Raw genomic sequence first — 144,179 nt, 5'->3', positions numbered from 1 at the left:
GCGGAGTTGCCCTACATGAGTGCGCGATACACGCAGGATTGTTGCATGTCTGATGGTATGATTCATGCACTTACATTCATGTGATTGTGCTCATTGTATACCCTAGTGACATCAGGGCCATAGCCTCCACAGACACATCGTGGGTGGCTGGATTGGATACCGAAAATGTTTGGTTCTAGCATACGGGTGTCATAGATGTCCCTGAGTGAAAATTTCTAAACCCAATAGTACCAGAGGATGACTCCAATGTCGAGACCGAGTGGATATATAAGTGCACGAGGGTCGAATACCAGGAGGCCGCGTCTCCCACTGTGTCGTGGTCGGTTGGAAAGGGGTGTGGCCTTACTCGCCCGAGGGTAGGGGGTAACACTAGGCTGAGTTTGACCAGCTCGTGATTGGGTCCGCTATCGTTATGCCGGATAGGTATTGGCAGACTATTGGCCAGGCAGATAGTGAGGTTTCTTACGCTCACTTGGACTGTGCGGCTTGGAGAGCGGCAGTGCCTCTTGGAGTGTACTAAACCCCGGTGATTATCCAGAATGAGAACTGTACTGATATATGATGAAGATTAGCATGCTTGAGTTGCATCTCGCATCGCATGGCTGTTATGGCCGATAGCATTCATATCTTGCACCGCATAGCCTTGGTATAGCTGATTGCATTCATGTACTCATCGCCATGATTTCGCATTATTCTGACCTTGCATTCTGAGCACGCTTATATTGCGCACACACTTATACCACCCTCTAAGCTTTCTATAAGCTTATGCACGATTGATGCGTACAGGTGACGCCAGGACGCAGTCGCAGCCATAGTCTCACCGTAGTTGGAGCGTGCAGCCGAGCTTCTGGAGTTTTGTTACTTTCGTTACATTGATTTTCCTTTCATACATACTGTATTCAAAAGTTTTTGATAATAGTGGATTTTGTGATGGTGTTCTTGTGGTTATTGTTCGTGGGTTATGCTTATGGTTATGCTCATTACAATTAAACTGATGATTTGAAATCCTCCTTGTAGCATTCCAGGATTGAAACCTGGTGTGTGGGTGCCGGGAGCTGAGAATGGGGCACTACGGAGGCTGTCGGCGCCAGATTCGACGACCGGGAATTTTGTGAGCCCGGTTTCCGAGTTTGACACCACATATGGTGGGACCTACTTTGATGTATGCTTGTATCCAAGAGGGGCCCATAGTGGCGGGGCCCCTTCGTTATCTCCGATCTCTCTTCTCTCTTCTCTCTTTCCCTCTTTCTATGATCATGGCCCACCTATGATGTGTGTACCTTACCCATGCCATCCAAAATGGTGTGGCCCACTTTGATCATACCTTGATAACCGACGTCGTCCATCTGTTTTATTCAGGCCATCCAGTGGGCCTGGATGATGAGCAAACGCAAATATTAGGCTGATCCAAGATAGGTGGGCCATGTGGGGCCCACCTTGATGAGGTGTACATCCACACCGTTCGTCCAGGGACGCTGGAAGTATGAACTGACGTTGAAGGTGGCTGGCAGTAAAGTGTTAACTGACAGTGAGGTGTACTCACCTGCTGCATCCAATAGATTATAGATAATAATATATATTACATTATTATAAAAGAGGGTAGCCCATTACATGGGACCCACCTTCTTTTTTTTGTTTAAAGTTGCATCGTGCAGCAGCTAGTCTGGCAACGTCATCAGGGCCCATGGGACCCATCCAAGCCACCCATCCATCCTGACGGTGGGGCTACCTTGAGGATGCGCTGCATCCACCGTCCAGCCCATGGATGGTGGATCCCAGCCATGATGTATGTGTTTTACATATGTCGTCTATCTATTTTAATGATAGGACCCACTGCCATCTGACGTCAGCAGTTCTGTGGGTCCCACGTGAGATCAAGACCGTTTAGATGGTGGGACCCATGTCCATAGCTTAAATGGTAGGCTGAGTGAAAGATACCTCGTTTCAACACTGAGGTCTTGGCACCAATACCCTTGTACAAGTGGCTGCCAATGAAGTGTGGACTGACGTTGTCCATGCATTTAGATGGGCCACACCAAAGTATGTGTTTATCCAAGCCGTCCACCGTCTTTGGACGGTGGGACCCACTCCACGTGTGGGGCCCTCCCTTATGCATGTGACTGTCCAGGCCATCCAAGGGCCTGGACGTTACATTGTTTTATATATATATATATATATATATATATAATATTATATATATATTCATGATGGTGGGCCCTACGTGGGACCCACCTCTATTTTGTTTCAAAAAAAATGTAAAGGAGGCAGCAAAGCTCACGCACAACAGCTATATAACTGCTTGTCAGCAACTTCTGCAGGTCCCACGTGATATATGTGTACATCACAGTTGTTCTGACGGTGGGACCCACTCCAAATGTATGTGTTTCATCCATGTGGTGTGGGCCCCAATGATGTATGTGCTTTATCTACGCCGTCCACTGTTTGGACGATGGGGCCCACCATGATGCATGTGTTGTATCCAAACTGTCCAACCAATTGTGAGATCATTTTATGGCATGGGGTAAAATGAGTAAGATCCAAAGTTCAAGTGGACCCCACCATTTAAATAGTGGACAACGACATCTACCGTTCAACTTCTAAGGGCCACAATAGTTCCTAATTAAGCTGATATTTGTCTTCACTTCATCTACCTCTATGTTAACTTATGAATAGGTCGGATCACAAAATATATAAGGGTGGGCCCGATTGTTATACCTGAGGCCCATTGGTGCGGCCCAATCGATATAAATAAGGCCTATCAGTGCGGCCTATTTGATATACATGAAGCCCATTCGATTCAGCCCATTCGATTCGGCCCATTCGAATCGACCCATTCGAATCGACCCATTTGATTCGGCCTATTCGATCCGGTTATGCCTTGGGAGCAATGATGGTTTGACGTCCACATCGTAGAGCAATGATGGTTAAATGTACGCATTGTAACTCTCCCGAGGGCCCATTTTTAGGCCCATACTTGTAGTGTGTAGGCCATCTAGGCACATCTTCATTACGAACAAGAATCCATCACCATATAACATGTTTAGTATAGTTCCATGATTCATGATCATACGCATCATATGTATGCTTGATATGAGAAGTGACTGATCATAGCATATGTCTTCAGGTATATTGTTTATGGGCTCCTGGATAAGCGGTGTTGCCCTACATGTGCACACGATACGCGCAAAATTGCTACATGAATGAATAGTGCAATTCATGCATTTCGCATTATGTGACATGGTTACTATACGCCCTAGCGACATCAGGGTCGTAGCCGCCACAGGCGTATCGTGGTTGGCAAGATTGGATACCGAAAATCTTATTCTACATGGAGTGCTATAGATATCCTTAGGTAAAAGTCCATAAACCCTTATGGTACCAGGAGGTTGCTCCAACATCTAGACCGAGTGGGTGCATGAGCGTCGAATGCCGATTACCAGAAGGTCGCGCTTTCCATAGTGTTGTGGCTGGTTGGAAGGAGGTGCTGCCTTACCCGCCCGATTGGAGGGGGCAAAGATAGGTTGAGTTTGACCAGCTCGAGGAATGGGTCTGCTATCGACGAGCCGAGTCCGATATTGGCAGGCGGATAGTGAGGTATTTTCCACTCACCTTGTTGCGCACGATGGGGCAGCAATCTGGTTGGAGTGTACTAGACCCCAGTGATATTCCAGAGTTGAGCTATATTGATATGTGGACTTAGATGAGGATTGGTGTGCTTGGTTTGCATCTTTGCATCGCATGGCCTTAATATGGCCTACATCATTCATGCTTTGCATCGCATGGCCTTGATATGGGCGACATCATTCATGCATTGCATCGCATGGCCTTGGTACGGTTAATGGTATTCATGGATTCATCAGCATGTTCCGCATTACTCTGATACTGCATAATGGTATTAATACCTTGCGCACACACTTTCACCACCCTCTAAGCTTTTCCTAAGCTTATGCACGACCGTTGCGTGCAAGTGACGTTGGATCGCAGCAGCGCTGAAGCTAGAGCACGTGGCAGATCATTTTAGAGCTTTTGTCTATCATCATTGTATTTCCCTTTATGCACTTTGTACTTGTAAATTTTGATCATAGTGGAAATGTGATGGAGTTTTTGGTTGTTGTTTGTAGGTTATGCCTTTGGTTATACTTATTACGAATCAAACTGATGTTGAAAATCCTCCTCGTAGCATCCCAAGATCAGAACCTAGCGAATGGGCACCGGGAACCGAGAATGGGGTACTACAGAGGCTGTCGGCGCCGGATTCGGTGATCGGGAATTTTGTGAGCCCGGTCTTTGAGTTTGGGGCGTGACAAAGAAAGATTTAGGGATATATGATTTCTCGAAGAATAAAACCCTAAAAGTTACAGATTCAATTATCTAATCTCAAGTTGAGTATAAAGCACTCTTTAATTGAATTTAAATATACTTGAGAAGAGAATTGAATAAGTTATAAAAGAAATATAAGAATGACTAAGCAAATAGCTTGAAAAAGACTAGAATTTTTCTCTTTTGTTTGTGGATGAATTATCCGTAATATTCGTGTTTTAAACAATGAGAAATAGTCTCTATTTATAGCTAAATTTTTGGATCTTCGATCAACCTAAGAATCCTATCGGCTAGCCAGATTTCCACGATACTATTCCAACGGCTATCAGATTTCGCGAGATTTGATTTTATCAAAATTTAGGCTAACCCGAGAAAATTTTCAGCTGGTCGGAGACAGGGTTCGGATGGCCTAAGCTTCCGAAAATCAATATATCAATATATATATATATATATATATATATATATATATATATATATATATATATATATATATATATATATATATATATATATGCTATAAACTTGACCTGGGTCGACCTCAAGCTTACCCAACCTCAGGCAGGATCGAGCTGGAGGATGATCCTTAAGATATAAAAATTTTAGTTGCTGGAAACTTGACTTAAGTTAATCTTGGGCTGACTGGAGATGGTTCAGCTGGCCGAATGTGTGGTTGGGCTAGCCGAACACCCTCGATTTTTCAAGTAAAATTATACACAATTTAAAGTTTGGAAAACCATAATGTTGCACTTTTATCGTAGGGTCTTTTCTAAGGTCATCTTTACCTGTAAGTTGGTATACAATTTATCATTCTCTTGAAATCGTTCTGAACCTTCCACTCTTGAGATGTTGAGCCGCGCTCTAGTTTTGAAGTATCGAAGAGAGTTGACGTATGTTGAAGTTTCATACTGTATACATTTTGTCTACGAAATTTGACAACTACTTGTGTGCTTAAAACATTAGCACTAATAGAACACAATCCAACATACAATTCAATATCAAACAAATTTATATTTTATCTCAGCTTATCCTTGGAGTAGTGATAATTCAATAGCAATTATTCTTAGCTGTAGTTTTTAATTATAATCCAAATCTACGCTCATACATTGGATTTGTCTTTTATCCAATATCACGCAGTTCTTTCAAAAGACACATTCTTCCTATTGCTTATAAGGATTGACAGTGAGTTTTTCCTTTTGTTTAGTATTTTGAAAAGTCCTTTCTTTTACAAATAATCCACTTTTGGAGGAAAAACTATATCCTCTGATTATCATACGATCATTACAAAATTTTATAAGTGGCTCAATAAGTGACTAATCTTCTCAAAACTTAGAATTTAGGCATACACGTTCGCATCATGTGTATGTGCTTACTTTACTGCTTGGACTTGAAAGTTGATCAATTTGGATGAAGCCACTTTATCAACTCTAGCATGCCCACACATACTACACTCCACGGAAGACAAACTAAAGTGCCAACACCCACCAAAGTGGTACCCGACTAACACCTAATCCACTCCCCGAAATGCCCTAACCATTTTACTCCCACCATCCATGCTGCTCTACTTTCCCATGTGCATTAGACGGGCCGAAGAAATGCTACTACTCAGCACCATTTACCATCTTTGAAGATGGACTTGCTGGATTTGATCGAAGTCGTCCATCAAGTGGGACAAACTAGTAAAATAAAGTTGTTTATACCCTATTGACTGGATCTCATTTCGGTTAGATTCATGTGGGTCACACATATATGAGGTTAACGATTGAAAGATTACAATAAGAATGTGCGACCAAATTTCAGGAGAATGCTATCACATGCCTTGCACATGATAACCAATCACCGAGGTGCAACCGAGTTCAAGTAACCAAATGATTAGTTAGTCAGTGGTTGAGTTATTGCGAATGCTGAACATGGGTTAAAGATTCAGGAAATTCAAGATCGTGGGAAGAATTTGGAAGCAGAATGAGGGCAGAAACGGTTATGGTAACTGTTAGATCGTGAGAAGGATCCAGAATGGTTGGATTATAGCTATATATAGAAGAATATTTCAACAGGAAAAATTGTTTCACACCAACCCAAACAAATCAACAAATCAATTATCTTTCAATTATCCTGTCGAATTTACATTCCACAGTGTAATCGCAGTTTTTATCAAGTAATTCTTTTCCTTTAGAGTAATCATTTACTTATTATATTTACTTACTTTCTTTACAACAATCATTAGCATAAATACAGTAGTCAATAGCTAAAATCTGAGAACTCTTTAGCGATCGATTTTAAATTATCACTTTACGTTTCACTCTTTATGCATTAAGAAAGTCCTTTCATACAGAAGTCAAGGAGAAACCAAAATCAGAGGAAGAACCCCACCCTTTGACTATCACCTGATCCGTTTACACTTTAAGCGAGTAGCTGAATAGGCGATCAATCTCCTTAGACCTCGGTCGTACCTAGTGTCTGTCTACTTTGACGGTATGGGTCATTGTTGTTCGGTTTGAATTGAAACTAGGGGTGTACACGAACCGAGCTAGCTCGGTTAGCTCGCTCGACTCGACTCGAAAAAGCTCGATTCAACTCGATTCGAAGCTGAGTTCGAGCTGATTATTTTAGCTCGAAAATGAGTTCGAGCCGAGTTCAAGCTGGCCCCAGCTCCACTTGACTCGGATCGAACCCAGCTCGAATCGAACTCAGATCGAACCAGTTCGGTGACTCGGTTATTTTGATATTGATCTTGCTCACCAAGTGTTTGATGAAATGACTCAACGAAGTGTGGTTAGTGGCAAGGAAGGTATGTATATGAAACCAATACCCTTTTTTTCTTGATTTTTATGTTGCTTAGAAGGTGTTTGATAAAATACCTGTAAAACTATTGTTGTTATTTTACATACAGTGAGATTTTAAAGGTGCAATCCAGGTGTTTGTGAAAATGCTGCACAGGCGAACTCGGCTCGAACTGGCCCGAGCTGCTTACCGAATCGAGCCGAGCTGGCCAATCAGGCTCGAGGACCGAGCCGAGCCGAGTTCAAACTGAGGTCAGCTAGTGGCCGAGTCAAGGCCAGCTTGACTCTGTTCGACTCGATGTACACTCCTAATTGAAACTGAAATCTCAATTCTTACACGCCCACGCACTTGTCACCCATGCTAGAAAGAGAAACGTCAAAACAACAACGAACAAAAGTAGCCTGAAAAAAAATGGCCATAAAGTCGGGCCAAACTCGTCCACCAATATGAAACATCTCCAAATATGTACTTGTTGAATTTGATCGAGGTTGTTCATCAAGTGCAACAAACTAGTTAAATACAGTGGCCTCGAAAGAAATGGCCATCAAGTGGGCCAAACCCGTCTAGCCAATATGGATTTACCATCTCCCAGTACGTAGTTGCTGGATTTGATCGAGGTTGTTCATCAGGTGCGACAAGCTAGTTAAATAAAGTGGCCTTTAAAGAAATGGCCATCAAGTCGGCCAAACTCGTCCAACCAATATGGATCCTTGTTCAACCTACCCAACAGTTCATTTTATCACACACTTTTGGCCCACGCCAACAAGCGGATGACCTGGTAGATGAGGAGAACTACGGTGCACGTGCGGCACTTGTAGTAACCATAGTCTCCAACGCGGATTGCGTCCTGCCCGGCCTGTCTCCGCCTGGCAGGAGCTTTGACTGGCCACCGTGATATATGTGTCTTATCCCACTGTCCATCCATTTTTTCGCATAACGTTAGGGAATAATTTCAAGACCTGGGAAAATGTAATGCTCAATTGGACCACACCCACGAAGCACCAGTGATAATGATTCTCACATGGAAACTCTTATACGGCCCACAGTGATATTTACTTGCCATCCAACCTATTTATAAAGTTATATAGAGCTGGATAAAGAGAAAACACAAACATAATCTCCATCCAATACCTCCGCGGCCTCTAAAAAGTTTTCAACGGTAAGAGTTTAATCTCTATTGTATAATCCACTTAAGACTTAGATCTGCCTCAAATTTAAGCTTATATCCTTAAATGATAGGAAAAAATGGATGGACGGTTAGGATAAGAATCATACATCACGGCGGCCACTCAAAGCTCCTGCCCGTTCCCAGGTGGAGACGGGCGTGGTAGGACGCAATCCGCGTCTCCCAAGTTCGCATCTCATTTCTCCCAACGTATAAATATAAACACCAGAAAAAAGCAATCCCTCGTCCTCACTTCTAAAACCCCAACCCTAACCCTAACGTCAACCATTTCCCTTCATCCCGATGGCCGCTCCTTCCGTCGCAGCCGTCCGCCCCCTCGTCACCGTCCATCCATTAGAAGCGGACATGTCCACCGACGGGCCCACCTCGATCCCTCTCCCGGATGTGCTGAAATCCACAATCCGACCGGATATTGTCTCCTTCGTCCACTCCAACATCTCAAAGAACCGTCGCCAGCCGTACGCAGTCAGCAAGCGCGCCGGCCACCAGACCTCGGCCGAGTCGTGGGGAACGGGCCGCGCCGTGTCACGTATCCCCCGCGTCCCTGGTGGTGGAACCCACCGAGCGGGCCAGGGCGCCTTCGGCAACATGTGCCGCGGTGGCCGCATGTTCGCCCCCACCAAGACGTGGCGCCGCTGGCATCGTAAGATCAACGTCAATCAGAAGCGCTTCGCCGTCGTGTCGGCACTTGCCGCATCCGCCGTCCCTTCCCTTGTGATGGCTCGTGGCCACCGGATCGAGTCCGTCCCTGAGATCCCACTCGTTATCGGCGACTCCGTGGAATCCATCGAGAAGACTTCCTCCGCCATCAAGGCCCTCAAGCAGATCGGCGCCTTCCCCGACGCCGAGAAGGCCAAGGACAGCCACGCTATCCGCGCCGGGAAGGGGAAGATGCGCAACCGTCGGTATGTCTCCCGCAAGGGTCCGCTCATTGTTTATGGCACTGAGGGATCGAAGCTTGTCAAGGCATTCCGCAACATCCCGGGCGTTGATGTCGCGTCTGTTGACCGCCTCAACCTTCTCAAGCTGGCTCCCGGCGGGCATCTTGGCCGGTTCATCATCTGGACCAAGTCGGCATTTGAGAAGCTTGATTCGGTCTATGGTTCGTTCGAGAAGGCCTCAGAGAAGAAGAAGGGGTACTTGCTTCCACGGTCGAAAATGGTGAATGCTGATCTGTCAAGGATCATCAATTCCGATGAGGTGCAGTCGGTGGTGCGGCCCATTAAGAAGGACATCAAGAGGCCACCACTGAAGAAGAACCCGCTCAAGAATCTGAACGTGCTTTTGAAGCTCAATCCGTATGCGAAAACGGCCCGGAGGATGTCTCTCCTTGCTGAGGCGCAGCGTGTTAAGGCAAAGAAAGAGAAGCTCGATAAGAAGAGGAAGGTGCCGAAGGTATATCTACTCTCTCATCTACCATTCAAATATACTTTCATGTATATACACATACTTCTAGTGTTTGTTTTATTTGAAACATTCATTTGGTAGCCAAGAGTGAGATATGTAGGATTGTCCTAGGGGATTCTTTTACACCATTGAACAGTCATGGTGGCTTACAAGATGAACTGTCTGGCTTACTACAAGATGGCCCACCTTTACTGAATACCCGCCCGAATGAGAATCCAATGAGTTTGTCTGACTTTGCGTATTTCTCCTTGGTGATCTCACACACATATACCTGTTTGTCTACATTCATATCTTGCACATTCTTCTTGTTGCTTTTTGAGTATGCCTCTACGTAGGTTTTCATTCATGTTTGTGTATATTCAACTTTATAACTTGTTATAGAGGTAATTAGATGTTCATTCCATTGTTTTATATATCTGCATATAATTGGAAATATCAAGCTGCTAAGCATGCGTACTGATTCTGTTTCTTGATGGAGAAAGTGCATTTTGCTTTTTGAGTTGGAGCTGTGTGTTTGAATGTTTCTAGAAATTAGAATGAACTGCCACAGATATATGAATGATGGTCTAGGCTTTTATCATTGTTAGTTGCCCATACCACACACAAAAGCAGTCCAAGAAGGCTATGGCCCTAGGTGCCAATGGAGCATGCTGCTGGTATAAGGTATGAAGCAGTGAAGCAAAGGGCTTCACATAAGGAGAAGAGCTAGCATGGCATCTTAGGAAATATTTTCCTCAATGGCTTCCCCAAGGAGAAGTGCGAAGGAAAATGTGCCTGAGTTCAGCAAGGGAAAAGGCTAGCCATCGAGAGAAACCCAGGGGTAGACGCATAGTGACTGGGGGTTGGGGACTTTAGGGGTAGTTGGGGGAGGGGGCTCCCTCCTTTCCCTGTGTTTTTTTTTTGAACAGTTTCCTTTCCTCTCCCCTATGTTTCCCCTCATCACCTGCATAACCTTAAACCAGGCATGCACAACAGGCACACATTAGGTTCCTGTGGAATGCAGAATTGTTCTTGTGGGAGTTGCATTTCCTTGGAATAAACATTTATGCAGCTTGTTTCTGCATATTTTTATGAGAGTGAGGCTTCCATAAGTGCTGTTTTCCACTCATTGGCATCAATTATCCGTAGAAAACTGCACTTTTTCTAAACCCCCTTTCTAAGCTGTATGATTCGTGTAACTTCTAAATCAAAAGTTATCTCCAAAGACTTCATATCCATTCCAAATGCCCCAAAGGCCATCTGTCCAGTTGAGCTTTATATGCAATCATACAGATTAGTATTCTATTGTGTAAAATCTTCAAATCATGTAACCAATACAACTGTAAAGCTGAATTAACCATTACAAAAACTGCATAGGTGATTATTGATGTATGTTTGTGCGCAGCATGAATCCAGCAACTGGTTGATATTTTGGGCTGAGAACACAAATCTGATTAGATTTAGTGGACTCACACAGTAGACGAGTCCTCTCTTGATAAGATCTCACACTTGTGTGCTGCCACACAAGTAGTGTGGCTTGATTTTGTCTTGTTTTCAACAACTTATGGGTGTTTGGGCAAGCAGGGCCTATGGTTATTGCATCCAAACTGTTGGACTTGTAGGTTCCCAATGTGGATGTTGGAACTGGAACCCCTTGAAGTCATTAATTTTAAAGATCCTAGCCTTCCAAGAGAATCATCATTTCTTTCAACCATTGCTCTAGCACCCAATTTTTCCTCTGAAATTCCCTGCCAAACAGAAGGAAAAAAAAAAAAATCAATTTTTTCCAGGTCAATGCAGCTATGAAACCAAAGAGTTAAAAAAGGACATTTTCATTTCTATGCATTTTATGGAAATGTCTTTGCCATGGAAAGACATTCCTTAACCCTAAAAGAGGAAAGTGAAAGCTACATCAAAGGGAACCCTCATGCTCAGCTCCGTCTCGTTGGGAAGCTTTGGTAGTTGCATTAGCATCACTGGATCCATCAGAAAGCAAATGGTTGTCCATTTCTGAGTAACTTTTTGTAATGAATGGTTCTCCACCGAAATTGAGTCAACTTTGTTTCGGTGAGTTTCAAAATCTTCTTTTGGATTCTTTGAACTCTAAAAATAATTGTTTCTCTAAAACCATTATATGGTTTGGATACATGAACCTGCCACATTATAGTCCCCTTTATGGTATCCTGCTAGGGATATCTGAATCCTTAAAAGAATTTTACTCCCTGTGTTTGCTACCTTCATCCTTGGATAAGCTATCCTCCTTTTCAAGACTTGAAATCCATATTTACTGGGATTTTGAAGTCCAGAATTGTCAGTTGTCCAGATTTTGTTGCAAATCAATCCAATTGCGCAACAAATCTAAGTTGTGATGTTCTTAGGGAAGTAGTTCAACATGATTATGCTTATGGGCATTTGACCAATCCTTGATTTGTGCCCATATATTAAGAATTTGGATTTTGAGGATTTGTTAATGCGGTCCTTGTAGTACTCCCATGGTAGGGGTGCAACTAGGGCTGGTTGGATCAGGTTGAGGATTGATACCCAAGCCCAACCCAACCTCAAGAGGACCCAACCCGCAACTGCATGCAATGCGAATTCTGACCTGAGGTATCCAACCGGAACCCAAGCAGAAGTCCTCTATACTTGACCCAACCTTGACCCAAGTACATGTGATTATTCCCAACCCGACCCAACCCGACACATATTTGCTCAATCCGATCACAGCCTGAATTCAAATTGAGTTGGCATTTTCCAATCCGAATGCAACCTGAGAACCTAAACAACCCAGCCAGCCCGAACCAAGTTGCAGCCCTACCCCATGCCCTTCTACTGTGTATCATTTGCTCTTTTAATTTATTTTAGTGTCACTTTATTTTTAAGTTTGTTCTCTCTTTATTTTTATTCTTTGGTATTTTACCTTCTTTTAGGATTGCTATGCGTGTATTGTAAGACAACGTTTCCATGTAGAAATCGCTAACAATTATGAATGTATCTTTTGGAAAGATGTTACAATTATGAACATCATCACTTCATTACTCAAAAAGACTATCAGAGCATATTGGTCATCCTCTCTGCAGGCTTTATATGATTTACAGATCACATTGCCCACAATCTCATATAGGCATATCAATTGGAAAATTCTTTCCTATTCATTTCTTTTTTCAAATGATTGCAGAATTCTCACCTGAGAACTTGTATGAAATTCCCTCTTTTTTTCCTTTTTTTCGGAGGGTGTATGAAAATCTGTTGGTTAGTCTCTTAGTCGTGGAAGGGGGTCCGTTAAAAGCTGGCTCTTTGGTATCAAAGAGAATATGGGTTTTTGTGAGCTGCTTGCATGCTGACAGAATCAGATCTTGCTTCCAACCTTTTGATAGCTTCTACTAGCCTTACTGCTGCTAGAGGCCATAATCTTTACTGTTGATAGCTACTAGCCTTGATGCTGCCAGCGAATATGGACTAGATTTTTACACCTATTCTTCTATCCCTATTGGTTTCTTCACTTGAAAGGGGTCCACAAGCTATTAACCAATGCTTAGGGCAGCGTGTGAATGCGAAGAAATGATACATTTCAGGTGTGGGAGAGAAAATTAAGCATAATGTTTGGGTCTTTAGTTCATTCATCAATGGGTCTGCTAAAGTTGTTATGTCCAGTAGTGGAAAGGTTTGAGCAGATACTTTGCTTCTCGACTGGTCAGGTTCTCCCCTCTGGTGTGCAGAGTATACTTGAATAAACCATTATTGCAATTGTAGTGGTTTACTTCATTGTCTTTTTTCTTGGGTTCAGACTTCAGAGTCTGATGTGGATAAGTTGGAACATCTCCAGAAGTTCATATTGGATGGGGGAATTAGGTGCTGTTAGGGTTGATAATGGATAAGGTTTGGAATGGCTGTGAATGCTTGTGAAGGTAACTAAACTGGTTATAGCCATAAAGGTGTGGGACTTGTTTCGCCTTTGCCAATTTGATTGGATTCAATTGGCAGTGCAGGATTTGACTGATATTGTGGACATGTGGTATGGTAGGAATAGTGACGGACTTGTGATAATGGATAAGAGTGATATTATGGACGTGCAGTATGGTAGGAATAGTGGCGGACTTGTGATAATGGGTAAGAATGATATTGTGGACTTGTGGTATGGTAGGAATGGTGGTGGTGGAGAGCAATCATGGAAGTTTGGGGTGTCCTCCAAAGGGGCAAATGCCCTATTTGCCTTTTGCTTCAGGAGAGTAATGAGGACAGACTAGTCAAGGAAGAGCCAGTCCAAACTAAGATAGCTGATCCAGCAAAAAAGGGGTCTGATCTGATCTCTCGTCCTGATCTCTCGTCTTGTAGTTGGAGACTTTTTGGTTCTCTTATATATGTTTTTTCATCTCTCTCTCTCTCTCTCTCTCTCTCTCTCTCTCTCTCTCTCTCTCTCTCTCTCTCTCTCTCTCTCTCTCTCTCTCTGCTTTTTTAATAAAAGAAACTAATATGTTTTTCATCTCTCTCCCTCTCTTTGCTTTTTTGATAAAAGAAACTAATATAATTGAGGACTTTCCAATCTCATTTGTTCTGGATGGCTGTTTGCACAAAGATGTATTTCTTTTCCCTAGTATACCCTTACCCATAAATGACTGTTACAGAGTTGTTGATGAAAGATCCTGGTCTTTTTTGTTGGCAGGGTGATGCAAATGCAATCAAAGCTGCGGGAAAAGCATGGTATGAGACAATGATATCGGACAGCGACTACACAGAATTTGAGAATTTCTCCAAGTGGCTTGGTGTCACCGAGTGAAACTAAGGTTGTGTTTCGTTTTCTACCATTAAATTCAGTTGAGTTGTTTTGCAGTTAGTATTACAGGAGTAGTATTTTCATTTTAAGACGTTAAAAAATAGGATGAAATGTTGGCACATCATCCTCGTTCCCTTTTTGGCTTGGTGGTAGAGGCTTGTTGGATTGAAATGTTTAGACCAAGTAATCTCAATTATTTTTTTTCTTACCGCATTTATTGGGAACAAGTGAAAATATGTGGGAATGATGACGTTCTATTTTAGATGGTTTACGTTCATAGTACAGTAGGAACATGCGAGAACCATACCTAAAAGTGATTCTCCACCCGGCAGGAAGCTTGTCGCAGATCCTTTGCCAAAATAACTGATAGGAGCCTCTGTTTGGAATGGCGAATCAGAATTTGTAAAATCCTACCCAGATAGCTGGGACAAATGGCCACAATGATGCCGAAGCAATACTAGGTGAGGCTGTGATTAGTTGCACCAAACATCATGAAATTTCATAATTAATCAGTCTAATTTGATGCAGCTAAATGCAGCCTAAATCATAATAGACAATAGGGTATATACCATTTCTCATGGAAATCATCCATAAATGGTTGAATCGGTTCCCCAAAAATCAGGTCATCCTAAAACTAAGATGGGACTCCATTACATGAATGTTGCATAGGTTTCTCGTGCACACAAGTTGTTACCCCCCATTAGCTGGTTGGGTGTGGTGTTTGATGCACATAGTTATAAAATAGTATATGTCATGGTTGTATGACAGTCCAAGATTCCTTCAACTTACGTGAACTTGGTTGTATGACAATCCAAGATTGTATACATGTCATTCTGATGCCTTCAACTTGCGTGAACTTGGTTGTTTGACAATCCAAGATTGCACACGTCATGGTTGTATGACAATCCAAGATGGCCCAACGGCTAGCTCAACCATGGATGAAGCATTTCTGAAAAAATTTCACCCACCTCTTTCAAGATGGGTTGATGTGAGAAAGTATTCGTTAAGTTCCTTGGACTATCCACATAATTACTTGTTCCTTGATTTATGAAAGTAACGTGGGGACCAAGGGTCTGTTCAGACTGTTCATAGTGTTTTTTTTTTCTCCCTTTAAAGGCACGAATCATAGTGACGATCTTGCATTTGGCAACATAAGCATTCTTAGGGTGCGTTTGGTAAACTGAATAAAAAAAATGTCCGAAAATAATTTAAGTGCTGGATCCATTGTGTACTGAATTTTAAGAACTGATATGTTATGTAATATCTGTTTGGTAAACTGTCTGAAAAAAATCGAACTCTGACATTTAGAACTGAATCCAAAAATTTCTGTTTAGAAACAATGTCTGAATTTTGACGATTTTACCTAATGGCCCATGTCATGATCTGGATAAACTGATGGACTGGGTGGATTTCTCACTGGAAATAATTGGAAGTGAATGGCGTCCTTCCCTGCTGAATCAACTTGGTCCATACGGAGTCCGTGGGGTGGTCCACAGTGACATATGAGTTTTATCCACGCCATCTCTCCATTTGTTTTTTTTTCTTATATCATTTCAGGGTATGAGCTAAAAAAAAATATGCATATCCAAGGCTCAAGAGGACCAAACTGCTGTTTCATGCTAATGAGGCCTACCCTTAAACCAACCTAACCTGTTCATAAGGTCACATGGACCTGGATGAAAGGAAAACACAAATATCCGCTTGCAAAACTTCCACAGCTCTCAAGAAGTTTTCAATGGTGAGCATTCAATCCCCACTGTGTGGTCCACTTGAGCCTTGGTTCTGCTTATCTTTTGTGCTCATACCTTAAAATCATCTGGAAAATGGATGGACAGTGTAGATAAGATCCTTATATGATGGTGGGCCTTAAGGAGGTTGACCCAAATCCAACCTGGCCTGAATCCAACCATTTCATAGTACAACGTCAAAGCCGCCTCTAAGGGACTGGTGTTTGCAATTTGTAGTAGAAGTTAGCTCACTGTTTTTTTCTTTTCATTTCAAATCTTATAAGAAATATGGACGCATGGAATTTCACAGCAAAGGGTCATATCCGACAAAAAATTGAGAGAGAGAAACATCCAATGGTTAAGCTCTTCTATTCTTGCTGAATTTATGTGAGCTTCGGATCGCCCACCAGAAGAATGTAGATAGTTCTCGTTGAAGTCACAGGGGATTTCTGTACAATTGCCAACGACAATAACCTGCATGATGGTGCTGTCTACTGGACGGTGCTCTGTGGCCCCTGCCGTTATATATTTCTTTTATCGACGCCATCCGTCCATTTTTCCGGATCATTTTAGGGCATGGGCTAAAAATCATAAAGCTCTAAATCTTGCATGGACCTTACAACAGGAAACAGAGGTGATTGCGTCCTACCCCCGCCCGTCTCCAGCTGGGAACGGGCAGGATTTTTGAGTGGCCACCGTGATGTATGGGTCTTTTACACACCGTCCATTCACTTTTTTAGTATCATTTTAGGGTATAAGCCTAAAAATGAGGTATATCCAAGGCTCAAGTGGACCACACCACAGGAAGCAGTGGTGATAATGATTCTCACAGTTGAAACTTTCCTAGGGCCTACCGTGATGTTTATTTGTCATGCGACACATTCATAAAGTTACATATACCTAGATGAAGAGAAAACACAAATATCAGCTCCATCCAAAACTTCTGTGGCTTCCAATAAGTTTTCAACGGTAACAGTTTAATCCCCATGTGTAGTCCACTTAAGCCTTGGATCTGCCTCATTTTTTTGTATAACGAAACGAATGAATGGACAGTGTGAAGACCAGCTGGAGACCGGCGGGGTAGGACGCAAAACACCTCCCGCTCTACCAAACACGCCCATTTTCTCTCCCAGTAAAGATTGCATAATGCACTATAACTTTTTCCGTGTAGAACTTTTACGGGCCACCATAATTTATGTGTTAGATCCATACCGTCCATCTATTTTTTCCATATCATTGTCAGGCATAATCTAAAAAAATGAGACGGATCAAAATCTCAAGTGGACCACACCACAGAAAACAGTGGGGATTAAACACTATCATTGAAAACTTCTTGGGGGTATAAAAGTTTTCCATCAAACTGACCTTGTGAATAAGTCGGATGGAAATAAACACGGTGGACCCTGGGAAGGTTTCAATGGTGGACCCCATTGTCCTTCCATAAGTACGATGATGTGGAAAATTGGATGGGCGGTGTGGATATTAGAAACGCATCATAATTAGGACCGAAGGACTTTGCCGTCTCAAAATTGAGGCCATTCCAGAATCGGATCCGTACGAAAGAAGCAAAGTCATTATCTTTAGAAAAAAATTTAACCCAAAATCACTGGCCGCATCACTTTAAGGATTTTTTATTTTATTTTTTTAAGTGTGCTAAACAGATACTTAAAATAGCATATTTAGCGGCTGAAATTTGATTTTAAGATCTTAATGACATATTAAATGAGAAAGAAATAACCCCTTATTAAAATATTAGAGTTACATGCCTCTTTTCTAGCATTAATTGACCCATTATGTAATCAATTGCATTCAAAAATATTCAAAATCGACCCATTTTGAGAAGAACCATGTTAGCTCGACTCTTTTATCCACGCCAAGGGAGGAACATGCATGAGATCCACACCGTACAAAAAGCCAAAAACCAGGCCCATACAAAACTCAAGTGGGCCACACCATGATTTGTGTTAGATCTAGAGCTGGGCATGTTGACCCAATCCAGTGGATCCAACCCGATCTGACCCGATTCGAACTGAACCGATGGCATGCATCGGTGTGGATCGAGTAGGGTCATTCAGATCCAACAGTTTTTTAGATCGAGTTTGAATTGTGGTCAATCCGGACCGATCTAAACCGGAATCGAAACTGAATGGATCTGATCCGATCCGGAGTGATTCTTATGAATATTAATCACATGTGTTTATCTTATGAACAGGTTGGATGACAAATAAACATCACTGGGTCCTTATAAATTTTTCGATGGTGGAAATCAATACTTCTACTTTTTCCTATGGTATGGTCCACTTGAGCTTTGGATATGCATCGATTTTAGGTTCAACCACTAAAATGATCTGGAAAAACAAATGGACGGCGTGGATAAACTACATGCATTCACGGTGGGCCCCAACAGAGTTTATTCAGTATGATAAGAGCCTGCTGAGTTACGTGCAGAGCACGTCAACACAGCAGCAACTTACAGCTATCAGCTGGTGTAGATACGTGTCCTGCAAAGACGAGCCCATTGAGTTACGTGCACAGCACGTGAACACGGGCGCGAATTAGCTACTAAGAGGTTGAGTAGCGAGAGTCCCTACTAAAGTGACGTCACCAAGTTCCGTGGGCCCCACCATGATGTATGTTTTGTATCCACACCTTCCATCCATTTGGAGAGATCATTTCAGGGCAATATCCAAAGAATGAATTAAATCCAAAGCTCCAATGGACCCCACCACAGAAAGTAGTGGGGACAATGACGCCCACCATTAAAAACTTCTAAAGGCCACAAAAGTTTTAGATCAACCTAATATTTGTCTTTTCCCTTATTTCGTGTCTTTTTTAACTATTGAACAGGTTGGGCCTTGGGATAGTTTCAACGGTGGGAATCACTCTCCCCACGGTTTTCTATGGTGGGGTCCACTGCAACTCTACATTGTTCTTTGGCTCATGCCCTAAAATGATATCTCAAAATGGATGGATAGTGTGGATACAACACATACATCATAGTGGGGCCCACAGAATTTGGTGAAGTCACTTCAGTAGCCGACTCGCTCAACCTGTCATTATCTAATCCGCGTCCCGTCAACACAGGCAACAACTTACAACTACCAGCTGGTGTAGATACGTGTCGTGTAAAGACGAGCAGAGACGCACCTCGAGCTCCGAGTTGTACGAACGACTCAAATGAGATCAAAATTACATGGGCCCTATAATGATGTATTTATTATATCCATATCGCTTATCCATTTTTTGTGATCATTTTAGAGCATTTGAAAAAAAACATTTGAATCATATCTAAAGCTTAAATGGACCACATCGAAAATAGCAGCGAGGATAATGATTTTCACCGTTAAAAAATTCGATTCGAATCGTACCCAACCCGATCTGACTCGGTTTCCTTGACTAAGTTGGACTCGGTTCGGGTCAGGCCAATCGTGCATTGGATTAGTTCGAGTCAAATGTCCCGAATTCGGTCCCGAATCGGATCGAGTTCGGGTTAGCCCATGTAGATTTCGAACCGAATCGAGTTGGACCCAATTTGATCCGACTCGGTCCGATGCCCAATTCTAATTAGATCCATACCGTCCATCTATTTTATCAGATCATTTTAGGGCACAAGCTCAAAAAATGAGACAAATCCGAAGCTCAAGTGGATCACACCACATAAAACAGTGGGGATTGAACACCACCGTGAAAAACTTCCCAGGGCCCACGAAAGTCTTGGATCGAGCTATATTTGTGTTTTCCCTTTATCCAGGTTCGTGTGACCTTATGAATAGGTCGGATGGAAAAAAAAAAAAAAAAAAGCATCATGATGGACCTTAGGAAGTTTTCAATAGTGGACCTCATTGTCCTCACTCTTTCTGTAGTGTGGTCCACTTGAGTTTGGATCTACTTCATTTTTTAGGTCATGCCCTACAATGATCTAGAATGTTGGATAGATAGTGTGGTTATTATAAATGCATCATAATTAGGACTCACAGGTCTTTGCCATGTCAAAATGGAGTCCTTTTGTTGTCATTTTTTAGAAGAAAAAATTCAACCCAAAGCCAGTTGCCACATCACTTTCTGATTTCGTTGTGTACACCCACCTAGAGGTGGGCATCAAGCCGAGCGGAGTTGAGTCAAGGTGGGCCATGCTTGGCTCGGCTTGTCCATGTTGTACTCAAGTTCGAGCTCGGCCTCGAGCTCAACATTGAAGCTTGGCTTGTTTGCCAAAGCTATCGAGTCGAGTTCAAGGCGAGCTAGTGGTTCGAGTCGAGTCAAGTTTATCTCAAGTTGAGCTCAAGCTTTTTCATAATCAACCATATCTATTGATTAGGAGGACAACGATTAGAACTTTCTTTTTTGTTCTTTCAATGGTTGTACATTTGTTTTCTCCATTGGGGCCATCCTGATATGTGTATGGATTTAATTTTTAAGAAATATTATCTTCATGTTGGGGCCAACCTGTTGGAAGGGTTGGATTTCACACAAAAATGATAGGTTGGAAATTAATACAGGATGGACCGTAAAGAATGGTCCAACCAGGTGCACATGAGGGCGCAGCTTCGGTGGATCCCCGAAGTCCACCAAGGTGGGTGGATCCCTAACTGTAGGGCTAAGATTGATGTACGTTCATTACATCCACGCTGTCCATCCTTTTCAAAAGATCAGTTTTGGTCATTTTCCTAACAATGAAGAAGATCTAGATATTAGGTGGACCACACCACAGTAACTAGTCGTGATTGAATACCCACCATTAAAAACTTCTTCAAGCTTTCTTTATCAATTATCAAATGGCTCTAATCAGTGGGCCATACTTTGAACGAAAATCAATGGATAAAAAAATGAGTGCTAAGTGCTAACCAAGTCGGGATTGGGCGCGCGGCAATGCGGTCTTCTTCGCTCAGCGAGATCGATCGGGCAAGCAGTGTGCTGGTCGTGCGCCGGTGGTGGTGGTCCGGTGGATTGTTGGCCGGGCGCCGTGCAGGCGTGCAGCAGGTAGAGAGAGAAGAAAGGTAAAGGGAGCTAAGGTTGGGTGGGGTCGGGTTGTGTTTAGTTTTTTTCTTTTTTTTTTTTAGTAAAACTTATATATATATATATATATATATATATATATATATATATATATATATATATATATATATATAACAAATTAATATTATTACTAATCGAGCCGAGCCGAGCTCGAGTTCGAGTCGAGTTAAAATGCCCCATGGTCGAACTTGGCTCAAACTCAACTCGAGCTATAAAAAATTAACCTGACTCGGTCCAAGTCGACCATTCAAGCCGGATCAATCCGAGCTGACTCGAGCCGAGTCGAGCGAGTTATTCGAGCTAGCTGAGTCAAGCAAGTTATTTAAGCTAGCTTGACTCGTGAACAGCCCTACACCCACCTGAATTAATTCTGTGACTAACTTTCATCAAAGATTTTTTTTAAGTGTACTAAACAAACACCCAAAATATCATATTTAGTGATTAAAATCTGATTTTAAGATTTGGGTGACACATTAAATTCGAAACAAATAGCCATTTAGCCATTTTGAGAAGAACCAAGTTAGACTCTCTTGTGTCCACGTGGATGAAGGAACATGCATGAGATCTACACTGTACAAACAGCCAAAAACTAGGCCCATACAAAACTCTCAAGTGGAAAACATCATGATTTATGTGTTAGATCCATATTGTACATCCATTTTGTCAATCATTGCAGGGCATGAGCTCAAAAATGAGATAGATCCAAAGCTCAAGTAGTCCACACCAGAAAACACTGGATTGAACACCCCCACTGAAAACTTCTCAAGAGCCACAAAAGTTTTGGATTAAGCTGATACTTGTGTTTTCCCTTCATCCAGGCCTGTGTGACCTACGAGTAGGTCAGATGTAAATTAAACATCATGGTGGACCTCGTTGTCCCCACTGCCTCATTTTTTAGGTCATACCCTACTATGATCTAAAAAATTGGATGGACGGTGTGGATATTAGAAATACATCATAGTTAGAGTCTATAGGACCTTGCAAGTCACTGTTTTCGGCATATACATCACCCCTAAATTAATTCTGCTATTAATTTTCATCAAGATTTTTTTTAAAGCTTACTAAACAAACACCCAAAATAGTAGATTAAGTAGTTGAAATCTGATTTTAAGATTTCCGTGATGTATTAAGTGAGAAACCCCCTTAGCAAAATATTACAGTTACGTTCAGTTTTCCAGTAGTAATTCACTCATTCTGTAATCAATTGCATTGGAGAATATTCAAAATCCAGCCATTTTGAGAAGAACCATGTTAGCCTGACTCTTGTATCAAGCTGGAGGAAGGAATATCCATGAGATCCACACTGTACAAAAAGTCGAAAACCAGGCCCATACAAAACTCAAGTGGGCCACATCATAAGAACACCCACCGTTAGTTTTGTTGGGAGCCCAGTGTGTATTTGTCATCCATTCCATTCATCTGACAAGTTTAGAAGGATGTACGGACTCCCCAAAAATTAGTTCATTTTAGAACTAATGAACTCAAATGTGAATTTGGTTTTAGGGATGGTAGACTCTTGGGAGTTTCAACAGCCGGTCCAGGTTCGAGTATCCGTAGGTGGTGAAATTCCACCAGCGTGAGTGTGTGGGGGTGTGTGCGCTTGTGTAATAAAAAAACAAAAAAAACAAAACAAAAAATTTGGTTTTGGGCATGATTTACACTTGTTCTTTATATGTTTTAGCACACCTTAGTTTTAAATCAGCCTTAGTTCCGGAACGAGTGCTAAATATGGGCTGACAGCCTGGCACGCTTGATGGACATGGTAGATCTCGTGAGGCCGGTGCGGCCCTTATTGTGGGGCTCACTTTAATGTATGTATTCTATATTTTAGTGCATGAGCCTAAAAATGAAGTAAATCCAAACCTCAGGTGGACCATATTATAGGAAACAGTGTTGATTGCACGTCACACCATTAAAAACTTCCTAAGGCTCAGCATAATGTTTCGATGAAACAAAAAACAAATGTCAGCTTGACCTAAAACTTTTGTGGCCCACAACAAGGTTTAAATGGTCAATCACCACTGTTTTCAATGATATTGCAAACCTCATATTTTTTATCCGTTTCATTTTTTGGAACATGCCCTAAAATGATCCTACAAAACCGATAGACAGCATGGATATAGAATACATACATCAAGGTCGGCCCAAGGTCTGGACTGTCTTGTGTGAGGCCTGCTAGCAAGACGACTTTTTTGACGAAGCCTAGGAAAGTGGTTATGTTCATACAATTCAGTCAAACACAAGGCTATATATGTGATCAAGGGCCTACATTCGGCTTATGTGTGCGATTAAGAAGTGTGAGTGTGTCAGAGTTATACTTGATTCAATGTTTGATTGGACGTTAGTCACTTCATGCTAAAACAATTGAGTAAGACCGGATTCAAAAATCCAACTATCGAGCCAGCCACCGATTGTTATCAGTGATTAGGCGATCTCCAAAAGGGTGGGGTGAGTCCTTGATGAATTCTAAGGACTTGCATACAAGGACTTATTCTTTCACCAGTAATTATAGTCTTAAAATAATAAAGATAAATAAATAAATAAATAAAAAGGTTAAAATAATATTGATTTATTAGTATTTGAATGAAACTCATTACAATCGACAGAATATCAAATAAATTAAAGAAATAGACAAAATGAGAGATAAATACATGATCTGTCTATGAGAACAAATGATCGAGACAAATAATCAATAGGATATGACCAGAAATATTATTGCCCAAGTAAGGACTCGAGTGATCGAGATCCTGCAACTTAGGGTTGTGGATGTTTAACATAATCTTATATTACTGTAATAATAGTTTTGGACAATAATGATTTATACTAAGACTATGCTATGTTAAGACAAACGTAAAAAATAAATGTAAAAGATATATTGTTTTTGGCATGGGCCTTGAGCTCTTCATCATGTATTCTTTTTATAGGATGTCAAGGTGGTAAAACCCTCATCAGGTTTTCTTGCTGATTTAGGATCCTTTGCGATTACTGCATGCATTCCGAATAGATTTCGTATCAATCATATCTCCACTTTTACGTAGATGCTCTCATATTGGAGACCTTTAAGACCTTATTGCATCTAGATTTGGGATCGATCATATCCATCTGCACCATTCATTCTGAACCTTAAATCGATTAGGTCATTACTGCATTTGAATGACCCGATCAGCATTGTCCACCTTTCCATGATCTCGCTCCCGACAGATCGTAGAACTAGTGGAACCGGATCCACCAGATCGATCTCTCCCATTCCTTTTATTCCTATTGATATGCAGACATGGACCCGATTTGCTAGCGTCCACCATCTCATGATTTGGGTCCATGATCTGACCAATCTACTTGGTTACTCAACTGATCTTCAGATATTCAGAATCTTCGTGATCACTACAAGGCCTCCGAAAGTCTCTAGGAAGAACTCTCATTTTAGAAGGATTGAAAGAGATGGTCTTACCGAATGTATCATAGCCAAATATATGGTAGGATTCTTTTCCTCAGTAAGTCTTTTATAGATGTGTTGGGTACACTGTCTCATTAAAATGGTGTGCTAATCATGGCCACGTGGCACGTAGCATTTCACTCTCCTAAAGACTTGCGTATGCTTTTGTGCTATCGCATTAATAATGAAATTCGTATTGCCAAAGTAATGTTAACAAAAGATATATTTGGATGCAAGTACGATTCTACCAACACCAAACTTGTAGTGACGACATGTGATGACTTCTCATTGATCCATGTCGATGTGCGGAAAATGGGTGTAAATAGATTCATAGGCATGCACTTAGAAAATTGAATACGTGTTATGGTTGCATGGTAATCGAAGACATCCCAACTGCTAACTCAATCATGAACAGAGTATAACTGAAAAATTGCACCCATCTCCCTCCAATGTGTTGATGTGAGAAAGTATTCGGTATTAAGTTCTCTAGGTAATATCCATAGGTAGTGTTGTTCAAACACCCTAAAATTTCTTATCATCATAACTGTGATCATCATAAAATAATAGAAAATTTACAAATTACTACCTCATTAATTAGGTATTTACTTCCCGTTACCTTTTTCAAAAAGGTTTTCAATAAGCTACCCCATTAATTCAAGTTTTATCATGTGATTATCTTCAGTTAGATTTCTTGAAAGGAAGATGGGTTTTGTTATGTGAGTATGGGGTCTCCAGCTTGGATGGGTGGCATGATGTTTATATGAAATCTACTCTAACCACCACATGTGTCACCCCATGATAGGGCCAGGGCCAAAATTCTTTCCTATCCATCATTCAAGTGGACCGCATTATTGGAAATGGTGTACAAGGCAATGTTCACCCTCCACATTGTTTCCCTTGGTGTGGTCCACCTAAATCACATATAGGTCTGATTGTTGGGACCTGGGCTTAAATTTTGGTTTGAAATCTATTGGTCGGAGTGGATTTCATATAATAATCATGGTGGGCCTACAAAAATCAAGGATGGATGTTGCTCTGCTAACTATTTCCTTCAGTGTGGCCCATCTAATATCAATGGTTGGCCTTTTTTAATATTATCCAGAGCCAAAAGTCTACAATGCCATCTAATGGTCAAAGTGGATTTCACGTATACATTATAGTATTCCCCTTAAAAAATCATTGTCTAGAGACCATTTCTCAACTGTTAGTAAATTTTGGTAGAAAAAGAGAAAGTTGCACGTCCAATTACTTAGGACCACAAATTACAGTTCATCTAAAAGATACCTTCCATTTCATATGCATGCAGCGTCCAACCCATCTGATACATTGGAATCATCATGATGATTTCTTCATGCAAGAATTAGTCTCATTTACTGGATCTCACTTGTATTTTACCATTTATCAATGGTTATAACTATTTTCCACGGTCCGGTTAGGTGATCCTTATTGTGGGGCCAACCTATTGGAATGGAGTGATGTTGATTCGGTCAATAGGTTAGAATTTATCCACTGGGTGGACCATCACTTATATAACCAATTGAATTTGACACATTCTCCTTAAAAATAAAAAATAAAACTTTACCTGGAGGGCCACCGTTAATTTTTGATGGGGCCCACCTAAATGTGTACAGGAGATCCACTTTGACAAGTAGACGTGTAATCCCATGTTAGCTTTTGGGATAAAAAATCAGATTGACGTGTGATTAAGGTGAGCCACACCAAAGAAAACTGTTGAGAGAGACACGTCCATGCTTGATTTTTACACGGCCCATGGTTGCAATTATATGAAATCCACTCCGACCATCAGATTCCATTCTAAACGTCAGGTATAGGGCCCAAAAATCATAACTATCCTTTGGGGTTATACCAAGGGAAATAGTGTGGAGGATGAGTGTTGCCTTGTACACCATTTCCAATCATGTGGTCTGCCTAAATCATGGATGGAGCTGATTTTTAGAACATGTGCCTAACATAGGGTGACATATGTGGTGGTTGGAGTGGAATTCATATAAACATCAGGGTGAGGCCCATCGGAGCTATAACCCCTTCCTCACACAGTGGAGTACAACTCCCATTAAAAAAAAATTAAGGGAGGTAGATGATAATTACTTGGACTAATAAAATACCTTATAGGAAACCTTTTTTAAAAATAGTGGAATATAAATACCTAATTAATGAGGTGGTAACTTATAAATTTCGGTAAAACAATTCTACCCAGGCAACACTATGCACACAACTCTAATAACACCTACGGTGGGCCAAATGTACTCATGGCGTGGTGGTAGACTCACAAGAATTTCAACATAGAGGTCAAGGGTTCGGGTACCCATTGTGGCGTGTGGGTGTGGCTAGGTGTGTGTGTTAAAAAAATCGGAAGGGTATACACACCATACTCAGTTCGTAGACCCTACACTAAGAACTTTTAGGTCGGTACCTCCTTGCAACGGACCGTGGGCTGTTATTAAATTTTGTCCTTTTATTTATTTATTTATTTATTTATTATTATTATTATTATTATTTTACTTTGCTATGTTTACCATAACCCATCTAAGAGATGCAAAAGACCCGATGGTTTGTGTCATCAAACCACCAACCTTGCTTGTAAAAGCATGAATCCTATTTGCCCTGGGATGTATAATTCCCCTATCAGGGGAACTCCAATGTCCTGACTCCCGGACACCTGTGTATAAAGGCGATGAAGATGGGGATATTGTCTTTTAATCATCAAGAATTCAACCGAATGTCATGAATTTCAACTTGGATCTACACACACATTTAAATCTTCAAAATTGAAGAAAAAGACACTCCGCGGTGTCTGATGAGATACATTTACCTCTTCTAAGAGTTCCTTTGGGGCATTGATTGGGTACTACCCTCACCAGGACCTAGCTAGTGACGAAATGTCCTGTCAGGTGATCTGTGGGGCCCACTGTGATGTATGTGTTTTATCCACACCATCCATTCATTTTTGACAATTCATTTTAGGACATGAGCCTAAAAAGGAGGCATATTGAATGCTCAAGTAGACCACACCACAAGAAGCAGTGGGGATTGGACTCTTACTGTTGAAAACTTTATAAGGCCCATCGTGATGTTTATTTGCAATCCAACATGTTCATAAGGTCACATAGACCTGTATGAAGGGAAAACATAAATATTAGCTTGATCCAAAACTTTTGTGACCCCCGCAAAGAAGTTTTCAATTTGAGCCTTCAATCTATCTATTTTTTGGGCTCATATCCTAAATTTATCTGTCAAAATGGATGGACGGTGTGGATAAAACATATACATCAGTGTGAGCCCCACAATTACCCTGACTTGACGTCCCTCTCTAGTTAGCTCCAAGTCGAGATAGTACCCAATCCACGCCCGTTACATTGTTGATTAACCCACCATATGGTCTCACCATATGATCTCAAGTACTCGGCCTTGCATGAAACATTAAAGCTTGAATATGAATGGTCACAATTGGCGGTCCACACATCCTATGGTGTAGATCCTTCTTAGCCCACCTTCTCCATATTTCTCTTTCTTAGTTGTGTTAAGGATGAGTATAATTCCCACGTCTACTTAGAAGCTTTTCGTCTTCATATAAATCAAATCCCATAAATAGTCACTTCCATTTATTTGCATTAGTCAATTATTAGAATGTTTAAACTAATTACTGCCAATTGAGTTTCTTGGAATCCAAATTTTCTGAAAGCACAAAGAAAACGCACATGTACATTCATGTGGGCCATACCTATATGATGGATGGTTCTAACATTCTCTCACTTGGCACACATGCTAACATTGTGTCACCGAAACTCGTTGAGTTAAAAAGCCATTTAAATTTCGAATAACTCATCTCAAGCTTGAATCTCAAAGAATCTGTTTACACCCATTTTTAGTGCCCTGATGTTTGCAAATCAAAGGCTACCATGTGCCAACACCACGTGACTGCATTAGCATGAAACATACTCTCATCTAAAAATATTGTCGTTTGTGTTTCCTTCGGTGATATGCATTCTGTTATAAATGTGAAGGCACAAATCCTCATGCCCACCTTTAAGAGAACGAATCAGCAAATGCCATGTGACCACGTTTATCATGCTCATTAATGATGCAATGTACCTACTACATCTATATGAGACCCACTAAGAGAACAAATCTATCACAAATCTCGTTACAATATCCTTTGTGAGGTCGTCTCTCACAGGTCAGGGGAGACAAACACATCGATTCAGTCATGTTCCCCATTCTGTACATTAATTGGAATTAAGAGAATTGAGATTTAACCCAACCCGATAGCATATTGGTATCAGATGTTGAATCATACCTCACTCCGGACCATGATCTTATGGACAATTAGATATAGGGGGAGGCTTTATTTGGACCATCTAATATCTCAACGTCGACAAGGAGGGCCATCGGCAAAAGTGTTGACATGCCATGATTGGTCCAGGTCTAGCTCTCGGGGTTCCTGAACTCTGATCTGATGGCCTACATCCATATAAACTTTGGTGGCCTCTGGCTTGATCCATGTAACAGACTATTACCAAAGACATTGAGTGGTTGGGATTGATCTGGATCTAGACCTTGACCTAACCGTCTTAATCATAGGAATCTTGACATATTTAAGCCTAGTCTTTGGTAGACCACGGGTTCCCCTTTACAGATTAACTATGAGAAGAAGATCCGAAAAGCTAAAGAGTCCCGATCCAACTAGGGTCCTTTTTCCGAATCCAAGTCGTTAGTTCCAGAGCAATCAAAAGAATTCTCATATCCAAAACAATGACATGAGCATGAAGGATTTAAAAGCAACAAGGAAACCCTAGCAAGGGTTTCACTGCCTCGATAATCTATAAAAGGAGCAATCGAAGAAGAAATCAAGGCCCTACGCTAAATATATCAACCTATCTTTTTATTTATCTTAGCACAGTCTACTGCCTAGCAACTCCCACTACAGTACCTTAGGAGTAGAAGTAATTTTTCTTCAACCTTAAGTTGCAGGACCATGATTATCTGAGTTCTAATTTAACTTATCACACCCGCTTCGATCATTTGTTCCGATAGGTGCATTATGTACAATTTATCATTTTCCTTTTATTTGTTCATTTGGTTGTCTCACAACTTGTCGATTGTAATGAGCATCATTTCCAAATATTAACGAACTCGGCAATGTTTCAACTTCTTTAATTTGTATGTGTATCTTTATTCCTTTAAGAAGTGCTTTGAACTTACAATATTGGTGAAAGAACAAGTCCTTAAGTTTGTAGAATCATGTCTATTGTATTTGCTTTATTTCTATTTGTAAACTATATTGGATTGTTATGATGGATGTGAAATCTTAAAGGTGAGTTTTCACTAAGATGGTCACATACTCTTTTGATGTGTATATACATATAGACCAACAGATGATCATTATCAGTCCAATTGAGCCGTACATCTTAAAATTTGAGACCTAACTCATAAGATCTACCATCTATTGGTTTTCACATCGTATCTACTAGATGACTAGCCTAAAAATCACATAGCGACCCTATATTACGATCCACATGCAATTCCTAACGAATCTACTGGTTTACAATCCATAACAGGACACACATATACCTATTTATGGAGTTCAAAATTTCTCAAGAAGAATCCTACACTTCCTACAGTTACTAAAATTGAAAGAAAATACAATAGTCATCGTACATCATACACCGTACACACTCGTTCAATAAAACCATGAGCTGATCGTTGAAATGAAAGACGGTAGCACATTTACGCATGGGAATTCTAAGGAATCCTATGAGACATTCAATTTATGATTTTAATATGATATAACCGTTGATTTTCAGATAAAAAATATCTTAGTCAATCAAACAAGGAAATTGATTCAAAAAATGATTTTCAACGAATATAAACCACACATCAGCTGGCCATTGAATATAGGAACCCATAACCCACTAATAACACACTTTTGGTTAATTGCGCAAGGGAACTTACCATTAGACCGTGTGCACATGCGCATGCATGCATGATTAAAAAATTGAAAGTTCTTCGTTGCACGTAAACAGCCGTAAAGTGGATGTTGAACAAGACCTTGAACCAGATCTTTTCCTTTTATTGCATTCAAAAACTCAACCCATCTTTTACAAATCTTGGTCTTTAGGATAGCAATCTACACCGTCTATCTACTCCAACGATGAGGATCCAACTCGATGTAACCATCCGATTATGAGAAATACATCAACTAGTGTTGCTGTCAGAGAACAAAGTTTCCCTGATTGTTACCCTTACAAAGAAAGGTTTTCGAAACCTGCAATGCAACAACATAGATCGAGGCTATCCATGCATGTTCATGTGTATAACCGGGAACATATCCTCTTCCAATGACTAAAAATCATGCTCAAAACCTCTCCCTTTTGAATTTTTTTATACTCCTACAATTTTGGGTCTACATAGCCCCACTCTTGTGAATCAAACCGTCTAAGAAAGGAAGACCAAGAGCATCTGTTACATCCCGAGTGCAGTGCAAACCAAGTCTGTGACCGGTTTAAAATTAAAATTACGTCCCAGCACCTTCTAATCGAGTTAAAATCAATCATAATGATCTACATAAGATCCCAACTACTCGTTTCAACTCCTTATTGTACAAGGAAGTGAAAAGAAACAACGCAACTCATGTTTCATGTTGGAATTGTCGCTAGTGTGCGACTATCGGTCAAGATTTCCAAAACACGAACTCATCAGTTTAAAGCCTTTGGACCTTTGATTTCTATGGCCCACGAGCTTCTTGGGTAATATCCAAACCGCCCACAAGAAGTAAACGAAGAAATACCCCATGATCATGATTTTGCCATTAAAGGCGGAGTCATCTTCTTCGATAAAACTATGACCATCTAATCTCATTCAAGCACGATTCCATTATCCAAAATGGCAACCAAGTGGGCCATATGAGCTTCGTCCAATCAACAAAATTCAACTAAGATTAGGCTTAACACTTAGGTAGTAACAACAAAATAAAAACAATGCAAAACCTAGTTTCACATGCTATTGTGTACCCGCATCTAACTTGATGTGGCTGCTCAAAATCTCCCATTGTAACTCGGGGTCCCTGAGTCTTCTAGACACCTGAGTAAATCTTATAAAAACCTCTTGCCATCGGGAGGATCAGATCATAACAGTTAGCAAAAGAGAAAGCCAGAGAGAGAGAGAGAGAGAGAGAGAGAATTCTAGCATGTCGAGTCAAATTGAGTCGACTCAGTGAAGATGTTCATTGATCTTTGGATTTAATTGGACTAAGATTAGGCATTGAATGAGGTAAGTTGCCCATATACATTGTACCTAGTTTAAGTTTCTTATTTATATCGCAAAATAATGTAAACCCCATACCTAGATTATATATCCAACCCCAGTTAATCATAATCGTCTAAACTGTGTAATACTATGATCTAACCACACGAATTGTGTTAATCATGTTAAATTTTGGTCCTAAAGTGTATATGTAAAATTCTAACATCATTAAAAGGCAATCTAACTCAATAGATGCGGATTTTCCTTCAAACTTTCCACCTGATTCATGAAATAGTTATAATTTTATCAAATTATTTACTTTAAGTATATCTATTTATTTTATGTTTCTTTCTTATAATTTTTATATTTTTTACATGTACTAACATGAGCAGGAACCATTTAAAGACGCCTTAAATTTATTTATTTACAAGTTATACTTTATTATTAAGACGTGTGGATTGTTAAATGATAGAAATTAATATAAAATTTATGTTAATGAATGATTTGACCATGATTATGGATTGGATTATACACCTTGAGATGTGTGGTATTGTTACCCACGTCAAGCCGTCAAGGACCCAATTTGAGGCATGATCCATGTTGATTATGTGTGTGAGAAACTAATTATGAGAATAATATGTTGATTTGATAAGAACACTTTTCATGGGACTATACCTTAAAATTTCATGGCCTACTTTGTTATGGACCTCATATCATAATGGTTTATGAAATTGAATATCACTTTGTGACTTACGTGGTCCCTTATGTGGTTTGGGTGACGAGCCTTATTTGTGTCCACTTGTGACTTGTTTGATTGATACAAATGATAAGCCCTTTTTTTGTTATCCATGATTGGACTTGTTTTTTTATTGGTTATCTTGACTTCATGGTGTAATGATACAGGATGGTCATTAAGCGTAACAGTTTTCCATAATTGGTTGGTTGTTAACTGGACTAATAATAGATTTAGTTAATCATGCATGTATGACACTTTATGGGACTTATTGAATGACTTCAATATATGTTATTGTGATTTCAGGTCATTGTGCGGATGTTCGTTTTTTAGTTTACCTGATGGCTTTGATGAATGTCATTGTGATTATGGCTCATTGTGCAGACGTTCACTTTTAAAACTTTGCCGGATGACGCCGATGTATGTCACTTAGGATTCCATGTAATGTTGATGATCGTCCCTTGTGATTTTGGGTTATTGTGCAGTCATTCACTTGCATCGAAGGTTTTACGTATACTACCAGCCGGATGTGCATCCTCAGGCTAATGTGTATTCATATATTTATGCATTAATCAAGATTTGTATTTGAAGCGAATATTGCATCTTCCTTGTTTGATATTTGTAAGCTATATTGGACTATGACAATGGATGAGTAAATCTTGGGAGGGGGGTGATGCAGGGATGGACGTGATGAGGTTATGCACCGCCTTCCTCAAGGGTAACTACTCCGAATCCACAGAGTTTCTCTAGACTCCTCGTAGAGATTCCTCGAATCCATGAGGAGAGATAAATATATGTGTGTGTGTGTGTGTGTGAATAAATTCTAATAAAATCTGAAATAAATTGATTGATAATTGTTTGATCCGTATGTGTCCCTATTACACCATTAATAAAGAAAAATAAAATTCGTAATTATCAAAAATAGCAAAATCCTAACTCTAATAAAAATCCTAATTCTAGTAAAACTCTTTTAAATCCTAATTTATAAAAATAAAAATTCCAAATAAACTTTTGCTAGAAGAGTCCTGGCATGATTACAAGTTGTTTTATTATTATTTTTTTTAAATAAGAAAATCTAAAACTCTAAAAATTAGAAAATATTAAAAAAATTGAAATTACTAAAAACAGTAATTTTTCCTTAAAATTTCATTTTTGAGCTGAAAGTGCGCGTTCTCTGGTGAAACTGACATACGTGACATACTATGTGGGTCGGTTCACCTCGGATGGTCCATTTTAGTAAAGAATGATAGGTTGTGCACCTCGTAACAATACCCGGATCAAAAGTTACAACCAATTTACGATTCACCTTCTTTTGGTCCAACCATGCTAGGAATGTCTCTGTGCCACGTCCTATACCTGGGGGGGGGGGGGGGGGAGTTTTCACTGACTTGGCCACTCACCCTTTCAGCGTTCTAAAACACTCACTAGATGATGCATGACTTGAAGTTATAAACACGCCTAAGAAGCGGTTTGAGGACCCTGTAGATAAGATGCCTTACTTGAATAAGACGAAACTCTTTGAGCTTAACCAATAAATAAATATTATGTCTTAGTTGAACATTTGATATTTAATGCATTATTTCATTTGTAACAAGTCCCCAGATGAGTCGATAAGTAGTTAATGTATGTAATGTTTAAAAGTCTAATTATAAAGTTCAGTTAATTTTACCCTTGTGTAATACATACAATGCTGAGGTGAAAAGTGAATTGAATGGAAAAAAAAAAAGGTGTGATTGTGAAGCATTCATTAAGTACGTAGCTAACACCATCGAATTCGAAATCTGAATCTTTATACTTGGGTGTCGGGTTTTAGGGTGTTACAAAAGTACACACTAGGGCAGTCTAGATCTGTATATGAGCATCAAGTGAAGAAAAACGAAAGATGATCAGAGAAAGAAAAGATGTGAGAACCTAGGGGAGAGAGAGAGAGAGAGAGAGAGAGAGAGAGAGAGAACAGTGCATTAGGGTTTTCACCCTCTCCTCCTATTTTATATAATAAAGAATTAGATCGGGCTCGATCGGGTCCACATTGACAACCCATTACACTAACAAAGTGGGACTCCAACCCTTTTATTCTTTAACAAATTACAAAAATAATAAATAATTACAGAGTAGAGTTAACGATGAGGAATCAGGCAAATAATCATCAAACCACCATTTCACAATAAATGAATAATAATAACAAATCCATAAAATAGGTCTAATAAACCAAATTAGATCTAGTAAGGTCAAAGACCCAAAAAAGGCTATACCATCCTTAAGCTATATAATAATATCAAGCTAGACTTACGATACTCTTCAACTACTAGCTAATTCACACTCATCCTCTACTTTACTTCTTATCATATCCTTTTAGACCTTATATATGAGTATAATATAATAACCTGTCAAATGATATATTAAGTATTGCCTCTCGAAATTCAAAGAAGGTAAAAGGAGTGAGTCATACTTACACTAGCATCTCAAGTCTCATGTAAGTTGCTTCTAGTAGGCACAACACTTGGCCTTAAAGTGGCTCAATTTGTTATAGTGCCAACATTCCTTCTTCCCCTTACATTTTCCTTTCCCCTTGGCTTGCTTGCCAATAAGATTTTTTGTCCCTTAGGGGTTGTGGTTCTTACCCCCCTAGTCATCATCCCTCTTATATTTATGAGAATTAGACTTGCCACTAGAAGTGCCTCTGCTAGTTATACCACACGCAACTTTGATGTTTTAAATTATTTGCCTTGTAGAGGACCAATTGCTTGTGCAATTTCTCCTCCTTGTACTTGAAGTCTATTATATTATAGTTGTTAATGAACCTATAACATATATGTTTCAGTAACATAAGGATGGCATTAATGATTATCTCATCTTTCTTGACATGTTTAATTAATGCTAATTCATTAACAATCTCAAGCATCTTTTGATTTTTATAACATTCTCACTAATAGAGGTGCCTTCCTTAAGTCTCATAGTGTATGGTTATCTTCCAAGGGCTTAGACTTAAGTACTTATCTGGGCACCAAACATACCCTTTAGGTGTAGGAAAATATCCATCGCCTTCAGTATGTTTCGCATCTATTTGTGAAGCACGTCAACTACAGAGCCAGTATGGACACTTTGGCTACCTTGTTATCTCTTTCCCATTCGGTATATTTGGTAGAGACAGGCAAGGCTCATCATCAGTTTTAGGGTTAGGTTCAAGTAGAGCAAGCTCATAAATGACGTACAATGCTCACCCAAATGTTAGTTCTAGTTCAAGCTTATAGGACCAATTGATGAAGTTTTTCCCAAGCAACTTATAAGCAATAATTATTTTACAGATCGCATCAAGCTTTAATATAACTGTATAACCATTAGACTTTATATTAAAATTTGAGTGTTTTTTCATCTTGTGCTAGGGAATGTGAATTTTTAGGTATCAAATGAGGGGTTCATCTTGTCATGTCCCCAACACAACCAACAACTCTTGCTGCATGAAGCAACTAAGCAAAGCATAACCAAGCATTATAATATCCATCCACAAGCTGACATTCCATGTAGAGTATGCACCAATGCCGTGTTTTCCAACACAACATCCTTCATAAAATTCAGCTCAATCATATCTCATAACACAAACCAATACATAGCATAATCATATGAACGATTTGCAAGATATTTATTCGGACTATCTTACTCTCCCTCATACATTACATTGTACATCCAAATATACTTCTAGGATAACTTTAGACATTTGTGAGGCCTCGCAATACAACTTACATCCACATAAATGGGATTATCATGCTTAAGTATCACGACTCATGAACCATCTAACGTGCACAATAAAGGGCTAACATAAGAAAAGTACACGATCAGGCCTCCCACTACTTAATTAGGACCAGCAGATCTGATAAATACATCGACATTAGGGTACCTATACAATTTCAACTCAATATGATATCAAATGAATTTGATCCATCCAAAATAGATCAATGATCCATAACTAGTCTTGGACATATTTGATTACCAAAGGTCAAATCCACGCCTTCAAGCGACTTCCTTTTGTAAAATAATAAAAAAAATTTATAAAATTTTAGGTCAATCGGACCTTCAATAGATGAGATATGTTCCAATCAAGTTTAGTGGGTGGTCTTTATGAGGCCTCCATTAGCTGTCTTGCAATAAGGACATCATTGTAAGACCCGTATCCTAGCCTGTACTGTTCCGTAGGCTTCCGCAGTCATCTCGGTCAAATTCCGGTGACCCGCGAGCAGTTATCGATTTTTACGCGCGACCCTGACATGTGTCCTGTATATCTGAGTCTGCTCGACCCGAGACTTATACCAATGCAACTGCACCGTCGTCGCGGTTCCGATGCTGTGTCTTGCACGCCGATGCGGTACCCTAACCAAGAGATGTGGGCCCGCGTTCAATTCGAGGATGAACGCCACGCGTTGCAATCCCTAGAAAATATCACATCAATCAAGTATACATCACTCCCATCACTCTCACCCATCCCCAAGTACAACCACCCCCCTTAAAGTCATCCATCTCCCTTACACAAGTACACCCACCACCTCACTTACCCATCCCATCCTCTCTCTCTCTCTCATTTTCTTCATTTTTTTTCCAAGCAACTATGAGACTCCCACGTCCATGACTCCCATGAGAGAGCTAGTATGGCCCACCTTCCTATCTCCCATCTCCACCATCTAAGGATCATCTCCACTGTTGAAATTGTCTCTTTGGGGCTCTATCATGCATTGGTGGAAGAAGGAAGAAGAGACTCCAGGTGGGTGATCTTTATTTATTTTTTTTTGTGATTTAAGGGCCCACATATGGTGGGACCCTTCTTGATGTATATCTTGTACCAAAGAGGGATCCATCTTGATGTGATTTAAGGACCCAGCGTTTGGACCTGTCTGTTTGGAGGAAGACACAAATATCAGCTCCATTCTAGCAGTGGGTGGCCCACCTACGTGGACTCACCTTGATGCAACTGTCCATATATTTGGACGTACCCATCTGCTGTGTTGACAGCAGCAAGTTTTGTGGGTCTATATCATGAGGTATGTGTAGGACCCACCCCAAGCTACACCATGATGTATGAGTTTTGTACCCATGCCGTTTATCAGGAGCGGGACCCACACGAGGCACGTGTGGTGTCCACACCGTCCATCTGGGACGGTGGGACCACCGTGAGAGATGGGTATTTTCACCCATACCGCCAGCCTCCCTGGACGTAGGCTGGGAAGAATAATAATAATAATAATAATAATAAAATAACGTGTCAGTTTGATTCAAGAATTCTTGGTGGGCTACTCGTGCAAGCCCCATGTTGATGTATAGCTTTAATCCACACCGTCCACTCTATTTTCCAGTTCATTTTAGGCGTTGAGCCGAAAATTGAACCCAACCCGACTATCTGGCGGGCCATACCATAAGAAATAGTGTTTCCTACCGTTAAAACTTACCTGATGATTGTACACACTGAAACATGCCCAATATTGGGCTTGTTTTCGTCAGTCTGGAGCCATGGAATGCAATGGCTGGGTTAGATCCTTCAGATGTGGGGCCCCACCTAGTAAAATCCATAGAAAAATAAAAAAATTTTAAAAAAATAAATGAGGCATGCAGCACATGCTGCTGGCGCTGACCTGACACGCAGCAGCGTCTGCGTGGACGCTGGGCGGGCAGAGACCCACGGCCATAATTGTGGGCCCCACCGTGATGCATATGGAGCATCCACACCGTGCCTTTGAAGGACCCCCTTTAATCAGTGGGTCATCCCAAAAATCAACCGTTCACGGCACTTAGGTGGCCCACACCATCTTAAATTATGTGAAGATGTGCTTAACCTATAAAAGCACTTTGCTGTGAGGGCCAGTGTGATGTATGGGTCTTGTCCACACCGTCCAGATGGCTGGATGGTGGGACCCACCATTGATGTATTTTATATCCACGCTATCTATCAGGTGGACCACTGCAGAAACCAGTGGAGATTGAACGCCCACCATTGAAATCCTTTTTGGGCAATAGAAGTTTTGAAGCTATATAAAATTTGTTTTTCCTCGTAGTCTAGGTCCACGTGACCTTATGTACGGATGAAATGAAAATAACGTTATGGTGGGCCCCACGTGGGACTCACTTGCATGGAAACGGATTGGGTACTGTACCACACACAGCTATATATATAGCTGATGTATTGACGTCGGCGCCCATGTGGGACTACATGATGTATGTATCTTATGTCCACGCCGTCCATCCGTGGATCAGACCGTTCATCTGGTGGGACCCACTAATGTTTGTCTTATCCACACCGTCCGTCCAAACATGGGTTTGGGCGGTGAACCACCTCATTCAAATAGTCGTAATAATAATAATAATAATAATAATAATAAAATAAATATAAATATATTATATATATATATACACATAGACAAATATCTGATGGGCCCCCCACGTGGGACCCACCTGTTGAATGAAGGCAGACTCACACCAACAGGCAGCTGGTGTGATTGACCAGAGTAAGTTCTAGTGGGTCACACTTTGATATACGTGATGCAATTGCATCGTCCAGCAGGTCTGGATGGTGGGACCACTTCGATATATGTTTTGATCCACACCGTCAGTACATGGAACACGTGGACCCACCTTGATTGGATGTATTTTATCTTCGCACCGTCGAGCACAGCAGATGGACGCACCTTGATGTATGAGGTCTGCCTTGACGAATATGTTGTATTTACATTGTCTGTCCATTTTGATGGACGTATGGCCCACCTTGATGCATGTATTCTATATTCACACCGTCCAGTAGCTACTGGATGGCGGGGCCCTCCCTATTATACGTTTATTATATGTGTTGTGCAAGCATACCGTCCATATGCAGTATGAGCCGGCATGATGTATTTATTTATCCACACCGCCTAATCTTTGGACGTGGGATGGGGAACCCATGTGACATATGTATTTCATTCCATGCAATCCATCTGTATAAGGCCCACCTTGATGTATCTGTTGTACATATGGATCCCTCATGATACATAAGTTTTATATCCATATTATTCAACTATTTGGATGGGATGCGCCAAGATATATATACATATATATATATATATATATATTTATCCACGTCGTCCAGGGCAGGCAGCCCATTATGATATATATCAGGGCCCATGGGTTGAGGCCCATTAAGATGTATTCAAGGCCTATGGGTTAAGGCCCATCGAAATGTATTTGGATCCCTTGAGCAGAGCCCACCTCATATGTTCCATCCTAACCGTCCAGATCATAGAGGGCCACCATCGATGTATGTTTTATCCACACCGTCCGTGGGACGTGTGACCCACTAGAAGTATGCATGTTATATCCACACTAACCATCTAGTGGGGCCCATCTCTGCATGTATAGGGCCTGCCTATTTGTGCGGCCAATTGGTACAACCCACTTGATGTGTACAAGGCCCATTAGTGCAACCCATTGATGCAACCCACTTGATGTGTATAAGGCCCATTAGTGCGGCTCATTGATGCGGCCCACTTATTGGATTGACGCCCATTGATGCGGCCCAATGATGCGACCCACCGTGATGTACATATTAGGCTAATGGTGCGGCCCAGTGTATCGACCCACCGTGATGTATAGGCCCATGTGCTGCATGTGTAAGGCCCACCTGTGATGACTATTTGAGGCCACCTGTTGGATACTTGGGCCCACCTTATGTTTGACTCTATGTGGACCACGACTAGGAAAGCATGAAAACAACAACATCTAACACGTCAAACAACCACAACAACTACAACCACTAACAGCTACCACACTACAACAACTCCAACTACAAGCCAACAACGGCTACACACAGAAAGAAAAACACAAACAAAGCAAAGACGGCCACGACGATGCTACTCGTCGGAATCAGGAGATGGAGGCGGAGCACCCTTATCCTGCAAGCAACACAGGATAGATTTCAAAGTCCGAGACATCTTCTTAAACCTATGCTTAACAAAGCCTCGAAGATCCACCATCTCCTGGCGTAAAGCAGCTTGCCCTTATTCAAGCCGTGTAAGACGGGCATCTCTGGCAATCTGCTCTGCACCCTGCTCAGGCACCACAGGAGGAGAGCTATCACTCGAATCCTGTGCCTCAATCTCTTCCTCGTCTTGCTCTGCTCCTTCCCCAGACTCCGCACCGCCTTCAGCATAACTCTCATCATCACCACTCTCAGACCCGGCCTCACCCTCTGAGGCAAGCCGACCAGAACCAACCTCCATCAGCTTAAGGGTCCTCAAGTTGATATGGCGAACAGGGACCGGCTTCTCAGCTCCAAGCCTATAGCCGAACTCATGTGCGATCTTGCAAATAAGGCGGCCAAAGGGAAGAGACTCGGTCCTTCTACTCGAACGAGCGATGAGAATAATCTGACGCAGGACGTACGTCGGCACACACAACTTCGCATCCTGCCCCACCTGATATAGGAAATCTACCATCAGGCGCGTACACTCGCTGCGGTTGCTCCACCTTGGATATACATTGAACGTAAAGATGTGGTGAAGCAAACGGAAGTCGTCCGTCATGAAAGAAGCCAGAAGACTCCTATTCGGCTGCCATTCAACCAGACGACCACACAAGGATCGGGTGCGACGATCCCTCTCGCGCACACTGTCCACATTCTTCTCGCTGGCATGCACTTCCCCAAGTGGCACCTTCAAGAGTCGGGATATCAAGGCAACATTGACAATTCCAACTTGACCGCTACCACAGGGAATCTTGAACTGCAGATGATCCAGCGAAGGCTCCAGAATGTTGGCATAGAAAGCCCGAACAGTGCTAGCATTCGCGCGATACTCGCCTTCGAACAAGGGACCCAAACCAGCCCCTTCTAGGCGCTCCAACAAGAAGAACTCACCAAAGAGCCGCGGGTTAACATGAGCCTCAAAAAGGACTCTACGCCCCTCATAGACTCCATGCGACAATTCCGCCAACAAGGTGCTACTGACAGGAGCTCGAGGATCGAGGTCCCGCTTCGTCTGGAACTCGCGCGTGGCGGACGTGCTAGCGGCGGCACCTCTCGGCCTGCGTGCACGGGTTGGGCGGCTCGGCCCGGCTTCATCCACGGGCGCTCTCTTCTTCCCCATCAAAGAAAGAAGGGAAGAAATGGAAAAGATGGCCGTCACGATCTCAAAGAGGGCCATGAGAAATGAGAGAAAGGGAGAAATAGGAAGATGGTGAAGCTTCCTCACAACTATTAGCCAAATAGGGAATGAAAGGGCTCAAATGAGAAGGGAAAAAGAAGAAATCAGCAATGGAATGGAAGATTTGAGAATGGGGTGATGGGTTTGCACGAAAATGGAAGGAAGATGAAGATTTGGGAGAGATTTGAGAGAGTTTGGAGAGGTTTTGGAAGAAAAGGAAAGCTTGGGGGTAGGTTTTGTGAAGGAAATAGGTAAAAGGAGAGGTTTTAAAATGAAAACCGTGGAGGGGTGGGCCACACAAGACCTAGGGACGATCGGCCCGCGTCGGCCCGGCCCGCCAAGCCCGCTGACCGGCGATCCCTCGCCGAACCGGCGATGGCATCGCCGGTCTCTGGACATATCGGCGATGCCTCGCCGATTTGGCGAGGCCCTCCTGGTCCCCCTTGGTCCAAAACATGTGGTTCCCCCCCTGGGCCCCACTGGAAATGCCCCAAATGGCCCCTTGCGTAGTTTGAGGCCTATCGGGTCATTCTGACAGAAATCTGATTCAAACAGCGATTTCTGGAAGGTTTAAGATGGAAAAAAGGGAAGATTGACCGTCTACACTCATTAATAGAGGGTCTAGGAAAGGTTTCGGGTCGCTGTGTGTGATCAGGTAAGAGTACAGACTCAATCTCGGCAAAGGTTTTCAAGAAACTTTCGCCGATAGAAACTACGGAGCACAAACACAAAGCGATGATAGACCCGCACCCAAATACACTATAGTGGCGACAACGTGCGGTGTGTGACCATAACCCAGGTCCGGTTTAATCCAGATCATGATGATTACCTTTTGTAACGCCCTGAAATTCGGGGGTCGAGCATAACTCAACTCCCGAGTTCCAAAACATCACTTATGCAACATATTTAATGATGAATGTATGTTGACTGTATTAGTGCATAAAACATGGAATAGATTAAGCCAAAACACAGATATGCTTCAGGGACAAGTGAATAAAGCAAGCGGAAGACTTATAGTAAAATGTGTACAAGTGTAAATCCCTGAATTACATATACAACCAGATCGTGTAAAAGTGTTATTTAACAAAATTATAAGTATCAAATTACATCAGTTCAGTCCCCAGAAATATCCCAGAAATCCCACGCATCAGACCGAGGCTCGCTAGAACCCGTCTGAAAACTGCATATAGGAGAAGGCAGCCTCGTCGTCATCCAGCTCCCGCTCTGCCTCAGACGTCGCATCCACATCTGCAACATCAGGGCCTCAGGAGTCTGGTGGGTGTGTAACACCACCCCAGAAACGTGGGAGTGAGTGATCAACTCAGTGGAACAATAAGGCACTGGTTAACATGTTATCAGTTCAATCAAACAGTAATGATAAAGCAGGACAATTAAATAAATCCTAAGTACTCTTGTTAATGCAAGTATGAATGCGGTATGATGCGTGCCCTCACGCGTACACCCTCAGCGTCTTCATCTTACGTTACGCATGACATCGCCTCAAAGTGCGCCACATCTACAAAGCACATGCAAATGTGGTGCATGGATATGATTACCAAGTTGTTATTAGTCCATTTCACACAACAGGATTGGGAAGCTAAGATACCTTCCTCATGTCACCATCCAAACAGTGATCCATACTAGGGTCGTCAATCCTAGACATCTCATACGATTTTATATTTAAGGTCGTAGCAAAGGGCTCGTCACCAATCAATGCACGCCTTTCATGCCCTTACTACCACAGATCGGCTCGTCACCTCCTTGCGGTATCCAGGTATGCTCGAGGTCACTACAAAGGGCTCGTCACCAATCAATGTAGGCCGACAGCACGAATATAGTGTCCCATACCACCATAATCGGCTCACGAGTTAAGTTGGTCTGTGGTCACTTCGGGGAGGCTCTTCACCCCAGCGTATGCCGACAGCTCGACCACGGTGTCCCATACCACCATGTCCGGCTCATGAGTCTTAGCGGATCAAGGTACCATGGTTATTAGGATTTCACTGGTAAGTTCGGTACCCTAGATTCAAGCAGTAGCGTCCATACATGGTTAACATACATCGGACAATCGGGTTACTTGACGAACTCGACTAGCACGAGCGCACGTTGAATTGAACGACATAGAGTGCGCAAACACTCCGCGTGGCCAAACCACTGCCGCCAACTCTAATACGGCTCGGGTTCGTCTAATACGTCCTACGTGGCGAAAGCAATCTCAACCACGAATATAGGGTCAATTACCGATCTCCTGGACTAAGGCATAGTCCCAAATATCCTACACTACTACAGATATTCATATGGAATGTAAAACAGTAATGGAACAATAACTCAAATCATGTTACATACACATCTGAAGAATATCAACTTAACATAAATGTAAGCATAGGAGATGCTTGAATTTAAATAACTTGAAAGGTAACTGCATAAAGGAAAACATGCGCATCAATAGGAGTATTGAGAATCACTTCTCAACGCCCACAATTAGTGTAATCAGTTACACTTAGATCATTCATGCATTTCTACAAACACTTAGCATACAAGGAACAACATACATGACGTATGTTGGAATACATGCACTTAGACAATTCCTTTTACCAAGGAGTTGTCATACATGCATCTAGCATACATACATGACAAATAATCATGGCAAACACAAGTGCGTATTTTATACGTATACGGTACTTTATAAATACACTTAGAATACACAAATCTCAATATAGCACATGCATATCAGGAAAGCGATGTAAACATAACATTTGACATGTGAAATCTCATCCATAACAAGAATAAATCACTAACTCGGGATTGAAAGCCTTGAAAACCATAACCTATACACTTAAAGTCCGCACCTTAAGCGAAGAAAGAACCGCCGATGATTTAGACGAGTTGTCTTCGTCAACGGCGCTAGAATACCCTAAAATAAGGATAAAAATGAGATACAACAACACCAAGTCTAATCTAAGCTCTAACACAGGTTAGGGTTAGGTTAACTTACTCCAAAAGAACTCAGAATCGTCAGAGGAACGATTCAAAGTAAAGGTTCAAAGGTGAAGAAGAACAAGGAAGAATCAAGATGAATCACCAACCAATCTCTCTCACTAACTCTCTCTTTTCCACTCTCTTTCCAAGCTAGGGTTAGAGAAAATTCGTATGGAAATGAGAGCTAGGGTTTAAGGACTATATATAGGCCTTAAAATGATGGAAATAACCCTAGGGTCAAGGTATACTTAGGTTATAACCAAAGCACACCTTTCTCGATCCAACGAAGCACTTCTGGTGGGCCTATAACCACGAAAGGTCGGACTTAAGCTCCTTGACCATGGATCTAGGTCAAGCAGAGTTTTCATACCGACCGGCTCTTCAGATCAGCCGTGGCGGACCACACTCAATTCAACGGTCACGGAAACTCGATCAGGTCCACAAGCACTAGGATATGCCTGGGCCAACCATCCTGATCAGAGGGTGAAATTGGGTCAGAATCCAACGGTCAGAATGCTTAAAATCGTCACGCAAGCGACACGACTCAGATTTCAATAAAAGCTTATTAAATTCCAACCGTTCTCACACTCTTCACTCCGAGCTCAATCAAATCGACCCAGAACATCAGATCGACTTGATTTTCGAGGTGAAGATCAAGCCCAACTCGGTGACCGCAACAGCCTAAGATCATCGCTATCGGACTTTCGACGCGCGGTCCAGGTCCGATCCAGATCTTCCAAAAATTCCCCAGAACAACTGGATTTAGCGATGGATCCCAGATTTCAGAATAACGTAGCGCTCACTAATCTACACATTTAGAGCCATGCAGATTCAATTTAAAGTGATTGATGCGGATTTCACAAGCAATCGAGTAAAGCGCTAATTACCCCAAAACAACTACTTAAGGAAAGATTAGCACAAAAATTCCAAGGTCGTTACAAATATCGAGGTCGATTGTTGAGGCCCAATGCGATGTATATGCGACCCGTATTTGAGGACCGTTGTGATGTGCATTCAGGCCATGTTTAAGGCCTAGTATGATGTATATGAGGCCTATGCGATGAGGCCCATTGGGATGCATTTGAGGACCAAGCTATGGAGCCCATTATGATGTATGTTAGGCCCATGAGAAAGGCCCATTGTGATGTATTCATGGTCCATAACGCATGGCCCATTCGATGTATTCGAGACCCATGTATATGGCCCACATGTCATGTATTTGAGGCCCATGAGCAAGGCCCGCCCGTTGTGTATATGTGTCCCTGGAGTAAGGCTCACTGTGTTGTATATCAGGCCTTTGTGTGAGGCCGTGGGCCCATTATATGTTTGGCTCTATGTAGGCCATTCCTTGGGGCAATGTTGGTTAAATATCCACATTGTCGAGGTCGATTGTCGATGTCGGTTGTTGATACCGATTATGAGTATGTGACAGCATATGTCACGCCCCAAACTCGGAAACCGGCTCACAAAATTTTCGATTGTCGAATCCGGCGCCGACAGCTTCCGTAGAACCCCATTCTCGGCTCCCAACGCCCATTCGCCAGGTTCCGATCTTGGGATGCTATAAGGAGGATTTTCAACATCAGTTTGATTCGTAATAAGCATAACTAAAGGCATAACCCACAAACAACAACCAAAAACTCCATCACATTTCCACTATGATTAAAAACTTTACAAGTACAATAAGCATAAAGGGAAATACAATGGTGATGAACAAAAACTCCAAAATGATCTGCCACGCACCCAAGCCTCAGCGCTGCTGTGATCCAACGTCACCTACACGCAACGGTCGTGCATAAGCTTATAGAAAGCTTAGAGGGTGGTGAAAGTGTATGCTCAAGGTGGTAATGCAGTTATGCAGTATCAGAGTAATGCGAAACATGCTGATGAATGCCAAGAATACCATTAGCCGTATCAAGGCCATGCGGTGCAAAGAATGATGTCGGCCATACCAAGGCCATGCAATGCGAAATGCAACTCAAGCATACAAATCCTCATCTAAGTCTACATATCGATACAGCTCAAAATCTGGAATATCACCAGGGTCTAGTACACTCCAAGCCAGATTGCCGCCCCATCGCGTGCAATAAGGTAAGTGGAAAAGACCTCACTATTCGCCTGCCAATATCGGGCTCGGCTCGTCAATAGCGGACCCATTCCTCGAGCTGGTCAAACTCAGCCTAGCATTGCCCCCTACTCTTGGGTGAGTAAGGCCGCACCCCCTTCCAACCGACCACGACACAGTGGAAAGCGCAACCGTCTGGTAATCGGCACTCAGCACTCATGCACCCACTCGGTCTAGACATTGGAGCAACCTCTTGGTACCATAAGGGTTTAAGGACTTTCACCCAGGGATATCTATAGCACCCCATATAGAACAGTATTTTCGGTATCCAATCCTGTCAACCACGATACGTCTGTGGAGGCTACGGCCCTGATGTCGCTAGGGCGTACAGTAACCATATCACACAATGCGAATGCATGAGTCACACTATCCAGTCATGCAGCAATCCTTCGCGTATCGTGCGCTCATGTAGGGCAACACCCCCTGTACGGGAGTCCCTAAACAATCTGCCCGAAGGCATATGCTATGATCAGTCATTTCTCATATCAAGCATACGTATGATGCATATGATCATGAATCATGGAACTGAACATGTTATATAGGATGGATGATGTTCATAACGAAGATGGGCCTAGACGGCCTACTCATTACACGCATGGGCCCTAGGGGAAGTCATAATGCGAACATTTAACCAGCACTATACTTGCAATGGGGACGTCAAACCACCATTGCTCCCAAGGTATAGCCCGTCGTAAACATCATTACATAAATCATGATGGGATTGCACATTGCAATGGAGCTTAGGTATATCCCATTGGGCCTTCAATACATCAAATGGGCCGTATCATATGGGCCTCATATTCATCAAATGGGCCACATCAATGGGCCTTATGTGCATTGCAATGGGCCATAACCCGTGGGCCTTAGAATGGATCAAATGGGCCTAATCTTATGGGCCTTATGTGTATCAAATGGGCCTCAACCTATAGCCCCAATACATCTTAATGGGCCTTAAACCATGGGCCCCTAATACATCAAATGGGCCATAACCCATGGGCCCCTAATACATCAAATGGGCCTTGACCCATGGGCCTTACATATATATCAAGTGGGCCTCAACCATGGGCCATAAGTAAACTGAGATGGGCCTTACATATATGTCAAAGTGGGCTTCAACCATGGGCCACAAGTAAGCTGAGATGGGCCTCCCACCAGCAGTAAATTATATATAATATAATATATAATCTATATATATAGTACATACAATATTATATATAATATAATATATAATCTATATATATAGTACATACAATATTATATATAATATAATATTATATATATATACACACACGTACACACCCACACACGCATGCACAGATCACACCCACCCACCGTCCAGGACGGTGGGGTTAATACAAACATCACAGTGGGCTCCACCGTCCAGGCGAACGGTGGAAATAAAACACATAGATCACTGTGGGCTCCGCGTGGGGCCCACCATAACATTTATTTTCCATCCAGGCCGTTGATAAAGTCGCATAGACCTAGGTGAAGGCTAAAAATAAATTTCATGTTGATCCTAAACTTCTGTGGGCCCAAAAGGGGTTTCAATGGTAGAGGTTCAATCCCACTGTTTCATACGGTGTGGGCCACCTAAGCCTTGGATCAGGATGATTTTTGGAGTGGGCCCATGTTAGGGGGTGGCCCACCCTATGAATGGCTTAGATGACAGATAAACATCAAGGTGGGGCCCACGGCTATAGCCGTGGGTGGCTGTACGTCCGCCGTCCACCCGAACGCTGTGCGCAGGCAGCGCCTGCTGCCGTCTGACACAGCAGCAGCAGCTGCTGTGTTGAGTTTTTATTTATTTTTTTGATTTTCTGTTTTCTTGCAGTTTTTACAGGTGGGGTCCACATCTAGGCAATCCACTCCGTCCAATGGCCCTCCATGGCTCCAGACAAGCAAAACAAGCCCAATATTGGGCGTATTTCGTCGTATAAACAATCAAGGAAGATTTCAATGGTGACAACCACCATTTGGTATGGTGTGGCTCACCAAGACCTCGGGTTGACACCATTTTTAGGTTCAACGCCTAAAATGAAGTTGAGAGGGGAATGGACGACGTAGATTGAATATATGCATCAAGGTGGAGCCTACATGAGTGGGCCTCCTCCATTGGCTTGGAACCAAGCTGACATTTGTATTTTCCAACAAAACGTCCAGTGTCCCTGGACGCTGGACTGTTTGGCCGTGCAAGGTGGGCCTGCTCATGTGGGCCACCACTTATGGATGGTGTGGGTACGATACACACAAAGTGGGCCTCACTTGTAGATGGTTTGGATGGACTACATACCTTGTGGTGGGGTCCATTCAAGTGGGCCACACGACTTCATTATCATCACACATTAAAAAAGAAAAAGAGAGGGAGAGAGAGGGATAGAGAGTGGGACCCGCGTGATGGAGGGACCCCGGCACTATGGGCCCTCCCTTGCACTAAATCATACATCAAGTAGGTCCCATTACATGTGGGTCCATGAAATCGAAATCCAACGGTGGAGATCCCTTCTCCACTAAACTAGACGGTCTAAATGACCTTAAGTATGCAAGAAAAATAAACATCATGATGGGTCCATGGAGAATGGCCCTATCATGGAATGATCATGATGATCTAAGTGGGTCATCGGCCACATCTTAGGGTCCAAAGTGATATCCAAACCATTGATCGGTTGGCCTCACTTGGCCCATCTTAAAAAACATCAAAAACTACCCTATCAAAGCACCCACCGCTTGATCTTCTTGCTCCCTTGGCTTCCTTAGCTCCTTGTGCTTCTCTTTGATGGAGGAAGATGAGAAATGGATGGCTAGGATGGGAGATATAGGGATGGAAAGGTGGGCCACACTTGATTTTCTCACCATGGGAGGGCTTGGACGTGAGGCTCTCTTGCTTGGATTAGATTTTTTGAAAAAATGAAGGAGAGAGAGAGTTGTAAAGGGAGAGAGAGAGATGGAGTGATGGGTGATGGAGTGATGGATGGGAGAGAGAGGGATGGGTGTAAGAGCTTCTTTTTGACTTTTGTGGCAAAAGTTGTAAGAAAGGTAAGGCTTGTGTAAGAACTTTTTGACTTTGGGGCTTGCTTGGAAAAAGGTGAAAGGTGATGTGTCCTTGACATGATGGGATTGATGGGTTGATTGATTGATGTGACACCTTATAGAGATTCTCTCGGGATTTGCACGCGCGGCATTTTCCTCACACCGAACGCTGGCCCACATCTCCCAACCAAGGTATTGCCTCGACGTACGAGTCGCGGCATCAGAACCACAGCAACGACGCGGTCTCTAAGGTATAAGTCCTGGGTTGAGTTGACTCGAGTTGACGACATAAGAATCAGGGTCGCGCGCAAATACCGGTTAAGGGTCGAAGGTTACCGAACTTTGACCGGAAAGACCGCGAAAGCCTATGGAATGGTACGGTCTAGGATACGGGGCTTACAGTATAGCATCATGATACATGTCCATACGCATCATCTGCATGTTTGTTATGAAATGCGGTTGATCATTGCATATATCATTGAGCGTGTTGTTATGAGACTCTCTGATAGGCGGAGGTTATCTCATATGAGTGCATGGTATGCGCAGGATTGATGCATGACTGGATTGTATGACTTATGCATCTTGCATTATGATTACTGTACGCCCTAGCGACATCAGGGCCGTAGCCTCCACAGGCATATCGTGGATGGCCAAATGAGACACCGAAAATATTTGGTTCTAGCATACGGGCGCCATAGATGTCCCTGGATGAAAATTCATAAACCTCCATGGCCAGAAGACGCCCCAACGTCTAGACCGAGTGGATATATGAGCGCATGAGGGTCGTATACCAGTAGGCCGCGTCTCCCATTGTGTCATGGTAGGTTGGGAAGGGGTGTGACCTTACCCGCCTGAGTGAGGGGGTAATGTCTAGGTTGAGTTTGACCAGCTTGAGGAATGGGTCCGCTATTGACGAGCCGGGCCCGATATTGGCAGGCGGATAGTGAGGTCTCTTCCACTTACCCAGTTGTGCGCTCGGATAGGGGTGGCAAGCTGGCGTAGAGTGTAATAGACCCCGCTGATGATCCCAGAGAGGAATCGTACTGATTTGTGGACTTATTGAGTAAGAATTGCATACTTATATATTCATTTCATTCACTATCCACTTGGGCTGGTGGTGCGCAACTAATTGTTGTGTACCTTCGCATGGCCAGGATTTCGGTTAGGCACGCGACTAACCTGAGATCAGGAGTTTACCACATTGGGTCTGACTATCCAAATTTAAGTATGGGACTGGTTTGGATAGAAGTCCCTTGTGATGGACCCATAACCTGCGATACTATGTACTACTATCCCGACTTCACACTCCAGCATGGTCGTTCCATTTGCACCGTATATTGCATTACATTTATGGCATATGACATTTTGGGTTACTGTGTTTCTACATTATATGGTCTAGATACGACTGATCCTATTCATGGACTCATTAGGAATTGTATATTGTATCGCATCCTCGGCATCTGATACCTGGCTCTTTACGACTCCTTATTTACATAGTTGTTCTATATTGTGTATTCTGATATTGATTGACTCATGGAATTATCCGTATTTTCACTTACTTTGTTATCATATGATTTATGATCTTGTCAGTATTTCTGTTTACCCTGATAATTCATGATCTTGTCAATAATTCTTCTTATTCCGATATGGTACGATTTATGAATTACCAGTATTTTCGGTATTGTATGACTATGGCATTGCGTTGAATACTTGGCACTTACCTTGTGCACACACTTACACCGCCCTCTAAGCTTTCTATAAGCTTATGCATGATAGATGCGTGCAGGTGATGTTAGGTTGCGGCAGTGTTGAGCTTGGAGCGTGCAGCAGTCTTCTGGAGCTTGATTTTCGATTTATGTATTTTTCCTTTCAGCATTGTATTCAAATGTTTATATTAGTGGATATGTGATGATGATATTGCCTTTGTGATTTGGGTATGCTTGTGGTTATGCTTATTACGAGTTAAATGTACAAAAAAAAAATTCTCCTTTTAGCATCATAGGATCGGAATATGGCGTATGAACGCAAGGAGCTGAGAATGGGGTACTGCGGAGGCTGTCAGCACCGAATTCGGTGATCGAAAATTTTGTGAGCCCGGTTTTCAAGTTTGGGGCCTGACAATCATGATTCTTGTTAGACATGTGGTGGCAAAATTTAGATTTTCTCAATTGTACTTAGCTCAAACCCCGAGGTGTCTTCGACGTTCTTGGATCATTAGAGGTTATGTGACAACTTCTGATTGAGAAAATGTTCCGATGGATATCCAATTTTTACTTATGTAAAGAGATTGTTTTAACCATATTTTGGAGTTTGGGAGGTTTGGATAAGGCTTCGAGTAAGTCTGAATTGAACTAGGAGAATATCTTGTGGACCAATAGTGACTTATATAAGCTTATGAAGGATTTTAGAGTTGAAGATTTTAAAGTTTTTGTTTTGACTTTGGGTTTAGGTCGAGGTTTGGATTTTAGGTTTTAGGCTAAGGTTTGGGTTTCGAGTTCAAGCTTAGGTTGAAGTTAATACAAGTTAGGGTTTAGGTTTGGATCTCGCACATGCAACTACCCTGCTCTAGGTGGGTTGTTGTAACGCTCCAAAAATCGACACCCGAGTACATAGACTCCGATCTTGAGTTCTTAGGTGTTAACCAAATGAAAACGCATGTGTGACCTCGTTCGGATTCACATTTATTTCACATACTAGCAATCAAAGTAGCGTAATTCAATTTAACGGATTCAAAGAGAGGTAGAGATAACAAAAATTAGAAATGTAGGGCTAACGGTAAAAATACAATTCCAATAGTGGTGATTGTCCAAAATGAAAATTATACAAGCAACAATGAACATACCCAAGATGATTAAAGTGTAAAGTTTTTAGTTTTTGCCCAATCTTCCAAAACATAATGGAGGTGGCACTAGCTGATATAAGTCTACCCGTCTGAGCTCTCGCAAATACTTGCATCAATAATATGCCTGATTGGTATTTTAAAACACCGTCCTAGGTGAGAGTGAGTAGCTAACTCAGTGGTTCCATTAGTTCTAAGTTACACATGTTATCAACCCAATCAACACAGTTTATGATAAATAAGACATTAAACAATTCCTAAATACTCTTGTTAAATGCACATATGAATATATGACATGATGCATGCTCTTTCCAAACAACACTCCCTCACAAGCGACTTTAACATCTGTTTCACATATGCCAACACTCCCTCATCACGCAACTCAAACGCCAAATCGCCACATCTTATCTAATGCAATACGATTGATGTGTATGTTAGCCGAGTAATTATTAAGTTCCATTCATCCAACATATTGGTGAAGCTAGGATACCGACGTCATATCACTAGTCTTATCCGGATCACGTGGCTCGTTGCGACATGTAACAGCTCCTCACCAATATCCCTTGATCTAAATTTAGGTATCACCTGTTTATATCACAGATCAACAACTCTAAATGTACGGCATGATACCTAAATGTATGAGGATCAACTCGGTATGAGTCGTCACCCAATACCGGGTATGATCACTCAGTTCCGAGGTGTGGGCTTGTCACATAAAACCAAAACACATAAAGGAAATGACTTGTCACCTAATTAAATTCACGCCCAGGTTGTTCAAATGGTACTCTGGCACAGAACCATCGGCCAGGCAATTTGACGGGGGTCGTTTAAACGATGATCTATCACTTCCATTAGTGCTCATTGGTCACTACGGGGAGGCTCGTCACCCCAGCGTAGGCTGACAGCTGGAACATGGTGCCCCATACCACCATGCCTGGCTCATGAGTCTTAGTGGAATCGTATCGCACTAACGGTTATGAATGGACTCATCCATTGGGAACGGGGTATCTTATATTCGATTTGGTCGTGTCATACATTGTGAACATACATGATCAGATGACTAGTGGACTAATTTGATTGACTTGAGAGAACCCCGACACAACCAGCATTGGTTGCAAGCAACCCGTGTAGTCCAGTTACTGTTGGTCGTCTGTGTTTAACCCAGGCCAATCAAACAAGCTTAGGGTGGCCGACCTAACTCGGGTCACCCTTAGTTTGGGCGGTTAGCCGACTTTTCCATTGTTGTAAGTAACCTAAGCATCACTACCACCTAACAATTCATCATGTCGTCATAGGATAGATTTAACAACATAGTCACTTAGATACTTCATCGAATATGCGAGTATCATTAGCACAAAACACAACCACTTAGGCAATTTATCAAATATGTGAGTATCGATAGAACCACACATGTACTTAGGCATTTTTATTAAACATTTAAGCATCAATAAAATCACACATCTACGTATTCCATCAAGCATGTGAGCATCAATAGATCAACACTTTCAATCACTTAGACATTTTATCAAACATGTGAACAACAATAAAGGACTAACTACACATGTTGCAATTAAACTTGATATTTGGACATGCTAACAATCAATAAAATATTTACCACAAAAGATCATTCACTGATACCCTAAAGGGTCGATAAAAAGTAACCTAGGGATAATGGTCCGCACCTTGTGACGATCCGCTCGACTCACAACGCTCTCAGGGTTAGGGATTTGGGAAAAATCATAAATTCCTATATAAACACCAAGAAATACGTGACATCCATGCAATTCATCCTAGAAAAACCTAAGTTGGGAAGTAGGTTTGTTTCTTACCTCCTAATTTCAAATGGGGTAGATTCGGCGGAGGAAAATGATCGAGGTTAGGGCTTTGATTGGAGGAAAATGATGAAGGGAAGCACTAAAGCCTCCCCACTCTTACTCTCACTCTTCTTCTCTTATTCTTTCTCTTTCTCTTTCTCTCTCCTTTGGCAAATACAAATTCTTATGGGGAGAGGGGGTGCCCAAATGATGGCTTTATATAGTGCCAGATATTGTACAAATGGCCCCAATGACCCTTTATTCATTATACTAACCCTGGTGGGATTTATTTCCAACTAATGGGACCCGTTCGGAGGTGTAAGAGTCAATCTAAGACATGGGATAAGTGTCCCAATATGCGATCTATATTTGGACACAACCATTTGATGATTGGACTTGTCGATTAAGGCCCTAGCTTAGATCAACAGTCACTGATGATCAATCGAGGACGTAGCTAAACGGATTTGTGTGGAAAAATATCTTTAGTTGATACCCCGAATTTGGCCATGAGTCGATGGTCCAAAAGTTACAACTTTACAAAAGAGCAATGAACTTATTTAACTTAAGTTTCAGGTTTTCATATAAGGTATTCGTATAACTCAAGTACTCACCTTGCGAGTCTAAGTTGAATGATTCAAGACGCGATCTCGGTTCGATGTCCTGTGATGAACGTCAAGCCCACTAAGACGGACATATTTATATAGCATCGGGTTTAGTAGCCCACTAATAAGCGGTTTAGAGCTTATTTAGATAATCAGAGCATTTCTGGAATGAATTGAGTATTGAGATTTCTTGTGTGCAATTATTAGGATTTAGATTAACTAAGTTCATAGTGTGACTTATTCGTAATTAGCAGAAATGACGATTTGGTTATACTCACCCTAAGCCGTTGGTTCTTAGGTTAAAAAGATAAGTGGGTCAGTTTGGTTTGTTAATTAAGATCTGACTCCTAATTGTCTCGACTTTTAGTAGGTCTTTATTTAGTTACGATTGTCTCAATTAGTCAGTGATAGACCGGCTAGATTTGGGCCCCATGTGACCAAATTATGTGGCTAAACTCGGTGTTTAAGTGATCAGCCGGATTCATTGGCTTCTTACGGTTGATTAATCAGATTTGTACGGTTCTTTACCGGTACCACCCGCATATAGGCTTACTTAGAATGTCAAAGGCCAATAAGCAGCACGTTAGTCATATCGAAAGTTTTTAAAAGTTTTTGAAAATTCAAAATAGTAAAAATCTAGAACGTTACAGTTGCTTGTAGGGCCATCTCATTATCATGGTGGGTCCTTATTAAAAAGCATTTTAGATGGCTTATTCATAACATGGTGACCTCACATGAGCAATGGTGTATGAGTAAAGAAGAATATAAGTAAATTATATATACAAGTAAATAACTAATTGTACAATAGTAGATAACTCGTAGGATAAGCTTACTCTACAAGTGTTGTGCACAGGTCTACCATGGTAATTTGTTGTTGTTGTTTTTTTTTTTAAAAAATGGTTTGTCTCACTTTGGGGATTGATTGGATGCCTGCAAAATCCTTAAGTTGTAAAGAAATTACAAGTAATCAGATTGCAATGGCATTTGGATACATGCATTTACTTGTAAAGGCTTTATAAGTTGTAAAAATATTATACCTTTTAGTTATAATTTGAAACATAGCAAAAAGCCATATTTTAAATTACAGGTAAAGTCTTTACTACTAAAAAGACATTATATATAATAGAATATAATAGTTGATAAACACTCGTAATGTGTGAGGCTCATCATTACATGTATAATATATCTAATATAACCATCATGCGCTTCTCTTAATGCTCCTCTATAGGCCAAAAAAGACATCGATTAATCATCAAATGGACCATAAGAGAGGAAAAGATGGGACATCCACCATTAAAAACTTTCAATTGCATTTAGGGCCAACTATGATGGGTGGAGGGCATCCAATCCGTCTAATGCATGCATACTTTGATTCTCTAAGGACTCCATCGCATGCATACTTTGATTCTCTAAGGACTTTAAAAAAAATCAAGTCCTTTTTATGTGATTTGCTAATTATGGTGGGATTTACTATCCCAAGCTCCGTGTGGTGTGAATACCACTTTATACATTACAAACACTTTATACACGGGATCTATTTGCTAGTAACCAGATTACCACTTAAAAGCCAAATAGAATAGCATGCAAGCAGTTTACACCTTAAACTCTTTTTAGGTGTAAACTGTTTATGCTTTAAAACTTTAAAGGCATCCAAACAACCCTTAATGATGGCATAGGGTTGATTTTTTAAGGTAAGACTTACTTATATTTGGTAATTGTTTAAACTTATAAGTTCTACATTTTATAATTTCACTTTATGGTGTTAACAATAATGTTAGAAAATATATGTGGCTGGGACTGATCGTGACCCATAGTGCATCCTGCTCCCATCAACACGCTTACTAGAAATTTATTTTTGAGGGGCACAAGTGCCCTTGAGCACAAGAACTTTCTATAGTCAAAAGATGTGTGGGGCCCACAAAGATACCACGACAAATCTACTTTGTCCATCAGTTTGCAAGCCCACAATAAGACAAGGGTTCGAGTACCCATATGTGGTGAAATCCCACTACGGCATGAGTTTATGGGGGTGTATTAAAAAAAGAAAAGAAAAGGCCCACAGTAGGACAATAGTGTAAAAATCAAACAGGTCACTGCAATAGGACATGAGTAGAAAAAACAGGCATATTCAAAACTCATGTGGGAACTAAAACGTCCACCATTGAAACCTCCTTAGAGCTGACCATGACATTTATATGCTATTCAATGGGTTATTTTTGTAAGAACTCTATAAAGTGGGCCTTATTGATCAACGGTCTGGATTGTTCTATCAGTTGGACTGTGATTGGGTAAACCGGTAGGCCCCACTTCAGAGTGATTCACTACATAGTCTATCTGCTCAGGTGTGCGTATTAGGGCTGAAATGCTATAGCTGTTATGCAGACAACTATTTGAGTAGCACTAGGATTGTGAAAGTGTGGAGCCCGGTGAAGAGAGTTGTGATGGGTTTCAAACTCTCTTAACCACAACTACTATATAACAGAGCTGGGTCCCCGATCCTACACCACGACAGAAATACGAGTCCCATCTACTGTTTTGCAGAAATGGTGTGAAGGAGAGGAAGATCCTAACTTTATCTTATCTAGTATTCTATTATTCTCAGGAATCGCGTCTCAGCTAGGTAAGCCATCTGAACCCTTGATCTCTATGTCTTATGCACAGGTAGATCTCTAGGGTTTCTGCATTTAGATAATCTAACAATTTCCACTTAGAAAAACTTTAGGCACAAAATCATCTTGATACAAAACTTCTATGGCTCCCATAAAGTTTCCAATGGTGAATGTTCAATACCTGTTATTTCGTGTGGTGTGGTCCGCATGGGTTTTGGATTTGCTTGATTTTTTGATTCTTGTCATATTATTGTCTTCAAAACTAATGGATGGAGTGAATTTGTGATGGGCATCTCCGTAGGCCCCACACAACTTCTAACTATGGGAACTTCTTGTGCCCAGGGACCTAAATTATCCACGATTTGTGGATATTTTTATAAGAAACTCCAATATAATAGCAATGTGATGTATGACACATAGCACTTAAAAACTGCACACTAGACATACAAGTAATCCAAATAACCATCCAAATTATGGTAACCAATGTAGATCTATCATGGATAAATAATTAAGTTTATTTCATTAATGGCCATTGTTGTAATTTAAAGCAATTTTAAAATTTCCAGTATTTTCAAAATTCTTACAAAATCTTTGCCTAAAAAATTTTCATTTGAAATTTCTTGTCTCCCGTGTATTTCGCATTGGAAATAGTCCCACATCGAAAATGTAAAAAGGTTATATGTGGGATATGGGGTAGAAGGCTTAAGCTTTTGAAGAGACTTGGGCTTTGTGTTGGATCATTTCTTTGTAATGCGAGTTGTGGTACACACCTATGGTGTACTACGAGTGTGTTGGCACTCACATCCTTTTATTTTTTAAATAGAGAGATGTGTTCGTTCTGGTAGTCACATTAGTTGGGTTTAAATCCAATGGACCTAACCTGTTTCAAAATAGTATTTTTAACACTTTTTAAAATTTTATAAATAGACTTCCTTAAAACATATAAAAAAAACTATGCATTTTTTGAAAATTCTCTTTAATTTTTAAGATTTGTTTTATTGAGTTTGTCTCTGAGTTGACTCAATACTTTTGAGTTAGGGTTGCATATGATTTGAGCCTATGTAAAGTGAGTGCACCGTTGAGATCCAGTTATAGCCATTGTATTATGTAGGCTGATTGTCCAAAGAATCCTGTTACTATTGGGACATAGTCTAAGGAGGATAAATTTGATTTTCAAGTTAGTGATTCATATAACACCTCGACATAATTGACTCAATTAATTTTTTTATATAATATTTTTAAAATTTAAATTTATAAATTACATAGTATTAACGGTTTCAATACCCAAATCCATCAACCGTCAGATTGATAGACATTTATTGCCCGGTTAAAGAAATGTAAAACATCAAATGCTTTTATTTTTCATGGACAAGAGTCCACACATTAGATGCTAGATTTATTCAATCAATTTGATCTTCGTACTGTCACTTGGAAATAGCAGGATGTGGTGGTTTTATCTGAGTTAATGCCACACGTGCACGGTAATTCCTCTTCACTTTTAATAGTCTGCCGTGGCCAGACTCTGATAGTGAAATCGAGAATGAAACTGTGGGTAAACTGTGGGCCCATTGTAATGTATGTGTTTTATCCACACCATCCATCCATTTTAGTAGCTTATTTTAGGGTATGAGACTAAAATTGAAGCAATATCCAATGCTTAAGTAGACCACATCATAGGAAACAGTGTGAACACCAACCGTTGAAAACTTCTTTAGGGCACGGAAGTTTTGGATCAAGCTTATATTAGTGTTTTCCTTTCATCAATGTTCATGAGACTTTATGCACATGTTAGTTGATAAATAAACATCACTGTGGGCCCAAAAAATGTTTCAATGGTGAATGTGATTATCCCCATTATTTGGTGTGGTTTGGCTCACTTAAGCTTTGTATATACTTTAATTTTGGGATCATGCACTAAAATGACCTGAAAAAAACGGATACACAGTGCCCATAAGACATGCATTAACGGTAGCATACTAGGTTTTCATCGGCATTCCGCTTGGGTGTGGAACACAGCATGCGCTAGAATGATCCCAGAAAACATTTAGACAGCGCGATAAAACACATGCATCCAGGGTAGCGTAGTACCCAATTCCGCTAGGGTGCAGAACACAGCACACTGGACGCCAAGTAGAGAAAATTATCACCGTAGACACCACCTTTTATTCAGCTTCTTTTGTTAACAGTCCAAAACTTACCTTCCCAACTTAGAGCTTTTTATGTGCGGACCGAGCATTTGACGATGAAAATACTCCTGCTTTTCAGCAAAAAGCTGCTAAAAAGCAAGAGTATTTTCATTCTCAAAGGCCCCCTGGACGTTAAAGGTCTAAGTTGTGAATGTAAGTTTTGGACAGCTCAAAAAGAAGCTGGATAAAAGGTGACGTCTAGAATGATAATTTTCTCCACGGAATAGCTACTGATAGGTTAAGCAGGAATACTAGCCACTGAAGTAACGTTGCCAAATTACATGAATCCCACCGTGATGTAAGTTTTGTATCCACATTGTTTGTACATTTTGTGAGATCATTTTAAGCCACGGGCAAAAGAATGAATTAGATCCAAAGCCTAAGTGAACCCTATCATAGAAAGTAGTGGAGAGAGTGACGCCCATTGTTAAGAACTTCTAACAGCTAGAAATGTTTTTCCATCAAGCTAAAATTTGTATTTTTCCTTCTTTAGTGTCTGGCTTAACTTATAAAGAGGTTGGATCTCAAATAAACATAACGGTCGACCTCAATAAGATTTCATTGGTGGTTGCCACTCTTCCCACTGTTTTATGTGGCAGGGTCTACTCCAGCTTTATATCGAATAGCTCATTACTTAAAATGATTTTCCCAAATGGATGGAGGGTGTGGATAAAACACATGCATAATGGTAGGACCTACAGAACCGTGATGTCACTTCAGTAGCGAGTCTCGCTACACAACCTGTCAGTAGCTAATCCGCTTCCAGCACACTCTCTTGACGTGGCAAAGCTCTATGGCTCACTATCATATATATCCATACCATTCGTACATTTTCCCTCATCATTTCAGGTACAATCCTAAAAAGAGCCCATCCAAAGCTCAACAGGACTGCGTAACAGGAAACAGTTCGCATTGACTGCTTACCATTGAAAACTTATCAGGGCCACACAGAGAGTTTAGGATTAAGATGATATTTGTGTTTTCCCTTCATCAATCGAGGTCTTTGTGACTCTATGATGTGGTACACGTTTGGCCCTAGGAAGGTTTCAACGGTGAACGTCATTGTCCTCCGTTGCTTTCTGTAGTGTGGTTCACTTGAGCTTTGGACATGACTTATTTACGAAATCATCGACTAAAATGATTTAGAAAAATGGATGGACGGTGCGGATATTACACATACATCATGGGGGCCATAGAACTTTGCCACGTCAACACAGTACCGACTTCGGCTATGTTCCCATTTTCTTATTCAGGATTTCGGAGGGTAGAGGCGGGAAAGGGGCTGGTGGAGAGAGGGATGGCGAGCAAGCTTATCAGCCAAATGGGGCTTCCTCAATCCATTGCAAACGTCTTTGCTGCCCGGAATATCCAGACTGCCAAGGTCCCTTTTCTTTATTTCCTTTATTTCCTTTATTTCTCCTCTTCTCTTCCTGTTTATCTTGTAATTTCATTGTTTCTCTTGCCGAATTCCGTCGACCCTATTCAGTCCATGTTTCTTCAATGCCTTTTACTGCGCTAGTCTTCCTATTTCTTCTTTTATCTTTAATTGGGTCTTTTTCAGAGTCAGATTTTTTGAGAAATCAAAGATATTCAATACATAATGCGTGGTACAACATGGCCGTCTTTGCTGGCCGTATATTCAATACACACTGATTCATAGCTCAAGTGGTAAACTGAGTGAAGATAACCTCGTTTCAACACAGAGGTCGTGGTATCGATTCCCAAGTAGGGTGTGGCTAACAGTGGCGTGTGTGTACTAACGTGCTAACCAATAATAATAAAAAACATGCTCTTATTTCCATGCTGATCCATACGCGATGCAAGTGGATTGCTGACCCCATGAGTTGACACTAGTTGATTGTGCATGTGGGCCCCACATGACCACGTGCCTAATCCCACATGGTGTCCACGTGAGAGCTATTGAGTGTCATGCTTTCGGGACTAGTTATTCTATTCCTTGTTTTTATTTATTTATTTTTTTTTAATTTTAATATTTATAGAAGCAACTAGGAAATTCATTGAAAAAGAGAAAAGAGCTGCAAAAGGAAAACAACAAGGCAAAGGGAAAAGGGGACACTGCTGCTGAGGTAGCAGACAGGCCCTAAAAACCTAGAGAACTAAAGTCGAAAGACTTAAGATCGATAACATTAGAAGCTCATTCATGCTCGTATTCTATTCCTTGTTTGTTAAACAGGTTGGAACATGTAATAAGGATGGTCCGTGGCACATGTGGGGAGCTTAATCTAGGATTGATAGTGCATGTGCGCATTGACACGTGTCACATGTTGGTGGGTGCTTGAAGAGGATGCGGGCAATAGCGTGTGGCAGGAACTTCTTGCGACAGGAAGCTAGCTGGTGCTCATTGTGATGTTTATGAGAAATCCATCTTGTCCATCATTTTTGACAAATCATGTTACCACATGGCCCAAAAATGAGGCAAATCCAAAACTTAAGCAGGCTGCACGACAGGAGAAAGTGGGTAGGGAGATGCCTACCATTGAAACCTCCTTGAGGCTTGAGGTCCACCGTGATGTTTATATGCTGTCCATACAGTTCATAAGATCATTCCTACTGAGATTAACTGAAAACACAAAAATATTAACCTAATTCAGAACTTCTATGGCCGCACAAATGTTTCAACGGTGGATGTTCAATCCTCGCCATTTCTTGTTGTAAGGCCCACTTGTGTTTTGGATCTGCCTCATTTTTGGGCCAATTTCGTAACATGATATGACAAAATGGATGGACGGGGTGGATTTCTCACAGATGTCATGGTGGGCCCTAACTAGCTTCCTATTGTAGGTAATTTGCGTATGCTTGAAGATTGATGGTGGGACATGTGCAAATGTGAGGCACTTAAACTAGGTTGATTGCACATTTGGCAGATCTAGCACATGTGATATATTGTTCTTATTTTTGTAGGTTCACGTGCACAAATGGGTTTAACAAACCACGGACAAGCTATTTGTCCCTACGTAGCTTTTCTCGACACAACTTCACTTGAATCTATGAAATAAATGGTTAAGTTAAAAAAGTACAATTATCCATTAATTAACCATGTTTGTTTATGAAATGAGAATTGAGAAAGTTTTTGCCTTGGTTAGTTTTTAATCCCCACATAATCTTTTCTTTAGAGTCATTGTCACTCTCTCCATAGTCCCTCCATCCCTTCCTAAACCTTAACACTGCCACCACCATTCAAACAAAGGGGGATGCATGTTGATGGCCTTCCGGTATCCATCTCTCAATCCACCAACTATAGCCATATGGTGTTTTGTATATTTATTTCAAGTCTAGAGTAGTACATTGTTTTCCAAACAAATTTGAAACTGTCCAGATTAGTAGTCTGCATTTACCAAACTCGGTTTAAAATTTGGACCTAATAAAACTATTATTTCTGTTTTCTTTTATAACCGGTTCCAAAATTGTTTTGCATCCAAATAGCTTGTAGTTTAGTTATTATTTTTAGGATTAAAAATGAAGATGAAAGATCAACCCCAATTGATTGGCATAAGGCATATATGATGATTATGATGAAATATCAAATTACCCCCACTCATGGGCTTTTAGTGAGAGACATCACGAGGGCATTTTTTGTCTTTTTATCCAGCATGACTTATTTATTTATTTAAATCTTTTATTGTTTTGAAAGCCATACAAGTCTCTAATTGGGCATGTTTATCTCTTGGTGCTTGAATATTGATAAACAGTTTGAAAAATTATCTCTCTTTGTATGTGTTGCTTTTTGGTACGAGTAGGCATGTAGCTATCGATCGTAACATGTGTTTCTTGCATTATTTTCTGTCTTGCATTTTCATCTTATTGCATTTCCAGTTATTCCAGCTGTGTCAAGTGGTATTGTAGCAAGTTTCTCTTGGGAATCGAGGGTTTTACCTCTTACATTCACTCATCTTCTTCCCTTGTCTTCTCAATTTTCATTTCTTTTTCTTTTTGGGATTCAAATCAAACCCTAGCTGCCCCTCATTCCCCACCTATAAACCTTAGTCATCCACACTCTTACCCATAAAATGCCAACTGTTCCATCTCTAACCCCCGAACCCTGCATCCCCTATAGGTCTTAGCTACCTACCTTCAACGTCCTAAATCTACTAATTTTTTTGTTTTTTGAAATCCATCTGTGTAGCCTTGCTCAATCTCAATCATACTCCCATATAGCCCTTTCTAATGATTGGATCTGGCCCATTTTTACAGATCAACATTCATCATGATCTAGCCATTTGAATTTGACTAGTGCTATAGTTATGGGCTAGATTTACAGCCAGATCTGACATGTGCTGCGGATTGGAGCTTTTTGCGATTTATGAGTTAGATTTGTCAATCTATCAACAGATCAATGATTGGATTTTCTTAGCTATCATGTTTGTGTGTCATTCGTAATCTAGTTAGTTGGATGGGGTGGTTGAAAGGACACATTAATAAATTAACGGTTGGATTTCTCCATTATCATATCATCATACCAATCATGCTCCAATTAATCAGGTTAGTAAACAATCCAGCGAAAAATCATTGAGTGGATCTCTATTGTTGATTGATCTACGATGTGTGGTCTATCATCTTTGAGCTTGCGTGTGCATGAGAAGTGGAGCCTCTTACATCTTGGAATGGAGAGTGATTATTAGAATGATATAATGAAAATGATGGAAAAGATTATGATTTATAAAAAGTTTGGTGGCTCTATTTGGGGCTGTTTGAATTTTCATTTCCATGGTAAATACCTAGGAAATAGGTCATTATTACTCATCGCACCCATTTGAAAATAGATGAGTATTTCCACCTCAAAAACTAGTATGAAAAGGGCTGACTTAAATTTGTGGGCCCCACCGTGATGTATGTGACATATCCACGCTGTCCATTTGTTTTACCGGAACATTTTAGGGCATGAGCCCAAAAATGAGGCAGATCCAAAGCTCCAGTGGCCCACATCACAAGAAACAATGGCTGTAAAACTTTCACCATTGAAAGTTTTTTCCTTCGGAAGGCTGACATGATTGTTTATTTGTCATCTAACCTGTTCATAAGGTCGCATAGACATGGATAAGGGGAAAACACAAATAACGGCTTGATCCAAAACTTCTAAGGCTCCCAAGAAGTTTTTATCAAAAAGCGTTCAATTCCCATAGTTTCTTGTGGTGTTGCCCACTTGAGCTTTGGATCTGCCTCATTTTTTGGTTCATGCCCTAAAGTCATCTAGGAGAACAAATGGACAACGTGGATAAGCCATATGCATCACAGTGGGCCTCGCATGAAATTCACACCCTCCTCAATTTTAGCATTCAAAAAGCAAACGCATTAACATCTGCATTTGGAGTAGCATTGGAATTACACTAGTAAATAGTTATTACATATTTCCTAGGTATTTACCATGTGAATTAAAAAACAAACATCCCCTTAAAGGGATGAAGGAATGGTATTGAGGAAGTGAACAAAAAAACTTTAATCGGTGTTTTAAATAGCTATGCCATGTAGCGGGTAGCTTAGCCTTAATTCTACGTAGCTCATGAAAATAGCTTAAGTCAGATGTACCTTACGCTAGTATACACTACACGCTTCATAGACTAAGCTACATGCTACGTAGCTCACATTACAAGTTATTTTCACTACAACATTAAAATCAATTAATTTTAATGTTTTCAATGATTATTACATTTTTCTAGTTTCAATCAAAATAAGTTAATCTTTTCAATACTTTTAGTAAAAGTAATGTAAGTAACAGTATGAAATTAGTTCCACTGCTCTTTCTTTACCTTTATACTTAATGATTACTCTTTCCTATTGCTTTAGGCTGCGTTTGGTTGCACCAAATATCATAAGATGTTAAAATTCATTATTAATCATTCTAATTTAATGAGTATTACGAAATTGGTGCAACCAAGCGCAGCCTTGATTACAAATCTAGAAGTTAGCTCATGCCTCATGCTTCAGAGGGGAGAACACTATGCTACATGCCATTTGCTATTTAAAACATTGACAGTAACAAGCTCATAGAATACCTATGATCACAAGGAATTCATGGAGTTGGGAAATTGATCTCCTTGGCAACCTCGACTCAGGTGCTAGGTGGAGAAGATGGAAATCATGGGCATGAGCACAGGCATACCTAGAGACTAGCAGTATTGACATCCTAGACAAGGATCAACGCATCTAATGCCTCTCATCATATTTGCCTGAATATGACTGCCCGAATTATGCTAAAGCAATCCAATCTCCTTGTGCAAAGGATCCAACAAAGCAAGTGCAAATGGAGGTTGAATAATCGAATGGTAGCATTGACCCCAATGTTTTCCAAGATTTGGTAGAGTTATTGGAAATTATTTTGAATGGTTCTAGATGGTGGAGGTAGTCAAGATACATCCTCCTGCTATATTGAATATAAAGGGACAGGCCCTAAAATGGTGGATCTGGATTGTGAGAGATCTGCGGCTTGTAATCTTCCACCTATTTCAAACAGGAGGGACATGAAGGCCAAGATGAAGTGGAGATTCATTTTGCTAGGTTAGGAATGTAGAATATTTGTAGAACTTTTATATCTTCAAGACGATAACCTAATTGTGAACTACACCCACCAACGGTATGATCTAACATTGAGATGTGGTTTAACGGAACCAGGACTGTAGCAGGTAGCTCATTGCAGATGCTCGGGAAGAACATTCAAAATAAGATGGTAGAGATTCAACCAGAGCTGGTGGGTGAAGCATATCAAATTGCATTGTGGGCACATGAGAATGACAAATGGATGACAGATAGGTGCGATAACTATCAATCTGTACGGTCTTCATTGTCTCAAACTACTAGCAATCGTCCATGACCTCCCATGATAATCCATGATATAACCAAAGGATGCCACAAAATAGGAGAGATGTTAATGGGCGATTGTAATAGTGCCACCTTTAAAAGTGTGGTGGCAAGGGTCACCTTTCAGCCATTTGCTTCACAAAGAACATTTATCTCTATGAAGATGTTGTCATTGCCAAAGAGCCTGAAGAAGAACCAACACCAACGACTTAGCGTTACTTAGAGTTATTGCTTAATGTCTACAATAAAATCTTATAGCTTGTTCTGTTTAAGTGCACCCCGACATTGCATAAGGATGAAGACAATGGATATTGGTTATGTACCAAGGTCTTACACACATGCGGTACGTGTGGAAAGGTGATAATTGCAACAACCTGAACATAATTTCATAGAGAACTGTTGATCAATTGCAACTGCGAATCGAAAAGTACCCACAACTCCATCAGGCTACTAAAATAAGCGGTGGGGTAATGCAAGTGCCCATAAGGACAAAAATTACACCGAGTCATTATGGTGTTAAGTTGGCCTATCAAAGCTTCTCACCTCCTACTTGGTCGTCCATGGATGTATGATTGTCGTGTGTGGTATTGTAGGTTCACTAGCACTCACAATCTCATGTGTGACTGGAATGGGATCACTCTCAGTAAAAAGCTGTGCTCAAAATCAACAAAGAACATCTACCTTTGTGAAGAGGTTGTCAATGAGAAAGAGCTTGAAGAAAACCACTCATTGAAAACTTGGATTTATCACTTGGTGGGCTATAGGAATATCATATCTTGTTTCATTAGGTGCATCCCTGTAGTGCATACGGATGAAGAGAATGGAGACCATTTATGAGCAAATGTCTTCATCACATGGGGTACATGTGTGGAAAGGCCCAAGATGGTCATCATCAACAATGCAACAACCTGAACTGAATATCATTTCACAGACAACGGTCAGTCGGTTGTAGCTGTGAACACGAAAGTACCCACAAGCACATCAGGCTGTTGGGACAAGCGGTGAGATTATGCGATTGGCTGAGTGATGCCCAGTGACTTGCCCATTAACATAATGAGTTGGTATGGTGTTACGTTGTCCTATAAGAACTTCTCACATCCTATTAGTCTTCAAAGATGTATGGTCATCACGTGCAGTATTGTTCGTTTGCTTGCACCTATGTTCTTGTGTGTGACAGGAATGACACCACTCTCAGGACAAATAAAAAGTGATGCTCCTCAAAAGGACGAAGAGATGGGGAGTGTTTCTATGATGACCAATGGCACTTCAGGAAATGGTAAGATGACACATGCCAGGTGGACGAAGAAATGACAAGAAAATAACATGCTCTTGCCCCAAGAATGGTTAGTAGAAAGGAAGACACCATTGTCAGTTAAGAAGACAGTAAACTAGTGAGTCCACTTTACATTTAAGGATGTAGGAAGAGGAATCAAAGGCATCCTCTAGATTTAAAAGTACCAAGGTGTCCTGTATTCGTTACGATACGGCCGTATTGACTGGAAAAAAAAAAGAAGAAAAAAAAAACCCTTACCTTTTTTCCTTTCTTTTCTTCTTCTTCTTCTTCTTCTTCTTCTTGGGCAACTGCGGTTGCGGCCTTCTTCCTGTTCTTCTTCTTCTCTCTCTCTCTCTCTTCTTTCCCTCTTTCCCTCTTTTTTCTTCTCTCTTCTTTCCCTCTTTTTTCTTTTCGGTTTCCCTCTCTCCCTTTTTTTTTTTAAAAAAATAAAAATAAAATTTATTTGCAGGTGTACCACGCACCAACTAGCTGCTGTAGGTACGTGTCACGCTAAGTGGAGCGCTGACACTCCTCGAGCTCCGAGTTGTATGAACGGTTCAAAGGAGATCAAAGTTATATGGGCTCCATAGTGATGTATTTATTACATCTACACCGTTCATCTATTTTCAGAGATCATTTTAGAGCACTACCCAAAAAATGAATTATATCCAAAGATCATCTGGATCACACCAAAAATAGCAGCGGAGATAATGATTTTCACTATTAAACAATTTGTAGGCCCACGGTAATGTTGATTTTCCATCCAATCTGATCAGACCCGAGTGGGCCCCACCATGATGTATATATTTTATCCATGTCGTCCATCCATTTTGCCACGTCATTTTAGGTCAGGATCCAAAAAATTAGTAATATCCAAATCTCAGGTGGACCACACCATAGGAAACAGTGGTTATAGAATGCTCACCATTAAAAATTTCTTAAGGTCCATTGTAATGTTTATTTTCAATCTAACCCATTAATTGGGTCACACTGACGTGGATGAAGGGAAAACACACATGTCAGCTTGATCTAAAACTTTTGTAGCCCCCAATAAATTTTTAATGGTGAACGTTTAATTATTGTCGTTTCTTATGGTGCAGCCCACCCGAGCTTTGGATGTGCCTCATTTTTGGGCTCATGCCCTAAAATTATTTGGCAAAATGGATGTACGGTGTGGATATTACACATTCATCACAGGTGTGGCCCAAAAAACTTTGACACGTGTGCTACACTTCACAATCCGAGTCCTGCCTAATTCGAGCCTTAAAAAATTGTACACGAGACATATATTAACTTAAAATTTAGCAATTAAATTATGGACTGCAATTGCTAACTCACAATGCCAAAATCAAATTGTTTGAATAGTTTTAATTGTTAATTTGTGGACTTTATTTTTTAAAATAGGGCCTTTTGATTTTTTTCATGATTCACTATCCAATAAATGTCCACCAATTCATAAGTGGGATAATGACAATAAATTGCATGAATTTGAGGCTGATTTGGAGCATAGATTGGTCCTCCAATTCAACCCCAAATTGGCAACGCCGTTTACCTGAATTTAATTTCATTTTTTTAAAAGAACTATTGGGAGAAATGATATCAAGTTGTTAAGTATATAAATTAGATTTTTAAAAAATTAAATATATGAAATTTGTAGTCAAATTCAAGTTACCTGGTTCAAAAATTAATCAGACAGTCCGATACAACTTCTCACCAAAGAGTGGACCGTTACACCACCATAAACATGTTCCAATTTATAAATGAATGCATATTTGGAATGGTTAGAATATTCCGGATATAATCCATATTTTTTTGGCAAAAAAAATAAAATTGCACTGTTACGGGCCATTACACCTCTGTATCGCTGTTACACCCCCGTATCCGTATCGGTATTGGAGGGCACCGTTACGCCAACCGATACCGATACGGGATACCTTGAAATGTACCCAACCAAACAACAACGACCTATTAATAATGGCTAGAGCCAAGGGAAAAGAATCTCAAGGCCTAATATTGGAAGTTCCCTTCTGTACTTGAGGCCTAGTACTTTTGAGGGGAGGGCGGGGGTGATCGATGCAAGTGGATGGCTGATCCCATGAGTTACACCACTTGATCCGCATTGTCACATGTGTTTAAGCCCACATGGGGCCTATGTTAGAGGAGTTAGCGTAGTCGTTATTTTGAGTTTATTTTTAACAACAAAGATAAAAGACCAAATTACTCCTACTTATGGGCTTCTAGTGAGAGACATCATACGTGAGGCATTCTTGTCTTTTCATCTATCATTACAACTTTTTTATATTAATGTTTTCATTGTTCTGTCAGTCTCTTATGTCACAAGTGACTCTTTTAGAGACTGAATACTAAGAAGAACTTTGAGAAAGTGCTATCTCTTCATATGTGTTTCCATGGATCATAACGTGTGTTGCTAGGTTTCTTTTCCATAGTATCACATTTTTAGTGCTTCTGGTTGCGCAATACCCTTCCAAAGTGTAGGCCTCATTGTGTATGGGCAATAACTAAAAACTTGTAGGGATCAAACTATCCTGACCCTTTGATAGTGGCATTAAATTGGGATGGTTAGAAAAAAAAGGTCAATGGTTCCTATTCAATGAGGAAATGTCTATTGATTGGACACTCTGTTGATTAGACTATCCCCTTGCCCTTCTAGGGCTTTCAACGTGTCCTAACTCACACTCTGTTGCACATGACTGAACCTTCTAAGTCTACTTTCCCTCATCTTATTACCTATTGGTGCTACTCTTATCCCTCGAATCAATTGCATTCATATTTAGTTCTTTCATTCCTCGTCTTGCCACTCATCCAGCTTATATAAACAACTTCTATCCATAAATAATTAAATATTAGTATTTATCATGTAAAATTAAAAAAATTCTACCTGGGATCTCTAGGCGCGCGCTTAGGCATTACAAGGGTTAGGTGCACCTGGGGTGTGTAGTGCTTTTAACTACACTCATTATAACACCAACACTATTCCTTGGATACTTGAGATGCCACTTTTTAGTAGATGCTCATCGTAAGCCCATTCTTCATGGGTTGCCGCCGTACTTATTCAATGGTATCCTATATTTACTATATAGAATGCGAGTAGCCAAGGGGAAAGCAATTAGGGCCTGTTTGGTTATCTGTAAATGTATGTAAATGGTGATAAATAGGTAATGATGACTTACTTTGGTATTTACTGATGTTGACATGTATAGTTTTTGAAAATAGATTTGATTAGAGATTTGATTGCGTCATGTATATTCTGTGGGCCCCACCATGATGTATGTGTTACATCCATGCCGTCTATTCATTTTTTCAGGTCATTTTACGGCATGAGCTCAAAGATGAGGTAGATCTAGAGTTCAAGTGGACCACACCGTAGAAAACAGTGGGGATTGAAGGCCTACCATTGGAAACTTGAACTCCTACCATTGAGAACTTCTTGGGGGCTAAGAAGGTTTGGATCTGCCTCATCTCTGGGCTCTTGCCTTAAAATGACCTGACAAAATGAATGGACGGCATGGATGTAACACATACATCATGGTGGGGCCCACTACAAAGTTGAATTTTTCTTAATTTTTGAGGTGAAATTGCCACTCTAAACCAAACGTAGAGCACTTGTCATAATTACTTGTGTAGCACCCTTTGCATCCATTTACATCCAACCAAACATGCCCTTAATCCTTCAAGAATCGTAAACTTTGAGTGTGAAAGGGATACCGAAAGGGATTTAGAAAGTAGGAAGGGTATTTAGGTAATTTGCATGAACAATGGCTACTTTGTGTGTTTATCAGCTAACGGCTTAGATTTTCCTAACTCCACTTTGTGAGGTTGCCAACTTATCCACTTAGGGCACTTTTGCCTTTTTGATTTTTGGATGTGAGTAGCCCACAACCCTTCCTCTTTCCCCTCCATGAGTAGCCCGCGCCCACCATCACCCCCCCCCCCCCCCCCCCTCTCTCTCTATCCTCTATGTTCATTCCTACATGATCATTTACGCCTCCTAAAAATATCCTCTCTTTGTTTGGAATTTCTTCCATTAGTCCATTTGTATGCTCCTAGAATTGTCTATTAGTTCTATCCTGTAACCTTTTTTGCAGCGCATATGCATTGATAACATTGATTATCTCCTCACAATGTAAGTTTTATTAATAAAATCCTATTACGTAATAGGCTTTTGACCATCCCATTTGTTGACTCTCTGAACTAAAGACAATTGCCTTACCTGCTGTCGCAACATCGAGCTAGCGAAAAGGAATGGCCACATGGAATCCTTACTGGACGTAGCGAGCAAAGGGGCTACCAGAGCTTTTGATGGTTGAAATCCTTATCTACCACTAACCCTACCCTATTTCTATATTGTCCTTTCCTATATAGCAAAGCTTGTATCCATCAATTTCTCTAGTTTGGCCCCATTCCACTTGGTTCTTGAACATAGCTTTGTTAACTCTCATTCGTTTCATCTTATCTACTAACTCCATACTCTTTCATGTCAATGTTCCTATATTCCATATGGCAAGATGAATCCTATCCTCTTGGATTAGCTTCTTTACCTGCACGTGTTTAGAATGGCACATGAACCCTTGCCTACTCATAGCAACTGGGCATCGTTGCAGCGCATTGCTTCTGGAGAATGCCCTAACCAAAACAACCCTTGCCCATTCGCAATGGACCCACATTCCAATGCAGCGTGTCACTTACAGGGAACACCCTAGCATGTGTTTGGAATGTCGTATTGCTCGGATTCATGTTGGATGTTTTGTCATACGTTTGACGCCGGCTGCCAACTTGACACAACCCTCCTTTATCCTGCTACGGACCGCAATTGAGAGCATAAAACTCTGACTGGTGCAATGTAATAGGTTGATTGCAATCAACTGCTACCTAATAGTCATTTACATAGGTTGCTTACAATCAACAATTTTTATTTTTTATTTTTTAATCTCTTATTCTTCTTTTTAATTTCTCGAGTATATGGTTGGACGATGTGTTGGATTTCACCCTATTTCTCTATCTTTATAAATGCTTCAGATGACATTCAATCCTTTTCTCAAAAGAGCATACTTTTAAATGTCTTTGTATTCTTTTATTTGTTATAATGGTGTCTTTGACTTTTGACAATTGACAAAAGGATCAAAATTTGTTGCACATTATTTTCTCAGCTTTTGTGCCAATTCATGCATATGTTTGCCTGTTTCAGTTTTAAGCTGGCAAGCAACTGACGTATCGATTTAAGTCAAGAAGACGAAAAATAATAAAAAAACACCACCTGCCATGCAGCTGAAGTGTTCCCTAAATTCACTGCATGTCAGAAATCTGACTTTGTTCACATGTATTCAGGATGCACTGTCGTATACTGAATTTGAGCTGATGGAGCTGTTAGATGTGGGGTTGGCTGAAGTGACATCAGCAGTAGCACAAATCAGTGAAGTCACATGTCCATCATATCAAACTGTAAGCCATGCATAACCACAAAATGTTCGGTTCTTCTGGGTGTATTCAGCATCCAAGCCAGTATTTTGGTGGAACAGATTATCATCTATTCTGCTATGCATCTGGGGTGGTATAGAAAAAGGAACACAATCATGTATGTTTCTCCCCCTTTTCTGTCACTAATCATCATTCAGAAGGCTCCAGGCTCAATATAGATCTGATCAGGAAAAGAGTCTTATCGCCCAGAAAAAAGTTTAGACTTCTATGTAGCCTTGGACCTTCATATTTTGTTTCAACATAATTCCATTAATGGCTTGGCCGAGCAATTTGGGTTGCTTAAATGAATTTACTTTTTCAAAAAATTAAAAATAAATAATGGTTACATTTTCTTGTAATGCTGCTTTTAGTTGTTTCTAGGCACTCCTGCTCATGGAGGACCGTCTCCATAATGGTTACTTGGTTGGCCATCTTTCTACGCGCTTGAAAGGTGTGGATGATGCCTTATGTGGAGGAATACCATCTGGTGCTTTGACTGAATTGGTTGGCCCAGCAGGAATTGGCAAAACACAGGTAACTGTGATTTTATCTTTCATCATTTATCTTATTCTGTTTTTTGGTTAGACTTTGGAATCTAACATAGGAAGCATGCTTGCAGTAATTATATTCTATGAAATGGTTTCTACATGTTATTTTGGTAATTTCCTATCTCATTCGCTATTATTCACCCTTGAACTGCCACAAATCTTTCAATTGCAACCAGAAAATGGAGACGAATATGGGGGGAATATGGTGAAGTCTCATCACTAAGATGCCCCAGAGGAGTCTCACCCCAAGGTTTCTAAAGTGTCACATGTATAGAGATTTTTTCTAGTCTTAGTTAACGATAAAATGAACTTTATGGAGTCAAAAGTATCAATCACTGTCTATTCCCATACATATCGGCTACATGCACGCATACATACAGCCTTCTACAACTCCTAATTGAACTCAAGAAACCAATATCAAACCGTACTGGCTCCCTACATAAAATCCTCCTAAAATATCTAAAGTTTGCAAAATAGAACTTCTATTTATTTAGACATCCGTGTGGTGTACATGTGCCCTGTAATTGGTATAAACATTCCAAACTTGGCTTTTTCTATATAGAGCCCTTAAAGAAATCCAATTAGTATATGGGCCCATAGGAGTATCTGGTTGGACTTGTGGGGCATGCAGACCAATCATATGGTCTATCTTGTCTCCTAATTGACCTTGTGGGCCCCACAGGACTGTCAGATCATTAGATGGGCCATCCGATTGGATCTGTGGGTCCCACAGGTCTACTGGACCACAAATCATGGCCTGATTCTGTATCTGCCAGTGATGGGGTCCACTATGGACTGAACTGATGGATTGACTAATCCTGCATCAGATATTTAAATGCTTCTAGGGTAAATTTCTGTGGTCTTTTGCAATTGAGGCTTGTGTCATTGTAATTAAGATTTTGTGGTATGGCCTTTTCTGCTTACTTCTTAGGTCTGTTTTGTTAATGGTACTTTTCCTCTTTCTTGTTAAGCTTTTTCCTGTCCTACATAAGTAAATTGGGAAAATCTCCTTTTTTGTTTTTGTTTTGTTGAGCTGCAGTTCTGTCTAAAGCTTGCATTAGCAGCTGCCCTTCCTGTATGTAATGGGGGATTAAATGGCCGTGTGATATATATTGATACAGAATCTAAATTTAGTTCAACAAGGTATTGGATAGACTGTGTGTTGGCAATTTTTCAGGCATGTGATTGTGTTATTATTTTCATTATAGTTTCATGGTAAGACATTCTCCAGGATCCAATATCTAATTGATGTTCACAGGATGATAGAGATTGGGAAGAACAGTTATCCCGAGCTATTTCGCATGGAAGGAAAGGCCCAGGAGGTCTGACAATGAGTATTTCAAATTGCTTTTCTCTTTTTCTGTGTATTAGTAGAAATGTTTGAGGGATTTTTGTTTCCACCCATTATTTTCTTTATTTTGCAGATGGCGGGCAGAATTGTAGTTTTGCGACCAGCATCTCTGTCTGAATTCACTGAAAGGTGTTAATTTACTCCCATAGTATGTCTATAATGTCCATGAATAGAAGACCTGATATTTCATATTCTTTTCTTATTTCTTTTTTGTCCTTTTCCTTTCTTATGGCAAAGCGAGTTGATCTATGTTTGAATTATCTCCGATATTATCGAAATATCTCCGATATTATCTTCATCTCCAGCTCAGTGATACTGATAACACTGGTAGCGATACCGATAACTCTGGTAGTATAAAAATTTCCAGGTATTAGCAATTTATCACTAAGTATCGCCGATGTATTAATATTGCTAATGTAATCGCCAATATTTTCAACTATGTAAATTCTAGGTGTCGCTTGTATTGCCAATGCATTAATATCGCCAATGTATCACCAATATTTTTGACTATGTAAATTCTAGGTAATGTTTGTATCATAAGTGTATTGACGATATTTCAATAATATCGCCAACGTATTGATATCATCAAAATTTTGTTTATTAGAAAAAAATTATTTCAATTTTTTTTTCATGGGCACATGGTTGTATGTAGTGTTCAATTTGTCATTGATAATATTGATAATATCTCGATATTATCAATATCGCAACATGCATGATATTGAGACCACAATCTTTCGTTTCCTTTCCAATTGTTGATGATTTCTTGGTGAAATAATGTGTTGTTGATATTTTGCAATATCGATGGATGTTTGGATGATTAAATAGGCCGGATGGGATGGTTGGACTGATTTCTTACAAAAACACATGCTTTTAAGGCCCCATTAAATGGAAACTTGTTATGTATGCATTCTTCTTGCAATTTTTATTTGTAAATATGCAAATATATACATTTTAACATCTCCTGAAGTTTCGCTGAAAATTCCACCGTTTTTCCCATGATTTTCCACATTTCCAATTATTAGCGATATCGATATTATTTCCATATCCCTGGCCAGCAAAACTTGTAGCGATACCGATACTTCGAACTTGATCATTGCATGAATGAGTAGGTTAGAAATCTTTGGTAGAGATAGGTGCACCACTCAAACTTTTGGTGAAGGTTTTGAGAAACATCTTCATGAATACTTTCTTAGATTACAAATTGTGGAGTAGAAGGTACCTAAACTACTTGTCTATGAACACTTCATGATATTTCTTACAAAGCTTAAAGAAATGGATAAAAATAACCTAAAATGAAGTGGATTTTACAAATGATCTAATGCAGGGGCATTTGAATTGTCCTGCATCATGATCTTCCCATAAAATGTTGGGTGTAGTTTAGAAATTTCCAATGGAGCTGATAAGATTGATTGTTAGATTTCAGAACACCATCTCTTTCATTTCATTAGTCTAATAATGGGGCCTAGAGTTGAAGAATCCATATGGTTACTCAAATGTTTGATTCTCCGTTTTAACTTATTGAGCAATAAAGCCATGGAGATGGAGTCAACAACAAATTGATAAAGTAGGAGTTAGTTTGTATTGAGATTCATCTAGGGATTCTTTAATTGCAAGGTCAAATGATTGTATGTAGGTGTTTGAATTATCGAAACATCTCCGATATTATCTTTATCTCTAGCTCAGCGATATTGATAACACTGGTAGCGATACCTATAATGTTGGTAGTATCAGAAATTCCAGGTATTAGCAGTGTATCGCTAAGTATCGCCAACATATCAATATCGCTAATGTAATTTTCAATATTTTCAACTACATAAATTCTAGGTGTTGCTTATATTGCCAATGCATCAATATCGCCAATATTTTCGACTATGTAAATTCTAGGTAATGCTTGTATCATAAGTGTATCAACGATATTTTAATAATATCGCCAACGTATTGATATCATCAAAATTTTGTTTATTAGGAAAAAAATTATTTCAATTTTTTTTTCATGGGCACATGGTTGTATGTAGTGTTCAATTTGTCATTGATAATATTGATAATATCTCGATATTATCGATATTGCAACATATGAGATATTGAGATCACAATCTTTTATGTCCTTTCCAATTGTTGATGATTTCTTGGTGAAATATTATGTGTTGTTGATATTTTACAATATCGATGGATGTTTGGATGGAGGGTTGGATGGTTAAATAGGCTGGAGGGGATGGTTGGACTGATTTCTTACAACGACACATGCTTTTAAGGCCCCATTAAATGGAAACTTGTTATGAATGCAGTATTTTTGCAATTTTGTTATTATTATTATTATTATTATTATTATTATTTTTTTTTAATTTCTAAATATGTAAATATGTACATTTTAACATCTCTTGAAGTTTCGTTGAAAATTCCACCATTCTCCCATGTTTCCCCGCATTTCTGGTTATCAGTGATATTATCGGCGATATCGATATTATTTCCTTATCCCTTGCCTGCAAAACTTGTAGCGATACCAATACTTTGAGCAGCTCTATAGAGGAGTGTTGTCACACACATTGGCACCTAAAGTTAGATGTTGGCACATGCGCACATTGGCATAGTGGAGTGTTGTCACACACATTGGCACATGTTGAACATGTGGGGCGATTGAAGATGGATGATAGGATGTGGTAGATTGGCACTTGATGAACAACATGGATAACATACACAACCAATGTAGTTGAAGGGGCTAGGTGCACCCTAGATGCACCTACACCTGTAATGCTTGAAACGCCTAGGCCCTCCTACATATGCCTAAAAATTCTAGTAGCGATTGTTTATTTTCTATTAGAAATATTAAATTGATTTATAAATACAAGTTGATTTTTTATATAGATAATTAAACTCAATACCATTCAGTTCCACTTCGCTCAGAATCCCATATTCCCCAAATTTCCCAAATTCCCCAGTTTTAAATCCTAAATTTCAAAATTTTCCAAATCCTAACCCTAATATTTCCCATTTTTCATAAATGCCCCAAATTCACCAATGCAAAGCCACAACTTCTCCAAAATCCCTAAAATTTCCAAACCCTATAATCTAATTTTCAAATTCCCCAAATGCTCTAATCTCAATTTTCCAATTCCCCCAAAATCCCTAAATTTCCCAAACTCTATAATTTAAAATTTTAAAACCCCAAATTCTTAACCTAAAATTTTCAATTCCCATAAAATTCCCAATTCACCTTATATCTCTTGTATGACACCAATGAAAACTTAATTTGTTTTTAAGAAGTCTAATGTGATGACCCTAACACACTATTACAAGAAAAAAAAATCAAGAAGAAAAAGAACTGAGAGAAGTTGTTAGAATTTAAGAATACTTTATTAAAAGAAATGAGAAAAGTTATTGAGATGGGGCTTAAAATCCTTTCTTATTTATTTACACCCATATTTGGTGGTAAAACACCAATAAAACCACACAAATATAAGGGTACCTTACGGAAAAAATGCCACATTTACCATATGCACGCTTAGGCATACCCTAAGGTAAAAGCCTTGCCCAAGTTCTAGGTGAGGCACAATAGGTCCAAAATGCATAGGCGTGTGGCTGGGTCACCTTTGACTACATTTCACACAACAAGTGGGCCTCGAATAGCTTGAATTTATGGTACCATACGCATATATGCGAACAATGAACATTTGTGGGAAGTGCAAAGTATGCCTCAAGCGTCCTGCCCCCAAGCCCTTGCCTGCATGCGTGTGCAGGGTGTAAAGCACCCCTTGTGTGGTATTGATAGATATCATCATTTCACCGCCAATACAAAATCCCAAGGTATTCGTAAAGTAACTATTATCGATAAAAATATCATTGATACTTGCAGACATCACGATATGAAAAACTTGCAATATATTGGTGAGATGAATGATACTTATGATATTTCGTAGATATCATTCAATACACATAGTTGCGAGACCACTACTAGTGAGAAAATTAGAAAAAATCATGTGAATAAAAAAAAACTTGGTGGTCTGAGTACTAGACCAAATTGTTTTGTCATTGCCATGCGAGCAAAATTGGAACATTTTCTTCCTAATCCACCCAAATAAGAGGGACAAATTAGGGTACACAGAGCTTCGAAAGGTCGTGTTCTATGATTACAACATGAAGCTGCTTTGAGGTAGCTATAGGCAAACAATTGAAGAGAACTAGAGCATGACCATTTAGACCTGTTGGTGATCAATAGATATTATAGTTGCCTGAAGCGTGAAGTGAAAGCAATAACACATTTGGGTGTGGGAGCATGGAAGTGTCTATTTCAAAATATAAATAATGCGGGGGCATTTTCACATCAGGCTCAAGTGGGGTGGCTTGTGGGATGTAGGGGCACACTCGTGGTGGGCGGCCTATGTGAGGCGGGTGGCTTGTGTGAGGCGGGCCCCATCTGTGTGAGGTGGAACCTATGTGATGTGGGGTCCGTGAGAGAGAGAGAGAGAGGGGAGGGGGGGTGGTTTGGCCGAGAACCTAACCATGAGATGTGGGGCCTGAGCTATGAGATAAAGGGATTGATTCACCATGCTTTATTAGTTCAAGCTTTTAGAGCAATTGGTTAGTTGTCCTGCATCAAAGTTGTATCAGAATGGGAGATCTTGTGTTCGAGACGTCTCACTAAAGGTGATTAATGCAGGGGCATTTTCACATTGGGCTCGAGTGGGGTGACTTGTGGGATTTAGGGGCACACTCAGGGTGGGCAACCCATGTGGGGCGGGCCCCATCCGTGTGAGCTGGAACCTATGTGATGTGGGGCCCACTAGGGGGGTTCGGCCGAGGACCTAATCCATGAGATGTGGGGCCTGGGCCATGAGATAAAGGATTTGATTCACCTTGCTCTATCAGTTTGAGCTTCTAGAGCAAGTGGTTAGTTGTCTTGCATCAGTAAACAAATATAAATAGGTTGGAAGCGGGATTGGAATGACAATCAGATGCACAATTGGAAGCAGGAACGGCGCAAAGTTCGAAGGATCATTCTACTAAAGTAGATACACTCTTGTTTGAAACATTCCATTGGTAGCTTTGTTTCCTATCAACGTCTGTCACCCTCCTTCAAGTCTTTTACGGCTTCCATATCCTTGTTAGTTGCCCCTCATACCTTGAAGGAAGTCATGAGCAGCCCTGATTGGACTCAGGTTATGATGGATGAAATGCAAGCTCTTAAGAAGAATAATACTTGAGAGCTGGTACCTCCACCCGAGGGTAAGCAGATTGTTGAATCCGGTGGGTTTATACCATCAAGTATCTCCCAGATGGTTCAGTTGACCGTTATAAGGCACGGTTGGTTGCCAAGGGTTATACTCAAGCCTATAGTGTGGATTACTTTGAAAGGTTCTCTCTTGTAGCCAAACTCAACTCTATTTGAGTGGTGATTTCTTTGTCCGTAAATCTGCCTTGGCCTTTATTCCAACTCGATGTGAAGAATGCTTTCTTGCATGGTGACCTCGTCGAGGAAGTTTGTATACATCAGTCCTCGAGTTTTTCCCAATCAAATACTTTGCTCGTGTGTCAATTGAAGAAGTCCATATATGGCCTCAAATAGTCTCCACGAGCTTGGTTTGATAAATTTAGTCATATTCTCCTCAAGTTTAGATTTGTGTGAAGCCATGCAGATCATTCTCTTTTCATTTGTCGGCGGCCCACCTGGATTATGGTCCTCATTTTCTATGTTGATGACATTGTGTTATTAAGTAGTGATATTGAGGGTATGGTGGCTATTAAGTCCTTTCTCAAGACTCAGTTTGAGATCAAAGACCTTGTGACTCTCTGGTATTTCCTAGGAATTGAAGTTGCTAGATCAAAGATCAGAGTTGTGCTCTCTCAAAGGAAATATGCACTTGATCTTCTTTCCAAGACTAGGATGCTTGTATGCTAGCTTGTTGCTACACTAATGGACTCTACTCAGAAAATCACCCCTAATGACGGTGAACTCCTCTCAAATCTTGAGGTGTATCACTGGTTGGTTGGTCGACTTATTTATTTAACTATTACCCGTCTAGATCTATCCTATGTTGTGGGCATCGTCAGTCAATTCATGCATGCTCCTTGTACTACACATTTGATTGTAATGTATCGTATTCTTCGATATCTCAAATCTGCTCTAGGCAAAGGTTTACCGTTTCAACTGCATGGTCATTTCCATCTTTCCGGTTACTCCGATGCTGATTGTGTTGGTAATTTACATGATAGGCGGTCTACATTAGGGTATTGTACATTTCTTGGAGGAAATCTTGTCACCTGAAAGCGCAAGAAGTAGTCTGTTGTAGCTTGATCTTTTATTGAAGTTGAGTGTAGGGCAATGACTCATGCAACATGTGAACTAGTTTGGCTTCGCACCCTTCTTTAGGAACTTGGCTATTCTCGTTTAGGTCCCATTCCATTGCATTGTGACAATTAAGCAACCATTCATATTACTAGCAATCTGGTGTTTCGTAAGCACACGAAGCACAATGAGGTTGATTGTCATTTTATTCGGGAGAAGGTCGCTATCAAGGAAATTGTCACTCCCTTTGTTCGCTTTATTGAGCAATTAGTTGATGTTCTCACTAAATCTCTTTGTCATGACGCTCTTCATTTTATCATTGGCAAGTTGGCATGGTCAACATCTATGCTCCAACATGAGGGGGAGTATAGAGAGTTAGTAGGGTGTATGTGTCTATTTTTATTTTGTATGTATGGGTTTTTGGGTGTGTTCATGTGCACAATGCTCAATTATCCTAAGGAGTATGTAGTTGTGCTATAGCATTATAATAAAAGAGCATGTTAGGGCTTTTGAGACCCAACACACACAAAACACATTTCCTCAAAACTCTTTCTTCTTCTCTTATCTCTCTTTCCCTATTCTCTCCTAAGATTATCCAACCTCAACTCTTTGCACCATGATGATACTAGTGTCTCTATGCATGACCAATGTTTTGTATAATATGCAAGTCTTTCCATTTTTTCCTGTAGAGTTATATGATCGTCAAGCCAAGGACATGCACATTATTCTTGGTTTTTAGTTTCAATTAGTGGCACCCATGCTTTAGTGATCTGGACCATTGGTTTGTTGGCTTCCACCGTAGAATGGAGCACACCCCAACAATCTCCCAAATTAGAAGTTCCTAATCACCATTTTTTGGTCCTTTTGGTTGGTTGCATGTAGCACACTGCTCATTTCTCTTCTAAATTGTCTATTCGCAGGTCAGAAATCAAAGCTTAGGATTACTATCATGGGGATTTTTGGGATATGATCCATGCATGGTGGGTCCAAACAGTCCAATGTCTGGACCACTGACCTAGGGTCCACTTGTACAATTGGAAAACCCAAGTATGTTGTGCATATCCTCAGCCCAAGGATCATATGATCCTTTTTCCTTGATGACTCAGGACTTAGATACCAATGATTTTAATGATTTAAAAAATGCATTATGTAGGTTCTAAAATAATTTTTTCTTCTTTAGCTAGATTGATGCCGGAGAATTGAATGTCTATGTGGATACCCCCGATAATTGCTTTTACTAATTCTGGCAAAATTCATACTTTTACCTTCTGTTTGGTTTTGTATATTAAATAATGTGGAAAAGGAAATGATTAATGAATTTTCTATCTTGTAATTTGATGATAGCTTGCAAGAAATCAAGGTGTCTGTCTTACAACATCAGGTGAAGTTGCTAATTATTGATAGTATGGCTGCTCTTGTTTCTGGGTAAGGACACTTTCATTGTTTCATTTCATCATGTGTGTAACTACATGCATTTAAGCTGTTATATATTAATAATTGTTAGTTGTGAAAAAAAATTATTGGTGAAAAGCACATATTGTGTCCATGATCATATAATCTAGTCACTGACATATAAAAAGATATGATTCTTGTAAAATAATGAATTTTGTCTCCATATTGTGCTGAGGAAATTTAGGGGCCATTTGGTTTTGGGGCATTTTTATGATCCATATACTTCAATTACAAAGTATTGCAATACCTTAGTATTGCAATTGTTGGGAAGTGTCTTCCTGTGTTTGGATAACATTTTCGAGTAGGTATTTGTGGTTCCTGGAGCTTGAATACCTGTGTTTGGTTCAATATACATTGGAAATCACAGATTGTATTGATCATTCTACAAAATGGTTCAATCATTGCTCTAGACCATCCCTCATGTGGGTTCCAAGCCTGATTGCTTTCCCTCTTACAAAATCACATATTTTGGATGCTCCTCAATGGCTACGGAAATCGATGGTCAATATCGATCATGCTACTAATGGTCTGTAATTGATCTAATCCATCCATCACGTGGGTCCCACTCTTGATTTCCAATCACTATAAAATCACTTTTGTTGGATGATTTTAATCACCTGTCAAATGGTTAGGGAAATGAACTCATATTGATCATACTACAAATGGTTAAATCAGTGATCTTAGACCATCCATCATATGGGTCTCATCTTTGATTGCTCATCCCTCCTAAAAAATCAATTTTGCTGGATGTTGCTAATTGTCCGTTCAACACCTAGGGAAATAGATGGTCCATATTGATCAACTACAAAGGTCCGATCATTGATATGGCAGTTCATCATGTGGTTCCTATCCTTGACTCTTCAGCCACCACAGAAACTCGCTTGGGTTTGATGATCGTAATCTTCCAATCAATGCCTAGGAAACGGATGGTCCATATTGATCAGACTACATATGGTCCGATCATGAATCTAGATCACTCATCATGTGGGTCCTACTCCCCATCCCTATTAAAAATTCACTTTGGCTAGATGATCTAACCGTCCGATCAATGCCTAGGGAAATTGGTGGTCCATATTGATCATACTAAGATGATCTGATAATTAATCTCAACTATCCATCATATGGGTCCCAACTGTGATTGTCCATCCCTCTCAAAATCACTTTGGCAAGGTGATTCTAGGCACCAATCAACGTCAGGAAATGGACAGTCCCAATTGACCGTATTACAAATGAAGCCATCATTTATGTAGACCCTCCATTATTTGGGTCCCACCTTTGATTGCTCATCCCTATCAGTGAATCAGTTTGCTTAAGTGATTCTAAACATCACATGTTTCTCATCTTTAATTGCCCATCCCTCTTGAGAGAGGGTAATAATTAGTGGAAATTCAGAAGCCTTTTAAAAAAAAAAATAAAAAAATATTGTCATTCCCTATTTTTGGGGAATTGTGATGCTTGTCGGGCATTTGAATATCCAGGTATTCCAATGTCCAACAGCCTCCAAACACAAGAATTACACCTGAAGTGGAGATTGGGAACCCAAAAATCTGAATGTTCCCAATCCAAATTATCCCTTAGTTGTGGTGTCTTGAGAGGAACTTGTCTGCAAATATAAAAACATCTGTTTTATATAACCAAGAAGCTTACTAAACTGTTAATTGGCATTTGGAGACCCCTTCCCTAGAAAGACTACAAGGAACTGTTCCATAAGGTTATAGTGTTAGGACATGGGCATTTGCATCAATAACTACATTCGGTGGTTGACCTTATGATGTCTTAGTTATTGGTCACTTGGAAATTTGAAATCTCATTTACTATTAGTGGTATTTTTCATTTGGATGTAAACACCCCCATCCTAGAAGGACACCCTTGCTCTTATACAAAATAGCTTGGAAGGAGAACCGTCTTGTAAAGGAATGACCCTTCCCCTGAAGATTTATCTTACAATATAAGGGCTTCAAGTTTTAGTTTATAATGGTGCCACCCTTTAGGGCCTGTTTGGTAGAATGCCTAAAATTGAGTTCATCTCATTTTAGGTAATCACAATTATGTATTAAAGATCATGATTGTTGGCCATAAAGATTATTTTAATTCTTACTAAAAAGATATGTGATCTTCTACACATAATTATGATTAACTAAAATGAGATTCATTTTTGGGTGTCCACTAAACAAGCCCTTGCTAGTTCTAGTTAACTTGCTTTTATGTTCTTTAGAATATTGACTTTGTTTATTCTTCTTTCTCAATTAGTCAAGATGTAGAATCTAGAAAGACAAGGATCTAACTACATCACTCTAGTTATTTTTATATCAATAATTCAAAGATGCTTCAGTTGGTCAAGATGTAGATTCTAGAAATGCAAGGATCCACTGCGTTTCCACCACTAAATGCTTCAATCCTACAACTTTGGTCTCATCAGTTTAGTATCAGAGCATTTCTTTTTTGTGATGTGTTCCTTTTTGTCCTTTTCACTCTTCTCCTTCCCCAAACCATGCCCAAGCCCTAATCTGACCCTTCCCATTACCAAAATTCTAGATCGGAACCCTAAACTAGTCCTATTCATCACCTGCTGCCCTTCTCCTAAACCCGACACAACCTATAAAGCTATAACCAGTTCTAAAACCATAACCTTAGATCTACCCAGTGTTTGAATTGTCAATATCGCTAGAAGTTTCGCTGGCCGGAGATAAAGATATAATATCGTTATCGCCGATAATATCACCGATAATTGGAAATGCGGGGAAAAGGGGAGAAACATGGAGAAAATGGTGGAATTTTTCAGTGAAACTTCAGGACATGCCTAAATACACATATATACATATTCAGGAATGAAAAAATTGCAAAAGAATGCATTAAATAATAAGTTTCCATTTAATGGGGGCCAAAAGGCATGTGCTGTCGTAAGAAATCACTCAAATAGTAACCAAAATGAGTTTATATATTACAAATGCAAGCTTACAATAATTAAGACATGCAAAAGTAAATAAATTAAAAAAAAACCCATTTTTGGCCATATATCATCCCCGCATAGAATGATGAGGTAGCTCGTAATCATTGTCCGGATCCCGTGGCAATTGAGAGTGGTACTGTTGCCCAACATGTTGGCAGTACTGTTCCCAGGTCATCCTCTGCTCGTACCAATTGAGGAACTCTCTTATGTACCTCTGATAGTGTTCCTCCTCGAACTGTACGAGTACGCCTAGACATGGGTATTGCATGACATACATCGACGACATTTGCTGAGGGAATAGATCAATTTTAACCCCGACTCCTTGATAGTATTGTTGCCAGTCATATGGGTACCCAGAATATCCTCATGTCAAATGGTCATGACTCGAAGAACTATCTTTCGGCTGCCTGTACCAATGGGTAGATGAGTGTGACTGAATGTCAGAGCTATCATGGCCATACTCGTGATATCCCCCATGACCATAAGGTGGGATGGAGGTGGAGCTCCCCCGATTTGAATTTATGTCCATAGATGACAAGTTGCGTGTGAGTGCAGTAGCCACAGCGCGTCTGACTTTCTTCTTCGGACGATGCTCGAACATATATGTGGGCTCTGATGTTCTCACCCTGGATGGTAGACGAGATCCATGGTCCTCGTCCTGAGTGGCATGGTCAAAACTCTGCTCAGTGAACTGGCCAACGGATCGTTGACTCTGACCCGTCGTGTATCCCCCACTACTGCCACCCCCACCCCCACTAGTACCACCTATACTAGTATCGGTGCTTCTGTCCCCTCCATCACCGTCGTCGTCGTCCCCACGACTAGTGTCGAGTGGGGGTCGAGTCTCGTCATCATCACTCACTACAACTTGATGATGGGGAGGGGGCCGTGACAATGCTTCCTCACCCTCATCGGAAAGTGTTGAACTCCTCACCAAAGGATCAAAGGAGTCTGTATCCGCCCTCTGTTGGTTTACTACCTAATCGACATTGATACCAAGAGACGTTGCTCCCTCGGCTACCTGTGGAGCAGGGCCTCCTCCGCATCATCTAAATCAGCTGATTTGACCCACTCATAAAGTGGGTTCTCATCACCGTCATCTATCTATGCCATAGTATCTATAGACAACAGGTCGAGCGAGTCCAGATTTTCCTCCAAGTCTTGGTCTACCCGCAGCTGCCTCTCTCTTAACTTCATATTGTAGTGGCAGTAAATGAGCTTTTGTAACTTCTCATATGCTAACTTATTCCTCTTGCTGGTGTGTATGAGTGACCATGTGCTCCAATTCCTCTCGTACGATGAAGAGGATACAGTCTGTGCGAGAACACGGACTGCCAATAACTGCAGCGCGGGCGTGTTACTTCTTACATCGCCCACCACTCACTTATATATCCATGAGGAGCTTGTTTTAGTTTGAAGTTTAAACAAAAAATGCAATTACCTAATTATGTTACCATACTCACACGATAACAAGGTGAAGAGGATACAGTCTATGCGAGAACACGGACTGCCAATAACTACAGCGCGGGCGTGTCACTTTGTACATCGCCCACCACTCACCTATATATCCATGAGGAGCTTGTTTTAGTTTGAAGTTTAAACGAAAAATGCAATTACCTAATTATGTTACCATATTCACACGACAACATCGTTTCTGTCGATGCTTTTGCTAGTGCGGATGAGAATGTACCCCTAGCATCCCTAAACTGCAACAACTGTAAACACGGATTCACAGGTTATTATTTTTAATCACCTATATTTCTAGAGGCTTTAAGGAAGAAAATTTATTATATCAATTACCATTGGCGAAATCTGCTTAAATTGCATTACTTGGTTACCGAATTTTGCTTGTGCTGTCGATTCTGGGAACATTCGTTTGAACACCTCGTGGAAGAGTAGAGAATGATTTGATGATGATAATGCGAAGAAGAGAGGAAAATATTGAGAGAGAAGAAGGAGAGTTTGGGAGAGATGTTGTGTTAGGCTTACTTGCCCTAACACATAATATTTTATTATAATAAAGCATATAGTACACCATAGGAGAAGAGGGAAGTGTGCACATGCACTTACACTTAAAGGGGCCACTAACCACCACTAACCACTACTAACCACATACACAATACACCTATACTCCCCCTCAAGTTGGAGCATAGATGTTGATCATGCCCAACTTGTTACGAACACGATGAAGAGCATCTCGACTCAAGGACTTTGTAAGAACATCGGCAAGTTGATCCCCAGATCAAACAAAAGGAGTGACGATTTCCTTAGAAGCGACTTTCTCCCGAATAAAGTGACAGTCGACCTTAATATGCTTGGTTCGCTCGTGGAAAACCGAGTTAAGAGCAATATGGATGGCCGCTTGGTTGTCACAGTGAAGAGAAACAGGATCCGAAGGAGGATAGCCAAGTTCTTCAAGAAGGTTGCGAAGCCACACGAGTTCACACGTCGCATGAACCATAGCACGATATTCTGCTTTAGCCGAGGACCGGGCAACAACTGGCTGCTTTTTGCTCTTCCAGGTTATAAGATTGCCACTTAGGAAGGTACAGAAGCTGGATGTAGAGCAGCGATCAAAAGTACTACCTGCACAATCAACATCGGAATAGCCAGAAAGATGAAGATGACCATGCAACTGAAAGCGGAGGCCAAGACCCGGAGCTGATTTTAAATACCGAAGTATGCGGTAGACAGCCGTGAGATGGGAAATACGGGGAGCTTGCATGAATTGGCTAACAACCCCCACCGCAAATGAGAGATCTGGGCGAGTAATAGTCAGGTAAATAAGCCGGCATACAAGTCATTGATACATCTCGGGATCAGTAAGGAGAGTACCATCATTTGGTCGAAGCTTCCGTGAAGTATCCATGGGAGTGGTAGCAGGCTTGCACCCTAACATGCCTTTCTCCATGAGAAGATCGAGCGCATATTTTCATTGTGACAAGACCAATCTGGATGATGAGCGAGCAACTTCAATTCCGAGGAAGTAGCGAAGAGGACCAAGATCCTTGATCTCAAACTTGGTTTTCAAAAAATCTTTGACCTCCCTTATTTCAGCAGAATCACTAGCGGACAGAACAATATCATCCACATAGACAATGAGAACCATGATGCCCGTCGATCGTCGATATATAAAGAGAAAATGATCGGCATGACTACGAACAAATCCAAACTCCAAGAGAGCCTAACTAAATTTTTTGAACCATGCACATGGGGATTGTTTGAGTCCATAAAGAGCCTTCTTCAACCGACATACAAGTGCAGGGTTGTGAGAAACAATAAAGCCAGGAGGTTGATGCATGTAAACTTCCTCTGCAAGATCCCTATGGAGAAATGCATCCTTAACATCAAGCTGAAACAAGGGCCATGATAAATTAACTGCCAAGGAGAGCACAACGCGAATCGAGTTAAGCTTAGCCATCAGAGAGAATGTCTCGAAGTAATCCACACCATGAGTCTGTGTGTAACCCTTAGCAACAAGACGGGCTTTATAGCGATCAATTGAGCTATCTAGAAGAAACTTGATCGTATAAACCCATCAACAGTCAACAGGTTTATGGACTAAAGGAAGTGGCACAAGGTCCCAAGTATGATTCTTCTCAAGACATTTTTTTGATCATCGCCTTCGTCCAATCAGGACTTTGAAGAGCATGTGAGAGAGATCTAGGAATAATTTGTGATGAAAGGGAAGCTGCAAACGACTGAAAAGACGGTGAAAGATGATCATAAGAAACGAAATTACTAATGGGGTGTTGAGTACAAGATCGTGACCCTTTGCGCAAGGCAATGGGAAGATCTAAACTCGAGGAAGGAGAGTCACTTGAGCCAACATCCAAACTGAGCGGAAGGTTGGATGGCTGAGCGTGTAAAGATTTATCTCGACGATGATACACCTGCAGAGGCTTAGGCTCACCCATATCACCAACAGGATGCTGAATAGAGGGGAGGGGAGTTTTCCCTATGATCACTAGTGGAAAGAAGATTAGAGTCATAACACAAAATGATTTTTCGAATTTTCAACAAAGATACGGAGAGAGAGAGAAAAAAATATAAAAAAATATATCCACTGAGAAAAATGATTAATACATCAAATGGCATGATTAAAACAACAAACAATTTTTCGAATTTTAAAAAAGGGGCCTCATGCGTAAATAGAAAAATATAAAAAATAATTAAATGGAGTCAAATGCACATTATACCTACTATGATTAACGACATCCGAGTAATACCCTGAAAGTATAAATACCTATTTTTGATAATTTACGAAAAATGGCCCACCTGGGGCTAAGCTTTATCATTACTCCCAACCATATAATGTGTTTTTGAATCTCAAAGCATGTACAACCAAAAACTTTAGGTGGTAGAGGAAATGGATTATCATGAAGATTTGTAAGACAGGATACGTGAGGGTATACGATTAATAAGAAAAGTAGCAGTTAGGAGAGCATCACCCCAAAAATGTTTAGGTAGATGCATACCAAGCAGAAGGGTGCGAGCAACGTCAAGAAGATGACAATTCTTACGTTCGGCAATACCATTTTGTTGAGGTGTACGAGCACATGACGTCCTAGACAAAATACCACGTTCCTGCAAGAAGGGTAGAAAGGCAGTAGACATGTATTCCTCCCCATTATCAGAATGGAGGGATTTGATGGAACAATGAAATTTTGTGCACACTTCATGATAAAACACTTTAAACGCATCAAATACTTCACTTTTAGATTTCAAAAGATAAATCCAAGTCATGCGTGAATAATATCATCAATAAAGGTAACAAAATATCTAAATTCAAAAGTCAAGGTAATCGGAGCTGGTCCCCAGACATCCGAGTGAACCAGAAGAAAAGGTTGAGATTTCCTCCCAGAAGAGCTAGGAGGAAACATAGCATGATGATGTTTAGACAATTCACAAATATCACAGCATAATGGTTTAGTGACAGATAAGGAGGGAAACAAAAGTCTCAATCTAGTTGTGGATGGGTGGCCTAAGCGGCAATGCCATCGAGTCATGGACTCTTGATCTAAAGAAAGAGTACTAGAAGTGGCAACGGGTGTATCATCGAGAAGATAAACGCCTCCTCGCTCCTGCCCCCACCAAACACTCTCTTCATTTGTAGGTCCTGAAACACACAATAAGAAGGGAAGAAGGTAATGGAACAATTGAATGATTTAGTAAGAGAGCTAACAGATAATAAGTTTAATGGAAAACGAGGCACATGCAAGACTGAGGACAAAGACAAGGAAGAAGAGAGGGATGAAACCAATTCCAGAGATGGGAGATTGGGTTCCATCTGCGACTGTGACATACTGAGTGTAAGGAGAAGGAGAATAAGAAGAAAAGAATTGAAACTTACCAGTCATATGGGAGGATGCTCTAGAGTTTATGACCCAGGAGGTAAGAAAGGATGACGCAAGAAGAGCAGTACCTGACTGGGCCGAAGTTGTGTGAGAAGGCTCAGGAATATCACAAATGTGAAGCCACATAAGGGCATCATATGCAACCCGAGAAATGATAAGAGACTCCCCTGAAGTAGACTGCTCAGCTGTCGGGGTGGAAGACTGTCTCAGAAGCAGCAATGGATGCAACAGAAGCAGCGGCATACGGCGGAGGATGACCATGTATCTGCCAGCAATAATCAACAATGTGATTATTTCCAGCGCAATGTGAACAAATGCAGGAACCATTACGTCCTCGTCCACGTCCACCATGACCACGAAGACTACAGCTGCCACGACTGCGATCTCCCTCGCGGCCTTTACCATGACCATCAAAACCAGAAATGCGCCCTGAACTCAAAGATGGTACCCGAAGACCAAGAGAGGACTGATCGCCAGAAAGATGTGCCGAACGCTCGGGTGGCACAATTGAATGAGAAGGAAGAGTAGAGATAGTAGTACGCTGACACATGGCATATATTGTTGTCAATGGGGGAAGATGATTCTGCATAACCTGATCTCGAACATGAAGATAATCAGAACTCAACCCAGTTAGGAACGACATGATGCGAGTATCATCCCGCTGCTTATGAGCATGTTCATGATCCTCTTTACATTTGGAAGGAAGAGGTTGATACATATCCAACTCATCCCACATACCCCGAAGCGTCGAATAGTAATCTTTTAAGGATCTGGAGTTTTGTTGGAACCGACTAATTTTTTGAATAAGCTGGAATACTCGTAAAAAATTCTGAGATTCCGAGAACATATTATGAAGCGTATCACAAATGCTTTTAGTCGAGGACAAAAACATCACCGAGTGGCTAATCGAGGAATCCATACTATTCAATAACCATGCAATAACTTGATAATTTTCCTTTGTCCAAGACTTGTAAGTAACATCTGTAGAGCTTGGGGGATCATCCAAAATATACAACAACTTGTCACGGGCTCCTAAAAATACTTTTACAGATTGTGCCCATTGAAGATAGTTGTCACCATTCAACTTAGTGGAGGTAATCTACAAGGGGTTGGATTAGAGACCCTATGCCAAGAGATGAGGGCCCTTTGTCAACCATAGGAAAGTCTAAGAGAGATAAATCTATGCCAAGAGAGCCCCTACGCCAAGAAAGATTGATTTAAACAACTCTATCTCACTCAATCCTTCAAGAGAATAAGAGATAAACCTCAAACAAATATCAATCATCCAAAATACCATGAAACGCAGTAAAAAAAAGCCTTAACCGAGTGAAAAATGGCCCAGCCGCACGTCCATATGAGGTTAGAAACCTCTCAAACATTGATCTTAAGCAAAAAAATCCACCATGGGTAGCTTGGGAGGAAGATTTCGGTCCATCTTAAGCAAAGAAACCAAAGAAAAGCTTACCGATTTGAGGTAGATCGAAGAAAAACGAAAGATGGGCCCGATTTTCGAATTTCTCTATTTTGCCCAAAATACCATGAAGGGGGTCCAATAAATTCTGAAAAAATCATGACAAATCTTCTAAAATCAAGATCTATCAAATCCCTAAACTTTTAGCTCAAACGGAGTCCATATGTCCATACAATGCTGACGTCAACCGTACGGCTGCTGATGTCAGCAAGGTGACGTGTCACCTCTCAATCTGTTGGATGCGGAATGCCTGGATCTATGCTCTGATACCAAGTAGAAAATGATTTGATGGTGATGATGTGAAGAAGAGAGGAAAATATTGAGAGAGAAGGAGAGTTTGGGAGAGATGTTGTGTTAGGCTTACTTGCCCTAACACATAATATTTTATTATAATAAAGCATATAGTACACCACAAGAGGAGGGAAGTGTGCACATGCACTTACACTAAAAGGGGCCACTAACCACCACTAACCACATACACAATACGCTAGTATTCTCTATAGGAAGGCCATCGTCAAATCATTATTCTCATGGAACCGGCGTTTATGGTGGAATTTGGGATTCAGGTAGTATGCTGAAACCCAAATATTAGTTACTTAATTGTATTAACATGCAAACGGAAGTGATACTTAAAGTGCAAGTGCAAGCAGTGTTCAAGTTGTCGGTATCGCTACAAGTTTCGCTAGCCGGAGATAAAGATATTATATCGTTATCGCCGATAATATCGCTGATAACCAGAAATGTAGGAAAACATGGGGGAAACAAGGAGAAAATAGTGGAATTTTTCAGTGAAACTCCAGGACATGCCTAAATACACATATTTGCATATTTAGGAATTAAAACATTACAAAATGAATGCATTACATAATAAGTTTTCATTTAATGGAGCCCATTTTAATGTGTTGTATATCCATGTCTGTCGATCCATTTTTCTGGATCATTTTAATGCACAATCCCACAAATGAAGTTGATCCCAATCTTATGTGGACCATACCATAGGAAACAGTGGTGATTGACCATTGAAAACTTATGGTGGGCCACATAACTTTTGGTTCAAACTGAAATTTGTTTTTTTTTTTTTTTTTTTTTGGTTCCTCCGAGTTTATGACACCTTATTGACGGTTCGAAGGGTTAACAAAACAATACAGTGGACCTAGCAAGTTTTCCAAGGATAGGGATGTGGGTGGGACCCTGACCATGGGCCCACCTCAATGTATGCATTGTATATCTACACGGTCCATCCTTTTTGCCAACTCATTTGAGCACATGGTCCAATAATGAAGTAGATCCAAATCTCAGGTGGACCACATCGCGAGAAAAACATACACGTGAGCTTGATCCAAAACTTTTGTGGCCCCCGAGAGGTTTTCAGCACTGGGTAGTCGGTCCCCACTGTTTCCTATGGCAATCTATCCCATTTTTGGGCTCATCACATGAAATGATTTTTCAAAATGGATGGACAACGTGGATAAAAATTATACATCACAGTGGGCCCCACAGCTAGGTGTTGTCAGGGCTGTACCCAATCATCTTCCCTTTGGGGATTCGCGGGGGATGCATATTGCTTATTGATGCTACCAGTAAAGAGGTGCTACTGGTCAATGTTCCTTGGGCCCACCATGATATGTGTTATATCCAAACTGTCCATCCATTTGGCGAGATTGTCTTAAGGCTTGGGACAAAAATAAGACAAATCTAACTATCAAGTGGACCACACAGCAAAAACCAGTGGGGGATTGAACGTCTACCATTGAAACCCTTTTTGGGGTCACAAAAGTTTTGGATCAATATGAAATTTGTTTTTCCTCTTCATTCAGGTATTGTTGACCTTATGAGCAGATTGGATGTAAAATAAACGTTATGGTGGGCCCTAAAAATTGTTTAACGGTGAAAATCATTATCTCCGCTGCTATTTATGGTGTGGTACAGATGATCTTTGGATATGATTCATCTTTTGCATAATGCTCTAAAATGATATCTAAAAATAGATGAACGGTGTAGATATAATAAATACATCACTGTGGGGCCCATGTAACTTTGATCTCTTTGAACCGTTTGTACAACTCGGAGCTCGAGGAGCGTCAGTGCTCATCTTCGCACGACATATACCTACAACAACTATATAGTTGGTGTGAGGTACACCAGCCAATCTGCTTCCTCGGTACGCAACTGCGTCAACTTCCCAGGCTCAAAGTTTTTTTTTTTTTTTTAAAAAAAACACGAAAATATCAGAACGAGAGGATTTCTCGCTGAGGGGTTTTTGACCGAGGGTTTCGAAATAAATCAGACCCAAATCGAGGGGAAATCCGGCAAAATTTCATATTTTTCGCCAAAATTGCGACATCGATATTCCAATCGGAAAAAAGGGAAAAATTTGTAGGTTTTTCGTACCTACCAGGGCTGTCAATCGACGCCAAAGGGATTTTGTTCTTCCGAGTTCTGATCAGGTACGAAAATCGTGAAACTGAAGTTTTTTTTTTTCTTTTTTTCAGCCACACCACGCCGATATTATCGGCGAGAACCCATTTTTATCAATGATATCACCGAAAAATGGGTTCTCGCCAAAAATTTCGCCGATATTCTGTAGAGAAACGAAAACTTGGGGTTTCGGTGTTGCCAGTGCAGCGACACCGATATTATCGGCGATAATATCGACAAATCGTCAACAACACGAATGCTGAGTGCAAGCGATAAAAAATATAGGTAAACGTAACAAACTTACCAGCTTGGTAGAGTGGATGCTTGAGAGTCCTGGTCCATCGTTCATCGATGATATTGATCACCCATTGATACGAACTGGGGATTGTAGTCATTATCCCCTCTCTCATAATTCTCATAAGCTCATACATTGACCCTATCGAAGGCCACATCTCATTATCTACGGCTCGTAGGACCTTATAGATCGGATGCAGGATAGAAACGATGGTGTGAACTCTATCCCAGAAGGAATCGGAAAGCACCATCTTCGAAACGTTCTTTGCACCCTCAGTCTTCCTTTGATTCCACTCCAAGTATCTCTCAAATCTAAATAAATTCCTGAGACCCACGGGGTGCCTATATAAGCTGTTGAGTGCAATTAAGTTCGTGACAAACCATGTCGCGCCTGGTCTAACGATGTCCCCTTCACAACACTCACAAATTGCAGCCAACAACCATGAGTGCTTGTATATAAAGTTTGTCACTCTCCTTGCATCCCGGATGGTCCTCCTGACAGAATTTCTCTGGCCTATCCTCTCGAGCATTAAATCAATGCAGTGTGCCTCACACGGGGTCCAATAGAGATTGTAACTCCTCATCAATTTCTTCCCTGCCTTAATGAACACATTGCCATGGTCCGTCACAACTTGGACAACATTCTAGGACCCAACATCTTTAATTACTCCTTTTAGGAGGTCATATATGTATTTGTGATCTTTTATGTTGGTTGATGCATCAATGGATTTGAGGAAAATGGGCTGCCCTCTACATTACACCATGAAATTGATAATGAACAATTTCGTGGGTCCCGTCCACCCATCACACATGATCGTCACCCCGTACTGCTTCCAATTCGGCTTGAGTCCACGTACCCAAGCCTGCATCTCCTTGTACTCCCTTATTGAGGTAGACGCCAAGAATCTCTTGTGGCGTCAGAGGCTTCACGTTGGGCCCGACACGTTGCACCTCCTCAATCATATTTTTGAAGTGAGGATTGATTGCTGCATTTGCTAGTACATAACTCGAGATGAACCACCTAGATATAACGCCCCCCACTTTCTCCCTGATTCCCTTGTTCTACATATTTTTTAATCTCTTTTGATTAGCACCTACAACGGGTGCATCTGTGACACGAGCGCTTTGCGTGCGTTGTAAGCTATGCCTGCTAGAACCACTACCACCCGTACTGCCTCCCTCAAACCGTCTGCTGCTCCCACCAGCCTCATGTCGGGACATCCCAAATGAGGGTCTACTCTTATCAAACTGTCTTCTTTGCTCCCCCTCCCACTCTGATGCCTGAGACTCACGTATCACATGTCTGAACTCTCTCCTATCTCGAGCAGTAACCCAGTCATCGGGATATGCGATCCCCTCTTCGTCGTCGTCATCTTACTTGTCGATAGCACATAGGCCTCGTCCAGTGCCTCGTAGCTCCTCCTTCAGATCCCTCGCCCAATCTTTCTACTGCAGCTTGTGTGACTTTGCTTCAGTCAACACTCTTCTCATCTCCTCTCTCATTGGCTTTGTTACACTTGGGCAGTCTTTCACATTCTTGTATCCCCCTTCTAAATGTTCCTTCAACCTAGACACTACCCCACTCCATATCACTTGGCCACAGTAGTTGCATATGGCTCCATATTTTTTCCCCTCCACTGGCTGTCCATGTTTCCACCCAATGTCCCTTGCTCCTTTTCCCGATCTAGACGACATTTTGTTGCCTAGTAGCATACGAATTTGCAATAATTGACAAAAAAGAGCATCGACTCGTATTCAGTGTAATAAGCCCAAATCAGTTGAAGGGCTAGGATGTTAAATCAAATCAAAATTTCATGTTACTTACAATTGAGGAAAGAGTCTGCAGATTGCGTATTGAGTAAATTCTGTGGGGCCTAAGCTGATTTATGTACTTTATCTATTGACTACGGATCAAGGTTAGCTTACTGCGGAAACACTGGAACGATCAAAGTTAACTAACTACGGATGTCACCAAGTTATGTGGACCCATCATAATGTGTGTTATATATCTAAATTGTCCATCCATTTGGAGAGATCATTTCATGGCACGAAACAAATAATGAGGCAGATCCAAAGTTCAATGGTGGGCCCTAAGAAGGTTTCAGTGGTGGGCGTCACTATCCCAACTGTTTCCTATGGTGGGGTCCACTTGAGCTTTGGATATGCCTCAATTTTAGGCTCATGGCATAAAATGGTCTCACCAAATGGATGGATGGTACGGATATAACAAACATATCATGGTAGGGTCCATAGAACTTGGTGACTGGCTTCAGCAATGAGATCTGCAGGAAGCGGATTGGCTGTTGTACCACACACCACCAACCTAGTTGGTGTGTTGATGCCACCAAGTTCTGTGGGTCCAATGAGGTATGTGTTATATCCAAATCGTCCGTTCATTTGGCGAGCTCGTAGTAAGTCTTGAGCCGAAAAATAAGACATGTAGAGATCAAGTGGACCACACTGCAAAAAGTAGAACGTCTACCATTGAAACCCTTTTGGGGGTCACAGAAGTTTTGGATCAATATGATATTTGTTTCACCTCTTCATCTAGGTTTGTGTGACCTTATGAACAGATTGGATGGAAAACAAACTTTATGGTGGGCCCTACGAATGTTTTAACATGGGAGTCACTGTCCCACTGCTATTTATGGTGTGGTCCACTTGAGCTTTGGATAAGACTCATTTTTGGACTCGTGCTCTAAATCCTCTCTCCAAATGGATGAACGATATGGATATGATAAACACATCGTTCCATGGGCCCATGTAACTTTGATCTCATTTGAACCCGTCATACAACTCGGAGCTCGAGGAGCGTCAGTGGTCGTCTTCCCACGACACGTACCCGCTTACGTAGGGATGCGGATTAGCTACTGAAGCGAGACTTGCTACTGATGTGACGTCACCGGGCTATGTGGGCCCCACCATGGTGTATGTTTTGTATCCACACCGTCCAACCATTTGGAGATATCATTTTATAGCATATGAGGTAAATAATGAGTCAAATCCAAAGCTCTAGTGGACCCCACCACAGAAAACAGTGGGGAGAGTGACACCCACTGTTAAAAACTTCTGGGGGCCACATAAGTTTTTGATAAAGCTAATGTTTATAATTTCCCTTCTTTCATGTATTTTTTAACTTATAAACAGGTTGGATCTCAAATAAACACCACGGTGGACCTTAGGAAGGTTTCAACGGTGGACATCACTCTCCCCACTGTTTTTTGTGGTGAGTCTACGCCAGCTTTGGATCTTCCTCATTCTTTGTCTAATGCCCTAAAATGATCTCTACAGATAGATGGACCGTGCGGATACAACACATACATCATGGTGGGGCCTACAGAACTTGGTGACGTCGCTTCATTAGCGAGTCTCGCTACTCAACCTCTTCTGTAGCTAATCTGCTTTCGGACGCGGATTTCTTTACTGCATCGGGATGCTACGTGGGGTCCACCATGATGTTTCTAAAAAATCCGCCTCGTCCATCCGTTATTTTAGATCATTTTAGGACATTAGAAAAAAAATCATGTGGATCCAAAACTTAGGGCAGCCGCATGAGAGGAAATAATGGAGATTCAATGACCACCGTTTAAACATTTGTCTAGTCACAAAAGTTTAGCATAAGGCTACTAATTTTGTGTTTTCACTTTATTCCAGTGGAAATGAACTTATAAACAGTTTGGATGGCATATAAACATCAAGATGGTGCCCAGGGAGGTTTCAACGGTGGAAAAATCTTTCTCCAATTTGCATTCTCGTATGGCCACCTTGAGTTTTGGATCCACTTGATTTTTGGTCTCATCCCCTAAAATGATTTGAAAAAATGGATGAACGATGAACGAGGTGGATTTTTCATCAACATCATGGTGGGCCCCACGTAGCATCTCAGTGCAGGAACTTCCTGCGAAAGGCTTACGCAGGAAATCTGCGTCCTCAAACGAAGTGGGTACTCCCCTGACATTATCCACTGATCAAATGTCGGTGCTATGTGGACCCCAACATGATGTATGTGTCTCATCCATGCCGTCTAATCCATTTTTCCAGATAATTTTTGGTATGAACTCAAAACTGAGGTAGATCAAAATCTCAAATGGGCCACACAATGTTGATTGAACTTTCACCGTTAAAAACTTCTTGGGGCTACAAAAGTTTTGGATCAAGCTAGTATTTGTTTTTTGACTTCATCCAGGTCTGTATGACCTAATCTACAGGTTGGATGTCAAATAAATGTTATAGCGGGCCCTAGGAGGTTTTTAATGGTAGACGTTCAATCATTATTGTTTTCCCATGGTGTGGTCCACCTGAGATTTTAATCTGTCTCATTTATGGGGAAAATGATTAAAATGATGTGTAAGCATGAATGGACGGTGTGGATAAAACACATAGATCATGGTGGGGCCCACATAGCACTGACCACTAGCCCCCTAGCTAGTGGCAACGTCATTAGCCAAACCACATCCCTTCTATATCGGAAGTGGATTGTGTAGTGAGTAACTCACTACGGTTAGTGTACTGAGTAAACTCTATGAGGTCCACCATGATTTATGTATTTTATCTGTTGTGTCCATCCATTTTCCCAGATAATTTTATGGCTTAAGCCCAAAAATGAAGCATATGCAATGTTCAAATGGACCAAACCACATGAAACAGTTGAATTGAACTTCTACAGTTGAAAATTTCTTGGGGGCCACATAAGTTTTGGATCAAGCTTATATTTGTGTTTTCTGTTCATCCATATCTTTATGATCAGCTTGGATGACAAATAAACATCACTGTGGGGCCTAGCAAGGTTTCAATGGTGGAAATCATTATCCCCACTGTTTCCTGTGGTATGATCCACCTGATCTTTGGATATGCTTCAATTTTTGGCTCAACCCCTTAAATTAGATGGAAAAAGGGATGGACGGCGTGGATTGACCACATACATTCAAGGTGGGCCCAAATCAGTTTACTTAGTACGATAAAAGCTTATTGAGTAACTCGGTATGCAATCCGATTTCTTCTATATCTTCGAAGTTATAAAAAAAAAAAAAAAAACCCAACCCTGAAATTATGTTGAAGAGACGATTGCCGCCGAAGAAAGGGGGTTTTTGAGGGAGGGTTGTTGCCAAAGAAAGAGGGGTTTTCTTACCTGCAAATTGGAACGAAATCTTCGAAGATTGGTTGCAATGTTTGAAGATCGGCGTTGTTGATCGAGGTGTTCTTCTGAGCTCCGAGTTCCAATCAACCAAGTATGATATCTTCTCAGTTCCGATATTTTTTCCGATTTTTTACCTATTTATTGAAAATATAGGTTGTTGGCTACAATTTTCCTGTGATAGGTAATGTGGTTGGTGGCCACAGTCGATATTGTCGGCGATAATCCAAAATTATCGGCGATATCTCCGATATTTCGCCGATAATCCGAAGAGAAATGAAAAAAATGGGGTTTCGGTGTCGCTAGACTAGCGACACCGATATTATTGGCGATAATATCGACATTTCGTCGACAATGGAAACAGTGGATCTACCCACATCAAAATCTCCAAATTTGCTTGTCTCCTACACCCAACTACCCAACTGCAGCCCTTTTTCTTCTCCAAGACCTGAACTGAAACCTTTATTTGTACCTAATTCCAAAACCCTAAGCCCCTTTCCAGCCTATACCATAACCTACCTTTTCTTTAAAATTTGCATCCATAAATTCGAACCTTAGATTTTCCATTCCAGCCTACATCAATCCTATATACCGTCCCCATTTCACCCTATCAATAATGAGAACTGTTTCAAGTCCTGTGATTAGTGTAAATGCATAATAGGATTCATAAAGCCGACCCCAAATAAGCTGGGAGAAGGCTATGATGATAATCATAGAGGTCATTGACGGCAATGGCACGCTGATGATGGTGGTGGTGGTGATGTCAAAATTCATACATAGATTACTACTAATTCTTCATGCATATTTTCACGCTTGCCTGCTCACTTGAGTTCATGGATAGATATACATTACGGATAAAATGTATTTACCCACTCACAACTTAGCTCTTGGTTCTTTTTTCTTGCAACTCTCCTTGGAAGGTATTGTTCTTGTGATGGGTCTTGTTTGTCAGTCATGCACTAATGCTCTGCCATACTATTTTCAGGGAATATGAAAGGGATACAAGAGCTCCTAGAAAAAATTCGTTAGGTTGGCATATTTCTTTCTTAAAGTAAGAAAACCATTTAAGCAACTCTCTTGTCCTTGGACGTCCCATCTCAACATTTGGTGGTGCTTTCCCCTCCAATGACAGTTTTCTGGAATATCTGTAGATCACTTGCAGAATTTTCACAAATTCCAATTGTGGTGACCAACCAAGTGCGGGCTCAAAGCAGTGATGTGGCCCATTATCCTTTCGAAGGTGTTATTGCATAGTTGGATTTGTGATGCTTTCTATTAGAACTTTTTGTATAACATGGTTTTTTTTTTTTTTTTTTTTCAGTGCATAACATGGATCAGACTGTTAAAAATCATGAGCACCTAGAATCTCATCTAGTTGCTGCTTTAGGGATACATTGGGCTCATGCTGTCAACATTCGTCTTGTGCTTGAAGCTCATTCAGGAAAGTATTTATGTTAGAACTGCATTGAAGTTGAATGATCCAATATTTATTGACAGACTGCATGATATTGTTTACATGTACAACAACTGAAATTACAGCCTTAATAAAATGCAAATGGTCACTACTCTCAGTTAGTATAAATACAACTCTTCCTGTTTACTATCTCAAGAATAACAGAAATTACAATTGATCTCCTTAATTCTTTCCCTTTCAAGCTGACTATAAGGCCATTTTTGCTCTGAAAACTTGTTAGAAGGATACTGATCTTGTCAAAAGATCATGCCAGCAGTCAAATCCTTTGATTGCTTGATTCAATTTGACCAATCCCTTTTATTTGATCAAGAGAGTAAACCCAGACATGCTTCACTCGATCATGGATGAGATCAGAATCTTATTGATACAGATTTGAGGAAGAATTCCTTTGTATTTTCTTGATTCATTCACAGGAAATGTGCATTATTAAATGAAGAGGAACAGCCTTATTTTAGATTAGAAGATAATGATGATTATAATTACATAATATCACAAGATACAGTACATCTAAGGACCATACAATTAAGATACCTCTAATCATAATTCATAATGGTGCACCACAAGAATAGAATGAGTTGAACTCCAACAACACTCCCATCAAGTTGGAGCATACATATTAACCATGCCCAGCTTGCTCATGATAGAGTTGAGTTGAGCCTTGGGGAGACCTTTAGTGAATATATCTGCCAACTGCTCCATTGATGAACAATGGAGTGAATTTGCTTCTATCTTCTCTCGAATGAAGTGGCAATCAACTTTAGCATACTTGGTTCTCTCATGGAAGACAGGATGTAAGGACATGGATGGCTGCTCAATTATCACACCCTATCTCCATGGGTTCTTGAACTGGAAACCCCATTTGTGTCAATAGTGTTCTAACTAGAGCAATTCACAAGTGGTATGACTATTGCCCTATATTCAGCCTCTGCACTGGACCTTGCTGCCATAGTTTGCTTTTTTACTTTTCCAGGTGAAAATATTTCCTCTGAAAAAGGTACAATATTCATAAATGGATCGTGTGTCATCTGGGCTTCCTGCCCAATCGGCATTGGAGAAGGGATCACACGTCCTATGATGACATAGAGAATCCCTCGTCCAGGAGCACTTTCTATGCATCAAAATATTCTTATGGCAGCCTCAAGATGGGTTGTGTGAAGAGCATGCATAAATTGACTAATGACTCCAACAGTGTGCATATGCCTGGATAAGTGATTGTAAGATAGATCAACTTCCCGACCATCCTTTGAAATACCTGAAGGTTTGGAAGAGGATTGGCATCCTCTAATTGTATTTTACAGCTGGAGTCGGGAGAGTTGTTTATAGTTTGCAGCCAAGGTTACCCATATCTTGTAATAAGTCGAGAGCATATACTTCCATTTGGAGAGAATAATTCCTGTCTTCAATAGGCAACTTTTATACCAAAAAATAAAAAACTTCAGTGGGCCAAGGTCTTTGATGTCAAAGCACTGTTGCAAACGGTCTTTAAGAGCTTTGATGGTGATTTCATCACTGCATGAGAGAACAATATCAGCTACGTAGACTATCAGAATGATAGTTTGATCGCCCTGACACTTGATGAACATAGAGTGATCAGCATTGTACTGAGAGAAGCCGAACATGAGAAGAGTAATGCTAAATTTGTCAAACTATGCCCTTGACGATCATTTTCAACACATAGATAGCTTTTCTAAGATGACAAATTAGAGTCTCTCCCTTATGAGTAAAACCCGGAGGAGTCATATAGGCTTCATCAAGATCTCCATGGAGGAAGACGTTTTTTACATCAAGTTATGTTGGCCAGTTGAAATTTGCTGCAACAGAGATAAGAACTCCGATGGAATTTAGCTTGGCTATTCGAGGAAATATCTCCAAATAGTCAACCCTATAAGTGTGAGTATATTCTTCGGCAACCAACCTTGATTGGTAGCAAGCAATGCTTCCATCTGGATGGTATTTGAGAGAAAGCGCCCATTTCCGTAGGACTCGATGCTTTCATTTAGGTAACCTCCCATGTATGATTTTCCAACGCAACCATTTTTTCTTCCATGGCTAGCCTCTATAATGGATGTTGAGAGCAACGTCTACCCTTCTGGGAATAGGAACTGAGGTGAGAGATGCAAGAAAGGACCCCTGAGAGAATGACAAGTTGTGATCGGAGACAAAATGAGCAATAGGGTGAGTTGTGCAACTGTCCACTCCGTTTCTTAATGCAATTGGAAGATCAGAAGACTGAGAGTTTAATTTACCAGTACCTGAGTTTTCAGAAGGTTTGTACTGTGAGCCATGAAGTCAGGAATGTCTGTCTCTTATGCCTCTCGTAGACCAATATCTCTTTACAGCACTCAGTTGGAACAGGGAGATTTCAGGGGCTGATGTACTTATGCTAGGACAATTGAGAGGAATAAGCATGACCAAACTTACCACCTTTTCCTGGTTGATGGTGGAAGAGTTACCATTCTCCAGATAATAGGGAATTTCTTCAAAAAGAAAAAAGAAGAAGGTAATATCCATGTTCATGAACCCTTTATTGGTTAAGGGGTCCACACACATGTACGTATCCTTTCTTAGAATGAGCATGTTTGCATTTTATAGAAGTCAGGGAAAGTTTACTTCCTTTTGGATCAAAGTTGTGGACAAAACAGACACAAGCAAAGACTTTGGAGGGTTGGAGACATGATGTCTAGAATTGAATACATCAAAAGTACTTTTGTCCAAAATCTATGCACGAATCAGTTCATATTCATGTTTTAAGCTGAGTAAAAACCTGGCCACATGGAACTCCTCTCATTATTGACTTTGCTTCTCCAAATCAGTAGTAAGGGGTTGATACACATTCAGCTCCTCCCACGTTCCTTTAAGTTTTGAACAATATTCACCCAATGATTATCAACTGATGAGTTGGTGGCGAGTGAAAGATGTTAACAGGAATAGAGATGAAAAAGCCTCAACGGTATCGAAGGATGGTGGCGTTACGGAATGGGGCATTCGGTTGGTAAAGGTAAGGCTGTAATGGGGACAGATGAAAGCTTCTCTGCAGATTCCAGGGAGGCGGAGGACACCTTGAGGGAACAATGGGAAGAGGTCAGGAGAAAAGGGAAACAAACATAAAATATCAGCAAGAAAACTCTGGCTGAGTATCTGACCTTGTTTGTCTTTGGCTTCCCTGAAGGTTGGATGCCCATTAACTTCTCACGGGTTTTCGGAAACGCAGGTGTAGTCATGGAAGTGATTTTACCTAGGGATAGGCATTGTTTTAAATGTTGATGATATCGGCTGATATATCCCACGATATATCTTTTATCCCGCCTGTGCAATACGAAATGCACCGCTAGTGCTGATATATCCCACGTGTTCAATCCAGTGAGCATTTTCAATTGCCTATACTTTTTAAAAAAAAAATTATTATTGAAATTATGTTAAATCAGTGTTAAATGGTTACAAATCCATTGGTTCCTCATGTTTTGCTGAAAAAAATCATGGAGTTGGAGCTTTGATTTCGACATCCATTGGTTCTTCATGTTCTCCATATATTTTTTTGAAAATTTCCTTCAACTAGCTGTCAATTGAGACTAATTTCGAAGTATTTAGGAGTATTTGATGAAATGGTCGTGATACACTCTAATTTCAAAATTTGAGTGTAGAATTTGAGGAAAATAGGAGAACAATTGAAATTTCCCTAATTTCTCCCAAATTGCTTGTAATGTTGCACTCCAAACATGACATCAAGAATGTATGAGGGCTGATCTACTGATTTGGCAAGTCGTTGTCAATTTTAGAAAAATAAAAATGATTTTTAATTAAAAATTATTAAAAAATTAATTTTTTCTTTCAAAATTTTCCTTCAATCAATTGTCATTTGTGACTAATTTCAAAGTATTTAGGATTGTTTGATGAAATGATAATCAAATACACTCTAAATGTTATGCATTCAATTTGAATTTAGTTACAGTAGTTCAGTTAGACAACGCATAGGTTAAGACCCTATACAAAGGAAACGTATTAAGTGCACTTATTTTTTGAGATGTTATGATTTAAAAGTATGTATGAAGGTCTTTAAAAAAAAATAAAAATAAAAATAATAATCATTGAAGTTTCATTGAAAAATTTAACCATTTCCCCAATGTTTCATCATGTTTCCCAAAAAGTACGATAAATTACATGATACAAACGATATATCCCGTGCAATAACCGATACGTATCTGTATCCCATGAATGTGATACATAACGCGATACCGATATTTCGAACACTGGGGATAGGTCAACAGTGTCCTATCGAGGTTTCTCCTTTGTGCGGATGAGTGAATAGGAGGCTGAGAAAGCAGTCAACATCTTGCATGGAGAAGGTTTCGAGGGCCGGAAGCTAATAATGCAGATAGCACATTTCCGTCCAAAAGTGAAAAACAAGGAAATTGGGAAGAATAGTTTCGCGGCCAAGGACAAACGTTTAGAGGGGAGTGCGACAAAAATTGAAAATCTTTGTAGGGGAGGAAGGGGTCGAGAGAGGTAATGTTCCTCAGACATCCTTTAGAGATGTGGTGTCGGGAATGAAAGCAAAAGAGAGTGAAAAACCTCATATTCGTTTTGGGTCTAACACTAATCCAAACCTCGCTTCATGGTCTCTAATATCGATTACAAAGAAGCAAGCTACGTTAGCGCAAGTAAACTCATGGTTGGTCGACTCTTGCGAAATGAAGGAAAGTGATTTCAAAACAAACCCTATTGATGCTAATGAGGTTTGGATTAGCGTCAGACCCAAAACGAATATGGAGAATCTCTATTTTGCAGGGAACCTCTATAGGGATGGACCTGTGGAGTGTTTGAGGAAATGGATGGAACACTCCATTCGGTGTCGAGGAGGTATGGTTCGTCTTATGGGGGATTCCTTTGGATTTATGGTTTACAAACTTCTTTATGAAGGTTGGAAAAGCTCTGGGGAGGCTATCTCCATCGAAGAGGCCACCGCGAAAGAAGAGGAGATGGGTGGGGCGAGGCTTCTCATCAGAAAGAAAAGGTCGGTGGAAGTTCCTGCTTCAATCAACATTGCGGCGGGGGATGATTGGCTGACTTTAAGAGTGGGAAGGGAGGAGAAAGGGAACCTTATTCCCAGATGGGGTGAAATATGGGGTAAAAGAGGGAAAGTGCTGAGAAAGGTCATTGGATCAGAAGGTGGCCGAGGGAAGATGGAGCACAATTTCCTTCTTCTAATGGAGTACCATTTCAGGAAGAGGCTACATGTCGAGATGACACTTGTAAGGTGAGGGTCGTTGGCTCATTGACGAATGAGGACGACTCTTTGTTAGTTGGGTGCACTGCGGGAACAACCGTCGTTAGCTATGTGGGTCCGAACCTTCTTGCCTCAGGATCAGATTCCAAACCTATTGTAAACAGAGCCAAAGATACAACGCGTGGCTCCGAGGCTTGGGAGTCGACGTGTCCTATGCAGAGTGTTGTTATCTTCCTTAACAACTCGATGGTGGACACGTCACTACTCATATTGTCCCTTTGTTCAACAAATGGCGATTCTGAAGTGGCTACTGTATCATTTATAGACACGTGTTAAGGGGAGAAAGCGATTACCACAGATGAAGGACAAATGGCTGAACCGAACCCGATGCACGAAGACCCAATGTTAAGGGAAGAAAGCGATTACCAAACGGCCGACCCGAACCCAATGCACGAAGACCCAATGTTAAGGGGAGAAGGCAATTACCACAGATGAAGGACAAATGGCCAACCTAAACCCGATGCACGAAGACCCAATGTCTAAGGTGCTTATTCTATCTCCAAAATGTGTTGAAAGTTTCTTATCGCCCACTCGGGTCATTAGTCCTCACAAGTGGGATGTTTTGCCATTTAACTGAGCATTTTCACAACCCATTCATTTGCAAGTAGCTATTCTCCATTTGCCCTCAAAGATTCAGATTGCCTCTGATGAGAAACCTCTTTTGCAGTCAACGGAAGTAGAGAGTTGCGGTTTGGAAGAAAGCACATTTAAGTCGGAACTGGAGGAAAGGTGGACACAAGGATTCAAACGATCCTCTAAACGAACACAGTCAGAGCAACGACTCCTTAGATTGATGGGTAGATGTGGATGATATGGGGGATTAGGACACACAAGATATGCTGGAAAAGGCTGTCATCATCACGCCTCTTCGCATTACAATTCCAGTTAGAAGATCATTTGTTGGATGTGATGGCGAGTGGGAGTTTTGCACAACTCTCAAGCAAAGAAAGCCTCTCTCAAGAACAACTCTAGTGGTCAAAGGATGTACTCGATAGAGTGGGGGGCATGATTGATATGTCCTTTGGGGCAAGCAATGAAGATGTGAAACATTTCCACCAGTTTGTCAAGAAAAAGCGCCTCAGAGACATCTGGAGCTTTAGAGTCTAAAATGCAAAAAGTTGCCTAGGGGATGGAGGGAACTTCTCAGCCTGGAGAGCTCGATTAACTTTGATTCAGTAGGTAGAGTAGGCGCGAATAAAAGGGGAAGATCAACGAAAGTAAGCGATCAATGATTATTTTTTCTTGGAATGTGTGGGGTTTGGGTTTTAAGAACAAAAGAGCTCAAGTTAGGAAGATTTTCTCCAAGGCAAAGGCGGAGATTATGGCGTTGCAAGACATCAAACTTCCAGCTTTTGACAAAGGTATGGTTGATTCTGTTTGGGGTTTAAAAAACAAAGGGTGGGTTTCAGTAGATTCTGAAGTGGCTGTAGGGTTAATTCTGGTGGCACGTAATGTGGATTTGTGGAAATTTGTTGAATCTCTTTTGGGTTCTTTCTTTGTCTATTCTTCTACGCAATATTTCTTTGGGTCAACAGTCGGTATTCACTACGATATATGAGCCCTGTTCTAGTAGCATTCGGCAGCAGCTGTAGGCTGAGTTAGATCTCACTAGACAGAAATGGAACTTCCCCTATTGTGTGTGTGTAGGGGGGAGAGAGAGAGAGAGAGAGAGAGAGAGAGAGAGAGAGAGAGAGAGAGAGAGAGAGAGACTTCAATGTCGTTAGATTTGTGCACGAGAAGTCCAATGGGGGCAAGTTGACCAACAACATGTTGAGTTTTGCAGATTGGGTTGCAAAACATGAGATGGTAGATCTACCTCTTGAAGGTGCCAAATATACTTGGTCTAACTACCAGCAGAGTCCCATTCTTTCGAGGCTAGATAGATTTTTAGTATCAACGTCTTGGTTAGAGAAGTTTCCGTTGGTGTGGCAGAGGGGATTGTCCGGACCTATTTCTAATCGCAAGCCAATAATTCTAGAGTTTCCGAATGAGAACTGAGGGCCCAAACCGTTCAAATTCGAGTTGGCATGGTTGGAAGTTGAAGGCTTCAAGGACATTATTTATGAGTGGTCGATTCGTTGTAGGCTTCAAGGTACACAGGTTACAAACTGACCTCTTAAGTTTAAATTACTTAAAGAGAAGATCAAAGCTTGGAAAAAAGAAGTTCCCGGAGCTCGGGACAGAGAGTTTGATTCTTTGGCTCTAGAGATTCATGACTAGGATCTGCTAGAAGACGAGGGCAACTTGGACCCAGATGATAGTGATAAGAGGGTGGATCTTTATTTAAAATATGCTAATCGTTCGAAGGAAGAGGAAATTAAATGGTGGCAACGATCTAGACAAGTTCGTTTAAAGGAGGGAGACGGTCGATTTTTTCATAGTATGGTTAATGCTCGAGCTAGAAGCAACCGCATTGGAAGTTTGATAGTGGATGGAAAAAGAACTTCGGATAAGTGTAAGATCTGCGAATCGATAGTGTCCTTTTACGAAAATTTTCTCTTCGATACATATTGGAATAGGCAGCGGTTAGATTTTTTGGATTTTGAGAAGCTATCGGAAGAGGACGCCTCGTTCCTTGCGTCTCCTATTGCGGAAGATGAAGTGAAATTTGTTGTTTACTCTTTACAGGGTGACAAATCTCTTAGCCCTGATGGTTTCCCTTTAGCCTTCTATCAAATCTTTTGAAAGACTATAAAAAAGATATTTTGGAGTTTATTTTTGAGTTCTTTGAACAGAGTAGGTTATTGACTAATACAGGGGCCTCCTTTCTAGTTCTCATCCCAAAGTTGGAAGGAAGGCCACGTGTGTAGGCTGAAGAAGTTGCTGTATGGGCTTAGGTAGTCTCCGAGGCAGTGGTACAAGCGGTTCGATTCCTACATGGTGGAGATTGGGCATAACAGGTGCAAGTTTGATTGATGTGTATACTACAGAGTACTTGAGGATGGGTTCTACATTCTATTGATGCTTTACATGGATGATATGCTGATTGCCGCAAAGGACAAGATGGAAATGCACTTGCTCAAGTCTCTGTTAAGGAAGGAGTTTGACATGAAGTATCTGGGCGTTGCGAAGAAGATCATAGGCATGGAGATAAGCAGAGACAGTCTGGAAAACTGTGGCTTTCTCAGAAGGGTTATGTGCAGAAGGTGCTAGAGAGGTTTCATATGGAAAGTGCTAAGCCAATTAACACAGCTCTAGCAGGTCACTTTAAGTTGTCAGCTGGGTCGTGTCTAGGTACAGAGGAAGAAATTTCAGAAATGTCACGGGTGTTGTTCACAAGTGCAGTCGGGAGTCTCATGTATGCAATGGTTTGCACAAGGCCGAATATCTCACAGGCAGTCAGTGTGGTTAGTAGATATATGGCCAATCCAGGGAAGGAGCATTGAAATGCTGTTAAGTGGATTCTCAGGTATCTCAGGGGCATAATCGACTCTGGGATCATGTTCGGTGGACATGGAGCTTCAAGTGGAGTTGTAGGCTACGTGGATTTGGATTATACAGGTGATTCGGATGACAGGAGGTCCACCACGGGATATGTTTTCACATTAGCAGGCGGGCCGGTATGTTGGAGATCTACACTACAGTCTATGATAGCATCATCTACAATCGAAGCAAAATACATGACTGCGACAAATGCGTCAAAGGAGGCATTATAGTTGAAAGGTTTTATAGGAGAACTCGTGTTGAAGTAGGAGGTGCTTCAGTTGCATTGTGATAGTCAAAATGCTATCCATCTGGCGATGAATCAAGTATATCACACGTGAACCAAGCACAATGACACAAGGTTTCACAAGATATAGGAACGCATTTGTTTAGGGGAGATTCATTTTCAGAAGATTCATATCGACGAGAATGCCGCGAACGTGTTGACAAAGCCGGTGACCACAAAGAGGTTCAAGCATTGCTTGGGCTTGATTAATCTCACTAGCCATTGATGAGATTGGGCACCTTTGAACATGATTGTAGATGGAGTTGCGTTCCAGATGGAGAATGTAGGGAGCGGTCTACACTCAAGGTGGAGGTTTCATGGGAGATCTTCAAGCTGACTTGGCAGAATGCAAGTCAAGGTGGAGATTGTTGTGCAGGATGCCTTGGATTCTGCCTTTTAACTTGCTGCAGGTGCAGTTCGGTCGACTGAGTAATCTGTGGGTCGATCGAAGCTCGTTGTGATGTTCCCGGTCGACCGAGGTATGTTTTGGTTGACTGAGAGATTCTGTTGATATCTTGGTCGACCGAAGGTGCAATCGATGATTTATGCGGTTTTACTCAAGTAAAAGGTATTTAAGTTTGATTGCGGTTAGGGCTTAATAACATGAGTGTTTTCTTTGTAAGGGCAAGGGTTTTGCGAGGTGAGAAGGTTTCTACACTTGTAAGGGCTTTGGAAGAGATTTTCTCAAGGGATCTAGGGTTTCCTAGAGGTGTGCATCGCAAGGGGAGATTAGGTTATCCTGTAATCCAAGAAGGTGAGTGGTGTACTCTAAGGTTTTGATTTTACTTGAGATTTTTGTCGCTTTGTGTCGTGGTTTTTTCCCGCAAGGGTTTTCCACTTAAAATATCATTGTGTTCTTTGTGCGATTACTTTATTGGTTATTCTGCTTTATTCTATTGTTCTATCTTTGTTGTATGTGCTTCTGCAAAGCGTGTAGATTGACGGTGGTATTAGATCCAAATTTCTAATATCTGGGGTTGATCTGTGTTCGTTTGGGGGGTCTGAATCCCAACACATATCCATATCCTAATATTTTTTATGAAATGGAGAGTCTTATCTCCATTTTGTTTCAATGTCTATACCAATGCTCGCATATGGGTATCCTAGCTCTCTTAGTTAAGTGTTTCATTAATCATGTGGGTAGGGAACTAAATGATAGCAGATGTGCTTGTGAATGAGGGTGTTTTTAGAGAATCTATATATTGGGGATGCTTGGTCCCTGTTGTATGTCATCTGACCTTAATGAGCTAGTTTGTTGAATCTTTCATACGGTTGACCTAGGCACATCCAAACATGACCTAGCAAACAATTTCTTATTACATGTACCCTTGATGATAGGTGATCCACCATGAGCATGTGTATGTTTCCACATGGCTACTTATTCTCGTGGAAAGAGAACTGGTATAAAAGTTTATGAATCTTGCGTAGAGTGTCAGAGATTGCCATATTGAAGCATGTTGTGAAATTGTTTCGTTACTTTTTTTGGACCTTGGAATTCTATGCCATTAGCAACAACCCTTACGTAGATAGTTCCTGGACTAATACAAATCTATCCATTCAGTATCTCATGAATGGATCTAACTCAAATCAATTGTCATCTCATATTTTGCAAGGTAGAATTATCTCTTCTCTATAGATCCTTTTGATGTGTAGATTTCTATACTTACAAAGTGGCAAAATATTTTAGGTCTTAGGTTTGTGTTTTGAGATCTAAGGGCTTTGAGCATGTGTATGTAATGGAACTTGGAAGTTAATTGTAAGCGGTACAAAAGTTGGTCTTTTGTGCAACTCAGTATTCATTCTTATCTTGGAATGATATGCTCGAATGCTTCTTCACAGAATGGAGCACACCACGTGCTTTGTGAATCTTGAGGCTTAGTAGTTTTGCAAACATGGACAATGTCAGAGGAAAGAACTTAGGAAGAAAAGAAACTCAAATAGAGATTTGGATATCCAACCCTCACTCTTTATATATTAAGTGAATGACAAAATTATGTAAACTACCCTTAGGGAAAAAGGGTAAAAAAGGAACAAAAATAAAAGAGAACTAATAAAAGGGAAATAAGAGACCCACGACCCAATTCAGGCCCAAGTAAAGGGAATGGCCCATGACATAGAGGGATATGGCCCAATTATGTCAACTCCCCCCCTCAAGCTGAGGCATAGATATCAATCATGCCCAACTTGCTTTTAATTCATCATCCCACTTCAATTGAAAGAGCCTTAGTGAAGATATCAACAAGTTATTCAGTAAAAGGGACAAATGCAGAAATTACTCCACCAACAACCTTCTCATGAATAAAATGACAATTGGCTTTAATATGTTTTCTGTATTTATGAAAACAAGATTTGAAGTGTTATGAATGGTAGTCTGATTGTTACAATACGTTGGCATAGGAGTTTTCACTAGAAATCCTAACTCAACAACAAAACTTTTCAGCCACAAGATTTCACATGTAGTTTTTGCCAGTGTAGTGCGTAGCGTTTGCGCTGGATTGTGCAACAACGATTTGCTTCTTGGTCTTCCACGTAACAAGATTTCCTCTGAAAAATGTACAGTGTCCTATTGTAGAACGGTGATCATTAGGAGAACCTACTTATTTTGCATCGAAATAACCTTCAATATTCATATTATTATGAAAACTAAATAGGATGCCACAATCTAGAGAAGACTTGATGTAGCGAAGAATGCAACAAACAACCTCAAGATGGCTGGAGCAAGGAGGACGCATAAATTTACTCACCAGATTGATTGCATGAGAGTAGTTAGGACGAGTAATAGTCAAATATATCAACCGACCAACCATGTGCTAATACATTCGAGTATTATTAAGAAGTTCCCCATTATCATCGCGAAGCTTCTTATTAAGCTCTAAAGGGGAATCAAGAGGTTGGACACCAAGATTACCAGTAGTAGTCAAAAGATCAAGAACATATTTTCACTGAGACAAAACAATACCTTTCTTCGAACGAGAGACTTCAATGCCTAGAAAATATTTTAGTAGACCCAAATCTTTGATGTTAGAAACCTTGCTCAGGTAGATTTTCAATTCAGAGATCCCACAAGCATTATCACTTGTAGCGATAATATCCTTCACGTATACATTGATAATACTTGGACACCGCTTAACAAACACTGATTGGTTTGACTGAGTACGAGTAAATCCAATACCAATCAAGGCCCTACTAAATTTATCAAACCAGGTCTGAGGGGCCTGCTTCGAATTATATATTGCCTTTTTAATACAACAAACCTTCGTTTTCTCCCCCTTTTGAGCAAAACCATGATGATGAAATATAAATTTCCTCATTCAAATCACCATTTAAAAAGGCATTCTTAACGTCAAACAGGTGCAATGGCCAATTTTGATTGGCAACAAGAGACAAAATAACATGAACTGAGTTCATCTTAGCGACAGGAGCAAAGGTCTCAAAGTAATCTTCACCATATGTCTATGTAAAGCCGTTAGCAATCAAGCAAGCTTTATATCTGGATATACTACATTCAGGATGGTATTTAAGGACATACCCAGTGAGAACCTAATGGAGTCTTCCCAACAGGTAAGGTAGTCATCTCTCATGTATGATTCTTCTTAAGTGCAGCCATTTCCTCTTCCATGGCTTGATGCCACAGAGGAGAAGTGCCTCCTTATAATTTTTTGGTATAGTAAGAAGAACACTCCAAGGTAGAAATAAAGGACCTGTGTTCATGAGACAAGGAATGAGTAGAGAAAATTTTGAATAGAATGAGCATACTTTTAGCTTTCCTGATAGCAATAGGCAGATCCAAGGACAAATCTAAAATATGGATTAAAATAAACGGGCAAACAAGTAGGAATATGATCAATACCTAAGTTCGAAGAAGCCTACTCTGTGGACTGTGGGAAGACATGTTCAGACATTCCTTTTTTCATACACCTTCAAATTTGGTTTTGTCAGATATGGTTTAGTTGACCGAGAATTTTAAAAAAACTACATTATCTATACCATTGTTAGCACATGCACCTAGAATATATGAAATAGAAAGAATTTGATTGGGATCAAGAATAGGTACATGAAGAATCATAGACTGTTATTCTACATGATCTTTAGAAAAATATGGAACATTTTCTAGAAACTTGACCTCTATAGAAACATAACGCTTTTTATTGATCGGATCAAAACACTTATACCCTTTTTGAGAAATTGAATATCCTAAGACATTACATTTGACATCTTGGTTTGACAATTTATTTTGATGAGGATCATTATTGTAAACATAACAAACACACCCAAAGACTTGCAATGGAATTTCTAAAATAGGGTAGAATACCGAGAAATATTGAATAGGAGATTGACCTTTAAGAACTGTAGTAAGCATACGATTAACCAAATATCATGGAGTAAGAGTAGCATCCGACAAAGAAAAAAAACTTTGAAACAAGCATACCAATGATAAGAGCACCACTAATTTCAAAGAGAGATCTATTCTTTCTTTCATCAGTGCCATTTTGTTATGGGGTATATATACAAGTGGTTTGAGAGTTTATACCATCCTCCTAAATATAAGATAACATAGAATGAGAAGGATACTCCTTTGCATTGTCGGTACTCAGGGTTTCTATATTTGTATTAAACTAATTTTTAATCCAAGCATGAAACACTTTGAAAATTGAACCAACCTCATCTCTACTTTTTAAGTAAGTCCATGTCATACAAGAAACATCGTCGATAAAGGAGATAAAGTATTTAAATCCATTATAATTAATCAAAATAGGCCCCCATACACCAGAATGAACTAACGAATTTTTTGTCTTTCTTTTTGCAAGAAGAATAAATTTTTTTTTTTTTTTGAAGAGATCATAAGAGAGGAATAAACTGACATATGATGTTTAGCTAAAACACAGGCTGCACATTGAAAATTCTTGATATCCTTAGACTTAACCGATGACGCATCAAAGCCAGTAAAAATGAATTAGACGAATGGCCAAAATGACAAGGCCAAAGATAAAGGTTCATTTTTTTAAATCAAGACATTTACTAAACTGATTTGAAGGATTCATGGATTCAAATGAAGAATGTATAATTCATCTTTCTCTAGTCCATCACCAAGCAACTTCTTCATCTACAGATCCTGAAAGACAATGATCAGGAAAAAATGTCCCACTACAATTTAGATCCTTCATAATTTCACTCCCAAATAATAAATTAGAAGTAATATTGGGAACCAATAAGATAGAGGACAAAGAATGATGGTGAAGCAGAAATAGTTCCCTTTCCCCTAATAGGTGTCAAGGTACCATCTGTTAACCTCACATGGCCTAAATAAGAATTAGGGGTAAATGAAGAAAAAGAGACAGGGGAACCTGTCATATGATCCATAACTCCCGAATCAATTATCCAAGAGTTGGATATAGAAGTAGTGTGAAGGGCAGAGAATGTATTATCTATTTGAGCCCAGGATTGTATGTATGTATGTATGTATGTATGTATGTATGTCTGTGTGTGTGTGTGTGTGTGTGTACACACACACTCACATATAGAGGAATGCTCACCTGCGCACTAGTTCTCACAAGAACTTGTGAGAACTTTTTGAAAACTCATCTCCCGTGATATGAGCCCAAAATCTGAACCATTCATGTGATGCACCACCCCATGAAACCCCTAAGGCCCAACTTTTACCCTGATCCAAAACTTGGTTGGGCCATGGAAAAATGAAATAGTTTCCTCCCTTGATTTGCCTCTGTTTTGCCATGGCCCACCAAAGTTTTGGATCAGGGTAAAAGTTGGGTCCTGGGGGTTTCATGGGGTGCTGCATCACGTGGACGATTCAGATTTTGGGCTCATATCATGGGAGATGAGTTCTCAAAAAGTTCTCATGAGTAACCATGAGAACTGGTGCATAGGTGAGCATTCCTCTCTCTCTCTCTCTCTCTCTCTCTCTCTCTCTATATATATATATATATATATATATATATATATATATATACTCATTCTATATGGTTTCCCTCAATAAAATATCATACTCACTTTTTTAAGAGATGGACTACATCTCCAGCTAGTTGAACTACAGATGACAATGCCAGAGGAGCTACCTCATCAACAATGCATGAAAAGTCTTTATCATCTATAGTGGCTAAATTAGCAGAATAGCCTTGAGGTGGTTTACCATAAGGCACCCGACAATAATCAACTTTATGACCATTTTGACCACAATAAGCACACAAATGGTTTGCACAATGGCAATGGCCACGGTTAGCATCTCATCCTCCTAGTCCAGTAGCTCTACCTCTTCCACTACCAGTATTTCAATTGCTGGACTTACGCTTATGGGTTGTAATCTGCAACCCAAGGTTCTCAAAATGAATAATCGACCGTTCCATCATAGAGTTGATTGTATTTGTTGCCTCAAATGTAGACAAAGAAGCCATATTTAAACCCAACAAGCCTTAAAATATTACCACCTAGAATCCAATGGACGCTATAGGCAAATAAAGCATGCAATAATCCCAAGAGGAATACTCATGAACCAGAAGGAATACTCAAAAGTAAATAATTTCAAATTTTAAATATTCAAATCAACAAATCACCAAGAAACCAAAAAAGGGAGGGGTGTTCTTATGGCTGAATTAATAAAAGAAAACAAATCTAGGAAAATCTAGGTTTGCCATGTGGAGATTCTTATAAATCTGGAAGAAAAATGACAAAAAACAGTCTAAACAATAATGACCAGCAAACCTTTATTGTTGCAATCCATTTTTAGTAAATCTGGAAGAAAGACAATCCAAAAAATCTGAAGAAATATGAAAGTCTAGCAAATCGAAGTCATTTAAACTTCTTTGTTATCCAACCAAATGGAACAAATCTATTTCCAACAAAACTGCAATTTTTTTTTTTGCCAAAAAAATATTAAAAAATATGGATTAAATCCGGAATATTCTAGGCATTCCAAATATGCATTCATTTATAAATTCGAACATGTTTATGGTGGTGTAACGTTCCACTCTTTGGTGAGAAATTGTATCGGATTGTCTGATGAATTTATGAACCAGACAACCTGGATTTGACTGCAAAACTCATATATTTAATTTTCTAACTATCTACTATCAATGATAGATATATTAGAATGAATGTAATATGAAAATATTTTGCATGTGTGATATATTCGAATTAAAAAAAAAAAGGGGGGCCGAAAATAGTGCGTAAATAGAAAAAAATTATAAAAAAAATATAAAATGATAACAACAATCTGTAAAATGGACATTAACATGTTCTACTATGATTAACACATCATATTCTACCATTAAACAGCAAAACATTTAATAAAAAATGATTTTTCGAATTTTAAAAAAAGGGCCGAAAATAGTGCGTACATAGAAAAAAATTAAAAAAAAAATATAACATGACAACAACAATCTGTAAAATGGACATTAATATTTTCTATTATGATTAACACATCATATTCTACCATTCAAATAGCAAAACATTGAATAAAAAATATAAATACCTATGTTTGAGGAATTTTTGGAAAATGGCCCACGGAGCTTCGAATTAAGAAAATCCTTAATATAAGTTGTTTTTATCTATAATATCAAGCTAAGAGTGGTCGAAAATAGCAATAGAATGATTTAGGAAGAGTTTGGAAGAAAGAAGTTTCAAAAAAAGTGAAAAAATAAACCTTAAAAAGCAAAAAAAAAAATGGTTTATTATTATTATTATTATTATTTTTTAACCGTTACGCCTTGACCGTTATGGGGCAGTAACGACCGTTATGCCCCGTAACGGCCATTACGGGGCCGTTACGGCTACATAATCGGGGATACGGCCCCGTATCGCGTAACGGCCACTGTCGTTACCGATACGTATCGGCCAATACGGCTGTATCATAACGGATACAGGACACCCTGATAGGACCATCCCTCACAAATCACATACAATCAATGATCAAAAGGTTAAGACTCTCAAACTAAGAGAGATTGTATGAAAAGAAAAAGAAAAAGAAGAGAAGGGGAAGAGATCATGATGCAGGACATGGAAATTAAATATGATATGCAATATTTCAGACTTTATATCATACTAATTTAGAAACAATCACAAAAATTCCACATCCCACATAAAGTCAAGCATTCAACAGGGGGATCTAAAAGGGTCCAAGCCACACATGCTAGGGTTGGATCAATTAAAATTATAGACCAAATAATGATCAAAGGAGAGTGGATTCATCCACACATGCAAATGATTATTTCCCTAATCCAAGGGATTCACATGTGTCAATTTAGGAAACCCTAGGGTTGTAAAAAGGGAATAGAACTTGGGATTTAGGATAATCTAGGGTTAGGGTTAGGGAAATAGGGTGAGAAAGGAGTGAAATAGAGGAAATAGACGAACCCGAGGTGATCCACACGTGTGGATAGTGGCTGGGCCGAGACGCACGTGCGTGGGATCCTGGATGCACGTGTGTGGGGCCTGCGAATCTGAAATCGGCCAACTTGGGTTTGGTCGGTCAAGGGAGGTCCACCTTCATGCCAAATTTCGGGACGATCGGATGTCCGGTTTGTGCACGGTGCTCTACCGAAGTTTCAGCCCTCCTATAGGGCCTAATTCTGTTAATCTGCTATAGAGGAAGGATTAACTACAAAAATGGATGGATTTGGAGATGGGATGACTGTGGGAGATGATGAATATTGAGGGTAGGAGGTGGGAGCGATTTGACATGCATTTGGCTTTGCACCACAGTAGTTAGCCCTTCGAAGAAGGGAGGGTTTCACACCCAATTGAATTTTCACAACTTAGAGAATTAGGGAAGTAGGAAAATGTAGAATTTTATTCATAATCTTCAATGAGAAAAAACCTACAAGGGGTTGCCTATTTATAAGAAAAACCTATACCCCAAAAGCCGCGCCATGTGCGCACCTTGTTACTTGGAGACGAAGTAACAAAAATAACAATTAATCAAAGCAATCTAAACTGTCCATGATATTCCTAATAACAATAATAAGCAAAACTCAAAGTACTAGATCATCTAGAGTAGTGGGCCACGATCATGAGATCCAATGGTGGGATCCACATAATGATCGGGTCCACTCCAAGGAACCAAAACACAGTCTTCTAACTAGGAGGCCCTCCATGGATGTCGCCATCGATCCAGATCGATGGTGGGGCCCTCCTTGCGTACGTGCGTAGGGGGGGCGTACGTGTGCACGAGATGTCCCCATCAGATCAAGAGATAAGAAACCCTAGAGACCTTATTCTAATACCTTTGTTGGAGGGAAGAAATAACTTGGGTAAGAAAGAAACTAAGAGAGAGACTTGGACGTCCAGCCCTCTCTCTTTATATATTAAGTGAATGGCAAAATTACATAAACTACCCTTAGAGAAAAGGGTAAAAAAGGAAAAAAAAAAAAAGATAAAAGAGAACTAATAAAAGGAAAATAAGAGGCCCACAGCCCAAGTTAGGCCCAAGTAAAGGGAATGGCCCATGGTCAAATTATGTCAACAGACAGGATATTCCAACTTTCGTGCATAAATTGATAATGATGAACAGCTGGATTGGGGCTGCTGCCATCATTTAATGAATTCCATGCAAACTAGTTAACGAGATTCTAATAGAAAGGAAATGCCCTTGGTGATTGGCTGTAACCAATACCAAACTACTATTAAGTAGGGTTATTTAAGTCTTATATTAAGTAGTTATTAATGGGATTATAATTGAAAGGAAATGCCCTTGATGATTGGCTGTGCCCAATACCAAACTAGTATTAAGTAGGGTTATTTAAGTTTTATATGAAGTCGTTGTAACTGTAAGAACCACCGTGGAGTAAGAGGGAAGATATCTAATTTTCACTGTGGAATAAAATCCCCCATCTATTTTGACCAAATAGTTATTCCTTGTCTTGTGCTGTTAACACAAGCCGATTCGCAGATTCTATGAAGAAAGATAGCCTCTAAGAGTCAATGGTGAGAATAGAAGCCCAATCTATCCCCCATTTAACTCACGTTTCTCTTTATTGTTCGTGAGCTATTGTTGATAAGATTGCCTAAAAACCTCACCATGACCTACATCGCACTATTGGATTGCAAGTATTCCTCTGTTATGAAGAGAGTGGAGTAGCACTAGAGATTTATATGTTAGTGGAGGGAATCAAATTCGTGATATCTTTAACTGATTTGTTTATAGTGTATGACCCTCATCACTTAGATATCATAACAAGTGGGACCCCGAGTAGGGCCAGGGCTCATGACTTTTATTTTGTGATTTATGAAAACAATAACTAAGGCAGTTATAATTCCACCTTATTTAGTGAATCAACTAGGCCAAGTTGAGTTGACCTTTTCTAGTTTCAAACAAAGGTGCCACAGTACATGCCCGTCAATAATCAATGTAGGTTTTCTTTGTATGAACAGAGATGCCTAACAAAGCAGACACATGTATGTGGAAAGATTGTATGTAGGCATATATGTTGTGAAAGTGCATATATACACCTTGACTTTTGGACTTGTTGTGAGGCATAAGGACAGACAATTGTTGTTTCAGCTTTCGTACAATAACTAAGGCAGTTATAATTCCACCTTAGTAAATAAGTGACCAATGTGAACGTACTCCCTTTGGCCACAAATTATAACAAACCCCATATTTAGATTCTCTATCGGAGAAGGAAAGAAAATGATATTTCACCAAGAAATCATCTACAATTGGAAAGAAAATGAAAGATTGTGGTCTCAATATCGCGCATGTTGTGACATCGATAAGATCGAGATATTATCAATGACAAGTTGAACAATACATACAACCATGTGCCCATGAAAAAAATTGCAATAAATTTTATATATATATATATATATATATAAACAAAATTTTGATGATATCAATACATTGGCGATATTATTGAAATATCGTTGATACACTTATGATACAAGTATTACCTAGAATTTATAGAGTTGAAAATATGGGCAATACATTGGCGATATTGATGCATTGGCAATACAAGCGACTCCTAGAATTTATGTACTTGAAAATATTGGCTATTATATTAGCGATATTGATACGTTGGCAATACTTAATGATACATTGCTAATACTTGGAATTTTTGATGCTACCAACGTTATCGATATCGCTACCAGTGTTATCGGTATTGCTGAGCTAGAGATAAAGATAATATCGGAGATAATTCGAACACTGGTAACCACTCTAGAAAAAGGTGAGAGAAGTGCCCATGCGTGTGATGACAAGAAAATTCTAATGATGATTGTGTAGTTTAAATCGATACATTAAGCCTCGATTAATCATGAGTTCATTCTATTAGTAGATAAGAGTTTAGGGACTATGCTTTGTAGTATTAACAACAACAACAACTATAATGTTGCATTGAGTTTGTTAATGGTAGTTGCTATGGGCCTATGGCCCATTTAGTCTTGGGATGTGTTGGGAACATAGTTTTTGTGTAAGGGGTATTTTTGGTATTTTTGCTTTTATTTACTTAAGGGCACTTTTTTAATTTCATCAATTTTATAAATTAATATAAGAGGAAAGTGGGAACATGAGCCCTAGCTTTTATTTCCCTTTTCTCAAGTTTCTTCTTTTATTTTTCTCTTTCTTTTCATCCTTTCTTCTACTTTTCTCTTTTCTATACCAACTTACACGGTATCAGAGCCAGGTTAGAAGTGGTTTGAACTCCATAATTCCTCCTGATCTAACCCAAGTTGCTGGATCTTTTTTCTTGAGGGTCTTTAACACGTCAGGGGCTGATCAGACCGTAAAGGGGAGTGCATTCCATCGTCCATTTGTGCAGAAAACATGTTGTTTTTTGTGTTGTTCCTGGAGTAGAAGGAAACACTCACGAAAAGGAGTGTTCATGGCTTGTCGAATTATGAAGGCTTGCTGATTTCTCATAAGGTGATGTTAAAATCGTTTGTTTAAGATTGTTGAAATATGTGGAAGCAGTTCTTTTGATAGAATATTCTCTCATATGTGATGTGGGTTTGGTATTGATGTTGATTAAGGTGATAATGGGTCAATGATATTTGCGTTATTTTATTGTGGAAGTATAGTTGTGTGGATCTCCTCTCGGGTCAGCGTTTCTCTTTTGGCTTTGAAGCAAGTTGATTGTAAAATATCTATGGAGCCTAAAGGTACATTCGTTGGTTCTCATCTCTTAGGGAAATGTCTGGACCCTCCTTCAATGCATCAATAACTTCTGTGAAGTTGAATGGAAAGAATTACCTTCTGCGGGCCAAATTTGTTGAGGTTTTTATCTTAGCCCATGAAAAGGATTAGTTCATCACCGATCCCAAGCCAGCGGAATCTGATCCAAAATACAGGCAATGGATGTGTGAGGATGCCCATATTCGCTTTTGGTTAAAGGATATTAGGGTTCTAAGGTGAGTTCTAATTTGGTTTTCTTAAGTACGATAAAGGACACTTGGGATGCTATAAGGAAGATATATTCATCAGAACAAAATGTTTTCTAGGTGTGTCAGTTGTATGAGGAATTCATTTCAAAAGGGGGATAAGCCCTGTATGAAGAATTCATTTCAAAAAGGGGACAAGCCCCTTAAATATTTTGCAAAGTTGACTGGAATGTGGGAAGATTTGGCCATATATCATCTCATTACCTTAGATGTCATCCTTATGAAGGCAATAAAACTTTTGTCTGGATTGCCCAAGGAATATTAATAAATGAAGGATCAGATTTTGGGAGGAGTTTCCATTCCTTCAGTGGCAAAGGTGTATGCAAGACTTCAAAAAGTCTCCCTGGCAAATGAATTTGACAACTCTCAGGTTAATGCATATGATAAAATGGCCTCTTTATTTGGTTATTTTGGCTTTTGTGGAGGCCGTGGTGGTCATGTTGGCCGTGTTCCTCCCCGTGGTGGCAGAGGTGGTAGATTCTCAGGGTAAAATAGAGGCGGTCGTGGTGGTAGAGGAGAGTGTAGTGTACTCACTGTGCCCTAACAAATCATACAGTGGACTTCTGCTGAGATTTCTAAGGAAAACCCTCATGGACTAACCGAGTTCTTATGGTTTAGGATGTTTCTTCAGATGGTAGATCCATTTCTCTTACTTCGTCTAATCTTGGTGGTGATCAAATCAATGTTTTACTATCACGGGAGGAATATGCACATTTTCTTTCTTCTTCCAGTGGCTCTACATTCAAAAATGTTACATCCACCTCCACAATCACTTTCACTCAATCATATAAAGCATGTCTTTTGTCATCTTCCTCCCCATTTTGGATCATCGACTCTGGGGCATCCGACTATATTTTTGGTAATGACAGTCTCTTTTATTCCTTTAATTGTGCTTCATAAAATATGTCGGCTACTTTAGTTGATGGTACGTTGTCTAATGTCATTGGTGTTAGTAATGCTCAGCCTAATGCATCAGTACCCCTATCATTTGTTTTGTATGCACCCAATTTTCCTTTTAATCTTTTCTCTGTAAGCAAGTTAACAAGGTCTTTGAACGGTTCTGTGCCCTTCTTTCCTTCTTATTGTATGTTTTAGGACCTCAAGATGGGCAGAGCGATTGGTGGAGGTCATGAGAGGAATGGTCTGTACTACTCGGAGAAGGAACCAATAACCAATTCAATGGCATCGTTGCTTAGGACATCCTTCCCTTCAGAATCTACAGAGTCTCATTCCATCTCTTCCTAAAGTGTCCAAGTTGGGTGCAAAGCAAGCGAGCTAAGTAAACATCATAGAGTCCACTTCCCTTTTAGAATTGAGTTAAAATGTGACGTTCCTTCTAAATTAATAATATTTTTGAATTTTCATAATGAAGTAACGAAATAGTTTGGTGTGAAATTGAGCATGTTAAGGTCAGATAATGCATTGGAATTCGTTTCTCGATATTTTCAAATATACTTGCAAAGTCAGGGCATCATTCATTAAACTTCTTGTACTTAAACACTGTAACAAAATGGGGTGGCTGAGCACAAGAATAGACATCTGGTGGAAGTTACTCGAGCTTTATTGTTAGAAATGAATGTTCCATAGTTATATTGGGGTGATGTGGTTCTTATTGTGTGCCATTTGATCAATATGATACCTTCATCAGTTTTAGATGGCAAAACTCCGTTCTTCTTGTTATTTCCCTATCAACGAGTTTTTTCTGTTCTTCCCATAGTGTTTGGTTGCACCTACTTTGTTCATATATTTGGGTTAGGTCAAGATAAGCTTTCGCCTCGTTCCATTAAGTGTATTTTTCTAGGATATTCTTGTACTCAAAAGAGTTATCGATGTTATTTCCCTTACACAAGAAATATTTTGTGACTACTGATATCACCTTCTTTGAAAACGTTCCATTTCATGTTAAAGATGAGCATACTGTTGAAGTCATATCTGTGGAAACTCTTTTGTCTCGACCAACTTAGAAGGATTTTACGCAGACTTACTATAGGAAAAGGAGAAAAGACTAGGCATTATAGACTATTCCTCTTCAGTCCATAAAATTGACTGCTACGTCGCCTACTAAGGTTCTTGGTTCATCCGAGTCTCATGAGGTTACCAATGATCTTCCCATAGTTGTCCGAAAAGGTGAACGATTTTCTGTTACTCATTCCATCTCTAATATTGTTATTTTTTCTCATTTGTCTACAAATTATCCTAAGTTTGCCTTTTACCTTGTCTGTTGTACGTATTCCTATGTCAATCCATGATGCATTGTTGGATGAAAATTGGAAAAGAGTTATGGATGAAGAGATGGAAGCTATGTATTCCAATGATACCTAGACGCTGATTGATCTTCCATTAGGTAAGACTCCAGTAAAGTGTAGATGGGTGTACATAATCAAGTTCATGCCGGATGGATCAATTGATCATTATAAAGCTAGATTAGTCACTAAGGTGTATACAAAAATTTATGGAGTAGATTATCTTGATATGTTTTCACCAGTGGTTAAACTTAATTCGGTTCAGGTTCTTTTATTAATAGCAATAAATCATGATTGGCCACTTTTTCAGCTTGATGTGAAGATCGCGTTCTTGCATGGAGATTTACATGAGGAAGTCTACATAGAGCAACTTCCTGGGTATGTTGTTCAGGGGGATTCATCTAAAGTATGCAGGTTAAACTAATCTATATATGGATTGAAACAATCACCCTGAGCCTGGTTTGAGAAGTTCAATAGTTTGGTTGTGTTGTTTGGATTAAAAAGAAGGTAGGTCACTTAGTTTTCTCTTGGCATTCTACCTTTGGCCACATAATACTTGTTGTGTATGTGGATGATATGATAGTGACTGGTGATGACTTAAAGGGCATTGAGAAGTTGAAGTCATATCTTCAAACTCAATTTCAAATAAAAGATCTTGGCCTTCTTCGATATTTTTTGGGCATTGAAGTACCAAGATTAAGAGTTGGCATAAATCTATGTTAAAGAAAATATGTTTGTGACTTGTTGGAAGAGATATGTATGTTGGGTACCAGACCGGTTGATACACCAATGGACCCTTACCTCAAGCTTAAACCTGAAGAAGGAGAAGCGCTAGAAGACCTTAGTATGTAGAAGAGACTTGTTGGCAAGCTCATTTATTTGACTATTCCTTGTCAGTGTGGTGAGCCAGTTCATGTAAAATCCGAGGACATAATATCTTGCAACAATTATGAGAATCCTCAGGTATTTGAAATGTTCATCTAGAAATGGTATTTCATATAGAGCTCATGGCCATCTCCAAGCAACTGGTTATTCAGATGCAAATCATATAGGGTCGAGATGTGATGGAAGGTCGACTAAGGGTTACTGCACCTTCCTAGGTGGTAATGTGGTTACTTGGAAAAGTAAGATACAAAATGTAGTTGCCAGATCAAGTGTTGAAGTTTAATGCATGGCAATGGTGCATACAACTTTTGAGCTTATATGGTTAAAGTATCTTCTCAAAGAATTGGGGTTCAAAGTTCAGGTTCCAATGTCTTTACACTGTAACAATCAAGTTGCAATACATATTGCCAATAATCCAGTGTTTCATGAGAGAATGAAGTATATAGAGGTTGATTGTCATTTCATTCAAGACATCTCCAGGAAAGATCTACACACCTCATATTTCTTCTCACGATCAAGTTACAGATTTATTCACTAAGGCTCTTGGAATATCTCAGTTTGACAAACTATTCTCCAAGCTGGACATGCAAGACATCTATGCTCCAACTTGAGGGAGAGTGTTAACGGTGGTGGCTACGGGCCTATGGCCCACTTAGTCTTGGGATGTGTTGGGAACATAGGTTTTGTGTAAGGGATATTTTCAGTGTTTTTGCTTTTATTTACTTAAGGGCACTTTAGTAATTTCATCCATTTATAAAATAATATAGGAGGAAAGTGGGAATGTGAGACCTAGCTCTTAATTCCCTTTTCTCAAGTTTCTTCTCTCTTTTTTCTCTCTCTGTTTATTTATTTATTTTCCATCTTTTCTTTTACTTTTCTCTTTTCTTTACCAACTTACAGAATTCTTGTGAGAAATGGCTATTGCAGATCAAAGGTTTATAAAGGTGGCAAAATCACCATGCTCTCCACCAAAGGCGTTTCCTTTTGTTGTGACATCAGGAGGAATTTCCTTACTAAGCGACGAAGGAATAGAAGTAATGGGACCAGAAATAAACACAATTCGATGTCAAGGTATATCATTTAGACGGGCACTTCCCACCATCGTTCTGCAGCTTTTTATCTTGTAACATCTATAGCATTCATGGTATTCAAGACACTGAGAAGTCTAAGACGATTGTTTGATGATTAAATTCAGGCTACGACAATCTTGTTCGGGGAGAAAGATGGTGATGACTTTATATGAAGAGAGGACCAATCTATACTTGATCATTTTGTGGGTAATTGTGCAACTTCAAATCTTCAATACATTTTAGTAAATAGTAGTTTGCTAGTCATGCACTCATGTGTAAGGCAGCCCCGCTAGATGCCATGACATGTGCCACTGCGGGCCTGCAGCATGTCTGGGAGATAAAAGTCGTCTATTATGTGTGTTCCATCTTGTTGATGCCTTGGCCCAAAATTCTCTGGATCACCTGTTAGGTGGCCGGCAGCGTTGAAAACGCTCGACGGCATAAAAGACTTGGCCTTGTTTTTCTTAGCTCTCCATTTGGTTCATGCATGGACTCTCAGTTGATGAGTGGATTGGCCTGATGATTGGGCCAGGGCATCTACATGTCATGGCCCGCCTGATGGACAGCTTGTATGTTTGGCACATGCCTGCTCAGCACGTGTATGAGTAGAGGGGCTGTGTTGCCATTGAGGAAAATCTGTTTTCGTTTCATTTATACTCCCCTGACATCCTTGAACTTGAGCAGCCCATTTCTCGTTTTCTTCATCGACTCAGATATGAAGTGAGCTGAATTTGACATGTCACTTAGGTCTATGCTGAGATCAGCTTTTTTCTCATGAACTACTCAAGTTTTGCATTAACTCAGTGCATCTGCTGTTTCCTCCTAAATTCACCTGAGTTCTACAGTCACCCAGTGGATCGGTTAGTTATGGAGCATTCATGCAAGTTTTCCAGAGTGGTGTGTTTGGCTAATATGTAGATTGGGGATTTGAACGAGTCTTTCTCCCTAGCATTTCTAATGACCTACTTTATGTTTCAGCTACACTAAAAAATATAAACAAAAAATCTTAGTCATTGCATCAGTGCATACAATCAATCCTAGCCATTGCATCAGTGATGTATAATCAAATTTTTAGGTATGATAAGCTGCATTGCAGATGGGGATGTCACAAAATGCTACTAGGGTGGAAGATCCTAATCCTTTGAATGAGTGTTCCAAAAGTAAACATTAATGATTATGGAGGAAGTTCAAAAATGATCTACGAAAATTCCAATTTGAATGTGTAGGATCTTACAAATCCCATCTTAGAGAGGACCAATCAGGTCGATAATCTAGACTCATAAATAATTGGGTCCCTATTAATTCTTAATTGTTTTTCAATCAACCATCCTCTTTAGCATGCCATATTGTTTATCAATATTTCAAAAAACAAAAATTTTAATGCCTTGGCCCCGTTTAGGCAGAAGCCTAAAATTGAGTTGATCCCGGATCGATACCAAGACCTCAAGTGTTGAAACGAGGTATCTCCACTCAGTCTGCCAGTTGAGCTATTGATCTGGGTGTAAGTTGATCTCATTTCTGTTAATAGTAATTATGCATTAGAGATCTTATTCTCTAATACATAGTCACTATTAAGATGAACTCATTATATATTAGAGATAAAGATCTCCAATACATAATTAATATTAACTAGAATGAGATCAACTCGGTTTTAGGTGTCCACAAAACAGGGCCTCAGTAAACCCTTCAGACTCCATTTTGGTACGGTGTCGTTTAAAGTCAGGATTAGCGACAAGTGTTGGATCCACCATTTAATACCCCCCTGTTATTTTTTGAAGTAGTGAAGTCTAGCATCATGGGGCCATGTGGTGTGTGACATCTACACCATCCAACAAATGTACCATGCACCATGATCAGAATTTAAAAAAAGAAAAACGAGAATGATCCAATCATTAGGTGGCTAAATGTGAATATGGAAATTTTTAGATGGTATAGATTGTTATGGTGTGGCCTACCTGATGGTTGGATTGGGTGATTTTTATTCATTTGATCATCATGGGTTGGATGGCATACACATCATGTGAGCCTCAGATCTCACCACTTGTAGAGAAAGAATGGATGAGGGCATTTGAATCATTCCCCTCTTTCAATGGATCAAAGCATTGTTTGGTAAGATAGAATTATTGAGGGATTCTGCAATGAAAATAGCTTTTGGTTATTGCAAATACAATAAAGGCATTGATCTTTATTTCTTTTCAAAGAGAGTTAGTTTTTGTATAAAGCAGCCCATCTACATGTGTGCATGATCTAATCTGTCATTTAGGTGGGTCCTGCTATGAAGGTGGACTGTCCCAAACATCCGGTTGGGTCCACTTATTAGGTGGGCCAAAGTAGTGCAAACACTTGCATCGTTATGTGGTTTCAGATAGGAATCCACACGCTGGGCAGAAACAATGGACGAATTAGATCTTACGCACATGTGCCAAGTTGGGACATGCTGTGGAGTGAGGATGAGTTGCCTTGTAAAAACGCATGTGGGTTAGCAAATCTCTTTAAAGCTAAACCAGTGCCAGATCCCAGCTGCTTGTGTCCATGAATTTTATTCAGCTCATCTTCTAAATGCCTCTTTGGAGTTTTTTTTTGGTCTCCCCATTGCCCGATCTACGGTGGAGATGATTAAAATCATACGTCTGGGGCCCGCTGCAGATGGGTCACCTTTTGGAAGATGGAGCGATCAGATGATCGGACTGTTTAATAGGTGGGATGCCCATGCAAATGGAACATTTTCATAGAAAAAAGGGCTCTTTCTTTATTGCACCACCACCTGCGTGGAGCTAGGATTGTCCAATCAGTAATATTTTTCCCATACGTGCTCTCATCACACATGCCATGTGTTTGGAGGAAACCCTCGGGAGATAATTTTGGGTGGGATGGAGTTTTTAGATCAGGTTCCTTTGACCGTCCATCTGGTGGGCTCTGCATGAATTACAGTCTATACAGTGTCCTGAAATTGGAGGGTAGAAAAAAACGTGTCCCCCAATAGAGTAGATTTAGTTGATCATGATTTTTTACGTGTTCCATCCACGGTGAGAATTAGCTGATGGTTGTTTGAGGTCATCCAACCAACACAGCGAGTGATCTGTACCATGGAGCAGTGCTAAGATACTCTCGATTATGGATGTTTTCTCCTTGAGCCCAGATTTCCTGCTAATGGGGTTGACTGTTGATCTGATGTACACCACCATGAATGGGCTATTCCATGATGTCTCTGCGGTGGGACCGACCTCATTTCCAAACCATCCAATTGATGGGTTGGGAATTCATGGGTTTTCAATTGGGCCGGCCTAAGCATTCCCAGGACTTGAACCATGACTCCAGAGCAGCCGACCTTACAAGGAACTGGGATTGGATTGGACTGCCCATGAGGCAAATACCAAGCCAAGACAATCCATTTCACTCACCTAGGTCCAATGTGTAGGCTCAAACCCAATCAAAGTGCTTACTTAGGATGGGCCAGTTTCAACCCAACCCAGATGCCTCACTACAGGTTGGCAGCAGTGAAAAGGGAGGGGGAAAATGAAAACAAGTCCACCGATTGCTAACACTGTTCCTATATTTTTACTTTCCTACATTGGGGGCATGGTCTACCCACTCTACAGCCATTTAGATGACATGTCTGGACCATTTATCCATAGGCCCCACTAGAAAATTTAGACTTGGGGGGAGGATCATTTATAGTTTTCCCAGTAGAAAGAGGAGCTGATTAATCTGGCAGGGCATGACAATCCAAACACATGAACACAATTATTCAAAATTTATGTGTACCTCCATCAAAACCATCTTGATCATGGCCCCACTATGGATGGAGCTTGATCCAAAAATTTAAGCAAGCTTGTTTATCAGGCCAGGTTCAAGTTTTATCTAAGAGCCCATCAGCACTGGCGAGTTTAATGATAGAAAATTGTCTTTAAAGGATAATAAATCAAAACGAACATTTTAAATTAAATTATAGATAGTTTAAGAATTTGAAAATGCATGTAATGTGCAACTTGTCAATAAAATCTCACCAATAAAGGCCACACAAGTTTGTATTTCCTAACTGTACTTGAGCCCCTTAATCTTTTTGTTTCACCAAAGCTAGCATTTCCCAACCTTCCTTGGTAACTCGCAACTAGGTATTTATTGGTTTACTTTCACAAGCAAAAAGCCATGTCCGTGGAATTTTCGCAAGATCTACTCTATCCATCAAGTATGCTGCCATATTCTAACCATTTAACCCAAAAATCATGATCATCCATGACTAAAGTGTGCCACATCATAGGAAACAGTTGGGAGGTAACGTCCACCGTTAGTTTAGTGCTGGGCGTACTGTTATATTTATGGGTCATCCAATCCATTTATCTAATGTGTACCATCATGGTAAATAATTATTCAAAAACCAAAGTATTCCAAGACTTGGGTGAATCATGCCATGTAAATGTAAATTTGTAGGTTTCATGTATAATGATACAGGTGGCCCGCCTCAGAGTTGAATCAGCTAGATTTTTCAAATCATGACCAAACAGGGTTTAATTTACCTTATGGACATTGAAGGTTGTATGCACACGTTAGTGGAAGCAACCCAGTAGGTAGGTACTTACCTGAGGCACCCAAATGTTTTTTAACTTTCACTCTGACCATCACTCTCTTCTTTTCTCTCCACGTGTGTCACACATGCCATCAGCCTGGTATATGACGAAGTCAGTTGGATTGGGTGAGCCTAAGAGTCAACCTAAGCACAATAGGACCTCGAGAGGACCCACCTTGCACCCTGTTTTGTGTTGTGCTCTGTCACCACTAAGTTGCACCGAAGCAATCTTAAATATAAATCAATTAAGTAATAGAGAATAAAAAATCTAACCACAAACAGAGAACAAACAAAATTTAACATGTAAAATTCTTGCAGGAAAAAACTACGGTACAAAGTGATGATCAATCTAGTATAATCAAAAAGTTCCAATAGATGGAACAATTTACTTATGAAACCTTAGAATCCCTTTCAAAACCCTTTTCTCAATGCTAAGCTCTCTATCTTAACCGTAATCCCAATTACAAGACTACTTATATACCCCCTACAAGATTAAGAAATGAAGCCTACACTTACGCAAACTGTTGGTCAGACCAAAATGAACCGACTTACAAAACCTCAGTCGAACTGAAAATGCCCAAAAGTGGACAACATGCAATCTGAAATTTCAACCGAACATAATTCGGTTGAATTAATGACTAATTTGGTTTAATTGTGATAGGATATCTCTGTACCAGATTAAAGGTACTCGATCAATAATCTCCACCATGGCTTTAATCCACTAGCTCCACTGCTCCAAGTTGTTATCACCGTATCTAAACTTCAATATAATGTTATCATCACTTGTGCACACTCTGTCTTATTTTTTCTTTGTCAAGTTTAAAGAAGTCTAGTAAAACTTAAACTTCTCTATAGGAATAACTTTCGTAAGCATATATGCTGGATTCTCGCTAGCGTGAATCGTTTCAAGAGTAACACCGCTTTCCTCTAATTTCTATTAGAAAAAATGATGATGAACGTCAATGTATTTAGTCTAAGAGTGATACACCAAGTTCTTTGTCAAATCGATTGTGTTCTCGCCGTCACAATGCACAGGCACGACTTCCTACTGATATCCCAACTCATCAATCATTCCTTTCAACCAAACAGCTTTATTGAAAGCTTCCGTCACTGCCATATATTCAGCTTCGGTTGTGGAAATTGCAACCATTAACCGAAGCTTCAACATCTAACTGATAACTCTACCCACTAACACAAACGAGTAACCGAAAATGTATATTTTATTATCCATATTTCTTGCATAATCTGTATCTACATAGCCTACAAGTTTCTCCTCAGAATTACTAAAACCCAAGACATAGTCCGCATACATCATATGTAATGAAATAACTATTTCACATCTTTCCAATGTTGCTTATCGAGGTTTGACATATAGCTGCTCATAACACCTGCCATATGTGAAATATCTGGTCTAATACAGACCATGTGATACATAAGACTGCCAACCTACTTGAGTAGGACACAAGACATATACCGCTTTTCTTCATCTGATGCAGGACATAACTCCAAAGAAAACTGCAAGTGAGCAGCGTGGGCAGTGCTAACCGGTTTTGTCTTTTTCAGTCCAACTTGACTAAGACAGTCTTAAGATATTCATCCTAAGACAACCATAGCTTACTCATTTCCATGTCTTTGTGTATATCGATGCCGAGAATCTTCTTTGTAGCTCGCAAATCTTTTATATCAATTGTCCTGGATAAATAAGCCTTCAATATATTAATTTCAAACATATTATGGCTGGCGACAAGCATATCATCAATATACAACACCAGAATAATGAATTCCTTGTTACTTAGTGTTATAAAATAAACACAATAATTGAATTCACTTCTGATAAACTGCTCGCTCAACATGAAAGAATCAAATTTCTTATACCATTGCTTAGGTGACTGTTTCAAGCCATACAACGAGCTATTTAAGTTGTAAACTAAATTCTCATTTCCCTGCATCTCATACCCTTCAGGTTCCTTCATATAGAATTGCTCTTCTAGTTTTCTGTGTACAAATGCAGTATTCACATCTAACTGTTTTAGTTCTAGATTATATTAGACAACCAAATCAATACAAATATGAAATATACTTGATTTATTATTGACACGAATATCTCACTGAAGTTAACACTTTCCTTCTGAACATAACTTTTTGCTACCAATCTAACCTTGTACCTATCGAATTTTTCCTAATAAATCCACTTGCAAATGATTGCTTTCTGCCCAACGAGCAGCTCCACTAGCTCCCACATATCATTTTTTTACAGAGATTACATCTCATCATGCATTACTACCATCCACTTCTCAGTATCTCTGTCTTTTAGTGCTGCCTGAAAAGTATATATATTATCCTCATATGTAATTAGAGAAAATGCAACATTTGAATCATCCTTGTATCTCAACGGTATCTTCCGATCCCTTAGTGGATTTATCTTGGCATGTGCCTGCTCCATCTCTTCCCATGGCTCATGTTATTCAAGTGTTTTACCCTTGTCTATTTCAACACCAATAACTAATTTTTCTATTTTCTTGTGCTCATCTTTTTGAAATAATGAACCTTCATCAAGCTTGACGTCCTGACAAAATATGATTTTTCGTAAAACCCAGTCATACAATCTGTAACCTTTCGCCCCATCACTATAGCTAACAAAAGTACACTTCTTAGCCCTTTACTTGAAAGAAACCTTTATCAAATTTGACGTCCTGGTTAAATATGATTTTCTACGAAATAAAGTCATACAATCCATCTTTTACCCCACACCATATCCGATAAAAGTACACTTCTTAACCCTTTTGGTGTAGCTTATCTCTCTCAACTAACGATATATGAGAGTAAGCATCACAACTAAATATTCGTAGCCTCAAGTAATCAATTACTTAACTACTTCATACTTAAATTTTTTTTTTAAATTTTTAATTTAAAAAAATTTTTTTTTTTAAATTTTTTTTTAATTTTAAATTTTAATTTTTTTTTGCAATCAATGGTTGTAGATAAGGATCAATTTTCTAAATAGCAAGCTGAAGAGATGGCTTTAGCCCATAATTCCTTGTCCAATTCAGAATTACTCAACATACTTCGAGCCCTTTCCATAAGAGTCTAGTTCATATAATCAGTCACACCATTTTGCTCTGGTGTATGCCTCACTGTGTTGTGTCTTACTCTTCCTTCACTCTTACAATATTGATTAAATTATCTTAAAGTATATTCACCTCCATTATCCATCCTCAAATTTTTTTTACTTTCCGCCCTATTTTATTTTCAATCATTACCTTTCAGGTCTTAAAAGTGGCGGAAAGATTGTATTTATGTTTAATAAAATAAAACCAAACTTTCTTAGAGAAATCATCAATAAATGTAACAAAATATGACGACCCTCCTCTACAAATAATAGGTGACGACCCTCATACATTATAATGCACGTAATCCAGCTGACATTTACTAACATATTTCCTGATTTTAAAGCTGAATCTTGATTATTTCCCACATATAAATTGCTCACATATATTTAAATCAAAACTATTAAAACTAGAAATTAAACGACAATCAAGAAGTATTTTCATACATTTGCATGCTCATGTGGCCTAAGCGCCCATGCCACAAATGTACCGACGTGGAATTCGCTACAAATGCTGCACCTTCACCTGATATGGTATTCTTAATCAACTTGTAAAGATTTTCGCTCATATATACTTTCATAATTATAAGTGACCCATTTGAAACTTTTAGAACACCTTCATAACTGTCGAATCTGTGCTCGAGTGCATTTATAACTCTTAGAGATATCAAATTCTTCTTCAAATATGGAATGTGTCTCACATCGATCAGAGTGCACTCTACTTCATCAAACATCCTCATGCGAAATGAACCAATTTTGACCATCTTGCATGCATGATCATTGCCAATGAGAACTAAGTCACCATCATACTCGCTATATGTGGTGAACTAACTCCGATGAGAACATATATGGTACAACGCCCCCTTATCCAAAATCCACTCATGATAGAAGTGACTGATCTTGAACACTAACAACACATCACAATCATTTGATCCTTTACCAGATTCTGTTGAATTGGCTTCCTTGGAGGAATCATCTGATATCTCATCCTTCCGAGTTTCGGGATATTAATAGTTTTTCTTCATAAGTCCCAACTTTTGACAATTCCAACACTTCAACTTAGTTTTGCTTTTCAACTTTTCTTTCTCTCGCTCAAATGGTCTTCCTTAAGCAATCAATGCATCCATAAAAGCACATTCGCCTCCCCTTTGCTTTCTCAAATGCTTCGATTAAAGGATGAACCTTACTCTTGCCTCAGTAGTAGACTCACAAGAGTTCCAACACGAGGTCATGGGTTCAAGTACCGATTGCGGTAAAAATCTATGGTGGTGTGAGTGGGTATGTAAAAAAGAAAAAAAACTACTTCGACTAAAAAGCTAAGGTAACGGTCTCGACATCCATGGTATCCCTACAATAGCATAAAGTATTAACTAGATACTCATAGGACTCCAAGAGAAATGTCAACAAAATTAAGGTATTGTCTTCTTCATCGATCTTCACCTCCACGCTTATTAACTTGTGAATCAACTTGTTGAATACGTTAATATGCTTAGAGAAATCCACCCTTCCGCCATCTTTAAAGTGTAAAACTGTCTCTTCAGATATAAACAATTGGTGAACGATTTTGTCATGTAGGTGCTTTCCAACTTCGACCATAAGCCTGCGGTAGTCATCTCATCAATGATATTATAAATGACTTCATTGGTCAAGTACAATTAGATTGTGTTAATCGCCCTCTGATCAAGTTCATCCCAATCATATTCCTTCATAAATTCCAGACAATGTGCTTTCCAATGAGTTCATGCTGCAACCCTTTCTCAAGTAGAAGGGCTTTTATCTTCAACCACCAAAGTTTAAAATTATTCTTACTTGTACACTTCTCTGTCTCAAATTTCACATTCGATCCCCTCGATGCCATATCTCCAAATTCAATCTAATATCCCAACCTACTCTCTAATACACTTGTTGTGTAGACATCACTAGTTGAGCGTGGAAGCAACCTTAAATATGAATTAAACAAGCAATAGAGGACGATAAATCCAAGCACATGCACCTAGAACACACGACATTTTACGTGGAAAACCCTTGCGAGAAAAAAACCACAATACAAATCGACGATCAATCCATTATAATCATAAAGTTACAAGAGACGGAACAACTTACTGATGAAATCCTACAATCCCTTTCAAAACCCCTTTCTTGGACGCGGATTTCTTGCGAAAGCCTTTTGCAGGAAGTACCTGTGCAAGGACGCTGCGTGGGGCTCACCACCATGTTTTTGGAAAATATACTCCATTCATCCGTTTTGCAAGCTAATTTTAGGACAAACGACAAAAATTGAGGTGGATCTAAGACTCAAGTGGGCCACACGAGAGGAAATAGTAGGGATTCAGTGAGAACCGTTGAAAAATTCTTATGACCATGAAAGCTTTGTTTCAGGCTAAATTTTTTGTATTTTCACTTCATCCCTATGTTAATGACCTTATAAACGGTTTGGATGGCATATAAACATCAAGGTGGAGCCCAAGAAGGTTTCAACAGTGGGTATTTCTTTCCCCAATTTTCCCTCTCGTGTGGCCCACTTTTGGTGTTGGATCCACCTCATTTTTGGTCGCTTTTCCTAAAATGAGCTCGCCAAATGGATGAACGGAGTATATTTCCCAAAAACATGGTGGTGGGTCCCACCCAGCATCCTTGCACAGGAACTTCCTACGAAAGGCCTTCGCAGGAAATCCGCGTCCCCTTTTCTCCGTCCTAAACTCTCTAGGTCTTAACTCTAATCGTAATTACAAAGCTACTTATATACCCCTGTACCAGATTAGAAAACAAAACTTGCATGTATACATACCGTCGGTCGAACCGAAAGGAACGAACTCACAAAACCTTGGTTGAACAGTAAACATCTAAAAGTGAACCACGTGCAATCCAAGATTTCACCCCTAATTTGATTGAACCGATGACTAATTCAATTGAACAATGACAGAACATCTCTACGCCATATTAAAAACACTCGATCAACAACTTAACCTAAATTTCAACCCGAGGTGCCAACAAAATCCAACCCATAGTTCTCTTGATTGACCTGGCCTGACCTGACCCCACCGGACCTAGATTATTATCACCCGCACTTTTCAATCCGAACTCAACCTAAGGACCAGCTGGATGACCCGACCCGACCTGTCCCTAACCGAAGTTGGGTCAATGGAGCTCAGGTTGACCCGAACCCAAGTTGCACCCATCAATGATATGTGATCGATTCTGACATTTCAAGGACAAAATGCTTTAATAATAAGTCAGCTTACGACCACAGGTAGGTGATCAGTTCTCCTAGTGCGTCCCACTGCAAAAAGATGCCATATACTAAAAGTCAGGCAAGTGCGTTCCGAAGGTGCACGTGGGATGGTGGAGAGAAAGTGCCGCATACCCTCTTCTATTGGGACCGGGATGGCGTACAACTGCGCGCAAAACACCTGAGCTCCGTGGGGTCCACCATTTGTATATGTAAAATCACTCCCTTCATCAGGTGAGAACTATTATTTGGACAGTTCATAGAGAAGATAAGGCTAATAAAAAACTCATATCTGCAACAATGGAAAAAATGTAAATTTTCCTGAAAAACCGCCAAGTTCATGCTGTGTGGCCCACCCCACTTTTTTAACAGGCTGATTTTTGCATCCCCTTCACCCTGTAGAGTTAAAACTTATTAATGAGTTTGATGAAAGATACACACAACGATGGTGTAACGCACAATCATATGGTTGGCATCTCATCCCCATCCATGTGGTGTGGCCCATCTGAGTTTTGTTTCTAGCTGACTTTTGTCTCTACAACTTAAAATCAAGGATGGAACAAGATACACGGTGTGAATCTTACATATGCAACATAGCAGCGTCACATAGCGTGAGTGTGTGGGGTGTGTGTGCGTGTGTAAAAATAAAAAAATAAAAATAAAACATACTTCAAATTTTTTTTATATGTAAAACAGGTGTTGCGGAGGTTTCCAGTCCTTCCCATCGTGGGCCATCTGATGAGGGCCAGGATGCAGCTGAAAGTGCCACCGTCATTTCTTCTTTTTGTAGTACTGACAGATGGGTATGGGTAAGGGCTGACAGCATACACCTCAGTAGTATAAAGTGAAAACGGATTGGCTACTCCCCCGACACCAGCCCCTGGCTGATGGTCGATGCTCTGTGGCCCCACCATGATGTATGTATTTCATCCTATCCTTTCATCCATTTTTACCAATCATTTAATTCTTGATCCTAAAATTGAGAGGTATACAAATCTCAGGTGGACCACACCACATGAAAACAACAGTGATTGGATATCCAACATTAAAATCCTCCAAAGGCCCACTGTACTGTTTATCTGACATCCAATAGGTTGATTAGGTCATATAGGCTCAGATGAAGGTCAAAAACAAAAATCAGCTTGATCCAAAACTTTTATGGCCCCAAAATGTTTTTCAATGGTCGACGCTCATTCAAAACTGTTTCCTATAATGTGGTCCACTTAAGATTGAGATATATCTCAATTTTTTTTCTCATATGATTAAATGATCTGTAAAAATAGATGGACGGCATGGATGAAACACATACATCATGGCGGGGCCCACGGAGTACCGACCATCAGCCATTGGCTGGTGACAGGGGTAGTAGCCAATCTGTTTCCGTATAAAGTCGACGTGCAGCGTGGCATTCTTAGGTTCCCTCGTTTCTGAACTGCATCGGCAAAGCCACGTGTTTGGTACGTTCATACACAGCGTTGGAAGACTTTGCTGACGCGTCATTTCAGGGTGGGTGGATCCGGAAACGGATTGGCTACTCCCCCTGACACCAGCCCCGGAGCTGATGGTCGGTGCTCTGTGGGCCCCACCATGATGTATGTGTTTCATCCATTCCGTTCATACTTAAATTATTTATTTATTTATTTATAACCCGAGACTTATAAATCTCAAGTGGGTCACACCACAGGAAAAAAATAGTGATTGGATATCCATCATTTAAATCCTCCTAAGGCCTGATGTACTGTTTATTTGACATCCAATCCGTTGATTAGGTCATAAAGACCCAGATGAAGGGATAAAACAAAGATCAACTTGATCCAATACTTTTATGGCCCCCAAAAAGTTTTTAACGGTCAAAGTTCATTCAACACTGTTTCCTGTAATGTAGTCTACTTGAGATTGGGATATACCTCATTTTTTGTGTGTTATCATAAATTGATCTAGAAAAATAGATGGACGAAATGGATGAAACACATACATCATGATGGGCCCACAGAGAACGGACCACGAGCTCCGGGGCTGGTGTCAGGGGAGTAACCAATCCGTTTCCGGTGGATCCCTGACTGTGGAGCCCACGTTGATGAATATTTCTTACATCCATGAGGTGCATCCGTTTGGACAGCTCATTTTATCAAATGTTTTAAAAATTTTGACAGGCTTTTTTACACCAGCACTCACACCTTGGCGCGCACCCATGCACTCACACCACAATACATACTCAAACCCATCACCTCGATTGACTACCCACCGTCAAAAACTTCTCACGAGGCTACCGAATGTGTATTTGTCATCCAACCTGTTGATAAAAACAGAATGGCTGGTATGAAGTACCAAATAAATATCAACTTTGTTGTTGGATTTTGTATAAAAGATACACAGGAGAATTGTGACAGCCGATGAATCCGTAAAGACCATGAAAGATGAAAGATATGGATAATAAGTCCGGATCCTCTATTATCAGGTCAACAGAAAAACAGCTTCGGACGCCAAAACATTAGGGTAACAGGAATTCTCTGTTGACCTGATAACAGAGGATCCCGACTCATGGATAATAAAGGGAGGAGAGGGTGCCAGTAGTTGGTCGTAAACCCTCGTATGCATAAGTTGGGCGTGTATATGATTTCTAAGATCTAGGCGGGGCTTATACCTTCTATTTTTTCCTCTCTTCTGGTTCGTGTATTAATGTGATATGTTGGGGGGTCCCCGTTCTTCCAGGAAACTGTCTCCGAAGATGTCGTCACGCATTTATCGGAGTAATCTTTAGTCAAGATTTGGCCGGGTCCTCCTCTTCTAGGTTTAGGGCAAGATTCCTTCCGAGTTCTTTGTACTACCTTTGCGGTGGTCGACTTAGTCAGCTCGGGGTGTTGGGGAGCTCAGGGCTCAAGCTCATTCCACAAGGGTTCTTTACCAGTGTTGTAGACATTCTTGGAGAGGTGAGTCCTCTCCCACCGAGCTCTGTCCTCAGATAGCTCAACTCGGTGGCTCATTGACGTAGGGATGAACGTGATGAGGTCAATCACCGTCTTCCTCAAGGATAACTACTTCGAATCCGTGGAACTTCTCTGGACTCCTCACAGAGACTTCTCAAATCCACGAGGAAAGAAAGCAAGAAGAATAGAAATAAATTCTAATTAAATTCGTAATTTGTTTGATCACTGAAAATAACGAGTTCACAACCTTTTAAATAAGGATACCAAGCAATGGAAGAGCAATCGGAAGCAAACTATAACTAAAACTCTTAGAATTCGCAACTTACTATAAATAGTAAACTTACTATTTATAGACGGTCGTGATGTCTTCTAGTGCTCAAGGTTTTCGGCCAAAAATAGTAAGCATCCTATTTGGCTTTACCAAGTTGTTCTCCTAATTATTCTAAGCTCTTTTCACGTTAGGCGCAACTCCTAAAGCCCAACGGATGAAGAGTTATAATCAAACTAAAACTTACTATTGATAGTAAAAAATGGAATTAAAATAGGGAAACGATCATCGATCCGGGGGTATTTCACAAATTTGGCTTGCGCAACCCAGGTTAGTGGCTAAAGTAGCTCGTTCTACCCCAAAATCATATATTTTACGCCCGATAACTCATTCTGGATTGCGAGATACACCCGATCTAAGGTCTAACGGTCTGGATCACTTCTATCATCGACCGGGCCTTTTCTGATCCATCTTGGCCATGAAACTGTCCGCGACCCGCTCTACATCACTCATCTATGGGTCAGTGGAACTACTCATCCTATGTCGATAGCCCTTGTACTTGAACTTCGGTCACCCTAGCTTGGACGTATACCACTTGTAGATAACCGTGGCTCTTCCCATGTAAGGGATCGACTCAAATCCGCCCCCCCCCCACACACACACACACACACACTTCCGAGCTTGGCTTGTATAAGCTTGGAAGTGAGATCTTAGACTAGTCTGGATACGCGGGAATTTCAAATTCAAATTTTGAATAGCTCGAATTTTCTGAATTTTGAACTCAACCCAGATGTTTTGCCAATTGGCAGATGTGGGAGCTAAAAGGTTAGTGGCAGGCGTGGAAGTTGGGTGTCATTAATGGTGCATAAACTATAGAGACGTGCCATTTGAAAAAGGAGAGCTTAACAAGTCCGGGGGGTGGGGGGTGAATAGGACTATGCCAAATAATAAAATAAAGTGCAGAAATAATAAATAAATCAGAGGTCTCAATTGCATTAGTATTGAAACTTTGATTCTAACTGGTTCGCAGGACAACCTTCACCCAAACAATTTTAGGTAAGACAACCTTATTTTACGAAACTTGTAAGAATCAAAATTCCAAACCAAGCAAGAGTCAATAAAAGCTAAACTATTACAAGCATTTACCACTTTAATTTAAAGAAATTATAATCATTTACCATATAAACATAAAAGGCATTCACCACAACACTAAGAATTATAGCGGTTCGGTGTGTCAGCAACTGTTCTGAAACAACCACACCTACACCACTCCTAATAATCACTATCCTCGTGATATTGGCTTTCACTATAAATAAGGTTTTCACAGAAACACATTAAAACCTGATACAGTTGTGATTTTGGAAGGCTATCACAAAAAAAATATATTAATGACATTTTCTGGTGATCTCAGGAAAAATCAAATGAGATTTTATAACTATCTCAATAAAACCAAACTACAAAAGAAATATACTTATCTTCTCCTTTGAAAACGTATCTGTTGATGTAGCTGTAGAACCACTTCTCTTGAATATAGATCGTTAAATGTTCAATCATATAGACAAGGTTTCAAGGTTCTAGATTGATTTTAAATAGATTCAAACCAAAGGCTACTTGTTTGAATTCCTTTAAGATTTCAAAAGAAGAGTATTTACTTTCTTTATAAAATGAAATTAACAGAATAAGAGATCAAAGAATTAAGCAAAAAGCTATTAAAAATATTTAATAAATATTGTGCAATAACTTGAGCATAAAAGGGACTTCTCTCTCTCTCTCTCTCTCTCTCTCTCTCTCTCTTTTATAGAAGGATTTGATAGACTTGAATTCTATTTTCGAATTGAGAGAAGGCCTCAATTTATAAGCAAAGAAGTTATTACTTCGACTCGTCTAAGAACCGGTTTCCGTTCCAATAAATTTTCAAATTTGAGCATGTAAGGCATGTATCCTGGTCCGTACCATTCTTTAGACTTCCGCAATCCTCCCCGTCGAATTTTGGCGACCTGCGACTTGTAGTCGGCGTTTGTGCGCGATCCTAAGTCGCATCCTATATATCTGAGTCGACTCAACCCGAGACTTATACCATTGCGATCGCGCCGTCGCCGTGGTTCTAACGGCACATCTTGCGCATCGATGCGATACCCAAGCCACGAGTTGTGGGCCCGCATTCATCTCGAGGAAAATGCCGCGCGTTGCAAATCGCAAGAGAATCTCTACTAAACATCACATCACATCAATCAATCACTAGTCAAGTACAACCCATCACTCACC

General features: G+C 40.2%; 2 protein-coding genes across 8 annotated transcripts; both read left to right on the top strand.

Annotated features, from left to right (window-relative positions):
* Nucleotides 1–8,492: 8,492 nt before the first annotated feature.
* On the top strand, nucleotides 8,493–14,654 carry LOC131253201 (large ribosomal subunit protein uL4-like). Its single transcript, XM_058254103.1, has 2 exons — nucleotides 8,493–9,679; nucleotides 14,331–14,654. The coding sequence occupies exons 1-2, from the start codon at nucleotides 8,567–8,569 to the stop codon at nucleotides 14,442–14,444; spliced, it is 1,227 nt and encodes a 408-aa protein (XP_058110086.1). The 5' UTR covers nucleotides 8,493–8,566; the 3' UTR covers nucleotides 14,445–14,654.
* Nucleotides 14,655–61,189: 46,535 nt separating this feature from the next.
* LOC131253199 (DNA repair protein RAD51 homolog 2) lies at nucleotides 61,190–128,914 on the top strand. 7 transcript variants are annotated; one of them, XM_058254098.1, is made up of 13 exons: nucleotides 61,190–61,330; nucleotides 73,382–73,495; nucleotides 73,892–74,044; nucleotides 75,098–75,201; nucleotides 75,317–75,380; nucleotides 75,483–75,538; nucleotides 83,034–83,114; nucleotides 101,751–101,816; nucleotides 101,917–102,005; nucleotides 102,087–102,206; nucleotides 127,675–127,818; nucleotides 127,943–128,020; nucleotides 128,502–128,914. In XM_058254098.1, exons 1-12 carry the CDS (start codon nucleotides 61,247–61,249, stop codon nucleotides 127,975–127,977), a joined length of 1,110 nt encoding a protein of 369 aa, XP_058110081.1. In that variant the 5' UTR covers nucleotides 61,190–61,246; the 3' UTR covers nucleotides 127,978–128,020; nucleotides 128,502–128,914. The 7 variants fall into 7 exon arrangements, with proteins under 7 accessions (XP_058110081.1, XP_058110079.1, XP_058110080.1 ...); XM_058254096.1 differs by having other exon boundaries at nucleotides 128,499–128,914; XM_058254097.1 differs by having other exon boundaries at nucleotides 127,943–128,024.
* Nucleotides 128,915–144,179: the final 15,265 nt, after the last annotated feature.

Source organism: Magnolia sinica, chromosome 8 (assembly GCF_029962835.1).
Source record: "Magnolia sinica isolate HGM2019 chromosome 8, MsV1, whole genome shotgun sequence".
NCBI classification, from domain to species: domain Eukaryota; kingdom Viridiplantae; phylum Streptophyta; class Magnoliopsida; order Magnoliales; family Magnoliaceae; genus Magnolia; species Magnolia sinica.
Note: the sequence above shows the minus strand (reverse complement) of the source record. Positions and strands in the feature narration are given on the sequence as shown.

Bases quoted from the DNA above. Each gene is read 5' to 3' on its own strand.
- LOC131253201 (XM_058254103.1), top strand. From the start codon at position 8,567: ATGGCCGCTCCTTCCGTCGCAGCCGTCCGCCCCCTCGTCACCGTCCAT. The intron at 9,680-14,330 runs GTATATCTACTC...TTTTGTTGGCAG, and splicing joins AGAAGAGGAAGGTGCCGAAG to GGTGATGCAAATGCAATCAA.
- LOC131253199 (XM_058254098.1), top strand. From the start codon at position 61,247: ATGGCGAGCAAGCTTATCAGCCAAATGGGGCTTCCTCAATCCATTGCA. The intron at 75,539-83,033 runs GTGTTAATTTAC...ATTTGATGATAG, and splicing joins CTGTCTGAATTCACTGAAAG to CTTGCAAGAAATCAAGGTGT. The intron at 101,817-101,916 runs GTAAGAAAACCA...GAATATCTGTAG, and splicing joins TGGCATATTTCTTTCTTAAA to ATCACTTGCAGAATTTTCAC.